This window comes from Mytilus galloprovincialis, chromosome 1, assembly GCF_965363235.1.
Source record: "Mytilus galloprovincialis chromosome 1, xbMytGall1.hap1.1, whole genome shotgun sequence".
Taxonomy (NCBI): Eukaryota; Metazoa; Mollusca; class Bivalvia; order Mytilida; family Mytilidae; genus Mytilus; species Mytilus galloprovincialis.
In genome coordinates, this window is record NC_134838.1 from 97431837 (window position 1) to 97544967 (window position 113131).

A 113131-nucleotide genomic window follows, 5' to 3' on the forward strand; every position below is an offset into this window, starting at 1 on the left:
TGGCTGTTATCAGTGAACAAAATACGCTGTGTTGTATGAAATTTTCTGGCAATGCTGTACGACCAAAGGATTAATGGATGGATATTGGTTTAATATTACCCCTCGTAGATTATAAATTATTATACTACTCGCAGGCATGTGCAATTTTACTCGCGACAATATTTACAAATATTAATGTAATAACAATATCTAGTGACATAATAATAATAAGCTGACACGATGAAGTAACATCGTGATGATAAATATTTCTACTCAAACAATGGTTTTCGTTAGTGTCATAAAATTTATATTCTTACAATTAATATAATCAACAATTTTATTAAAAGTTCAGTGACAAAATATAAGTAAAAAGATAGATCGATAGTTTTACAATGTGTGTTGCGTTTTATGAAAAAATGTTGCTCAAATGATCGAAAAGATAGCTTAATTAATAAAAATTTATTTTAATGAGAAATCAACACAATTTTGAACTCATTTTTGCCATTAGCACGTGTACTAGTTCAGTGACGCATCCAGAACTTTTCATAAGGGGGGGCTCCATCCATGCTTCAGTAATTCCCTATATAATCAACCATTTTTATCCCCGAAATTGGGGGGAGGTCCCCAAGCCCCCTTCCCCTGGATCCGTCTATGTAGCCATTAACGACACCAGTAAGGTTCAAGTAAGATATTATTAAGTAATTTCTAATTATTCCAATTTATATTTCAGTATTAGATTTTATTCTAATCCTTTTCTTAATATACAAAAACAGAATAGCTATACAGAAACGCAAATCTATATTTAGAATATAAAGGTCGAGGCAACTCAGTTCCAGTAAGGACTGTTTGATTCATTCTCTTGGGCACAGAATAAATTTTATCGTATAAAATCACATGCAAGGTTTTCTAGAAGCAGTGAAATCGTAATAAAATAAAAGATAACGGTTTTTATCACTGATATGCAATTTTGTTTCTCTATTTTTATCATGATACATACAATAATCTCATGCATTAAATGAAACCTCCCAAACAGCACCAACGGTTGTGTTACGTACCAACCGTACCTGATACGTAGCAAATCTGGAAACCTCTATTATGAAAATACAATTGGTCGGCATCTACTGAAACTTAAACATGAACTGGTCACAAGTATCTACTTTTAAATTGTAAAAGATACTTGACACGATACATAATCGAATGTTTTTACCGAAAATCAATTATAACAAGGATTTGTATAGTAAGAATGATCTTTGATTTTTTGACTACTAGATAATGACTTGCCAGATTTATTTTAAGTGTTACCAGTCAAGGATTTTTATAGTCCTTGCTTCAGTTTCGAAATTTCAAATTCATAAAAAATACTACAGGTATTTTTAAGTTCCCATTTACAAAAAAAAAAGTATAAATTTGTTTTCCAATTCTGAATTAGCAGTTTACAAAAATCCTCTTACAGAATCTTGAAGTTCTAATTTTCAAATAAACTTCCTTTTGATTGAACGTGACATTTAGAAGATGAAATACAACTCGAGCCCTTTAACAGGTAAAATACCGAAGAACACAAGAATGTTAGGATTATTAACTTTACGCCGAGTGATTTTTCGTTAGATTACCACACAAAAAAGCAATTTCTCTCGTAATTCATTCGCGACAAAGATTGTAATTCATTTACGTGATACACTTTTCTCTAAAGTAGACACGCTAGTTTATCACACGTTCAGCTTATAATATTTCATTTTGTATGTAAATATAGGTTTATTGACTTTTTAAATGTTGTCCGTAGGTGCAACAACATCTAAAGCCTATTTGTATACGGATTATGGAACGGCCAATCAGACGGCTGTTAATTTTGATGGACAAGTTATCGTAACAATATTGGCGATCTGACCGTGGATTAGCGTACTACAAGAACAGCATACTATAGAGAACCGAACGAAATGGATTTATATTCATTCATACGCAAAGATGATTAGAAACTTACGAGAATGGAGTTTACTTAACGCATATCGTATAATTTTAAGAGTGTTATTTTCTAAATGGAAAAGATGAACAAAAATGATTTATGTATTTATTGTTTTCTGGTTTTGGCTCCGGTGTACATTAGCTGATCTGAACACCCAGTGTGATACACACGATCAGGTTAGTTTAACATTTATTCCTTTTATCTAAACGGGGAAGAGCTCGGGAAGAGTGCAAACAGACCCCCTTTTTCAGTAAATTCGCTCAATATATAGTGTTTTTTTTTAATAAAGAAGTGATCTTGAAATTCCTGTTATTGTATTTAATACAAAATCACAACATAGAAAACTCCTTAAGTACATATGAATTTCTTAGTCAATATATTATACTTCCATGGTGTAAAGAACTATAAATATCTTAAAGTGGATTATCATACAAATTCAGAATTATATTTTCTCAAAAAAAAAAATTGATTATTATTATTGTTAAGTGTGAAACTGAATGTACATGAACTTTACAATTGTCACACTTACAAACTGTCAAATGTTTGATAAACATGAACTGGGTATGGCCATGGGTTAATTAGTTCAACTATCACCAATTTTAACCTATTGTATTCTATTAATTGACCATTAAACAAGTTAAGTTATTTTAATGTTTAAAATGGTAACCTGTTAAATAAAAATACTCAATTACTGTCAGATAAATTGTTGAAATGTCAAATACTCATTTAAAAGAATGTGATAAATTAAGAGGACTATTGTTAAAAATAATGTATTTACTATTAAATGTGAATGACTTCTAATCTGTAGGTTTAAAAGAGACTGATCCCAAAGTATAAGTGGGCTAAGTCAAATCAAATTGTCAGATGTCAAACCTAAAATGAAAAAAAAAATCACCTTTACATTGCAAAATGGAAAGGACTTGAGGAATTCTCATATACAGTGCAGATAAGTTTGTGCTGGTACCTATGATGAGTTGATTTTGTATTTACTTCTGTTGGAATGCTGAAAAAAGGTCAAATTTGGCCATATCTCATTTTATTCAGAAAATTTAATTCATGCTGACCTCTCTATAAAGATGTCTTTTTTTTATTCATGTTACATTGGTGTAATACCTAACTTCTCAAATTATTCAATATAATTTGTATGATTGTCAAAGAGACAACTATCCTCCAGAGAGCAACTGATGTGGATGTAAGATACAGTTTTCCCATGCAACAATACATTTAGTACAATTAAGCTTCTAGATCTATACTTCTTAAAGTTGGAGGATATTTGAATTTTTTTTTATTTTTTGTGGTTTGTTAAATGTATAAAAGAAATGATAGGAGAGCCAAATAATTTTTTAATGGTATTTTTTGTGGGAAAATAGGTTAATTTCTTGTCCTCAGATACTCAGTTGCATACCTGTTAAAATTATGTGAAACATTGGCTTATTGCAAATGCAATTTTACCCCTTGAACTTAAAAAAGATGTTTAGATTCTATCCCTTTCACATGTTTTCATTTTGAAATATTACACTAGAGTTAATGGATTTCATATGTAGTACTTTTGATGAAATTTATGGTAACTATAAAATTTTACATTTGTTTTAGTGTACTTTGTTTAAGATGAAGAGTTGTTAAGTGACAAACTTCAACCTCTCAATTTTGGCTTAAAAAGATTACAACTTTTTTGTATATATTGACAACATGGTGACCAAAGTATTCTTTGTTAATCAAAGGTAATTTATGGTCAATTTATCAATATTCTAGGTCAAAACGTGTATTGATATACTTCGAAAGGTGTTTAAATATGTAGATTAAAATTAATAACTGTATTTTATTTATAAATGACCCCTTTATGATGTGTACCCCTCCTTGTAAATTTTCACTGCAAAGTAAAAACATTTAAATTAATGTAATTTATACAGTTTTATCTTAAGATATATCTAGGTATATGCCCAGTATATCATTTGAAAAGATCTTTCGCTTGTGAAACATAAGATGAGGAGATAATTTTTTTTTCAATAAAAGTCACTATGAAATACAAGAAATTGATCTTTCTACCTTCATTATGATGAATTAAATTTGCATGATAGCATATTAACATTGTTAGTTTGAAATTAAACTTGATCAGGTAAAAGAAATTCAAGCTAGACATTTTAATTTCACATTTCAATCAAACTAATTATCTCGGAAGTTTAAAATGGAATATGATATTTAATGACAAAGATTTTACTCTGTGGTAGTTAATTCATAGAGGTGTTTTTGTCATTTTCGGAAGACATGTACATTGCTACTACATTATGTTTGATGCAAAGGGAGACAACTAATTATACAGTGGTAATTGCAACGACCTATGCATATTGTTATAAGGGTGTTTTGGTTTAGGCATAGATCCTGCTGTTATATGTTCCTTAGATTCCCTAAATAACTCACAATTTATGTTTCAAAATGTCTTTGACATAAAATACATGAATAAGGAGATGTGGTATGATTGCAAAAGAGACAACTATCCTCCAGAGACAAAATGATGAAAATAATAACAGCTATAGGCAGCTGGCTATAGGTCAATGTATGGCCTTTGACAATGATCAAAACCCATACCACATTACAAGCTATATCAAAGGCAGAGAAATAACAAGATGGAAAACTATTCAAAAGAGAATAACCAAAGTTCTGATTATTATGTAAAAAACAAGAAACAAAACAAATATATCAGATATACAGTAACAAAACAAAAACAACACTGAATTACAGGCTCCTGTTAACCCAATCTTAGAGAAAAAAAATGTGATATGATTGCCAATGTCAAGGAATAATCTATTTACCAAAAGTCATGGATGCTAACAGGTCACCATACAGCCTCAACTATGAGCAAAATGCATACTGTATGATTTTTTTCTGTTATAGAAGAAGTCATATGTACATTCTTATATAAATGTATTTTCTATCAAAGATGCTGCATAAATATACATGCATTTTTTTCTGCATCAAAGTAAATCATTAACTTTCAAGAATAGCATAAATTTTATGAAAACTTTTATTTTAATTCAAAATTTGCTCATATCTGCTCAATTATTATAAGATACTTGAATAAAATTCCAGTTCAATCCTATCAGCCATGATTCAATGTATGTCAAGGAACATATGACATATAAGAAACCATTGAACATCTCTGAAATGACTCTAACAGAATTATTGATATTATTGTTAGAATAAGATTACTTCATTTTAATTAGTTGTTGTAATGTAATTAACAGATACCTGCCTTCTTTGATGTATAAAAAGGTACTTAAAAAGATAGTTTGTTTGTATGTAAAATCTGCAGTTATCATTACCATTTTCTCATTGAACCCTTTGATGTTTTACTGGTTTCAAGGAGTGACTTTAGTGTAAAATTTAAAACGTATTAATCATTTAATGCTCCTATAACAATTTTATAATATTGGTTAATAATAATTTAGGATTCAACTTCAGAGGAAAGTTGATTGATTTATCGTTCTTAAGGAGGACAATATGTTGTACTATTTATAAGTATACATTTTGTATGCTATCTCCTTGTTATTTGGGGTGGTCCATCAATAGTTAAAAGGAATACATAAAATGAAGGGTGAAATCCAAGAAAAAATTCTTACATAGACACAATTTTTCAAAAACAAGACAGAATTACAAAATAATACAGCACTATAAACCTGAAACATCAAATATTGCAGTTTTCATTGAAAAATAATCGCAAAAGCATTCTAAATTTGTTGTTCATTTGAGTCTTTACGATTTTGTATGCTGGATAAACATGTATTGAATAGGACTGATCACTGATTTCTACAAGACCATGCAACTAAAAATATTGCATACAAATATCACATTTGCAATATTTATAGCACCAAAGGTGCAGTATAGTGAATTTTCGGCAACCAAATGGTTTTTCTTGATTAAAATATTATCAAAAAGTGTCAAATGAATACCATTGGAATTATTTGATGTCAAAACAAACCAAATGGGACATCCCTTTCAACTCAGAGATATGTAACAAAGGCCTTCTTGAACAAAAGAATTCAACCTACAATAATTTTGATGTATATATTATTACTGTTTGTGTACCCAAATAGAATTATAGCTTTAAATGCTTCTTGCATTTTGTCTTCTGAATTTTTAAGAACCAAATTGTGTGAGTCACCAAAAACTGTAGAAGTGATATGTTAATTATGAGTTTGACTGTCCCTTTGGTATCTTTCGTCCCTCTTTTACACAAAATGCTTTTGTGAAAATTGTTCTATCTTCTGAAATCATTATGATTATACCTATATTTTTTTTTTCAGTTAAAGCCTTACAATTCTTTCCTGTGGAAAGTGAAGAGAGACCCACCAGCATATTTCTTTGGTACAATACATGTGCCCTATACTAGGGTATGGGACTACATTCCAGAAAATACAAAAATGGCATTTGATCAGTCAGACAATATTGTATTTGAATTAGAATTGACAAACCCTTACACAATATCTGCATTAGCAAATTGTCAGCTTCTCCCAGGGGGAGAAAAATTAGCCAATATCTTGCCAGCGGAAATTTATACACGATTAAAACAACATTTAGAATATGTGAGAGTAATGTTACCAGTGTGGATGACAGCTGATCAGAAAGGTCGGGGACTATATGCAGATTATTTGTTTAACGCTATAGCTGGAAATTGGGAAAGAAAACGGCCAGTATGGGTTATGTTAATGGTCAATTCTTTAAATGAACATGATATTAAATCACGAGGAATTCCAGTTTTAGATCTATATTTAGCTCAGGTTGCAGAGAGGGAAAGCAAAGTTACGGGTGCTATAGAACGGGTAGAAGAGCAATGTGTTCCTTTGAATGATCTGAATTTTTCACAGGTAATTTAAAGATACAGTTACATGTACAATAATGAAATGCAATAATCAAAAAAGGTTTCAAATACATGAAATCAGGTACAAATTTAAATGGAAAGATTTTTTTATGTTTTTCAAATCATAGTAGTTTATAACTAAAAAAAAAAAACAACATATTTTGCTCTTATACATGCTATTCATAAACAAAAGAAACATCTGAATGTGTATCTTGTATCAAATGAAACATAAATGACAAATACAAAACAAACATTCTGACACTGAACAAAATGTTTGAAGGGTGAGGTATTGTAAATGTTCAGACACCCAAATTACATTTATATATATCAGGTACTGATTCATTTATAACCTATGTTTACACTGGATTAGGAATGCATTTAGAAAGATTATCATTTGAACCAGATGTTTCACACATGCCTTTGATAAAACTTGACCAATTTACAGCCTCTCATTTTACTTTGGACACCCTACTAATTACTCACTGTGTTCATAGACCAAGCGAAAAGAAGTAAATGAACATTAGTTGGCAGCTTTTAGTTAGCTTGACATAATATACTAAGTATAATCTACATTATGAATACCACAGGGATAGCACTTTTGTAAATAGGGGGTATAATTTAAGCTGAGTAAATCTTGATTTTATATATTTGGACAAAAAGGGGTGTCTTAGTGCCGTACAGTGGTCTAAATACTTCTTTTATGTTTAGTGATGACCTAGCCTTTCAACACTGCTGGTTGTGATTATTTTTGCTAATTTTCACAGCCAAAAGTTGCTGGTTCTCCCAACAGGTACTTCAGCTCCAACAATAAAGCTGGCTGCCACAATACATTTAGGGAACAAAATATGAAAAAAGCATCTCCTCAATATTTAGTATGATTCTTTTCAAGAGTAAGACTTTCGTTTTGTTCCCATCTGCCATAAAACTGCAAGACATATATATATATTTATCTTTTTATACTAGCAAAATGATGTATCAGAAGATCCGTAAAAATGAAGTAGAAGCTCACTTTTAAATTTGTTAGAACATTAGAAAATAGTTTTCAATTAATCATAAATGTTTAGAAGTCAATTTTATTTTTTTTATAATTTGATAATAGCCAGGTTTTCATCATTATAATTTTTGAAGTAAAGACGCGAGTTTTGCATAAAAATGCAAAATAAAATGATAAATTTAAGTATTCCTATTCACTATCAATTTCATATTTTGAAGATGATACTTTTAACTGGTTTCTGCAGGGTTATTTGTCCAATAAGTCATATTCATATGACCTAATGGACTAGCTAATGGGTATTGCACTTTTTAGCATTATTCAAAGGTCATCAAACAGAAGCAGAATTGAAATTATAAATAAATTGAAACTTAGGTTACACATATGGCTCCACAATTATATTTTTGTAAATTTAATAAAACCAACTGCACTGGTCACACAAACTTGTTTTGTGACAAATTAGAGATTAAATGATTAAAAAAGTAGTAGTTCAATTAAAAATCAATTAGTGGCTTCCTGATAACAACACCTTCTTGGTCAACTGTATTATATGGATGAATTCATACACGAAATGTATGTGCCAAAGTTGTAATGTACTGGATAAACTTGCTTTTGTAATGAGGGATAGAATTTCTCTCAATTGTAAACCCTGATCAAATTGTTTTGTCACAAATTTGATCGATGACTTGAGAATATTTGAGAAAATGAAGTAATTTAATTTATTTGATGAATGAAGCTTGATGAAGAAGGTGACACTATTTGCATTTTTATCTGATTTCTTCCCCAGCTTTAGTATGGATGTTTGATTTCATGCTAACAAACATAAGGAGTGATGGATTTACCACCATTTATTTGTATTAAAAATATTGGTATTTCTGTTAAATAAATAAAATATCATCTGTAACCTCTAAATTAAAATAGCAAAATCTTGTGTCAATATATTGGATTGTCGGTACTTTATTACTATAATAATGGACTTCTGGTATGCATTGGGTTATATTGTACTTTTGTTAGGAGAAAACAAAGACAGTTTTGTTTTCAGAGTTAGAGAAATCTGTCCATTATAATATGTTTAATAGCTTTCTTCATGAAGAGTACTGTGCTAAAATTTGTTTATTTTATGAGTTTGATTTAAAATGAGGCCAAATGAACCCTTAAATAAAATTGTCTTTACATTACTTTTTTTTTTCAAGGCAGTGTTAATTTATTGTTCACTTTACAAATTCCTTCATAGTGTGAAGGAAATAAAATAAAGAAATAAAACCACATTCTTCAAAGTTAGGTTGAGGCTAATTGAAAAATTTGTTAAAAAAGTTAAAATTGTAAAATATCATTTACGAATAATTTGATGAGTTGCTTAAAATACTTTTAATGTCAAGATTATTTTGGCTAAAAATAGGTTGTTGATAAAGTGAGTTTATAAATCATGTAAATTAATTAGTAATTCACTTTAATTTATGTAGTAGGAGTCCTGACATTAATTATACCTACATTTGAATGTAGAGGTAGATTTACATTTCATGGTCAGTGAAAACTAAATGTTCAAATTATGCAGTAAATTAGTAAAAGTTTTACCATGAAGAATGAGTTCTTTCAAGATTTATCTTCTTGTCAAGCATTTGTGCATGCATGATCATTAATATTTTCGTTACATTAGTGTGCATGGCTCACCTTTTTGTATTACATTTTCAATTGGAACACTGACTCTGGTAAAGTTTTGGAATCTGTTTCTGTAAAAAAGGTATTCTGTTCACCTTCAAAGAAAATACCATGGGCAGATCCAGTCATTTTCAATCAGGAGGGGTTCCCATTCCAAACCAAGGATAAAGGAAGGGGGGGGGGTCCCTTTCCCAACCCAGAATAAATGGAAGGGGGTTCCAACCATATGTCCCTATACAAATGCATTGATCATCAAAACAAGAGTGGGTTCCAACCCCTGGAACAGTGAGCTCTCCCTGGATCTCCCACTGATTTCTTATTGTTGCCATATTTAACATATTTTTTTGTGTTGCTGTCTTATTAAACTATCATCAATCGGTCATCGTTATTTCTTGCAGATTTTAAAAAATTACATGTAAATCCTCCAAACCTTAACTTTTTAGTAACAATTGTAGATAAAAAATAAGTATACTCCAATGTATTAATGAAAGTTTACTTTTTTTCAATCAGAAAAAGCAGATTATTACAATTCTTTATAAAAACTTGACATAATGTATCACATATCCACAATTTATTAATCCTTTTAGTCTGTGGTATTCATTTGCAATCATTCTTGAAAAAATGAAGATCATATATTTTTAAAGATTAAATGTTTTGCACTAGAAAAATTTTAGTCTTTAGTATTCCTTGAAAAAAAATAAAAGTCTTATTTATTTATTACCGTAAGCTTTAATTTTTTGCAACATATACATAGTTTTAAAGCATTAAAAAAAAAGAGTTGCCAGAACTCATTAGATTTGAAATGTTGTAGATGATTTTCAATGTTTCATTTGAAACTAGTTTGACAGACCCGTTATTTTGGCAAGAATTTGTTGAGATATTGGCCAATGATGATGATGATTAGTGTTTTTCTGTGTGTAAGTAAATACACGATTTGATAAAGAATTGATTGCCATGAAATAATAAACCTCCAGCTGTTTATTATTTATCATTGTCTAAGACATGCATGAAAATCCATCTATACAGAACTTCAGATTTAACTAAGATATTCTGCACATCTGCAACTTCTGCTTGGCATGTGTAGTCAGAATTTGACATTTTCTAATATCTAATCTCAAAATCCAAACAATAGGTATCTCAGATGTATATAAACTTTACACTCGAAGCTATCACATCCTTAAGAGGACTAACATCTGTAAAGATTGAGCAATATTTAACCTGCCGTTTTTTTACAAAAAATTTGTGTATACATATTTCCAAGATAGCTTAATTATTTTATGCCAGTATAGTCAACTTAGCATGAAACTGATACTCAAAGGTAAAATTCTCCATAGATTTGTTGCACTTTGCTTGGAATTTCATTTTAGAGCATACAAGTGTTTTCTCTTGCTTTTTAAAAATTATATGAACATATAACATAGAAGCAGCAGAAATGTTACAATTATATATGTTGTCAACATCACAAAAATAAAATTGAAAATGGAATGGGGAATGTGTCAAAGAGGCAACAACCCCACCAAATAACAGAAAACAGCCTATTTAGGCCACCAATAGTTCTTCTTTACCATGATTCAATACATTAACTTAGTCAAGTTTTCCAGTGCATTATGTATCATAAAAGAGAAATAAAAAACCAACACAACATATAGACATTCTCCTGATCAAATAATTGAGAACTCATATAATAATAACTAATTTGCCAGAAAGATACTATTTGTAATTAGAAAATGCAATGAATTGCAATTCTATGATCAAGTAGCAAAATAAAGTGTATGTTTCCATGTGGAAATACTTTATATTTTGTATAGATAAAGTGTTATTTGTCTTTTTTAAGGACTAAATTACTTGCACTTACCAGTATTTACTATTTACATTATATTTTTAATAACTAGAACAATTTTTTTTCACACCTTAATATCTGATGTAATTGGAATTAAATCAATTCTTGTTTTTTCCTTGTACTTTGATGAATAATTAGAATTTTAATATTGGCCACCTTTAGATTAGATAATCAGAAGTCTTGAATTACCACAGAACAGTGAATCTTTGTGTCAGCTTGAGTTGCAACGAAAATAACACACAAATTGCCAAATATTCTTGTGTTCAAGAAACATTTACCAAATTATATAACAAAATTTATGCATCATAGAATAAAAACGAATAAATAGGCTCGTCTGAATAAAGAAATCATAAAAAAAATGACAGCATTGTCAGATTTCCAATTTATTTTGTTTGTAAGAATATGAGTTGGAATGATAACCATGCGTTTGATCAGTCTAGGTGTTGACAGAGGTAACACTTCCTCTATAGATAGGACTACCAGACAATGGTACATCTGTGGAATTATTAATTATAATCTTGTAGGTGAATAATTAGATATAATTGTTTCTATATGCGATATGATCAGGAAGGAATGTTCTTTAGTAGTCTGATTATCGCTTCTGACAAGTACTAAATACACCAGCTGAATGTAGAAATAGGACTGGAAATAAAATTGGGGTAGTTTATCTGCATGATAAGTTATTTAAGTAGGGATGCATGTTTTCAAAGATTTCCTTCAGATAATCATCTTGAGCTCAGATCTAACTACTTTTTTACTGAGGTAAAATTTCCTAGTTGAATTAACCTGGAACTTCATCACTTCCCATTATCCTCTTCTTCCAAAAGAGGAAACGTCTGATCATGGGGTTGGAACTTGTGCTGTTCTATTAAAGATCTTCTGCTGTTCTATTAAAGATCTTATGCTGTTTTATTAAAGATCTTATGCTATTCTATTAAGTTCTATTAAAGATCTTATGCTGTTCTATTAAAGATCTTATGCTGTTCTATTAAAGATCTTATGCTGTTCTATTAAAGATCTTATGCTGTTCTATTAAAGATCTTATGCTGTTTTATTAAAGATCTTATGCTATTCTATTAAGTTCTATTAAAGATCCTCTGCTGTTCTATTAAAGATCTTATGCTGTTCTATTAAAGATCTTATGCTGTTCTTTTAAAGATCTTATGCTGTTCTATTAAAGGTCTTATGCTGTTCTATTAAAGATCTTATGCTATTCTATTAATATCAGTCTGTTCAATGTAGATCCCATGCTCTTCTCTTGTAAATCTTATATGTTCCAATTTGTAGTTGTAATGCTTATATATGCTTAATGTCACATCATGCTTCCTTATGTGTCTCAAGATTATGTGGAACTTATTTATATTTTATTAGGTTGAGTAAGTTATGCAAGTTGCATTTTTCTTTTTATGTCTATCAAATTGGATATTTTACATGAAAAAGAGCACTTTCTATTATACAATAGAATACTTGTTTACTTTTTTTGTGCAAAGGAATTTGACTTTATCAGTAAGATTTATTTTCATGAATTTTTATACAATATTTCTGAAATACCATGTTATGTTAGCAATAACTTTTGTTATTGGAAGAGTAATCTTGGTATGACTATAATTACAGAGGTGAAGAAATAATAAACAAACCTTTTTCAAATATTAGTATTACAATTTTTCTAACAATTTTCCTTTTAAACTAATTGTTATCCCTTAATGCATATATAGCATGCTTACACAGAATTAACCATTCAAACATAGGACAAACAAATATCACCTAAGAAAACAATTAAATAAAAGAAATTTTAAGTTAACTGTAATAGGTTTTCTTAACAATAAAGGGTCAAACACTATTTTTAATCTTCCAGAACAAGTGAATCCTTCATTGATCACAAGATAAAAAGGGAGTTCACTTTCAATCCACTCTGATTCTTTTTGATTTACAATTGTCAAATAGATATTTTCAACTAAAATATTCTTGTTAGGAATATTCTAGTGCAACTGTTTAGATCAAGGATTTGTATAGTGAGACAAATCCTTGTTTAGATGAAGGTGAACTATTTTATTTTATCATTTGTTGATCAATTCATTTTTATACTGAATTTGGTAGTGGTTAAAAATCTGCAAAATTATGCTTCTTTTCATGGATGGCATTAAAATACGATAGTGAAAAAAAGTACAAGAAATCAAAAAATAAGAAAAATGAAAGGGGAGATAACTGATCTTGTTTCCCTCCCATTTTCATTTTTTTATTTCATGCCACTTAATATCATTTTGTGTATTCAATTTTGATTATCATCACAGACATATATTTAATGGACTTGTTATGTCTTAATGAGAAGCTAACATGTTAATCTCTGTCTGAACCAGAGCATTTACACTTATACTTTTCTGAGTATTTTTAAAATCCTTTTTCTTTGAAATTTAAGTTTGTGTGGTTGAATTATTTGAAGAAAAATAATTAGGTTTGTGTGCATTGTCTCCATCCAATTTACACATGGCTTTGAAGTTTAAATTCAACATTATCATACTGTAACAGATAGTAGAAAGGCAGGGCTTAATTCCTGTAGATTTCATCAAGAAAATTGCGAAAAATCTAATCACTGGATGAAGTTCACAAAATTATAAGAGAGTAAATTGTTGAATGTTCAGTGCAGATATGATCTTCAGATTTAACTAGAAGCTGTTATATGCTTTTTAATGTCATCAAAATGACATTTTTATCTACTTCAAAGGTTGTGTAAGAAAACAGAGATTTTTTAAATTGTTACAAAAATATTTTTGAATAATTTGTGGATTTTCAAACCATTTATGATTATAATCAGTTAATTATTATTACTAAGAGCATAATATTTGCACTTTTGTGTGAATATTTTATGTAAAAAATCACCTTGAGGTATTAGAATGCATATAAATGTTATACAAGTTTTTGTTAGTATTAAACCCTAGAAGGCATCCATTCAGGATGTATAAACTGTTAACATATCAAGGAATATGTAGAATTGCATAAAATTTGATGACAATGTGCATTTTTCATTTATATATTGTTTTATTTATTTTTTTGGCAATTAAACTAACTGCATATTCCAAAAAGTAATTTCAGAATTTACAAAATTAGGTCCATTTTAGAATGATTTCATTCTCCAGATCTATCATTAAAAAAATTTCCTTCATCTGTGGGTCATAGGTGATTTCATGTCCCAATCATGAATGATTTAATAAAGCTGCTTATTTTACACAGTTATTAATTTATTTGTGAAAAAAATTATAACAATGAAATATTACAATTTTACATGAGATTCAGATATTGGATTCAGAAACAAGTTTTAAAAAAACTTTTATTAATCAGTCTCCTAACCTCTTAAGTTGTTAACACATGTTAAACAATGTCCATAGCTGTACTTCTGGTGCATTTTCTTATCAACTTCTTGATCACTTGCACTAAGCTTCATCTAATGAAATTGCACTATGACACATTTTCAATTCCTTTGATTCAAAATCTTATCAATAGATCATACTATATATTATTTTTATAACTGTAGTCTTATAAGTAATATGGCCCTTTAACAATACTAGCTGTACTAGGTGCAAAGTCAATGTATTAAGTTTTTAATTGTTGTGCATAAAGAATAAAGCTATCTTTTTCCTTACAAGTCACATATTTGCATTCTTACATGGAGGATTATAACACCACAGACCACAAGCTACTGTTTAAGCACTTTTTAATTCAAGATTCTTACAGAATGGGGTATATACATCTTATCATCTGTAACACTGCCAGTAGATCTATTTACAATATAATCAAAATCTTATAAAATCTACATTTTATCTACTAATTGATAAGCATTTCTTTAATGTTTGAAGGTGGGATTACTTTAATGTGATTTTTATTGTATAATAAACTGGAATGCAACTCAAATTTGATACACAAAATGATCTTCTACAGTCAGTGATATCAAAAATTGACAGTTGCTACTCCCAGGTATATAGTCAAAAGATCAATATTACAAAGTATCTGTTTAATGTAATTGTATACATAACTATTGAAACTGTCAAATAATGCCAAAAAGGTAGGTCTGCTTGTCTGTTATTACCATCTGTATTATAGGAATGTTGTAAAACATGAACTGGATCTTGGACCGTTTTCATGATACAAATACACAAAATTTTTACGAACATTTCTTATTGTTTTTTCTTGATGCTAATATCAATTAATTTTTGGCAATAGTAGTAACATGATAAGAAGGATGTTCAAACACACTGCACATTTTACACAAATTAATTGTATTAGATAAGATGCATGTTTTGCACCACCCAAATATCAAGGAATAAATAACCTAACAAAATAGAATGTTTAGACAATCCTGACAAACAAGATACTATATGAAGCATCAGAATTCACTGATGTACATTTCAGATGCAGATGAAAAGGGAAGGAGGGGGACAAGGATCCACTTACTAGGCAATGCTTTGAGTAAGACATGTAAAAAGTCTATGCGTCATATATGTTTCTCCATAAGGGGTGTCTGGTTGTTCAGATGGACCTTTTTGGCATTTTGAAACATATTCAGCCACATCTATACCAATAAAGAAATAACAAAATGTGGTATGATAAATTGTCAATAAGAGAACGATTCATCAAAAATCAATGACAAGGATGTGAACATGTTTAGGTCACAATGAGGTTTTCAATGATGAGCAAACATTGAAACAATATATTGAGCTATAAAAGGGTCTATGATGACTAAATGGGAAACAATTAAATTGGACAAAACATGATTATATTGAGCTGTAAAAGGGTCTATGATGACTAAATGGGAAACAATTCAATTAGACAGAACATGATAATATCGAGCTGTAAAAGGGTCTATGATGACTAAATGGGAAACAATTCAATTGGACAGAACATGATTATATTGAGCTGTAAAAGGGTATGTGATACTAAATGGGAAACAATTCAATTAGACAGAACATGATAATATTGAACTGTAAAAGGGTCTATGATGACTAAATGGGAAACAATTCAATTGGACAGAACATGATTATATTGAGCTGTAAAAGGGTCTATGATGACTAAATGGGAAACAATTCAATTGGACAGAACATGATTATATTGAGCTATAAAAGGGTCTATGATGACTAAATGGGAAACAATTCAATTGGACAGAACATGATTATATTGAGCTGTAAAAGGGTCTATGATGACTAAATGGGAAACAATTCAATTGGACAGAACATGATAATATTGAGCTGTAAAAGGGTCTATGATGACTAAATGGGAAACAATTCAATTGGACAGAACATGATTATATTGAGCTATAAAAGGGTCTATGATGACTAAATGGGAAACAATTCAATTGGACAGAACATGATTATATTGAGCTATAAAAGGGTCTATGATGACTAAATGGGAAACAATTCAATTGGACAGAACATGATTATATTGAGCTATAAAAGGGTCTATGATGACTAAATGGGAAACAATTCAATTGGACAGAACATGATTATTTATATGATGAATTGTTGTTATAATGTCCAGTGGCAAACATTATATGCATACCTGGATTAGAGTATTTTTTAGATGAATATGAATCGTGATTAATACTAGACCCAGGCACTAAACAGAATTTTTGCATGCATTAAATCACAAGGAAATATGCTGCAGAAATACATGTTACCATACATGAACACTACATTCTGATTCCAAGCCAATCGATCATTCTTAAAATCTGCATGCTTCGTTGAGAAGCAGTTTATACCAACATTCTCCCCATACTCTAAATATTCAATATTCAAAATGGAAAAACACGGGTCTAATTGGTACTAAAACAATAAACAGTTGTTAGAAGTCAGGTCTCCAGTTGATTAGATGATTTAATTAGATTTTTGATATACCCTTGAACCAGAGACATATATACATATGTGTATGTATGTCTCTGCTTGAACTAAAGTAAAATATTTCATATTCCTTTTCTCTGTGTTCATAATAAGACTGCCTACCACTATTAGAATGTCTTAATGTTAGGATGCTATTATTAAGTTTTGGAATAAGGACAAAATAATGAGATATTTTGAGAGTATTTAGACTACATTGTTAACACAGCGAGTCTGTTATTGTTACATGGATAACTACTTATCTGATGTTTCAACAATTGTAAACAAAAACAAATTAGCTAATTGTAAAGTTAATCAGTATTCATTCCTTATCATTAGAATCTGAGGGAGGAGAAATCTGTAACTACTTAATTATAATTATTATGACATTTTTTGGGGGGGGTCATATGGTATGTATCATTCAAAGAAATCAACGCATTACATGATCATAAGGAGGTTTGAAGACATGTATCTTCTGCTTACTCCAGTGCAAAGTCTTCCCTTTTATTGAGGAGAATCTATTGATGTGTTGGGTTGTCTGTTTGTTTTTTCCCTTCTTCTTCTTGCATTTAAACTTGTTCTAACATTTTCATAAATCACACATGGATTAAGTTGTCCCATGTGAATAATTTGTGAAATCTTCATTAAAAATTAGAGAAACAAATTCAAATTTACTTGCAAAATACTGATATTTACGACAATTGATATTTTTAAACTTAAAAATTATTAAAGTGGCTGGCAAGTCTTAGATATTAAATTTTGAAAATTTAACTTTCTTGAGTGGATAAATATTGTGGTTGAATTAATGAATACATATCTACAAACTAAATCTCTTCAAAATACAGATTTGGATTTTTGAAGGTATAACTACTAAATATGTAAAACATCAAATTATGGACAGTTTTTTGTAGTAAATGTACTAAGAATCCTTGGAGGATGAACAGGACCATTGAAACAATGTCTACAAGGAAATGTAGTTATTACTGTACATGGGTCTTCTGAAAGAGCACTGACAGATTTTAGAGAAAGCATAGAGGGTGTTTGCTCATTTCTAGAAAAAAATTTGTGAGAAAAATCCAATTGTTAAATTTGACAGTATCTTTTTTATAATTATTTACATTTGTACCTCTTTTCCCAGACCATCAGGGTCTACCCCTGAGGAAAATACAGATTTAAGCTAAATATAATCAGATCATCTTGTCTATATGCTGCACTTTAAACTTCTCCATTTAAACATTTATAAACAGAGATTTAAGTAAGAGTTGAATTATAAGTGGTACAGAGATGACTGTGTGGGGTGAATACTGCTTGACTTGTTCAGATGAATAATATTTTTGCAGATTTATACAAACAGTTCTTTCAAGCATGTTTCAGTGAACTTTCTTACTTATGTGTGCTTATGAAAGAAATAGCATGTTTATATTTTAGTACAACCGTTTCCTCAAACAATTGATATAAGCAAGGTTGCATAGAAAGTACTTTTCCAGATCATTTCAGATCACAAGTATCAAGTTTTGCTTATTGATTTTGAAAGTCAGGTCAGTGTTGTGTGGGCTTAGATGTAACATTGCTTTCTTAATAGAATTGAAATCTATACTCCTAAGTTTCTTTTTACAAAAGCCCCAGGATTCTTCTTCTGTAAAAAAAAAGATGAAAAATTTGTTTTTGTTGGCAATTGAAAAAGAATCCGCTACCCAGGTGGTTTATCACTGTAATATTTCTAAACTAAATTAGATGTTAAATATGTTTCTTTTTTTTACAAAGGAGATTTTTCAATGAATAAACAAATTAGTTTTAAAAATTCAATGAAAATTAAAGAGATATTTAATCGTGAAGTTTCATTTAAGCTGATAAACGAAGTTTTTTATTTGAATAATAGGTTTGATCTAAAGAGAACATTTATTTGGAGTGTTTGTGTCTGACATACCAATGCTCTATCATCCTTGGGTTACTTGTGTGGTAGGAAATCATCTGATATAACGTATCCTTATCTGAAGCAAATCACTAATTTTAAATGTAAATTTTAGTCTTAGATTAAAGGGAGACAACCCTAATGATAGGACAGGGGTATCGTTACACTGTTTAAAGTGTTATGCTAGAACCTTGTATACAATTGTGGACAGTGACTAATGACCTTATATAATTGTATAAATTACACTGGAGAACCCATTTAAGCAGTGATTTATTATGGTTTAAAGTACAAACAGTCATTTTGTGGTAAAGTACTTTTTAAATTGGTTGCAGGTTTAGAATAACAAGCTCTCTGGTTAAGAGAACAAATTGTTTCTTGTTTCAGGAGTGACAATAAAACTAGTCAAAAAACCTAAATAATTTAATTATATTTTTTCAACACGTCTTTTTTTTATCTGATAGCAATGTGATCATACCATTTCTTGTTAAATCTTTTTGGAGTTTTCTTTAAGACTTAGAGCAATAACTACAAAAGGGGCAGACATTTTGTATCTTCAACTCGTCGTAAACACCTTGATATGGGATTACAACTAGCTGATTCAAAATCTAAAGGACTGAATGAGTACTTAAATTGTATATACCTCAAAATGAAAATTATGTCAACTCATTGGTTGAATTCCATAGTTTAGGAAGTTTTTAACGAATCATGACAGTTTGGTGTACACCTTTAAGAACATTACCAAGAATGCATTATATTCTGAAACAGCAATTCAAGTTTTATATCCTTAGGTATATTCCTTGAAAGGATGTGCTAATTCTACACTTTAATGAACTTATACATTATTTAATTTCTTTTTGAAAAAGAAGTCATAAAAACTTTTGGACAGTTTTACAAACACAACAGATTATAATTATTGCTATAAATATCATGAAATATGCAGAGAGCACAATATATAATTTATGGGCAGTTGTTAATTCAAAACATTTAAAATAATTACACTGCTCCCATGTCTAATTTTATCTGAATACAGGTATATAAAACATACTTCAGGTTTAAAAGGTGCCATAAAATCATCATCAAAATACTAAAATTACAGTCTAACTGATAAAAATTATCCATTTAAGTTAGACTTTTTTATTTAGTGTCAGTAGATTATCACCTGAATGCCTTCATTTGTAACTGATATATGTAAATTTATTCATCATTAAATTTTCTGATGGATTTACAGGTGTAGTTTGATAGAAATTCAATTTCTTTTAAAGCACACATCTAATTTACATAATTTTGATTAATCTTAAATGTCGAAATCTATTATGTAGGCCAGTAAATGGTCAACAACAAAAATTGCATGCTAAAAAAAAACCATTTGGGATATGACCGTATGACCTTTAACACTGAATTAACATATTTTGAATGGATCTGAAAAATAATCAGCATAACATTTAAGCTGTTCAAATACTTTTTTTAAAACAGAATTATTTGTGATTTCAAACTTGATTTTTTTTTTATAGAAAAAAACTTCCTTTTCCCAAAATTTTTAATCTTCTCAACTGAAAATAGACTTATTTGCTAATCCGGTAAAAGAGCCATTTGTATGAGTTATTTACCTTGTTTGGGTCATAAATTTTAATTGACAATGAAGGGCTAAAGGAAGGAGCTTTATTGGTGCTAATTTATGTGTGTAATCCTTAGATTTCAAATTTTAAATTAAATTGTCTATATATCACTTTGAAAATATGCTTTGCAGGAACAGGAGACCATTAGGTAAAGAACCAGTAAACTATTTGCAAAGGGAAGCAGCTTCTGGTAAAAATGTGTAATGAAAAAATCAAACTGGCAAATAGACTTTTGGCAGTAGTATGTTAACCCACCACAAAACTATGTGTTGTAAATGAAATAAAAATTGCTGTCTTTTCCACTCAGTTTCAGGGCACAAAAACCAATAAGACAAAATGTCTGATAGTCAAGTTTTTCTTCTAAAGAATATCAGAACCAGGCAGTGAACATCATTTTGTGAAAATTACCACAAAACTTTTTAGTTTTAATATCAATTTACATGTTTAAAGGTGTCACTCTTTCCATAGAAAAAAGATTTAAGTGAGGAAATTTAATTACAAAATCCCATTTAGTTGCTTCTTTCAAGCTCACAAATAATTTTTACAGACAGTAATTTAATTCACTGCTTTTAAGAAATGACAACAATATAAATAATTGCATGGTAAAAGTGTCTTCTATATTTCTAAACTTTGTACAATGTATATAAATAAACGTACATATGGACTTTTAAAATTTTAAGTAAAAAGCCTATAAAGTATAAAGTGAAAAAATGTTCATGTGAAATAAATTTATAGTGCACATAATACATTTAAGTTTTTTAGGGTCATCCACTTGGACTTGTATATTTCTTTCGAGACTTGCCGATTTTTCTACTTAAAGATTATGGTTCACCAGACATATTCACTGGGTAAACAAAGGTTTACCTGCAGTAAAATTCATATTATTGACGAAGTTTGCTTACTTTCGTTAAGTACTGTCGAGTGCATCATAAGCACAAAGTATATAGGGGTGGTAAAGGATATATTTTTTGGCAACACATTTGCTAGTTATATATTATATTGTTCTTGTGCTAAAAGGCTGCTATGAACTGTTTTTTCTACAAATAGGTAGAAATGGAGCATTTTTAAGCCTTAACATTATTTAATGCACATTGTGGCATCACACTTTCATTTCATTTTTTTTGTGCATAGAATCCCTTTTTACAGCCCTCCATATATATATATAGGTAGAAAAGTGTGATGACTATTTGGGGGGGTTTAGACATCTACTTCATAAAAGAGGGACTACATAAATTCCAACATTAGATAAAAGAAAATTTTGGCCTGGAATATCTCCAGTTATTTATAAATATTGACTTTTATTATTATATTACTATCAAAGTTTATTATTGAATTTTTAAACAGTTTCAACTCAATAAAGGAATTTATATTTAAACAGCGACCTGTCACACTGTCCTAAGGTAGGATTAATCGTAGTCTAACAGGGCCCACCCACACTTTAAGATACTTTACAATAAGACATTTATTGGTAATTAGTTACTTATTGAATATTACATGAAGAATTGATCTACAGTATAGAAATGAAATCTAATATAATCAGGAAGTGTATTGATCTCCGTCAAGTGGGTTAATTAGAACGGACTAAAAGCCACTTCCCACAGTGGTTGTGACAGGTGTGAAGCAGGTATAATTCTGTAATTACACAATACTTGAGACAGGCACCCATTACACTAGCAGTGCATTTCATTCAATAAGATGGAAAAAGAAATTATTGGATAAATCTCAGTGGTTCATAGAAACTGAGACTTCTATAACACATATAGTAGTCTCAGATCTATAGAAAACAATTTAAAATTAAACCTAGATACTCCACTTTTAAAAAAATGTTATGTGTATATATATTGAAGTATAATAAAGCACATATTAAAGTACGTCAGCATGAAAAGTGTGATGATATGTGCTTTTCACAAAGCATTGAAAATGAATACACCAATCTTGAGTTGTTTTTATGAATGAGTTACACCCGTTGAGGCAAGGTAAATCTGCATAAACGACATCAAGGAACAATTGGTTTCTTACTGTGACGTAATAACATGAATTCTAGGCGTCTATTGTCAGTTTTCACTGTTTATTTAGAGAACTCAAAGTTGGAATTAATATTTTCAGCTTTAAACTGCTGACTCCTTAACTGATAACTCATATTTGTAGATTCAGAAAATGGTACCTCTGTTTTAAATCCAATGCCAAATTTTCATAATTTTCTTATGAAAAATAGTCATCTAACCAGTGTCCTACAGTGTGTAGATGGAAAGAAAAGGATGATAGAGCATACTTCCCTTGTAATATGCTGTATATGAAGACAGTGAATTGCATTATCTTTCAATATTCATCTACATTTATCTGGATGAAGCAAGTCCATCGAGCCATCACTAAAGTATATTAAATTATCACCAGTTTGAGTGAAACAAGCTTCATCACTCACAAATACAAGTTTTTTTCATGGCACTGAAAGCAAAACAATTGATATTAAAACTAAAAAGTTTTGTGGTCATAATTATGTGCAGGCTGAAAATTTTAAAAAGAAATAGGTCATTGTGACCTGTGCGCTTAGATATTTCTTATAAATGATGATTATTTTTTACTTCCAGGTGGTATTTGCATTGAATCAAACTTTATGGAAACATGAACTATCTAGACGATTGAAAAGTGAATTCCAATATACAACTGAGGATTTAATCCACCATTACAATTGTGGAGATCTTAACTCTGTTATATTTAATCGTGATTTATCAAATATTCCAAATCTAGTCAACAATACATTACCTCCTAAAGACTTAAAGACAGCTAAACTTATTGACAATTATTTTCGAATGGAACTTATAGATAAAAGGAATGAACGAATGGCAGCTCGTTCATCAAGTTTACTTAAAGCTCATCCCGACAAAACTTTCTTCTTTGCCTTTGGCGCTGGTAAGTACTGTAAAAGAATTTTGGTACATGTACCATGTCTAGAAAATTAATGTAATTAGCATCAGAAAAAATTACAATGATTTTATACAACAGTATCAGGTTTGCAATACTAAAAAGTCTCACTCTTAATTGTAGTAATTTGTGGGGTTTACATTTATGAGACATCAACCCATCGACACCTCACAATAAAAACATGAAAATTGGAATTACAGGTAATTCCAGGAGTTTTGAATATGCCATTGAAATTACCTGTTAGCTTTCAGAAAATCAATATACTAGCATTCCTGTCATTTTTGGACTAATAAAAAATCTTCAAAAATTAAAGATGATGAAAAATCTGTTTATTGCATGTACATTTGTACTTATTTACATGGGGATATCCAATGCTAGACTTATGGAACCATAACTCTGTTGTTCTTTACCTACTCGATAAAAAAATAATACATTTAAATTTAAAAGAATGAATCAGAAAACCAAAGCCTTTCTAATCACTTTTAGCGAATTTTCATTTGAAATAAAACCTCAATATACTTCACAACTACTGTTTTTCCTTTGATGAGAAAGTTCTATAGTAGTTAAATTCTATAATGGTTGTTTTGTTTTCTCATGCTTTTATTTCATAAATGTGTTTCAGAATAAAAGTATGTAAAGGATTTGTTTCATTGCCATTGTACTTTATAAAGCAAATTAATTCACAGATAAGTGGCGAAGAACAGAAGTATCAATCTTTTTACAAATCAGAAAATGAGATATTTGTTATCTGCGAAGAGTAGATTTAGATTTAAAACTTGAGGTTTTTTTTCGTCATTAGATTTTGGCATCATTCTGATTGATTTCTGATAAAACTAAGAGTAAAAAACTTGAAAACCAAATGATGATAATTTTACCAACAACTTTTTGAATGCATAGATAGTGCCAATATATCATTGCTTGAATTATCAATACAGTTTTATTTTCTATTTTTATGGTTTTAACTGTTATTCACATTAATCTTACATAATGTGGCTACAAATCATTTTTTCATTCTTCAAAAGCATCATAAAGCCTGTGGAAAGGAAGATCATCTTACCTCTTGTGGGGCAAAAACCTACTTTCTATACATTTTTTTATTTTTTCCGGTTCATTACAAAGTTGCACATATCTTCTAGCATCAACTGGTTGAGTGGTTCAGTAATGGATATTACAATTCTGCTGGGGAATGTTGTGCAAGAGATTTTTAGGAAATGGGGCAGAAACTAAGTAAATAAAACAGTATGATGATAAAGATTTTGTCCCCTGGTAGCAATTGTCATAGCAACCAGTATCATATTTTTTTGAAAGATATCATTATTAATACATTAAGAAACTACATTTCCGGTTTTAAAAATTACCATAATTGTTTAGTGTAAATGATATCTTCCCCTATAAATGTCTATTAGTGACATTTTTATTCCAGTGAAATATGTTATGACTAATTAAACTGTTCACCTTTTCATGGCTTTTGCATAATTTTTAGGCTTTCTACAAAAACGAAATTCTTAATAAAATAGTTACAACATTTTTCATATTTCTGTGAACACAAAAATACAGTATGTAATTTGAACTGCAGAACATATATAAACATTTTTTTTACCTACATCTTAATATTTGAAATGATATTTAAATGTGTTTTCCATCAATCCATTTCATGCTTTTCTTTCTATAATTAAAAGTATTGACATAAATCAAAATTCATGAATAAAAGAAGATCATTTAAAATGCAGATATTTAAAAAAAATAATAATAAAAATGTTTCTTATAATAGTAAGAAAAAATATTTATCTACAACTTGCTGTACTGGCAAATTTAAGATTTGGAAACTTGAAACTTGAAACTTTTTATTTCACTAAAGGTCTCACATGAGGCATAATAGTACAATAAATTTGCAATTTAGTAAAATACAAAATTTGACTATGAGTTACCTCTCATTAGATGTGACCATTCCTGTAGTGACAGAGTTATCTCCCTTACATGCATTCCAATAATGTCTTTTTTTTAGAAACTAATAATCTAATTTAATAAGAATGTGATAGTAATTAATGAGAAATGTAAATAGAAAACTGACGAGACAAGAGAATTAATCTTTTTTTCTGTCTGTCTGTCTAATAAGAAATAGTCATTACATTTTTGCTTCTGGTAACCACAATATTCAATATCTGTCAATGATGAAGTTATTCATTCTTGAAATTGGTTCTTATTTTAGAAGAAATGAAAAGAATAGGAAAAACGAAGCCCTCTTAATTCAATGATTGTCTTTTCATGGGAATAAATCCTCTTTCTTGTCAATTCTGGAAAATGTTAACAGGGTTTTAGATGTATGAATTGGTTTTGAAACCATTTTGTAAGGCAAGATATTATTGATCAAAATTATACAAAAAGAACAAGACAAATCAAGGCTTTGATGCATATTTGTTAATATTTCAAATGTTTTATAAAGCTACAACTAATATTGGTTGTGTATTTTTGTTTTCTTGAAGCTGGAACTTCATGTTCAGGTATCGAACCAGGATACAAGAGATATTGCCTCTACCCTTTTGCAGAAAATTTTGTAGGGCATATGTTCACATGCCTCTTTCATAGATACAAATTTTGAGGAAATCTTTAGTCCTTTGATTTGATCAAAATTTTTAGGTCCAAGATTTATTAATACAAATGTACTGACAAAATTATAATAAGTCAAATATTTTTTATTGTCTATGCAGTAAGGTCCATTTAAATGATTTTAGTGAATGTTAAAAGATACATTTTATGGTCTCTGTAAATGCGCCAAGAATTCAACATACCATCAAGTTATTGAATAGATGACATTAGTAATTAAATTAATATAAAATTCTTCCCTATGGTCAGTTGACAGTTTCAAAGGTGTAGACTTTGGTCTAAATTATGAACCCACATTAAATAGTATTTAATTTGAACCTTTAATGACAACTTGTCTATGATTTTTGTATATTTTATATTATGAATGTAAATCACCACTATTATCTCAGAATTCTGTTTGTGAAATATATTTTGAAATGACCACACAACATTGTGATCTCATTTTAGAAGAAACGTCTGTTTAATTAGTAGGCATTGGTCTTATTACGCCATTTGCCTATTACTTGATTGACTCTGTTACTAGAGTTTCATATGTACCAGGAGGGACATACATTTTGATTAAAATGAAATCTTTTATCTAGTTAATTTTAAACTATAGGTCTTATATATCTTCAATGTGAAAATATTTACTGTATATTTATAAATTTTTTAGCACACTAATTATATTATTTTTTCATTATTTTCAATGGCATATCCTGTACTGTAAAAAGGGAAACGGTAAAAAAAAAACCAGAAAAATGTATTAAAAATTAAAAAATTTTGTCCAAAAGGGACACCCTCCTAAAACAATTTATTCACCTCTGACATGGTGATCAATGGACAAAAATATGAGCAGTGAGATTGATGCTTCATACAATAGATTGTATCAAAAAAATTGAATATGAGATAAGGAGGTGCAGTATGATTGCCAATGAGATAACTATCCACCAAAGTTCAAATGAAGTGGATGTGACCAATTATAGGCAACTGACATACAGCCTTCAACAATGTGAAAATCCATACCATAAAGTCAGTTATAAAAACTTGGACATGAAATCTATGAAACAACTCAAACAAGAAAATCTATTACTGCCTAATTTATAAACTAAATCTAAACTTGAGTAAATCTGTATATCAATTAATTTTCAACTTCTTGATTTTTTCCAGGTCATTTTTTAGGAAATGATACAGTCATTGACAAAATGAAGAGAGCAGGATTTGAAATAGAACATGTGCAACCTGGTGATGAAATACCTCTGTAAGTTTATTGAACATGATGGGAACTGCATTTGGAGCAGAAATCAACTGTGATTAGATACTTGCAGACTAAAAATTGAGATGGAAATGGGGAATGTGTCAAAGAAACAAAACCCACCAATAAATATAAATATAATTATCTTATGCACTGACAAATGCTTATCATGTATTTGGCCATAAATTTACCTCTTTCTTATCAATATTATATCATTACATTTTATAAATGTCTTTATGTATTCTATGATGTCCTCAAGATACTGATGTTTCATTTTTATATATATAAATAAATATTTTAATTATTTTTGCACCTGTGTCTTTATTATTAAACAAAATAAAACAATTCATGACTAAAGGTCATCCTCTGGTCCATTTATCACACCTTGGAAAAATATTTAACATTTCTTTACATAGGTAAGGTCAGAAATTTCTGTCATTCTTTGTTTCTTAAAGCAAGATATTACACAAAATTTGTCAAAAAAAAACAGTCATTCTAATTAAAAAAATACAAATTTAGCCCAAAGATTTATCCATTATAAGTGAGGTTTTTGTTTTCCTTTTCTCATCATAGTGATGGGATAGAGACTGAGGTTAAATAACATCAATTCATTGACCCTCACTTTCTTTTAAAATATATGCATATGTGGTATCTATTTTAAAAGAAAGTGAGGGTTTTTATAGAATAGAGTTCCTGTTCTATGATTGCAAATATCAGTCAACAACATTTTTTGTCCCACCTAGGGGCGTTATGTTTTTTAGTCAGGGCATCCGTCCATTAATTCATTCGTTGTCAGTCCATTCATCCCATCATTTGTCAGTCTGTCCTGCTTCACCAAACTTTGAAGATTGTACAATGACATCAACATATTTTGCATCCATTATTTCGAGACGTCATCCTTAAAACACTAGCACATTTTTCTTTTTTGAATGACAATAGTTTTCTATCCTGATTTCCTCCTGTCAGACAATATTCCATTGAGTTCATTTGTACTCATTTACATACAGACAGATCAGTAAGCAAACAAATTCTCCCTCTCTGTAATTCCTCATGTGATAAGTTTAAATTGAAGTCTGACATTTGGTTTGATGCATCTTTTCAATCTTGTAAAACATTAAGGTATAGGTCAGCTAATACACATCTGATAAGTCTTTGATCTGGTTAATTAGTCAGCTTAACAGGTGTAATTTACCTGATAAAAAGTCGTTCGTTTACTTTGATGTCAAATTTATCAAGGAAAAACAAAAGATAATTGAAACTATAATAGTTTTGAACATTTGATTTTTGCTGCAAGGTAACATTATAACATCATATGATGTTTTTTTATGATGTGAGAGAATGCAATTTCAATAATATGTTAGCGGTAGGTCTGACTGTTTTTTTGAGAAGAAAACAATTTATGCTATTGATGTAATGGTACAGTCAAAGAGCTGCATGATCCAAAAAAATGTTTTGTTGTCAAGTTCATGTTTGTCCATAGATTTTTCTGAGATTGGTTCTTACAGATAAGGTCTGTGTAAAACTGTTAAAAATGTTAATTTTTTAAGTCAAAACTTAAAGGGACGTTGAATTGAATAGGCTTAGGTAAACTTTGTATCTATAGTCTAATTGAGATAGTCTTAGATCTGTCAAAGAACAAACACAGTTAGATATACAAAAACACCAACCTGCAAGTTACTACACTAATCTCAAGAAGAAGTATTCTAACAGTCAGAGATCAGGGTTTCAAATCCCCAAAAAACTCAGTAAAGATACCAAGCTTAAAACTATATACACCAGACATGTGTCTCATCAACAAAAGACTCTTCTAACACTTAAATCAAAAAAGGTTAAAAGCCAAATGTAATACAAAATTTAAAGCATCGAGGACCTGAAATTCTGAAAGGTTTTGCCAAATACAGTTAAAATATGCGGTATTGGCTTTGCTCATTGTTGAAGGCCGTACAGTGACCTATAGTTGTTAATTTCTGTGTCGTTTGTTCACTTGTGGAGAGTTGTCTCATTGGCAATCATACCACATCTTCTTTTTTTAAATATACCTGCAGTAGAAAATACTTTGTTTTGGGAACAATTTCAAGTTGTAACTGTAGCCTAGTAAAGAATAACAGCTAGTATATCCTGACAGTTTGGTTTTTGTTTGTTGACAATATTCAACAGACATATATATGTATTCCATGACTGATGAGAAGTCTTATCTTTTTAGGTTGAATGGAGAGAAGAAAAGAAAACACAGGAGAAGAAAATTAAAAGATAAAAACAGTATATATGGAGATATATGGTTTGATATGGATGAAGAAACTAGGTAATTTTATATGATGGTACCAGTGTACAGTGCGGCATAAAGTCTAGCATTGTATTCAAATTGAAACTAGATGATGATTGAATGTTTATAGCGGTTAACAAGTTGAAAGTTTCGATTTTAACAAATACATTATGATGAAGCAACTAGACTTTGATGTGTAATTACAAATATTTAACGTTATACCTCAAGCAATGAACATTATATATGTTATACTAAATAAGCAGCTGTGGTCATCTGTGTGTACAAAAACTAGACGCTAGACATCCTTTTATGCTAGAAAAAAATAATGATCAAAGTAAATTGCTCTTAGAGTATTGACTTTTGCTTCATAAGCATATATTTTTTGTTGATATAGTGTGATAGATTTAAAAGAAAGAGTACAGTTATTCACAGTAAGAGAATGCCTTTGTTTCTAACCCAAAATTTTGTCATCGATGACTATTGTTTAGTAGACATTAAGCTGCTAGAAACAAATACATTGTTTTATAGTCTGTTCGACAATTCCTGTAATTGACTTTGTAATTAGAGATCCATTTTAGTTGTCTCCCTTACGAGGGACATACATTTTTAGAGACAATGGAGAGCTACCGAAAAGAGCAAAGCAATCTGTTATACTTTTAGATCAAGTTTTGAAGTACTGAAGACAATTTTAATTGTAAGTAATAAGGTAAGATTACTCCTTGATATGTTTCTCATTACCTGATTATATGTTTTTCAGAGAATGGTTAGAAAGGCAAAGTGAAAGACAGAGAAATTATAAAACAAGTTTCACAAAACCATTCAATGATTTGTGGATTAGAATGGATGCTAACAGGTACATATATGTCTTTTTCAATAAATAATTGACTAATTGATTGGTGGCAGTCGGTTTTTATTGGTGTAGGAAACTGGAGTTTTAGATAGATACATGAAACATGACAATTGTCATGAAAAATGGCAATCCTTGTTAATGAAGATTAGAGTCAAAAACATCCGCAAGATTTCTATACTTATAGCAATTTAAAGGAGTTACACATGTACCCTTATTTTAATTTCTGTGCAGCACAAAACTGTACTGGTAATCATTTGCTAGTATGATTTTCTATTTTTTTGTTTGAGATAAAAGCGAAAAGCAATAATATAGATGATTTTACCTCACAAATGCAACTTTACTTTTATAAAATCTTAAATAGTTTTGCTGCAGGATAGGTTAACCCACAATTCTTATACAAAAATTGAAATTACTCATGTATGAAAAAAATGGCCAATTATTGATACATAATCAATCTTTCTCTCAAGCATTCATATTTTTAATAAATGTATGAACTATTTCAAAGTTCCTTCCATATATTTTGAATAAAGATATACATATATAATTTGTTTCATTTTTTATTTTGCAGTCCTAACTTATACTCCAAGTTAGCAGAGAAGTATGGTTATGACAGGACAGAGAGACCAACAGATATCCCATATTCCAGAGCAAGCACCTGTTATTGCACCATTGAAATGCTCATTCTATTTGTGATACTATTCATTTATCATTCCTAATTGATTGTCTTTCTATTGTGTTGATATGTGCAATATACATGTATTGTGAATGTATTCCATAATGTGTACAGTGTAGACTTAAAGCATGCTAGATCAAACAGAAAATCCTTGTTTTTGTTATCTTATTTAGTTTTTCATTTCAATTTCCCCGATTGTTTTTAAATTTTAAAAATATTTGGAAAAGGGAGACAACTTCTAGGTATGACAACAGTTTTGTTATTAGGTATATTTAACATGAAACGTCATAAAAAGTGTCATAAAAACACTTGTGGTGTTTCCTAACATATATTTATGAGTTATATGTGCTATTTTTGCAAGCAAATTATTTAACAATAATATAAGGACATATTTAGAACACCTATAGGTACATCTTTGTTCAGTTTGTCTGTTTTCTTTCCTTATTGAAGGTTCTAACTTTTACAGTATAGAATCTAATTATTTTTTTCTTAAAATCCACTGTATTCTTATTTAGTTCTATAAAAAAAAAAGACAAATACATGTATCCATTTTATGTAATTGATCCAATTTTTATGAGTTGCTGTTTACATAGATATGTTTTTCTGTTTTGTTATTCACTTCTAAAGCAACTTAAAAAATATAGAATTTGTTCAGTGTTTAATTTTTTACCTATGTAAACTCTCCTTGTTAAGTTTGTAGTACATAAAAATCTCTATTTTAAATGTCAACTGTGATGTTCAGGATAAACAATTTGGTTTTTTTTTGTTTGTTTATTTGTTTATGTTTTTGTAAGAATCTGAGAATGGGGTACATACAGTCATCGTATATATTTTTACATCCCTAGTATATCTTATGACCCTTTTAAAAAAAAGTTGTTTTTTAAATTCTCAAGTTAAAATTTGATCAAAATTACTCCCTAATCTTTTATTATTTGATTTATGTTTTTATAATTTTAACTTCCACAATATTTCATAGAGCAAACTAGTTTGTTGACCCTTTGAACTTTCACAAAAAAAATATGAGGATTTGGTATAAAGATTGCCTGGACCATTCTCTGGTCATACTTCTATTTCTTTGTTTACAAACTGTCTAATTATGATGAATGGGTCATCACTGGCTTGATACACATATCATTCACATTATAATAATCAAAATTTGATCTTGAATCCATATTGAGAATATGTGGCATTAAAAATATTAGAGTCATAACATGTAAAATGTACAGTCAATATTTAGGTGAATAAAATATGTATTCATTATGTATGTCAAGAAGGCATTATATTTTTTTGTTTTCTTACGATTTTTAATTTCAAATGTTAATTTAAGGTTATAAATTGACAATTATTTGTTAGCAAACAAAATTCAATACTCATTGCATGTAAATATTTTTTGTGACACTAAATTATTATCAGCGATAAAAATCCCATGAACGCAGTGCTAAGAAATAGTTCTGGGTAATTTATTGTTTGTATTTAACAAAACAGGTAGTTTCATTGTTATTTCATTTCACTCATTTGAAACTGGTTGTGTTCATTGCAATATTTTGATGTACCATGGGAGATAACTCTAAACTACCTCAGAGTATGTTACACATGATATTTATTTAACACCAGGTGATGTTAAATAAAAATGTTTAATAAACATAGTTTTTATTTTTTTGCCTTAAAAAAAGACCACTTTTAAAAGAAGCAGGCATTATTTTAGCATGCCTTAAAGATATTGATTTCAGAGTTGACTATTTATGTCAACTTCAATTTTCAGACTGACATGAGCTATATAAAGCAAAAATTTGGCATGTCCTTGGTGCAAAATGGAAGATTCAACCATAAGCCAAAGGAGAAGGTTGGTTAAAAGTGAACAAGTCCAACTGTGAGCTATTGCTCACTAGCAATATTCTACTATGAGTATTTAGTAAACAGTAAGTTTTTGACTATTGTGTCTGTTTGTTTTATTCATGCGTCGTATTTCAGTGTGGTGGAATTTGGTGGGACTGTCATTCAGGTGAGAGTTTAAGCTGGCTGTATAGGTTCAGTCCACCCATTTCTGCATGGGTAGGTGCCTGTGCCGGGTCAGGAGTGTGACGGTTGTTGTCTGTTGGTTTGGGCTTTTGGTTTTGCCATTTGATTGGGAACTTTCCATTTTTTTGTGAGTTTAACTTTTTCAAACAGTATACCATGTGCACATGAACCTTGATCCTTAAATTTTAGTTTCCGAGAGAAATGTTACCAATATTTCATACAACCATTCTATGTAGAAAAAAGGAGTTGATAAGTGATAAATCTGAAATTAATCACACAGTATGTGTAGGGATAGATTTTAGAGAATATACAGATATATGTATCAGATATAAGAATGTGAGTTGTTATCATTGCAATACTCAGTCCCATTATATTCTCATTAATAAAAACCTTGCAATAATTTCTGAATTTACAGAATTAACAATACATCAAATGATGTGGATGTAAGCAACAACATGATAGCATATGGTTCAAATATAATCTGGTAAAGGCCTAATTTCAGTTTTTGATGTCTGAGTAAATTACTTTGCATCCTGTAAGTATGCATGCGATTGTGAAGTAAAACAGTCTCACTCTCAGTAACAAGTTCCTTCTTGGGTCAAACTAAGACAACCATTCACTGATGTTGGATGAACAAGGTTGCTGACCACCAAAAGCTATATGGTAAATTCTTATATATTTTTGAAATGATATCTACAAATCCTTAACTTGTGTAACGATGCATCTAGGAGAGTTTAATGCAGGTTGAAATGATTGTGGTGTCAGTTTGTTTATTCCTTGTTTCCATGCATATTGTATCAGAGCATTTTGAATAAGCACATGTGTGAAGACCGTTTGATACGGCCTTAAAGTGCACATATTAAAATAGTTCAACAAAAACTTTGGAATATTTAGTAGCAAATTAATTAGTTCTGTAGATTTAACATGCCTGAGGCTACCCTAATGTAAATGTCAAATATAACTGTTAAAAGTCTGATAACAAGAATGATTAATCAGAATACTAAGTATAGCAAGTCTATATTGACCAATCCATTAAAATGTTCTTAATTTTGTAGTAATTTGATCCAAGCATACTACAGCTAAAATATGACATTTAAATGAAAGAAGAGTATGTCCATGGGAAATAGGGCATCACTCTAAATATGCAAGAGTCGATGTACTGATCCAAAAACTATTGATGTTTTGTTTTCTTTGAAACTAGGTTTCCAGGTAACAAATGTTTGCATATTTTAAAATAAATGAGAAAACTGAACTTATGTAAAACTTTTGAGATCAGAAATGAAACATTTGCTCAGTACACACAAAGCAGAAAATTTGTCTTTTCCCCTTTTTTTAAGAGGCAAAACACAAGAATAGTGACAGTGATGCCACCCAAATTCAAACTAGGGATGTGTTTTGTGGTAATAAGCATGGTATATGTATAAGTTTTAGAAGATTTTATTGAGACCGGTTCAAATAAGATGGAAAAACAGCAAATTCAGCAATTATTTGTGTTTGGTGGTTATAAACATGGTATACAAGTTTCATTACATTTTGGTTGAGGAAAAAGTAAAGTGTCAAAATAGAAACCAATTTCAGGACATACAGACAAGAGTTGACATCAATGCCCTCTTTGTCTAGCATCACTCATAATTAAAGTCACATAATTCTGGAAGGACAAACCAGAAAAAAGTGAACAAAAGTGAACTTTATTTTATCAATCCCAAAAATAATGCTAAGTTTAAAGAAAGCCAATCAAGACATACTGGAGTTCATGCAACATATGTGAAAAACTGCTTTAGTTCAAATGATAAAAGTTTAGTAATTCTGAAAGGACAATCAAAGAAACAAGTTCAAGTGAACAACATGTGAAAAAATGCCTTAATTCATATGGTTAAAGTCCTGTCACTCTGGAACAAAATTGAAAGGGCACTTTCTTCTGTCAGTGTTGTGTTAAAATTACATGAACAAAGTGTTGAGATGGATGGATGGCATGTCAAGTGCCAAAAAGCAGTAAACTCCATGTGTTAAAGTTGAAAAAGCATGTATTACATGTGAATATCATGTGAGTTGGCAACTATGGACATTGGAACCGGGTATACCATAATATATCCTGTCTTTGATGGGGTTATAAAAAGTGACTGCTATTTACCTAAATTGCTTGATGTGTGACTTGGTAATACAAGGTTTATGTCATTTGAGTGATGTCACTATTATTAAGTTACATTCTTTAGCATTTGATAGTTTGGATGGATAGAAGACACAAAAAATATTGTTTATAAATATAAATATAATGGCTACAGGTAGAGTATGTTCAATCCAACTGGCGTTTTGCATTTCATTTGCGCCGATTTTTTGTCGAGCCTGCAACTTTTGTTGCAGAAAGCTCGACATAGGGATAGTGATCCGGCAGCGGCAGCGGCGTTAGCTAACTTCTTAAAAGCTTTATGTTTTAGAAGGTGGAAGACCTGGATTCTTCATACTTTGTATATAGATGCCTCATGTTACGAAGTTTCCGTCAGTCACATGTCTAATGTCCTTGACCTCATTTTCATGGTTCAGTGACCACTTGAAAAACTAGAGGCTCTCAAGAGCCTGTGTCGCTCACCTGTTACTGTATTTACTGATGTTGGCCATCTTGGTTGGCAGGCAGGGTCATTAGACACTTTTTTAAAATAGATACCCTAGTAATGATTGTGGCCAAGTTTGGTTAAATTTGGCCCATAGTTTTAGAAAAGAAGATTTTTGTACAAGTTACAAAAATAATGAAAAGTTGTTCAATATTGACTATAAAAGACTATAACTCCTTAAGGAGTTCTCTGACAATTTTGGTCATGTTGACTTATTTGTAGATCTTACTTTGCTGAACATTATTGCTGTTTACAGTTTATCTCTATCTATAATAGTATTCAAGATAATAACCAAAAACTGCAAAATTTCCTTAAAATTACTAATTCAGGGGCAGCAACCCAACAACCAGTTGTCTGATCCATCTGAAAATTTCAGGGCAGATAAATCTTGACCTGATAAACAATTAAATCCTGTCAGATTTGCTCTAAATGCTTTGGTTTTTGAGTTATAAGCCAAAAACTGCATTTTACCCCTATGTTCTATTTTTAGCCATGGCGGCCATCTTGGTTGGATGGCCGGGTCACCGGACACATTTTTTTAACTAGATACCCCAAAGATGATTGTTGCTAAGTTTGTTAAAATTTGGCACAGTAGTTTCAGAGGAGAAGATTTTTGTAAAAGATTACTAAGATTTACGAAAAATGGTTAAAAAATGACTATAAAGGGCAATAACTCCTAAAGGGGTCAACTGACCATTTTGGTCATGTTGACTACTTATTTGTAAATCTTACTTTGCTGAACATTATTGCTGTTTACAGTTTACCTCTATCTATAATAGTATTCAAGATAATAACCAAAAACTGCAAAATTTCCGTAAAATTACCAATTCAGGGGCAGCAACCCAACAACAGGTTGTCTGATTGATCTGAAAATGTCAGGGCAGATAGATCTTCACCTGATAAACAATTAAATCCCGTCAGATTTGCTCTAAATGCTTTGGTTTTTGAGTTATAAGCCAAAAACTGCATTTTACTCCTATGTTCTATTTTTAGCCATGGCGACCATCTTGGTTGGATGGCCGGGTCACCAGACACATTTTTTTAACTAGATACCCCAAAGATGATTGTTGCCAAGTTTGGTTAAATTTGGCTCAGTATTTTCAGAGGAGAAGATTTTTGTAAAAGATTACTAAGATTTACGAAAAATGGTTAAAAATTGACTATAAAGGGCAATAACTCCTAAAGGGGTCAACTGACCATTTCAGTCATTTGACTTATTTGTAAATCTTACTTTGCTGAACATTATTGCTGTTTACAGTTTATCTCTATCTATAATAATATTCAAGATAATAACCAAAAACAGCAAAATTTCCTTAAAATTACCAATTCAGGGGCAGCAACCCAACAAAAGGTTGTCCGATTCATCTGAAAATTTCAGGGCAGATAGATCTTGACCTGATAATCAATTTACCTCATGTCAGATTTGCTATAAATGCTTTGGTTTTTGAGTTATAAGCCAAATTCTGCATTTTACCCCTGTGTTCTATTTTTAGCCGTGGCGGCCATCTCGATTTGATGGCCAGGTCATCGGACACATTTTTTAAACTAGATACCCCAAGGATGATTGTGGCCAAGTTTGGTTAAATTTGGCTTAGTAGTTTCAGAGGAGAAGATTTTTGTAAAAGTTTACGGACGACGGACGCCAAGTGATGAGAAAAGCTCACTTGACCTTTCAGGTCAGGTGAGCTAAAAAGTTCAGATTTTTTGTAATGTTGAATTCTCTCTTATTATAAGTAATAGGATAACGATATTTGATATGTGCGTACCTTGCGAGGTCCTCATGTCTGTCAGACAGTTTTCACTTGACCTCGACCTCATTTCATGGATCAGTGATCAAGGTTAAGTTTTGGTGGTCAAGTCCATATCTCAGATACTATAAGCAATAGGGCTAGTATATTCGGTGTATGGAAGGCCTGTAAGGTGTACATGTCCAACTGGCAGGTGTCATCTGACCTTGACCTCATTTTCATGGTTCAGTGGTTATAGTTAAATTATTGTGTTTTGGTCTGTTTTTCTCATCCTATATGCAATAGGTCTACTATATTTGTTGTATGGAATGATTGTAAGGTGTACATGTCTAGCCGGCAGATGTCATGTGACCTTGACCTCATTTTCATGGTTCAGTGGTCAAAGTTTAGTTTTTTGAGTTTTGGTCTTTTTTTCTAATACTATATGCCATAGGTCAACTATATTTGGTGTATGGAAATATTTTATGATCTTTGTCAGTCGTGCAGGTTTTATTTGACCGTGACCTCATTTTCACGGTTCATTGCACAGTGTTAAGTCCTTGTGTTTTGGTCTATTTTTCTTAAACTATAAGTAATAGGTCAACTATATATGTTGTATAGAAGCATTGTTAGCTGTACATGTCTGCCTGTCATGGTTCATCTGACCTTGACCTCATTTTAAGGTTCATTGGTCTTTGTTTAGTTATCTTGGTTAATTTTAAGATTATGTGACAGTTGTAATAAAGCTTAGATTTATACTTAGGACTGTCAACATAATATCGATGATTAGTATAGAAGGCGAGACATTTCAGCGTGTGCACTCTTGTTCTTTCATTTGCGCAGATTTTGTTACAGGTAAATTACAGGTGAATAGATCTAAGAAGATGTGGTATGAGTGCCAATGAGACAACTCTCCATCCAAGTCATGTTATTTTTCATTTATCATTATAGACCTCTTCCATTGTCAATCATGACATGTATGTAACTGTTGTCCCCTGCTCACCACGGGGAAGTGGAAGAAGGCCTACTAGATACATCTCTAGACTTTTTTCTTGTACATATCCATTGTTCTTTAGCCTCTGTCTTTCGATCATTTGACACAAGGTTATGTTGGCTCTGTGTTTTGATCATCTGACACAAGGTTATGTTGGCTCTGTGTTTTGATCATCTGACACAAGGTTATGTTGGCTCTGTGTTTTGATCATCTGACACAAGGTTATGTTGGCTCTGTGTTTTGATCATCTGACACAAGGTTATGTTGGCTCTGTGTTTTGATCAACTGACACAAGGTTATGTTGGCCTGGTGTTTTGACAGTAGTCCGACCATCAGCTGAATTCATGGGGACTCTGGCTTTACATGATTTTATGGTACATCAGTAAGATATGTTGTTATGTTTCAGGAAACTGTCCTTCCAATAATTATGGCCATTGATGATTAAAGAATTGACTACTCAGCTGGTTTCAGTGTGCAACATGTCCATCGTGTTAAAACGAAGTTCCAGAACAATATGAATCAAAATTAACTTAAACCTAAGTGAACAACATTTATAACTAGATTTTACAAATGGATTCATGACAAAATTGTGTTCTGGTGATGGTGATGTGTTTGTAGATCTTACTTTACTGAACATTCTTGCTACTTACAATTTCTCTATCTATATTAAACTTGGCCCTTTCCTAACAGAGAAAAATATTTTGTAAAAATTTACAAAATTTACAAAATTAATGAAAAATTGTTAAGAATTGACTATAAAGGGCAATAACTCCTTAAGAGGTCAACTGACCATTTTAATTACGGTATGTTGACTTATTTGTAGATCTTACTCTGCTTAACATTATTGCTGTTTATAGATTATCTCTATCTATAATAGTATTCAAGATAATAGCCAACAAGAATGTGTCCTCAGTACACGAATGCCCCACTCGCACTATCATTTTCCATGTTCAGTGGACCTTGAAATTTGGGTAAAAACTCTAATTTGGCATTAAAATTAGAAAGATCATATCATAGGGAACGTGTGTACTAAGTTTGAAGTCGATTGGACTTCAACTTCATCAAAAACTACCTTGACCAAAAACTTTAACCTGAAGCGGGACAGACGGACGGACGAACGAACGGACGGACGGACGCACAGACCAGAAAACATAATGCCCCTCTACTATCGTAGGTGGGGCATAAAAATGGCAAAATATCTTTAAAATTACCAATTTGGGGGCAGCAACCCAACAACCAGTTGTCCAATTCATCTGAAAATTTCAGGGCAGATAGATATTGACTTGATAAACAATTTAACCATTGTCAGATTTGCTCTAAATGCTTTGGTTTCAGAGTTTTAAGCCAAAATCTACATTTTAGCCCTATGTCCTATTTTTAGCCACGGTGGCCATTTTGGTTGGTTGGTTGGGTCACAGGACACATTTTTTAAACTAGATACCCCAATGATGATTGTGGCCAAGTTTGGTTAAATTTGGGCCAGTAGTTTCAGAGGAGAAGATTTTTGTAAAAGTTAACGACGATGGACGCCGGATGCCAAATGATGAGAAAAGCTCACTTAGCCCTTTGGGCCGGGGTTCTTAAAATGAAATCGGCGCAAAGGAAAGAAGAACATTTTTTTAAATTGGCGCAAATTTCATACGCCCAAACCAACATTGTGTATGGACAAAAAGATAATAAAAACAAAGTCAACTACAACCAACATTTTTCATTCTACTTTTATTTTTGCTAGATATAGATATAGTGTATGCAATCAGATACAAAAAGACTACAAATTGTTTAAATAGGTACTACAAAGTATTATTTTGTTTCAACCTAAACAAATCTATTCAAATAAATAAACCATAAAAAATGTTATGCTATGATGTTAAATGTTTGCCCGTATTTACATTGAATATTTCAAAAATGTAATGAAAACGACATGTAGTTTTCATAGTAAATTTCTTCTTTTTGCGAAAAAATAATTATGAAATACTTATAAATGGTTTCTGAATTTTTTAACAATAACATACTTTGGCTTTTAACAGCATGATACAGAAATAGAAAGTCAATTAGAAAATTTACATGTTAAGTTTGTGATTCTATATAAAGTAATTCAAATGTTAAAGATGAAGTAAGAAGTAATAATAGTAGATGACCTTTCTTTAAAGAAAACTATTTTTCATTTCTTTTAACCACTATTGACTAACAACTTTGGTCCTCATCAAATTTTTTTTATATAAATTTCTTTAATGAGGATAGCCAAAATATAAAAATCGAAAATTCAAAGAATCTACAAATTTTAAACATGTCAATGATAATGTGTTCACATACTGATTTCAGCCTTACTTCACTCTTTCTATAATTCAAAATATTGAAAAATATCCTAGTCAAAATTAGACATTAGACGTAAAATTCTTACAAATTTATGACCGTCTTAAGAAAAAAATCACCTTTTATAAATCAAATAACAAAACATGACACTGAAAACAGACATAATCATAAAAGAACAGTACTTTTGGGCTTCTTCATAAGCAACATTGACAATATACCAAGCACTATTTGTTCTGAGTTATCACATTTATGAGATTTAAATATCTTTATAATTTCAATTATCATTTCTATATATAAATCAGTTTTGACATTTTCAAAGTATCAATTCTATAGTATTAAAAACAGTTATTGGTTTCAATTTCTTATATTTTCTAAAAAAAATATCAAACAAGACCAAAAAAAACAACAAATAAACATGCTAAAAAAATTAAAATAAAAATGCTGAGCAAAAATAATAAAATAAAGTTTAATTACTATTTACCCAGTATACCATGTTCATCACAAATCATTCTTTTATAAACTATTGTTTTGAATAACAAAATTAATTATCCTTAATTTTTGAAACACATGATAATATACCAGTACAGTGATTATTCTGTGATTTTCTTTTTTCAAACAATTTACTAAAGAATTTCTTTAAAAAAATGAGTTATCTCTCTTTGTATAGAAATATGGTTTAACATAGTACTCTATAGCTGCGGAACCGTAGCTCTTAGGTCCTTATGTTATTTTTTTACCATTTGCGGACCATAGAGCTACGGATTTTTCCTATTTCAAAATGTTTGGAATTGCGACCCAGGTCAGGTCGCACTTATTTCACAAAAATTTATTGTTTATAATCCGTGCAATATATGTAGATTCAATTTTGGCCGAACAAAATAGGCGGAGAATGTATACAAATGGAAATAATTAGATAATAGTGTTAAGGAAATGAATATTCAAACATAAATAGGTACGTCATATCCTAGAAAAATATCTAACAAAACGAACTATATATATTGACAAGTTTTTCACAGATTATAAACAATAAATTTTTGGGAAATGAGTGCGACCTGAACCTGAACCTGGGTCGCAATTCCGAACGTTTTGAAATAGGAAAAATCCGTAGCTCTATGGTCCGCAAATGGTCAAAAAATAACATAAGGACCTAAGAGCTACGGTTCCGCAGCTATAGAGTACTATGTTAAACCATATTTCTATACAAAGAGAGATAACTCATTTTTTTAAAGAAATTCTTTAGCAAATTGTTTGAAAAAAGAAAATCACAGAATAATCACTGTACTGGTATATTATCATGTGTTTCAAAAATTAAGGATAATTAATTTTGTTATTCAAAACAATAGTTTATAAAAGAATGATTTGTGATGAACAAAATAGTCAAAATATATCATAAGGACCTAAGGTTCCTCAGCTAAGTACTCTAACATTAGATATGGATTTTTTTAATGGACCATAACTTTGGACTAAATCATCAGAATGGAACAAAATTCGAACTTGATCTATAACTTGTTATGATGAAACCATATAACAAATATTAAATCAATATCTTTAAGAACGAAGAAAAAAAGTGTGGAAAGCTGATTTGCCAGACTGACGGATGGACAGACAGACAGACGGACAGAGTGCAAACCTAAAGTCCCGTTCGACTTCATTGGTAGGGGACTAATAAAAATATGTCATAAATTATTTTGAAAACTTTCAATTTTGCTATTTCAAATAATGCAAATGCTTATATACAACATTTGTAACAAAGTTACACAGTCATACTTTGAAAACCTGAAGTCTAAATCATAAATAAATCATTCTTAAGGGAAATAAACAAAATCATAATTTAACAACTATAAATAGAAACAAATCATATACACACATTTGTACAATAATCAATATAAAAAATATTCCAGTAAAAAAGCATATAAATCATAAAGAGATCAAAGATTAGGGAAATAATGCCTTATCACTGACCATACACACAGTTATAGAGGAATAATGTCATGTATTAGTCTATTATTTCTTACTAATAATATATTAAAGGTGATAAATCCTGACAATAATTTGTAACACAATTTTCTTTTGGAAATGTATATGGTCAGCTTTTAGCATTTATTTTTTATAACTGTTGTACTTAAGTGTACACAGATGACTACTATCTAATCAAGTCATGAAGTTCTTATAAAAGAAATTGTAAGTCTAAAAATAAGCAGAAATAAAGCCAATATCAATGTCAAGTGATATGAAGTTTTTATATAGCAAAGGATTAAGTCGCAGAATAGAAAGAATAAAAGCATCTTTCTACAGTATCTGATATAATATTTCATACGTAATTATAAGCCTGGTATCATTTATAAGTTTTGATACTAAAATTTAAAAAATCTGCCATAATGATTCTAAAAAATCTTTTGAAATTCAATTTTGTTTACCTAAGTATCTAAAATAAAAATATACACTTAAAAAAGTTGCTTTTCAGATATTTTTATTATTTAAATACCAAATTGGTTCAGGAAGCCAATTTATATTTGGTTAGACTGCGTATTATAAAAGTAGGATAAAGTTATCTTTTCACACATAAATTTGTAATTTCCTGGCTTTGCTGATCTTTCCTTTAAGTAAATATGAATGGAAAATTGAAAATATATGCATTTTTCATTTATCGGAGGGTCTCAAAACTTTAATTTTTGGGGCAAAAAGGGCCATTTGTCTTCATATATTTTTTACAACTTTAGGTGGTTTACCAAAAAATGTCAATAGAAAAAAACTAGTAACCCATTGCCGCAGGGCGCAGCTTTATACGACCGCAGAGGTCGAACCCTGAACAGTTGGGGCAAGTATGGACACAACATTTAAGCTTGATACAGCTCTGAATTTGGGTTGTGATTAAATAGTTGACAAAACTGTGCAATATTGTGCAATTAGATATTTCTTGCTATTGCGCAATACTATGCAATTGAATATTTCTTGCTATTGCACAATACTGTGCAATTGAAGATTTCTTGCTATTGCCCAAAATTGCGCAATTGAAAATTTCCTGCTATTGCACAATACTGTGCAATTGAATATTTCTTGCTATTGCGGAATACTGTGCAATTGAAAATTTCTTGCTTTTGCACAATACTTAATGTAATAATTTTGGACCATCTTGAAAACTGGGCCCATAATCAAAAATCTAAGTACATGTTTAGATTCAGCATATCAAAGAACCCCAAGAATTCAATTTTTGTTAAAATCAAGCTAAGTTGAATTTTGGACCCTTTGGACCTTCATGTAGACCAATTTGAAAATAGGACCAAAAATTAAGAATTTGAATACACGGTTAGATTTGACATATCAAAGAACCCCAATAATTCATTTTTTGATGAAATCAAACAAAGTTTAATTTTGGACCCTTTTGGCCCCTAATTTGTTGGGACCAAAACTCCCAAAATCAATCCAAAACTTCCTTTTGTGGTCATAAACCTTGTGTTAAAATTTCATAGATTTCTATTAACTTATACTAAAGTTATTGTGCAAAAACCAAGAAAAACGCTTATTTGGGACCTGTTTTTGGCCCCTAATACCTAAACTGTTGGGACTTAAACTCCCAAAATCAATCCCAACCTTCCTTTTGTGGTCATAGACCTTATGTTAAAATTTCATAGATTTCTGTTTACTTATACTAAAGTAATTGTGCAAAATCCAAGAAAAATGCTTATTTGGGCCCTTTTTGGCCCCTAATTCGTAAACTGTTGGGACCAAAACACCCAAAATCAATCCCAACCTTCCTTTTATGGTCATAAACCTTGTGTTTAAATTTCATAGATTTCTATTTACTTTTACTAAAGTGGGAAAATCAAATGTCTTCGGACGATGACGACGACGACGACGCCAACATGATACCAATATACGACCAAAAAATTTTCAATTTTTGCAGTCGTACAAAAACTGAATGAATGATTGATTGATAAAAACATGTGAATAATAGCAAGTGATGGCAATAGCACAAACATTCATTTTGGTGGTGGGAGGTAAAAGGAATGCACGGAAGCACAAAATATTTTAGTAAAAACAACCAATACAAAACCATGGGACTTGGTGGCATGCTCTGTCAAATATAGCATGTTCTTGAAAAAGGCACACTATTTGCAAGACAAAAACAACAATAAATAAAACAATTACATGATATATGTTTGACATGAATATTCATTACTATGTATATTTCTTCATTAACCAGTAATAAATTAAGGTAGATGCTCATGATAATGGAACAAATGATTCCTACAAAATGAGCCAATATACAATATTTTTACAAAAAATTACAGAATTCAACTATCACTGATGATTTTGTTTTGATTAATATGACAATCATATATATCACACTGAAAATCTGGAAACCCAAACTTCTAAAAAAAAAAGTGTGACCTTTGTTGTTTTCAAACTCAAATTAGACTTTTTTTTCACTACAGATGGTTTTTATATGGCAATAGGAGTTTTATTATGATAATTATATGGCACAATTGTCCCTAAGTTTTCATTGTATTAGAAAAGAACTAAAACTACCTCCAGTAATCATTTTACTGGTATCTGACTTGTAATCTTTTTTAAATAAAATACATTTTGTACTCCTTCTTCAGTTTAACATGTTTTATTTTAAAAACCTTTAGGATTTGATCAGAACATTTTTAACAAAGATAATATACATAATATAAAGATATACAGTAACAAATGTAATAAACAAATTTCTACTCATATAATAGTAAAAATTGAAAATGACATAACTGACAGTGCGAATTAGAATTTATTAATTCTACACTCAAACTTTTGGTACATATTGGACAGTTCCCTTTAATAAATATATGTGTTGAAATTATGTTATTATCATTTATGATTGGACAGCTTTGGCAGACAGGAAAACAGCAAAATGTTTTAAATATGTGAAAAAAATTATGCAGAGTGGAAAATGCAAAATGTAGAATTATTATGCAGAAAAATGCATATCTAAAATCTCCTTAAACAATAATGATTTGGAAATTGCACAATTAAAACAGAAATAATTTTAATGGAGTAGAAATATATATTTTTCATTGATTTTCTCTTCAACTTCTTTGACTAAGTGTTTCAAATCAATGAAATCTTTGTAACTTGCTGTCTATAACTGCTGGTTTAATAACAAGTTCTAGAATTATGTCCCTTTATAATTATGTCCCTTTGTTTACACTTGTTCAATCTTTGACAATTTTTACAAATTCTTAAAATAAGTGATCTCATTAAAAGCAGATTCTTATTTTAAACTGAGATGAATCTACCCCAGTAAATAGACATGAAGGGTTTCTAGTAAACTCTTCCAAAATCAAGAAGATTTTTGTGACAAATAAAGTGCAAATATTAAATTAGTTTGTTTTAACTTCAATGAAGAGAATAACAATTTTACAGATGACTCACGAGTGAAAATCATATCATTTCCTCTTATTTTTATTTAATCATAAATAAATAATTAAAAATGTTACCAGTTTGTTCATATTTACTTAGTCAGAGTCTTAATGAAAAATATCTATAATGGTTGATGAAGTACATGATACCAATACCCTGTACGGTTAATGAGAAAAACAATGGTGAACTTCTAAAATCAACTGTAAAATATTACATTCTTATGTTATTCTATCAGCTAAGATAAAATTATTTTCAATCTAATTTTGCATAACCATTGGTATGGCCTTTTGAATGACCATTACTTTTTCCATTAGATAGTGTCACTCCATCTTTGTTTGCTTTCTCCATCTGTCTCAGATTATAGGATTTGATGTAGAAATTACCAAATAATATTAACATAGAAATCATGTATAAAGTCAACATGTACTCCCCAATCTTTGGAAAATCACAACGTGTAAAAGCACTCTGTAATGTGTGTAAGAGAATAAGCGAAAACTGTGTCTGAAAAAGATGAACATTCAAAAATGTAATAATTTGTTGCAAAATTAGGGTGAAAGGGCACAAGTGAATGCTGGTAGTAGAAAATCCTACAGCTTTATTGCTTCATGTGCAGTTTCAATAAAATTACAGATGGACAGAATGCTTCAGTGTCATTATAGGTCGCTAAGTGAACAATTCAACATTTCAATAGATATTTTATAGTGTGTCTTTCAATGTTGTGATGTTACACTATTGTTTTGAGTAAGGGTGAAGGTTAGTACCTATTAAAACATTTAAACCCGCTACATTTGTTTGCACCTATCCTAAGTCAAGAACCTGATGTTCAGAAGTTGTCATTTGTTGATGTGGTTCATAAGTGTTTCTTGTTTTTTATATAGATTAGACCATTGGTTTTCCTGACTGGATGGTTGTACACATGTTTTTTTGTGCCCCTTATAGCTTACTGTTTGGTGTGAGCCTAGGCTCTGTGTTGAAGATATATAATTTACATAGAAGTTATAAATAAATATTCTGTTTTTCTATTGTTCTATTAAAAAAAAAAAAAAATTTTGATAAAAGTAGGAAAAGTATCTTCTAGATGCAGTGATACTTTCAGAAGATACTTTGTAGTTATGAATTTGAAACAAAATCTTAATTGCGTCTTTTTTCTTCTTCATCAAATTGGTACCTTATCATTGCATTTGCATTGTAATATAAATAGCTTTACTATTTTTTTGTCTTTTTCTGGATAAAATTGCTAAAATCTGAATTTTTGTTGATCTAAAGGATACATCAACAGAAATTCATAAAGTTTTAGGTAGAGTAAAAATTATCTTTTTTTCTAAATATGTGAATTTTGTCAGCACGGCTGATCATAAATATGTAAACTGTAGGCATTTGATATAAAAAGAAAATGTTAACATGTAAAACTTACTAGCTGAAATTTAGTAATATACTTTTTCCACCATAACTTTGACCTCATGGAAGGAATAGCTGCTAGAGCATAATAAGCATACATGACTACATGTACAGAACAATTCATACTGCTTGACATCCATGCTGAAAATAGGAGAAAATGTCACAATTATTTAAAATGTTTTACCATTTTTCATTGGATGCAAGCACATTATATAACAGGTGAAAACAATTTTCTCTGAAAATCCAAAACTAGAGACTTTGAAGAGCATGAGTCTCTCAGTTAGGTCTATGTGCATCTTAAACAATGGACACTCTCTCACATTGTGGACTAGAATAGATAATGGATGCCAAGTGATGCTAAATGCAGTTTATAGTATGTCCTGTAGCAGAAATATCTTTGAAAAAAATTACAAATGAAGGACAGCTTTCTCATAATATTTATTCATCTAGACAAAAACTATTTTGTGTAAAAAGCATGTTTTGTATTTTTTCCATTGAATATCCTAAATTTTACTGATATGTAGAGAGAAGTGCTATGAAAACTTACACTGTCCTCCAGGCATATATGTCATAACTATCCACCACACAATCAATATAGAACTATGATGATATACATGTAGATAGGTTATTTGGTTGTCCTTCTTTCTCAGGATCATTAAAAATGTATCCATAAACTCCAAAATTTTAGACAGGAAATATATGTACAGCACATTGGCCAACTAAAAGAAAAAGCAACATAAATTAATGTCAACACAGGCTTATTAGTTTACATAACTAAATCATGGATACTTCCTTAGAACATAGAAAATGTTACAAAAGTCTGGTAAAAAGGGGAAAAATAAAACAATTCCATAAAGTGACCTATAATTGCTCTTCTCTAATTCTTTCACAATTTATACCTTTCTGCACTCATTGTATAAAACAAGAGTGCACACACTGAAATGTCTCGCCTTCTTTACTAATCATTGATATTATGTTGATAGTCCTAAGTATAAAGCGTTATTACAACTGTCACATAAACTTAATATTAAACAAGATAGTAAAACAAAGATCAATGAACCATGAAAATGAGGTCAAGGTCAGATGAACCATGCCAGGCAGACATGTACAGCTAACAATGCTTCCATACAACAAATATAGTTGACCTATTACTTATAGTTTAAGAAAAATAGACCAAAACACAAAAACTTAACACTGTCCAATGAACCGTGCAATTGAGGTCATGGTCAAATAAAACCTGCGGGACTGACATATAGATCATAATATATTTCCATACACCAAATATAGTTGACCTTTGGCATATAATATTAGATAAAAAGATCAAAACTTAAAAACTTAACTTTGACCACTGAACCATGAAAATGAGGTCAAGGTCAGATGACATCTGCCCGCTAGACATGTACACCTTACAATCATTCCATACAACAAATATAGTAGACCTATTGCATAAAGTATGAGAAAAACAGACCAAAACACAAAAACTTAACTATAACCACTGAACCATGAAAATGAGGTCAAGGTCAGATGACACCTGCCAGTTGGACATGTACACCTCCCAGTCCTTCCATACACCAAATATACTAGCCCTATTGCTTATAGTATCTGAGATATGGACTTGACCACCAAAACTTAACCTTGTTCACTGATCCATGAAATGAGGTCGAGGTCAAGTGAAAACTGTCTGACGGGCATGAGGACCTTGCAAGGTACGCACATACCAAATATAGTTATCCTATTACTTATAATAAGAGAGAATTCAACGTTACAAAAATTCTGAACTTTTTTTTCAAGTGGTCACTGAACCATGAAAATGAGGTCAAGGACATTGGACATGTGACTGATGGAAACTTCGTAACATGAGGCATCTAAATACAAAATATGAAGCATCCAGGTCTTCCACCTTCTAAAATATATAGCTTTTAAGAAGTGAGCTAACACCGCTGCCGCCGCCGCCGTAGCCGCCGGATCACTATCCCTATGTCGAGCTTTCTGCAACAAAAGTTGCAGGCTCGACAAAAAATTAATTAACATGTGGTTGTTGTTGATCTCAGAAGATGATTAGATAAGTTTAAGGGTCTTAACCTTAATCAGCTAACTGAATGAATCAAAATATGCTAACAGGTCTTAATGAAATTGACAACTTTATGAAATGTGGAAGGCTATCGAAGGGGATGTTTAACAAAAAATGAAAATTTACTTTTCATTCATTAGAGAAACAGATTCTTACATAGGTTACTCGTGGATTATCGGATTTATCTAATCTGGATAGTTAAATTATAAATTTTAAAGTCCTCGCCGAGGCTTGGACTTTAAAATTGATAATTTAACTATCTTGATTGGATAAATCAGATAATCCACTGGTATCATTGTATATATATATATTTTATTATATAGTGCAACCTGATATTACACAATAATTCAACACATTTAAGTACATTATTTACATATCAGCCAGCCTTCAAAGACTTATGCACTGCTATTAAACTCTAACACAATAATTACAAATGAAAAAACAGATTTAAAAAAATTATATTTAATTTAATTTCTCAGGTCTATAAATTCAAATTGAAATTAATTTTTCTCTAAATTGTGTTATATCAATTATATAATTCGATACATATCAAATTAAGAATCTTTACATATCCACTTAATATTTGAAATCTGGTGGATAGTTCTCATATTAGCAATCATACCATACCACATCTCCTTATCTTTATTTATAACAATATTTAGACTACAAACCCTCATTTCCTTAGGATCCTTGTAAGCTTCTGAATGTTTGTATTTAGCACATAATGGATTACTGGTACTAAAATATCCTATTAGGTATGAACTGTACACTATCTGTAAAATAATTTATTTCATTCATTAGTGAGTAAAATAACAAATCCATCAAGTATTTAAAGTATGTGCAATATTGACCAAAGAAGATCTTTTTTTAGAGTAACAACAGAAACAGAAATACATAACACATTACATGGCTGAATTTATGACATTTCCATTATATTTACAATGGTTACTTAGAATCAAGGGACAACCCCATCATCCCCTGACTGTCTACAACCCTATCATCTCCTGACTGTCTACAACCCCATCATCCCCTGACTGTCTACAACCCCATCATCTCCTGACTGTCTACAACCCCATCATCTCCTGACTGTCTACAACCCCATCATCCCCTGACTGTCTACAACCCCATCATCTCCTGACTGTCTACAACCCCATCATCCCCTGACTGTCTACAACCCTATCATCTCCTGACTGTCTACAACCCCATCATCCCCTGACTGTCTACAACCCCATCATCTCCTGACTGTCTACAACCCCATCATCCCCTGACTGTCTACAACCCCATCATCTCCTGACTGTCTACAACCCCATCATCCCCTGACTGTCTACAGGAGATAATTTGCAATACAATAATTTAGTAACACCTTTTACAGTAGATTCATTTATTTTCATGGTACCAATTTTCATGGATTAAGGAAAAATGCTTTTACGTGGATATATAGTTTCGTTGATTTTGCAAGGTCTGCACAAATTCCTTTATAGATTTGTAATTGGTTGTATATTTGAATTCCTAGTTTCCCTGTACCCACGAAATCCATGTAACTTGGATTCCAACCAATACTAATGAATTCACAGTATTTTGTTTTATCTTATATTTCTGTAGACAGTAAAGATGAAACGAATACATATGAGGGATTAAAATTTTAAAAAATCATTGTTGGTTTATAATCTCCCCTTATTTTAAGTGTCCTTTGTAACTGAAAATGAATGTCATGACGTCACAAAGCTAGAGGCTCTAAAGAACAGGTGTCGCTCACCTTGGTCTATATGCATATTAAACAAAGGACACAGATGAATTTATGACAGAATTGTCTTTTGGTGTTGGTGATGTGTTTGTAGATCTGACTTTACTAAACATTCTTGTCGCTTACAATTATCTCTACCTATAATAAACTTGGCTCAAAAGTGACAGTGGAAAATATCTTGTAAAAATTTAGTAAATTTTTGAAAATTGTTAGAAATTGACTATAAAGGGCAATAACTCCTTAAGGGGTCAATTGACCATTTTGGTCATGCTGACTTATTTGTAGTTCTTACTTTGCTGAACATTATTGCTGTTAGAAGTTTATCTCTATCTATAATAATATTCAAGATAATAACCAAAAGCTGCAAAATTTTCTTAAAATTACCAATTCACGGGCAGCAACCCAACAAGTTGCCCTATTGGTCTGAAAATTTCAGGGCAGATCCATCTGGGCCTAAAGAACACTTTTATCCATGTCAGATTTGCTCTAAATGCTTTGGTTTCAGAGATATTAGCCAAAATCTACATTTTACCCCTGTGTTCTATTTTTTGCCATGGTGGCTATCTTGGTAGGTTGGAAAGGTCACCGGACACATTTTTAAAACTAGATACTCCAATGATGATTGTGGCCAAGTTTGATTTAATTTGGCCCAGTAGTTTCAGAGGAGAAGATTTTTGTACAAGTTTACAACTACAGAAGACGAGGACGGATGACAACAGACAACAAATCCAAGTGATGAGAAAAGCTCACTTGGCCCTTCAGGCCAGTTTGAAGGGCCAGTTGAGCTTAAACATAACAGGATAACCCATTGTATTTTCCTTCTTAGTAATTTTTGTTGTCACCTAATACATAATTGTTTCTAGGATTTACAAGGTTTTTTTCATGAAAATATTTTCTCATTCTTGTTGATGCATGCTCTTGCTGTGATCCTTATGACCATCATCACTCTAATGTTCCTTGTATATCATTTTTAATCATATTATATGGAAACAAAGAAATGAATCTTAGTCATGACTTCAGAAACAAGAGAATTTGAAACAGTACAATTTTAGCCATAAATATTAATTGACACAGGATTAAGATTGAGTTTGAAGTCTTGCAGTTTTCTAAGCTGTGACTCTTGAATTGAAAATGACTTAAGATTATTTTATAAGTCCTGAGCCTATAACAAATTTTCAAGAAGCCTTTGTTACATTTTTTTTGGGTGTACTTTTGTTACTGAAAAATTGTATACTTACTTCAAATGTCATATAAGCTGATAATATAACTAGAAACCAATTATATATAATCATAAATGTCTGTAATTCATATGGTTTTCTATTCTTCATAAACTTTGGTCCTTGCCATACTATGAAATAGTAAGCCAGTACGATAAGTACTACATAAATAGGATTATCATTCAATAGGAACCAGTTCCTTGTTCTTGGATCTGGAAAAGAAAATTCAGAAATCTATATAGTATATATATTATATAAGAGATAACAAAGCAAAAACTGTGGTTTCTAAGCTAGTAATCAATTAATCCCTTTTTTATATGATGATCTCCTTTGATTTGTAAACAAAGCCATCTTCTAATTCAACAATTTAGAATTTAATGAATTCCGAGTAATATTTTCACAAGTGCACATAAAAACATTTTGATTAGCTTACAAATCTCCTAAACAATGGGAGTTTAACCAAAGAAATAGTGGCAATAGATGTTTATAGTTAGATACAAAAACATGTAAAAAACTGACTTTTCTTTAACATGTTTAAGCATTTTGAAGTTTTTCAAAAAATTCATAATAACTTGTTTCTGTGGCAACAAACAATACAATTTTAACCAGATGCTCCCCAGTGCACAGCTTTATACAACCGCAGAGGTTGAACCCTGAACAGTTGGGGCAAGTATGGACACAACATTCAAGCTGTATTCAGCTCTAAATTTGGATTGTGATTAAATAGTTGACACAGCATAGGTTTCCGACACAGAATGAATGTGGTCTAATGAACTTAAAATATTTTTTTTGCCTTTGAGCAATTCACTATGCTGTTGAATATTAATCCTCTCAAAAAATGTTTGAAGAAATTTTCTTTCTATTTATGAAATCTGAAATGAGAAAAATTTAACCCCCTACCCCCATTTGTTTTTTCACATCCCCCTTTCCCTTTTTCCAAAACTGATCTCAATTCAAATTTCTAATGGAGTTTGCAACAATAACTACTCATTTAAATACATCATAAAATATTAAAATGTAAAATAAAGTGCTTGTTATCACTGAATGGTAAAGATTGTTTTAATTTATCAGTTGGTAGTAAAAGTGAATATACATTGTATATTGTATAAAACAATGATTTAAGTTGACTCAACTACTATTCTGGACAAAGAAAAGTAACTCCAATCTATTGAAAATTTCTTGCTATTGCACAATATTGTGCAATTAGATATTTCTTGCTATTGCGCAATACTGTGCAATTGAAAATATTTGCTATTGCACAATACTGTTCAATTGAAGATTTCTTGCTATTGCACAATACTGTGCAATTGAAAATTTCTTGCTATTGCACAATACTGTGCAATTGAAGATTTCTTGCTATTGCTGAATACTGTGCAATTGAAAATTTCTTGCTATTGCACAATACTTAATATAATAATTTTGGATACTGATTTGAACCAACTTGAAAACTGGGCCCATAATCAAAAATCTAAGTACATGTTTAGATTCAGCATATCAAAAAAGCCCAAGAATTCAATTTTTGTTAAAATCAAACTTATGTTTAATTTTGGACCCTTTGGATTTTAATGTAGACCAATTTGAAAACGGGACTAAAAATTAAGAATCTACATACACAGTAAGATTTGGCATATCAAAGAACCCCAATTATTCAATTTTTGATGAAATCAAACAAAGTTTAATTTGGACCCGATTTGGACCAACTTGAAAACTGGGCCAATAATCAAAAATCTAAGTACATTTTTAGATTCAGCATATCAAAGAACCCCAAGGATTCAATTTTTGTCAAAATCAAACTAAGTTTAATTTTGGACCCTTTGGACCTTAATGTAGACCAATTTGAAAACGGGACCAATAATTAAGAATCTACATACACAGTTAGATTCGGCATATCAAAGAACCCCAATTATTCAATTTTTGATGAAATCAAACTAAGTTCAATTTTGGACCCTTTGGGCCCTTTATTCCTAAACTGTTGGGACCAAAACTCCCAAAATCAAACCAAACCTTCCTTTAGTGGTCATAAACCTTGTGTTTAAATTTCATAGATTTCTATTTACTTAAACTAAAGTTATGGTGCGAAAACCAAGAATAATGCTTACTTGGGCCCCTTTTTGGCCCCTAATTCCTAAACTGTTCAGACCTCAACTCCCAAAATCAATACCAACCTTTCTTTTGTGGTCATAAACCTTGTGTTTAAATTTCATTGATTTCTATTTACTTAAACTAAAGTTATTGTGCGAAAACCAAGAATAATGCTTATTTGGGCCCTTTTTTGGCCCCTAATTCCTACAATGTTCAGATCAAAACTCCCAAAATCAATCCCAACCTTCCTTTTGTGGTCATAAACCTTGTGTTAAAATTTCATAGATTTCTATTCACTTTTACTAAAGTTAGAGTGCAAAACTAAAAGTATTCGGACGACGACGACGCAGACACCAACGTGATAGCAATATACGACGAAAAATTAAAATTTTTGCGGTCGTATAAAAATCTAAGTACATTTTTAGATTCAGCATACCAAAGAACCCCAAGGATTCAATTTTTGTTAAAATCAAACTAAGTTTAGTTTTGGACCCTTTGGACCTTAATGTAGACCAATTTGAAAACAGGACCAAAAATTAAGAATCTACATACACAGTTAGATTCTGCATATCAAAGAACCCCAATTATTCAATTTTTGATGAAATCAAACAAAGTTCAATCTTGGACCCTTTGGGCCCCTTATTCCTAAACTGTTGGGACCAAAACTCCCAAAATCAAACCCAACCTTCCTTTTATGGTCATAAACCTTGTGTTTAAATTTCATAAATTTCTATTTACCTTATACTAAAGTTATGGTGAGAAAACCTAGAATTATGCTTATTTAGGCCCCTTTTTGGCCCCTAATTCCTAAAATGTTGGGACCAAAACTCCCAAAATCAATCCCAACCTTCCTTTTGTGGTCATAAACCTTGTGTTAAAATTTCATAGATTTCTATTCACTTTTACTAAAGTTAGAGTGCGAAAACTAAAAGTATTTGGATGACGACGACAACACAGACGACGACGCCAACGTGATACCAATATACGATCAAAAAATTTTCAATTTTTGTGGTCGTATAAAAATGAATATACTTTTGTATGTGCATCATAATAAACCATTGATATCAAAATAAAGGCAATATTCAGGGTTCTCACTAAGGCGAGTCCATGAGTCCTGGACTCATCAAAATCAGTCTGGACTCACCATTTTCAAAACTGGAGAGTCCACAGATGCATCAAGATTGAAATATTTTGTATAAACTGAACACAGTTAAACACAAATATCATCATTTTCTAGCAAAAGTTTAAAAGTGATCTGAATTTAATGTCATTTCATTGCTCTGTTAGGAAATGGAGACTAAAATATTACATTATATTGCAATAAAATATTTTCTTCTTTCTGTTGGACTCATCATGGCTATAAATGACAAGTCCCTGGACTCCCCTTCAAAAATCCTTAACGAAAACCCTGAATATTGGTGTATGCATTCTCATTTTCATTCAAATCTTTGATATATAAAGAATGCGCCTTAAAATGTTGGTAATCAGTGCTGAAATAACACAAAAAAATAAACAACAAGTTTAACTGTGAGTTATTGGTCACTTATGAAAAGTATAAGGTAAACATGATGTTAAAGAGCAATGGATTTGAAAACAGAGCACACAATATTTCATGCTCACATACATGTTGCAACCAAATTTCTTTTATCTGTTTAATTTCAATGCAAAGAAAAAACACCTTTCCCATCTTCTATATGTGATGGCTATAGATAATTCTATTTAGTATAGAGAAAAACATCCTGTTTAAGGAAGTTCAAAACTCATGTTCTAAAGATATCTCCTTCCTTTTGTTCATATCAAAAAGAGATGGAAAGTTACTAATAAAAAGTATAACTCTTTTAACGGGTTTAAAGTGAATACAGAAAAAAAAATCCTGAAACTTATCTCTGACATTTGTCTGAAGCTATTAAACTTTATATCAGTTTATTTTAAATACATTTGTGAAGTTATCTCCCTTCTTTTGTTCATACAATAAAACAGAGATAGAAAGTTACTGATATGAAGATAATCACTTGTTTACATTTTTACAGTGCATAGAGAAGAAAAGACTTCCAAATTTCTCTGATAGTTTTGAACATTCTTTTCAATTTTGATAATTTGAAAACTCCTGGAAGTTGATAAAAAACAAAGTGTAGCAGTTTTATTTGTGTGCAAAATAATCATTTAATTTACTCTTTTTCTTTTTAAATGTAAAAATGAAATACAAGTTTTATATGGTTTTTACAATGTATTTCCAAAGAACTAGAGCAAATATCCATGAAAATACAGTTTTTCCTCAATTCACCACAATTGGCATACAAAAAAATAAAATGAATCCATAATTATACTGTAGGAAATATTGAATGAAAATCAACCTGACTATTATCCTTACCCTTTGTTTCTTTAGTCCATTCATAAAACCTCCATGATTCTTCTACCAAACCCATTTTCTGCAAAACAAACAAAAAATCAAAATCAATGTACTAATTAGATAGATTGTAAGCATTACAGCTTTTACATTAATGCTAGCAAGACAAATCTTTGTTTGGCTTGCTTGCTTTTTGTGTATCAATGTTTGCTCAAGCATGGCAATTAAGATAGGCGGGGCTTCAGCTTGTATACATCATACTTAAATTTTATTGGACGTTACGTTTGAGGTTTAGGACACTTAATTTTAAAACATCACATGACAAATATTCTCACATGTTTCCTCACCTGTAAAAATACAATAATTGGTCAATGAAAGAAAAATATAAACTTAATATTGTTTTTTGTTTTTTTTTTTTATAACATATCAATCTATTAGTTCAGTTGTTTCCGTGTCTGCCCTTTCATTTATGTAACTCAAGAAAAAATTCCAATAAATGGGTAACAATTGTATCGAAAAGAGAAAATCGAGTGCACCTTTTTTTATGTTAGGGTGTGTTTGAGATGAATATTTTGTCTTGAAAACGTACTAAGGAAGAGTATTTGATACATCATCTCGCTTCAGATTCTATCATTTTGATATAGCAAAGCTACAGGTTGACTTTATAACATAAAAAAATCACAATACTAAAAGATGAAATGTAGGGGTCAAGTGAAATACCTATCCAATGAATCACAAAATTAGAGTAGGTGTGTTCGAATAGCTATTTTACTAAAAGTATTTGACAACAATCTTTAAGTTGGATGATGAAAATGCATATCTTCGAAAAAATTTTGGTTTCCATTTCTACGATTGTGAAAATGAACTGCCGTAATGGGGAGATAATTTTGACGAAGTAGAATCCTGACTGTATTGTATATTTACAGGTAAGGAAACATGTGAGAATATTTGTCATGTGATGTTTTAAAATTTAGTGTCCTTAACCTCAAACATAACGTCCAATAAAATTTAAGTATGATGTATACAAGCTGAAACCCCGCCTATCTTAATTGCCATGCTTGAGCAAACATTGATACAAACAAAGCAAGAAAGCCAAACAAAGATTTGTCTTGCTAGCATTAATGTAAAAGCTGTAACTTGATTAGCAACTGTTCTATATAATCTGGCTTCACTTTTCTTTTCAATGTATTTTCAAACCAAGAAAAAACATACATTATTCTTTAGAAAGGAATTAATTACCAGAGTAACAGCAGTGCATGATTTTCCTAAAAAAATACCACTGAAGCAGTCGTGTTTGAAACCAAGGACCTTGTGGCAGTAAGCTACCACTCTTACAAATTGAGTGGAAACTCAACTAGCACAGCTACAGGAGTTACTGGTGAGGTTATAAATGTACAAGGCAGACTTTGTTTGTTTGTGTTTAATTGCAATTTCAGCAACCCTGACTATATTATATTATGGCATCCACTTTTTAAAGGTGGAGGCATTTCCAGGTATCCTGAGAAGACCATCTACAAGAAACGACTACATTGTACTAGGTTAAACAAAACTTGGTTAATGACAGTTCCAACATCAAACCCTAGCTTTACTATCAACTACTTTCTTTTATAATCTACAAGTTTTTCAGCCTTTTTAGCCATAGAAAGAAAAAAATAATGATTTACTTAGTACATGGGATTCTAATTAAGAATTCAATGCTTTTTCTCAAAATTTTATTGGACGTGTAAATTAAAAGAATTGGCTGAAAAACATTTTGCAAGATATGCCTCATAAAAATATGTGCAGTTTTGTAAAAGTTAGTTATTTTGAAAGATACATTTAATAATAACTTTATTGCCTTTTAACATTCTTAACAGAAGAGCTCTAGATGTCAATGTAAAATTTATTTTGTTCCTTGATAAAAAGTGGAAAACCCGACATTTGCATGAAAATCAGTTTCAAATTTCATGTGACCCCTACTAAATACATTGTCTAGATATTTTAACCTATATATTTCGAAAAATTAATACTGAACAATAGTATATTTTCCTCTTTATAAAAGGTTGTTAACCGTGTCATATTTTGTAATGGCAAAAATACAGCACAGCATGTACATTTATGAGGAAATATTATGTAGATTTTCACAAGTTATGTTTATATAATGTCGTCTAATTCTTCCTTGAAGACTAGCATGAAAATCCATCTAATAATAAATTCAGAAATTATGATTTTTTTTATGTAACCACATTTTACATGGATGACACATTTTATGAATCTAAAAAAAACTACTTCATGTTAATCCTATAAAATATTTAAAGAAAATGGTAAACTGGTCCTAAAAAGATACTGCTTTAAAACAGAATATCCATTAATACAAGTGCAAAGATGATACTTTGATTCTTTGTTTCAAAACTTAGTATACCCCAGATTTTCTTCTTTTGAATACTAGAGGTAAAAAAGGTGTGGAGATGATTATATTATTCATAGCCTTTGATGTTGTTTTTATTGGTGTAAAACAAGTACTCATGATTAAAATATTCTTCTTTTACTATTTATTTCAATCATAAAAAATATATTTAAAGCTTATTCTATCTATAAAATTCTTAGAAGCCAAGGTATTTTGTCTGTCCGTAAAAACTATATATTAATATATTATATATTAACCACACACATGTACACTTTTGTGCATTCCATAAATTCTAAGTACAAATTTGGGTGTTCACTACATTGGACATACATGTACGTCATATAACTCAATCTATTATTCATTGATTTACATATAAAAATTTGTAAATGCTGTCTTTTAAGTTTGATTTTTAAAAATGAATTAAAAGCAAATATTGTAATAAATCAATTCTATGGTACTCAAGGTATGGCCTCAAGTCTATCATTAAAATGCAGACAATCCTTAAAAAAAATCTTACTTACACATGTAAAATTTTTGTCTTTTCTGTGCAGAAAGTATATGTTTTGTAAAGGAAACAAATAATTTACTAAGAATTTGTTTACTAGCTATATAGGCCTAAAGTCAATTTATCATACATTTGGTATGATTTAAATGTAGCTCGATGATGATCAATTGGTGTTTAACAACATATTGCAATAATTATATGATGTTAGGACGAGAAAATGTTTAATGAAATATGAATATTAACCTTACTTTGTACTAGACAGACGTCACACAGAGCATGATTTTAACTAAAATCTGCTAGTTCAAAAAATAAGTCCCCAGGAAGACATGTTCTTATACACTGACTCCAAAATTAAAGTATTCAAAAATCTAAGTACATGTTTAGATTCAGCATATCAAAGAACCCCAAGAATTCAAATTTTGTTAAAATCAAGCTAAATTTAATTTTGGACCCTTTGGACCTTAATGTAGACCAATTTGAAAACAGGACCAAAAATTATCTGAATACACGGTTAGATTTGGCATATCAAAGAACCCCTATAATTCATTTTTTGATGAAATCAAACAAAGTTTAATTTTGGACCCTTTTGGCCCCTAATTCCTAAACTGTTGGGACCAAAACTCCCAACATCATTCCAAACCTTCCTTTTGTGGTCATAAACATTGTGTTAAAATTTCAAAGATTTCTATTTACTTATACTAAAGTTATTGTGCAAAAACCAAGACAAATGCTTATTTGGAACCTTTGTTGGCCCCTAATTCCTAAACTGTTGGGATCAAAACTCCCAAAATCAATCCCAACTTTCCTTTTGTGGTCATAAAACTTATTTTAAAATTTCATAGATTTCTGTTTACTTATACTAAATTTATTGTGCGAAAACCAAGAAAAATGATTATTTGGGCCCTTTTTGGCCCCTAATTCCTAAACTGTTGGGACAAAAACTCCCAAAATCAGTCCAAACCTTCCTTTTATGATCATAAACCTTGTATTTAATTTTCATAGATTTCTATTTACTTATACTAAAGTTAGAGTGCGAAAACCAAATGTCTTCGGACGACGAATACGACGCCAAAGTGATACCCAGAGATGCCACTAATCATCGGACCTGTTGGACCTTAGGGCCAGAATTTATGCAGGTCCAGCAAAACTAGTTGCTGTGTAGGACCTGATGGCCGGCAATATTTTAGTCTGCTTGGATCAGCCAAAACTTAATTCCCTGTTGGTCCCAGCAGAGTATTTTGTTTATAAAATTGTGATTTTACAACCACGTTGCATGATTAGATAGAACAACATTCAAGGCTTTGATTACATAACATAATAGAAATCAGGAGTTCAAACCGTTTTAATGATAAATATTATAGCCTGACACAACTTCCAAATATCCCTCCTTAAAAAATAAAAAGTAAACCTTTTGCAGTATAAATTTCAGTTTTGAAATCATTTGTTTGACATCGTCAATTTATTGAAATATTTATATCAAACGCAGTTGATTAGTTGTAACAGAGAATACACACCATTGGTTTGAAAAATGATGTAACTTTGACCTCCGTAGCAGAGTTCAAAAAATATATGGGTCACTGAATATTCATAATATATTTCAGATCGTCTTGTTTTGATATCAAAAATTGTTTTATTTTTTAAACTTTTCTTTCAAATTAGTTTTAATCCATAAAAAAAATAAAAACATTGTGTGACTGTACCTTTAGTTGAATATCTATATCCAAATTCAATTAATTAAAGCTGTAATCCATGATCACAAATTGAAAGCTTTGTTTACAATTGTTGAAAGCCATGTGCTTTTTGGTGGGAAAATTCAGGAAACAGTTACATTTCATTGTTATTTATAAACAGTAAGAATTTCATTTTTATTACATTAACTGCTAACATTTATTCATTTAAAATTAAAAATTTCTTGAGGTGAAACTGATAATACTTTTTATACTCTACATCTAGGGGTGTATAAAATGGAAAAGGAGTGGGGGGCTGTTTTTTTTCATAATATTACAAAAATAGATTATTTTGAGTGAAAATATGGGTCTGGCAGAAATGTGATGGGTCTGGCAAAACTTGGTACCCTGTCATGCCTGTAGGCCCAAATGTCTGACAGGAAAAAACTAGAGGCTCTAAAGAGCCTGAGTCGCTCACCTTGGTATATATGTGAATGTTAAACAAAAGCAGCAGATAGATTCATGACAAAATTGTGTTTTGGTGTGGTGATGTGTTTGTACATCTTACTTTACTGAACATTCTTGCTGCTTACAATTATCTCTATCGATAATGAACTTGGCCCAGTAGTTTCAGTGGAAAATGTTAGTAAAAATTTACAAATTTTATGAAAATTGTTAAAAATTGACTATAAAGGACAATAACTCCTTAGGGGGTCAATTGACCATTTCAGTCATGTTGACTTATTTGTAAATCTTATTTTTCTGCACATTATTGCTGCTTACAGGTTATCTCTATCTATAATAGTATTCAAGATAATAACCAAAAACAGCAAAATTTCCTTAAACTTACAAATGTACCAATTTAGGGGCAGCAACCCAACAACGGGTTGTCCGATTCATCTGAAAATTTAAGGGCAGATAGATCTTGACCTGATAAACAATTTCACTCCAGTCAGATTTGCTCTAAATGCTTTGGTTTTTGAGTTATAAGCCAAAAACTGCATTTTACCCCTATGTTCTATTTTTAGCCATGGCGGCCATCTTGGTTGGTTGACCGGGTCACTGGACACATTTTTTAAACTAGATACCCCAATGATAATTGTGGCCAAGTTTGGATTAATTTGGCCCAGTAGTTTCAGAGAAGATTTTTGGAAAAGATTACTAAGATTTACGAAAAATGGTTAAAAATTGACTATAAAGGGCAATAACTCCTAAAGGGGTCAACTGACCATTTTGGTCATGTTGACTTATTTGTAAATCTTACTTTGCTGAACATTATTGCTGTTTACAGTTTATCTCTATCTATAATAATATTCAAGATAATAAACCAAAACAGTAAAATTTCCTTAAAATTACCAATTCAGGGGCAGCAACCCAACAACGGGCTGTCCAATTCATCTGAAAATTTCAGGGCAGATAGATCCTGACCTGATGAACAATTTAACCCATTAAAAACAGTATAAATTGTAGTATGTTATAAAATCTTGCATATCCCCTCATGTTACCTTACATAATAGAAGAGCTACTAAGATATAAAGCCCTGCAGCATGGGGTTTAATTTTTAAAAAAAATATCGTTATTTATATGACATAACATCCCTCAATAATAGTGTTAACATCCCGTCGTAAGTAAATTTTGGGCTTTTAGCTAACGTCAAGCAGGAAGAAAAAGTTCAGTTTAGCAACATATTTTGTTTTTCAAAATTTCAACTCAGTTTTACATATGTTAAGTGGGTTATTTCTAAATAAATCAAATCTTATTTTGGATAAAGCACTTATAAAAAAAATATGACATTGCAAATCCAAGTGTACAATATACACGACATATGAAACATGACAAATAATGATAAGAAAACATAACATGAGAAAATTAACAAGTTTTACTTATAATCTGAGTTTACCAGTGCTGTGTTATTATTTATAATATGCTCAAGTTTTTTTTTTTGCATTTACAGGGATCTTCATGGCCTGTTTAACGATGGTGCCCCGCCATCGTTCAAATGTGTAGCGCCATCGAAAATTTTATAAAAGATTTTAAGTGAATCTTCAAACACCATTTAACACAGTATATGTTAATTAACTATGTATACAATACATATATTTCTTTTGCTTTAATTGTTTGAATTGTATTTTCCATGTACAAGTACCTGTATTTGCATAGTGCAAAATCTGAACTGAAAAAATAAATATATATTGTTCAGGGGCCAGCTGCATTGAAGACCCTACTTAACAATGCTTAAGACTAAGGGTGTTCACACATACACACATGCATGCACAATCTGTATCTTTTACTTTAACAAAAATGTTTGAAGGTGCTAAAAGTATATCAATGATGTAAAATTTATTTCTATAACGTTATACTCCATAATCATATATACTGTAATTTAAAGAGGAGTTTTTATCATCCATCAACAATACTACATGGTTGTTTTTTTGGTGTACAAAAAAATTTGCTCAATTTTCCAATAACAATCTTGATAAATATACTGCTAACCACAATTGGCAAAAAACAATAGATTTGTCCATGGATACGGAAAAAGCACTATCGGAATAAAAATCTGAACTTGATCAGATGGTAGGATTTAAAAATGTATTATGATATACTCTCTCTATAACATGCACTATACTAATGAGTTTATCATCTATTGTCTAATACCAAATTTGGACTAGTGTCTGATGGTAATGTCCTGTGACAAAGTACTAAACTATTTTAAAGTAACATTTTAAGTCTGGTTTTCAGTTCAATAGGTGTATTTTTAGAGAAAAAGGCCATTTAGTACTAGGCAGAACACAAAAACCATACCGCAAAACTATAGCAGATAAATTTCTATTTGCGCACTTTCCAATAAATTTATCCTCGTGTATTGTACTTTCTACCTACTAACAGATTTTTCTGAATTTCCCTTTTATATGTTTGAACATAGACATGCCATATATTTTGAGAGTCACTAGTATGCTTTTTTTAAAGATTCTTTTGGAAGGTAAAAATAGTATAGTGAAAGGTACAAAAATGTGATATCAAATAAAACTAGAGGCTATAAAGAGCCTGTGTCGCTTATGTTGACTTATTTGTAAATCTTACTTTGCTGAACATTATTGCTGTTTACAGTTTATCTCTATCTATAATAATATTCAAGATACAATGTAATAACCAACCAGATGCTCCGCAGGGCTCAGCTTTATACGATTGCAGAGGTTGAACCCTGAACGGTCGGGGCAAGTATGGACACAACATTCAAGCTGGATTCAGCTCTAAATTTGGATTGTGATTAAATAGTTGACACAACATAGGTTTCTGACACAGAATGAATGTGGTCTAATGAACTTAAAATATGTTTTTTGCCTCTGAGCAATTCACTATGCTGTTGAATATTAATCCTCTCAAAAAATGTTTGAAGAAATTTTCTTTTTATTTATGAAATCTGAAATGAGAAAAATTTAACCCCCTACCCCCATTTGTTTTTTCACATCCCCCTTTCCCTTTTTCCAAAAATTTATCAGTTGGTAGTAAAAGTGAATATACATTGTATATTGTATAAAACAATGATTTAAGTTGACTCAACTACTATTCTGGACAAAGAAAGATAAATTCAATTGAAAATTTCTTGCTATTGCACAATATTGTGCAATTAGATATTTCTTGCTATTGCGCAATATTGTGCAATTGAAAATAATTGCTATTGCACAATACTGTGCAATTGAAGATTTCTTGACATTGTGCAATACAGTGCAATTGAAAATTTCTTGCTATTGCACAATACTGTGCAATTGAAGATTTCTTGCTATTGCTGAATACTGTGCAATTGAAAATTTCTTGCTATTGCACAATACTTAATATAATAATTTTGGATCCTGATTTGAACCAACTTGAAAACTGGGCCCATAATCAAAAATATAAGTACATGTTTAGATTCAGCATATCAAAAAAGCCCAAGAATTCAATTTTTGTTAAAATCAAACTTATGTTTAATTTTGGACCCTTTGGACTTTAATGTAGACCAATTTAAAAACGGGACCAAAAATTAAGAATCTAAATACACAGTTAGATTTGGCATATCAAAGAACCCCAATTATTCAATTTTTGATGAAATCAAACAAAGTTTAATTTTGGACCCTGATTTGAAACAACTTGAAAACTGGGCCAATAATCAAAAATCTAAGTACATTTTTAGATTCAGCATATCAAAGAACCCCAAGGATTCATTTTTTGTTAAAATCAAACTAAGTTTAATTTTGGACCCTTTGGACCTTAATGTAGACCAATTTGAAAACAGGACCAAAAATTATCTGAATACACGGTTAGATTTGGCATATCAAAGAACCCCAATTATTCAATTTTTGATGAAATCAAACAAAGTTCAATTTTGGACCCTTTGGGCCCTTATTCCTAAAATGTTTGGACCAAAACTCCCAAAATCAAACCCAACCTTCCTTTTATGGTCATAAACCTTGTGTTTAAATTTCATAGATTTCTATTTACTTAAACTAAAGTTATGGTGCGAAAACCAAGAATAATGCTTATTTGGGCCCCTTTTGGCCCCTAATTCCTAAACTGTTTGGACCTCAACTCCCAAAATCAATCCCAACCTTCCTTTTGTGGTCATAAACCTTGTGTCAAAATTTCATAGCTTTCTATTTACTTTAACTAAAGTTATTGTGCGAAAACCAAGAATAATGCTTATTTGGGCCCTTTTTGGCCCCTAAGTCCTAAAATGTTGGGACCAAAACTCCCAAATTCAATCCCAACCTTCCTTTTGTGGTCATAAACCTTGTGTTAAAATTTCATAGATTTCTATTCACTTTTACTAAAGTTAGAGTGCGAAAACTAAAAGTATTCGGACGACGACAACGACGATGACGCAGACGCAGACGACACAGCCAACGTGATACCAATATACGACCAAGTTGACCCATTAAGGAGTTATTGCCCTTTATAGTAAATTTTCATTAATTTGGTAAATTTTTGTAACTTTTTACAAAATATATATTCCTCTGTATCTAAAGGGCCAAGTTTATTATAGATCGAGAAAATTGTCCATACTTGCCCCAATGTTCAGGGTTCGAACTCTGCAGTCGTATAAAGCTGGCCCTGCAGAGCATCTGGTTTAAACTAGATACCCCAATGATGAGTGTGGCCAAGTTTGGTTTAATTTGGCACGGTATTTTCAGAGGAGAAGATTTTTGTTAAAGTTAACAACGACGGACGAAGGACGCAAAGTGATGGGAAAAGCTCACTTGGCCCTTCGGGCCAGGTGAGCTACAAACATCAATACTAATTTATAATAACTTTACTTGGAATATGTTCACCACTCATGGTTTAATTTGATATTGTTACTAAGTATAGCAGACAAATATGACATCACGTGGGCATGCACAGCATATGGGAAATGAAAGTAGAATTATGTTAAAAAAATGTAAGATGGTCAAAAACACAATACTATATGACAATGATTATGTTATAATATCACAGTAAGAAGCAGACCTGCCAACTATCCCGATTTTCGCGGTATCATCCCGATTTTTATCCCTCAACCCGAATCCCGATATCGGGATCGTAAAACTAGTCAAAATCCCGATTTTCATCAAATATACCCGAAAAAATTATTGTTTACCGATTTTGAAGTTTTTCTGATCACTTAAAAAAGATCTATAATTTTACCTGGGGACATATTATGACAAGTTAACGACCCTACACTAATCAACAGTCACAACAGGTGTCATAATTAGTGGTTGTATGTAATCAGATTACCTAATGGTTCGTATCAGTCCTCAAAATTAATTTGTATACACAAATTTGGTCAAACAGCCTTTCAATTTTAATCAATTTATCATACAAGCACAATTTGCAACATTTGCCGTAGTTCCACAACAAAATCATAATTAATAGAAAGATGAGAACTGTAATGAACTCTCAAGAAAACATCGTTTATCTTGAAATCCGTTTAATTTTTGAAACCAGACGTTGTGTGTTTGTTGATTTAAAATCGACGCCATTTTGTATTCACTTCTACTGTGTTACTGTATAAGCCTCCGCCGGTAAGAGAACCTCTGAATACAAAGAAAGATAACTCAAATTTTATCCGTTTTCTCATTGATACTGACAAGACCATAAGTAAGACTAAATCAAAATCTGTCTTCATCCTTCTAACTTTAGGACATGTAGTTTTAGGTCTTTTGAGTCAAGGATCATAGATAAGAAGGTCTTTGGACGGGGAAAAGGGGGGTCTCTACTTTGAATCCTTTATTTTTAATGCCATTTTTCTCTATTCTTCAGTTATTTTGTCAATTTTATAATTTAATAGTACAAGAATTATGCAAATAAAAGAAATCAAGGCCTACAAGCTCATCATTAGTATACAAAAAGAAAAAAGAAGAGAACTTAGACTATTTTAGAAGTAAAAAACAATGCACACAGAAAAGTCGCTAAAATTGTAACCCTTAAAAATCTGGTCGCGCGCTAAATCCCCCATGGAGATTTTCAAAAGTTGGCAGGTCTGAAGAAGGGATTTTTTCAATGACATCATTTACAACGATTGCCTTCTGGTCATCCTGTGCAACTCATTTATATAAAAAAAACAACTTGAGATTTATGGTAGAGGTGCCAAGGGCGGAGGGGAGCTTAAACTGGACCCCTGTTGCGTTCACTTATCGTTACACTGACAACAGGTATGGCCTAAATCCCGTGGTAAGAATTCTGACCACGGGATTTCATAATTCGACGAGACTAGTGCATCATGTGCTATGTTTATTATGTGTTATACTGATAGGAAATCAAACAAGAAATTAGCACATTTATAACCGTACTGAGTTCTTAAGGGAATAAAAGATACCGACTCAGTTTGTCAAGAACATGTTAACACGCCCGTTGGTCATTTATCTGCTCTACCACCACGGGGTTAATTAACAGATACTTATTTATTTTGCGGCATCACAGTATTAACATTTGAGGTCAATTTCCTATCACTATAATTGGTCAATTTTATTAGCGAATCGTTGAATTTGTAAAACTCGTCCAATTAATGCCAATGTGACAATGGCACCAACCCGTTCCTTCGGTGCAAAGCTATAGATGGAACGGCGGACCAGTTTAAGGGGAGCTGTGTCTATTTTTTTGGCTAGAGCTATGACACAGACAAGGATGAACGGGTTTAAACAAGTACCTACTGCACCATTGCACATGTGTGTGAACAACTTTGGCTATGGCAAAAAGCTTAGCTAAGATGAGTTAACATTTCAGCATACTCATGTACTATTCATAGACCTTTTTGATGTAAAAATCGACGAAAATGATGCTGCAAATCCGGCTTTGAAGCATGAATAAACGTTAATAAACTGAGAAGTTGGGAGCGATTTTTTCAAATGTTTCAACTGTTAATACAATTTTGGTTTAGGTGAAATGTTTCAGAAAATGCCCTATCGTTCTTACCATGAAAAATCAGTTGTATTTGATATTATTGGTGTAGCTATGCAACTCGAACATGTGCGTCCTGTCAAGCCGACAAGCGTCATCAGTTACACTTTCGCTGATTGGTTAAAGTTACACAGACTGATTCTTCCACACCAATAGATTTTTCTGTTTAAAAAGCGGTGAGGGCGAAAGTTCACTTTATGTGCCTTCGACTCTACGACTGACCTTCCAATACACAAATATTTGGGTCACACATTTTGTAGTCGTGGGTGTGTGGAGAAACTACTATTTTTTTACACATTTCGATCTTACTGTAAACTAGAACATTTGCACAGGTCAGGTAAAATTTTGTACAAATTTAACCTAAAAACTGAAAAGTGTGGAAACACACAAATGTCTTCACTGATAACACCTAGACAAATCCTTGTTTATGGTTAGGCAGCAACCATTTGATTTCCTGGGTGGGTGGGTGGGGGGGGGGGATTTTTTGGAAAAAGAAAAAAATAATTTGTTTTTGACCCCAAGGATTTTCAAGTAAGAAGAATTGGAATCTTGTGGACTTTTGCATAGACTGTAGTATAATGTCTTATGCAGCGCGAGATTTTGTGTGATTACCCGTAATACATCTGGAAAATGCTCAATGTGCCTTGGTTAATGCAGGACATTTGCATCACCTAAACAAATTGACACCCGATATGTAAGTATTACAATCCATATCTATCAAATTTTAGGCTTGAAATAAGAAGTGTAAAATGGTACTGGTGTAATTTAAAATAACTTTCAAGATAGCAGTAAGAATACACGGCTCTATAGAATGAATTTGCATATTGACCGAAGTGACCTCACCCTATCCCGCCTATTGGGCGGTCCTATCATCATTTTCTATTTTTATACTCCTTCCTCAAAAACGGAGATGAGTGATAAAATTTATATTTTCTGATAGATATATGATTTCTTCGTGTATTGAGTAAATTTCGTAATTATTGATGAATTAGTTTTCCTAATTTTAACGTTTCTTTGAGTTGATTATACAACAAAAATGGCGTTCTGGAGCGAAAATGGGGGTGGCTTAGGAAAAATGAATAAAGTTCTTTAATTGGCCTAGAATATTACTATACAAATCCTTGTTGACCCTGAGAAAAAAAACTTGTCATCTGCCACTATATGTAATGCTAAAATTGAAAGAAAAAAATTATTTTCGACTTGTTGCCAAAAAAATAGATTGTTTTTCAACTTTTTTTTTGCCAAAGCCGAAAAAAAAGTTTGTTCGGGAAAAAAATCCATAGCCCCCTCCAGAAAATCAAATGGTTGCTGCCTTAGTATAGGAAGTCCCTACTATGTTTAAGACGTCTTAGTCTTGCCAGACATACATTTATTTTTAAACTATAGATGATCATTATTTCTATATGCTTGCCACACAGTAGTTCTTATGTCAAAAATGATTTTAAGATAATTTAGCTTGTTTTCAACCTACAGGTTGTGCAAAATAAGTTTTTCATATATCACGTAGCTAGTGCCCCTTTAATATGTTTTGGAGGTAAGTACACAATTTTATTTAGGGGCCAGCTGAGGACCACCTCCAGGTGCAGGATTTTCTTGCTGCATTGAAGACCAATTGGTGGCCTTCAGCCGTTGTCTGCTCTTTAGCCAGGTTGTTGTCCCTTTGACATATTCCCATTTCCATTCTCAATTTTATTATTGCCAGTTTTGTACTTACATGAACAAGACAGTAGGTGCCACATGTGGAGCAGGATCTGCTTACCTGAGATCACCCTGTATTTTTTATTGGGGTTGAAATTGCCCACTCTTTAGTTTCCAAAGTCATATTTGCACACTTGATTTTCAATTAGAGTTTTTTTTTATATTTGCCACAGCATTGTCAATTTGTTTTTGACAGGTGTGGTATTATTCTTTCGCTCATCTTTCGCCTCTCTTTTAATTTATTAAACCACTTTAACAACTCTCTAACCATTCTAATCATGATGCATTAACCTAGAATTAAAATGACCTTGTTCTTATCATGATACATTAAACTAGATTAAAATGATCAAAAGAGAAGCACAAATCTATATAAAAAAAATAACAAATTTAAGATTTAATGTTTCTGAGTTATCAGATTTTATTCATAAAAAAGGGGGATTTTCCAGTTTTTGGACAATGACTCAAAAAGGCTTTGAGCATGTCCATGAAAAATTTGGTGACTGATTTATAAGCTGTCATTATTTTTTTTTTAAATTCTGATATGCATTGAGGAGTAATAAAACTTTATTTGTTGAAAAAAAGACTTACAAATCATGCCTTCACGGCACAGCACATTATTTCTTTTTCAGAAAATGTGAAAAAGAAAATAATGCAAAAAAAATCCTTTTACATATTTTTAGTTTGTCCCATTCCTGATCATAAACTAGTATAGTGGCCGAATGTTCACAACAGCCATGAACATATATACTTGGCAAAGTTTCTTAATTTTAAGTAGTAGTTTACAAATGTAATTTAAAACTTATTTACAGTTAACAAGAACTAGCAAGCATCTACATGAAAATATGACTTTAATAAAAAGTATCACTAAATAATATAGTCTATATAATACACAAAGGTAACCAAAATACTTCTTATGTATGAATACTATTTAATTATATAGATTTGAAATAAGTAAGCCATTTAAAGGTATGAGTCCTATATTTTGACATTTAAACTTGACCTTGAACATTTTGAACATATGAACTATATATCGATAATCTGAATTCAAATAGAATAAATGGTGTATGTTACACTGTTTTTTTTTTTTATTTAGATTGAGGATAATAAACTGATTTACTTTCTCAAAATCTTAAGTAAATGTATATATACAATACTAGTACATTAATATAGACCAAAAGTCATTGTAATCCTTAAGAATAGGAAAAGATTAAGAATTTGGATCCTTAAAAATAACAATGTATATAAGGATCAGCCTTCACTTTGACTTAGTTTGAATATATATATATATATATGTGTATTATGTATAATTACTAGTGTACATGAAATACCTGTTAACCTATGAAAATGGAAAAATACTGGTCATGACCTGTTTTGAAGAATAAAGTTTCAGTTTATAACATACATGAACCTTTTCCCAGCTTATTTAAGTATTTATGGTGTCTCTCACAGAATACCGGTCAGTTAACAGGTATGACATGTATATCTGCATAAAGGCCCAGGTATACAATACATTGTGTGTATACACATGAAATAATGTTACCCAAAATGTCCCTTTTGTTACTTTAGAGTATTTTTTTAGAAAATGGAAGTGTTTGCATGCAAGATCACAGACCTTGAAGGAGACAGGAAAAGATTAAAGATAGACAACCATGACGTTATCATATTGAGACACAAAGGGATATTCTATGCCCTAGACAGTTTCTGTTACCGTAAGTATTGACTGGAATAAATATTTAGTTAAAGGAGAGTTGGAAAAAATTCAATCAGACAGCCTGTTCCAACATCTAAAGGTCTATATGAGTTCCATTATTGGACCATTATTCATGCAGGGCACTCTCTTACTCTCTCTGAATAGTCCTAAGTCAACTGAAGTTCTACAGTGCCCACAAAGTGATCCAGATAATGATTACTATGACTGGTATTCAGTGATTGATTCTGAGACTGTGATTCTGGGGACTGCACACTGCAGTAGGAGCCCACTGACTGCCTAAGAGGGGGGGGGGGGGGGGCTGCTCCAGTCATATTTCAGTGATTCCCTATATAATCAACCAATTTTTTTCCCAATAAAAGGGGGGCCAGGCCCTTTGGCTCCCCACTAAATGTGAATCCGCCTTGATTAACAACCCTGTCGTATAATATCTAGATCACTAGAATTCACTGTAAAATATCTTTCATAAGAGTTTTTAACTGAATAAGCTTTATTTATGTATAAATAAATCATAAACCAGTCAACCATATATTTGACTCCAACATCAAATTTTCAACAGACAAAAACCTGAAGAGAAACTAACTTTAGTTTGAAAGACAATAGATAATCTGTTTATAATTTTTATCCTGGGCTACATCAATTAATCTAATCAAATGAGAAATAATCTTAGTGGAGTAGCTTAAGATGTAAAATTAAAACACAGAAAGATCAGAGAAAAAATTATGAAAATAGAGAAAATCAGTTTTATTTCAATGTCCATTCTTTTAATAAATAGAAATTTATTTTAGATGCAGGAGGACCACTATATAAAGGTGATATTGAAGTAAGTTTTTTTTTTAAAGTCATGAAGAAACCACAAGGGGATACTAAAGCATAGAAATTGTGCCATCATTTGACCTTTTTCAAGTCCAGTAGTAAAACCCTTACTAAAGTGGTGAGTCTGTTCGGGATGCATCAAATACACTGTGAGTCATGTCAAAGACAAATGGTAATACCTATTCTGATGCCATCATATGAAGAAAAAGTGCCATGCTCTATGCATGTTGGAGAACATTTGAACAAATGCAGGGGTGGGCGTGGGGTGGTTTGTAGGTAGCCGAGCAAAATTTTAGGTATTGTCCATCAATCCTAATTATCCATTATACTTCATCTTTCCATCATATCTCATTTTCAAGTTGCTGTTGAAATCTCCCCCTTTCATCCCAGTTGATTACTTTCTTTCAGAACTATACTATATTAATTTTCAATTTTGTTCTTTCCTGAACATGCACCACTGACTGCCTAAGAGTGGGACCACTCCACTCATGCTTCAGTAATTCCCTAAATAAATTTTCCCACGGAAAGGGTGGAGGCAGACCTCTGCCCTCCCCCTTAAATCCGCCTCTATTTGTTGGTGAAGGAAGTCTGAGTATACTATAGCTTTAAAGTCAGAAGAAGTTTATATGAAAATTGAACAGAATGCTCCAAGCTCAAAATATTAATGTTTTTAAATAATCAACTCACCTGCATAAGTTGAATGAAAAGAATCTCAAGCTCTTCTAAAAAGATCTCTCTATGTGTACATGTATATCAGTTAGATAGATTTTTTAGCCAGGAATTCAACTATATTTTCAACAAAAACAATTTGAAACATTAGAATTCAATATTTTTTAAACAAAGTTCTTTAGATTAAGTTCCCAAATTCAAATATATCCCAGAGAAAAAATGCACAGACTGGATACGAAACCAAGATTGCTAAATGAAAATAGTACAAAATTAAACAATTTAAAAAATGTTGACTTTGTAAGGGAGTATTTTTCCTATAAGTACGCTGTACATTGCAATGTGTTATCATCTGTTACAAGTGAAGGACACACATGTCATACCATATACTATGTTATTTTTATTCATTTCATGATAACATGATCAAATTAAAAAATGCCCTATGACTTTTGTCATGTTCATTTTACCTTAGATTGTCCATGAAATAGACCACTGGTACACTAAAAGATGAAAACTATTGATTTATAGATAACAGTGCACAACTGGAATGTACTATATATTACGTTAATGACATATTTGCACTTAAAATTCACAACTTAAACATAGTTTATCTTGACCACTGGTCAAATTTTAGCTTTTGCATCACCCCTGTGGAACTGTACCTTCTTCATTTATCTATTCATTAGCATCTGAAACTATTTGGTCACTTTTTTAAGACTTTATCTTTATAAAAAAGATTATTATAATGTGACAAGAAGTTTCAAAAGGGATATATAAATGTCATTGTCCATCTATAACATTGTAGATACAAGAGAGTCCCAGTTTATAATCCAACTTTATCAAATGCTTGATCATGGAGAAAGCTTAATCCTTTTTCAAGGTTAAAGGTCAAATATCAATGTTACAATATGATTTTGGAGATAACCTTTTATAGGCACTGTAAGTTTCAGCCTTCACTTGTGTGATCTTCATCAACATTTGTTCAATATAAACAAATTTGTAGACCTAAGTATTTAACCTTGGTATTGCTGTGTAAATCAGTTTTTGAACTCTTTTTATATCAAGATGACTGATAAAGAATACAGTATGACTAAATGACCATTTTAGGGAACCTTCACCTAGGGATAAAATGAAGTACATAGAGAGAATATGTGAATCCTATTGCAATGTCATAGGTCAAATCATGTCATTTGAGGGTATCATAAAATTCTAGTCTTTCATCCGTTCTCAAATCATCTACAATTTAGAAGATAGATGTCAGACTCAAAGGTTAAGCTCAAAACATGTTATTGAAATATTAAAGCTGACAAATAGCATAGCACTTAAGTCTAATTAAATCTTTATTATAATAAACCGCAATGACAATGAATGTTCCAAAAATTGAGGGGAAAATTTTAAAGTCAAAATCTTACATTGTATATCACCTAAAGGCATTGATAAAAAAAAAACATTCAAATTGTATTTGATGGGATAGGAATGCTTTTTTTTTTTTGGAGTGCTCTTGCTTTTTCAAATGTTTCTCAATATTTTAATACAAACTTAACAAAACTGAATCTTTATACATTACTGCCAGCAGCTATTTAGGGGAGACAACTTTAAACAAATGTTTATGATTTTACACTTATTTCTTTACCTGGACTTTAGTTGTCAAGTTAGGATAATAAACAATTTATACGCATATTTGCTTTGAAGAATGGATAATAAACATTTATGCATGTATTTCCTTTTAAGAAAGGATAATAAACAATTTGTATTTGGTTTGAAGTGAGGATAATAAAAACAATTCATATTTTGTATTTTCTTGTTGAAAGGTTGTTACAGTAGCAATAATCATTGATATGAATAATAATTTAGGTAAAAAAATTATAAAATAGTTTACATTTTGCTTTTTCTATCATTCTTTAATAATTTAAATTTTACCACAATTTTCTAACGATGTACTTTTTTTTAGTTATTAATAAATAGAGATACAGATGTCAGAGGGAAATCAAACCAACAATATAAATAACAATAGATATCTAGATGACAACATAGTCGTCAAAAATTAAAAAAAGATATTAATAATCTAACTGTTAGTGAACTCACAAAAGGATACCCCATGTTATCCCTCAAAATGGATTATCTCCCCCTTTAACCTGTTGGACAAAGATTGTCATTCATTAAGCACATTCAATACTTAATAAATATCAATCCGGACTATAATGACCTCTGACAGGCACATGAATATTTGGCAGAGTTTCAGGCATGTGAGATTAATAAACTAGAGGCTGATCTAAAGAGCCTGTGTCGCTCACCTTGGTCTATGTGCATATTTAACGAAGGACACAGTTGGATTCATGACAAAATTGTGTTTTGGTGATGGTGATGTGTTTGTAGATCTTACTATACTGAACATTCTTGCTACTTACAATTTTCTCTATCTATAATAAACTTGGCCCTTTAGATACAGAGGAATATATTTTGTAAAAATTTACAAAAATTTACCAAATTAATGAAAATTGTTAAAAATTGACTATAAAGGGCAATAACTCCTTAATGGGTCGACTGACCAGTTTGGTCATGTTGACTTATTTTTAGATCTTACTTTGCTGAACATTATTGCTGTTTACAGTTTATTTCTATCTATAATAGTATTCAAGATAATAACCAAAAACAGCAAAATTTCTTTAAAAATTACCAATTGGGGGCAGCAACCCAACAACCAGTTGTCCAATTCATCTGAAAATTTCAGGGCAGATGACTTTTGGCTTGATAAACAAATTAACCCCTTTTCAGATTTGCTCTAAATGCTTTGGTTTCAGAGTTATAAGCCAAAATCTACATTTTACCCCTGTGTTCTATTTTTAGCCATGGCAGCCATTTTGATTGGTTTGCTTGGTCATCGCACACAATTTTTAAACTAGATATCCTAATAATGATTGTGGCTAAGTTTGGTTAAATTTGACCCAGTAGTTTCAGAGAAGAAGATTTTTGTAAAAGATAACTAAAATTTACGAAAAATTGGTGAAAAATGACTATAAAGGGCAATAACTCCTTAAGAGATCAACTGACCATTTTGATCATTATGACTTATTTGTAGATCTTACTTTGCTGAACATTATTGCTGTTTACAGTTTATCTCTATCTATAATAGTATTCAAGATAATAACCAAAAACGTAAAAATTTCCTTAAAATTACCAGTTCAGGGGCAGCAACCAAACAATTGGTTGTCTGATTCGTCTGAAAATTTCAGGGCAGATAGATCTTGACCTGATAAACAATTTTACCCGATATAAGATTTGCTCTTAATGCTTTGGTTTCAGAGTTATAAGCCAAAATCAACATTTTACCCCTATGTTTTATTTTTAGCCATGGTGGCCATCTTGGTTGGGTGGCCGGGTCATCGGACACATTTTTTAAACTAGATACCCTAGTGATGATAGTGGCCAAGTTTGGTTAAATTTGGCCCAGCAGTTTCAGAGGAGAAGATTTTTGTAAAAATTAACGACGATGGACGACAACGGACGCCAAGTGATGGGAAAAGCTCACTTGAGCTAAAAATAAATACCTTTCTTGTTTATACATATTATGTTGTGTCATCTTATCATGTATTTTGTAGAAAGTTAAAACACTTCCTGTCTTGTCTTTGTCTGTCCATAATTCTTTGTTATACATATGTATATATTTTTTTTTATGTTGTAGGTCTTTATTTTTCACTGTATTGATATATGTAAATTTTATAGATTTTCAAATTTGTGTATATAAGAGATGTTAGGTGGATTTCTATAAAACAGCAATCCAACAATACAAGTTCTCCAAAATAATTGTCTAGAGGGAAACAAATAGTTTGCAGTCTTTTAACTCATTCCTTACCTCAATTAGTGAAAGAACTAGAGTGCTGCGGCCAAAGAAAAGAACAAAACAATTTTTTAGTACTACCTTACAAAAATGCTCCAAGTTTATACTGAAAGAAATCAATATATTTTATTTGAAGTCTATAGTAAATATTTTTTGTTCTCATTTCAGGATATTGGTAGCCATTCTTGTATTGTTTGCCCATGGCACAGATATAAAGTGACATTACAGACTGGAGAAAACTTTTACCAGGTAGGTAGAATAACCTATGAATCTAATAAAGATAACCTGAATGAGACCAGTATTCTAAACAGAAATCAATGTAATCTAGCACCACCAGTATTCTCTAGGTGATCATTACTATTGATTTGTTGTTTTCTGACAAAGATGTTCATGTATAAAATATTCAATGTACTTTAAAGTGGATCATTGATATATATTTTTAAGATCGAATTTGCTTATACTTTGCCAAAAAATATAAAATGCTTCGCTGAGCCCAGCCTGATACGACCGCAGAGGTCAAACCCTGAACAGTTGAGGCAAAATTGGACACAATATTCAAGCTTGATACTGTCTGAATTTGGATTGTGATCAAATTTTGAAAATAATATAGGTTTCTGACATAAAATAAATGTGGTCAAAGATGTTACAATTCTATTGCATAATAGTGTGCAATTGAAGATTTCTTTGTGAAACTTTTAAAAATTTGAAAAAATTTGAAAAAAATTGAGATAAAATTTTGAAATAAAATACGAGTAGATTGGTTTTATTACATGATAATCCTAATAGTAAACTTTCTTATCTCCCCTTAAATGGTTAAGATGAAAATTGAAAGATCATATCATAGGGAACAAGTGTACTAAGTTTCAAGTTGATAGGACTTCATCTTCATCAAAAACTACCTTGACCAAAAACTTTAACCAGAAGAGGGTCAGACAGACAGACGAACGAACTGACGAACGGAAGCAAAGATCAGAAAATATAATGCCCCTCTACTATTGTATGTTGGGGCATAAAAGACTTTTTTATAAGTATCTTACGAGAAATGAAAGCTTCAGAGCAAATGCAAGGTGATTTCCATATAGTCAATATTTCCATCAGCATTACTCTTTTAAAATAATTGATCTGCACTGATTTTTCAAACTCGTTAAATAATTTGAAATAATCATATGAGTTAAGTTTTTAATAAAATTCTGGCAAGAATTGTACACATGAAAGCTCATGAAATGCAATTTTCCATTTAAACAATATTTGCAATTGGCACAACTCTTAACAAATAATTGATCAGCACTGAATTTTGAATTTGTCCGTGACATTGGTGATATAAACCTATAATATAAATTTCATAAAAATCTGGCAAGAACTGTACACATCCAATGGTTGACAAGGCAATTTTTTTTATACATAAATTTTGTAAATCAATATTTCCAAGGGGCATAACTTTTTTTTTTTAAATTAATTAATCAGCACTGATTTTCAAACTTATCCAAGACATTGCTAATATAAACCTATGATATAAGTTTAATGAAAAAATAAAATTGTACACATGACAGCACTTATAATGCAATTTTCCATATAATTAATGTTTCCAAGGGGCATAACTCTTTTAACAATAAATTGGTCTGCACGGATTTTCGAAGTTGTCCCAAGCTTTGTTGATATAAACCTATGATACAAGTTTTACAAAATAATGGCAAGAATTGTACACTTGAGAGCACTAAGAAGACAGGATGGACGCACAGACACTTCTATGTTCCCTGCAATGGGTTGCTCAGGGGACAATAATGCAATAAATTACTTATTCTTCTTATATCAACATTTTTACACATTTATTGCCAATCTGTCTCAAAATTTTAAGATTTAACCAAAGGACTATGCTGATTGTGTATTGCTATTTTACAATACAAAATGGCACTATACAGTTAATCTACATTAAGAAAGATAGGATACAGGTTGGGTAAATAATTGCACTCTTTCACCATCATATTAAAGAACTCCTTCTCTCATGACGATTGACTGCAGTTTAATGCACTATTTTATTATCTTCCCTGACCAATTTTCAGCTTTAAAAATTAATTCACAATATAGACTTTATAAATTGTTCTAACAAAACTTTGATTTTGCATCATTTCTTTTTACTTAAAGCTTATAAATTTCAAACTTGACATCTGTAATGCTGCACATTTTTGTGTAATAATTGTCAACCTTTGTATTTCAGTCAATTGATCCTTATAACACAAAGAAAGCACCAGTATGGACCTGTGGAGGTGTCAAACAGCGTACCCATCAAGTTATTATTAAGGATGAAGATATTTACTTAAAACTATCTCCATGTTCAGGTGATCTAGACTCAGACCATTACAACTCACCTGAATATAAGTACAGAAATGATCTCACCTGAAATTTAGTAAGAATGGAGTTATCTCCCTTATGGTAGCAAATTCACTAGCAAGTGGTCCTATCTCTAAAATGAAGAATAGAAGCACTGAGGGAGCAGAACATGGAAGATCGGAGAAAAAAGACTTAGAAATGCTGTGAATGACTTTTTTCAAGAAAGCTTTATGTGATATTAGGAAAATTTATTCAGCTTTGTTCTTTATTGCCTGTCAAACTGAAATTAAACAATCCAGCAAAAACATGCTCTTGGGCATTGGGCTTCACAAAAACCATGTAATACTTCAAAAAATTAGACCATATGAATTAATGTTGATTTATAAAATGTATCATTTGATTAATGATAAATGGATTTTACTAAGAAGTAAGAAATAAAAAAACAAATTGAATTAGTCAATTTTATTACTAGTAACAAAGTAACTATATCAAAAACAAGACATCATAACAAATATCACATGTCATTTTAAAACGTATACAATGATGGCACATTAGTTGGCCTGACACTTGAAATACATTATTGCTTAAGCAGAGCCTTCTTACTCTATGTGTAATACAAATTTGTCCAACAAAATAGTAAAATCAATATCAACAGAAACCAAATAAATATTGAGAAATGAAAGTAAAGCTTTAGATGGATTGAATGATAATATACAGCAAATAAATGATTGAATTTCAAACAAAGGTGCAACAAAGATTATTAAAATAGAAGTTCTTTTATAGTATTTGTTCCAAATGGAGAAATGTTCTGTAATATTTTTCATACTGGAACAGTTTTACAGATTTTTTCTTTACAGAATAAAGGGTAAAGAATACAACAGGGACAGATATTACAATAGTTATCAAGGTACCAGGCTTATCATTTGATACCCCAGACATGTTTTTCCTCTACATAAAGACTCATCAGTCGGCTCAAATCAAAATAGTTTGAAAGCCAAATGAGTATAAAGTTGAAGAGCATTGTTTATTAATGTTAACAAGGAACAAATATATGTTGACACCATCTTGTAATCAAGGCAACATTTAGAGCCTAAAATTTGGTTGGAAATGAAATACATGTATGCTAAATGTGCAACAATATTCAATGTGTGAATATTTACCTATTATATCAACATATTTCAATTACAATCACAATGAAACATTAAAAAAAATCACTGGAGCATAGCAACATGCAGAAAAAAATCATTGTGATATATTTCAGCTAATCTCTGTTGGGAATGTCTAAATAACACATATTCCTGGCTGTTTTATAAGACAAGAAATGTCCATCAAGGAAAATGAAACAAATATTTACAAATGAGAATAACATCAACAAATGTATATATGCACATGGTAAATAAGACATTATTTTAACAGGAAACTTGGTTGGGTTTATTAAATATCAACTTCACCACATAAAAAATACATTACTTCCCTTCAATACCATAATTATTTTTGTGGGCAAGGTAATTTCGATTAGGCTTGCCATGTCAAGATGATAGTGCTTATTTCCACCTATGCACAGTACATTCACTACATTAAATTACATTAATTATTTATATGCCATTTCTTAGTCATATAGTTAACAGCCAAAATGCATTACCATTATATACAAATATAATATTACTGTTGACAAATCCATAGAGGGATTCTAGGAGTTATAAACCCCTATTTTATATGTTTGCTTTTATCAGGTCAAAATCGATGCATTGAGTCAGATCCTTCAACAAAAAGTAAAATCACAAAAATACTAAACTCCGAGGAATATTTGAAACGGAAAGTCCATAATCAAATGGCAAAATCAAAAGCTTAAACACATCAAACCAATTGATAACAGCTGTCATATTCCTGACTTGGTACAGGCATTTTCTCATGTAGAAAATGGTGGATTGAACCTGGTTTTATAGCTAAACCTCTCAATTGTACAAGTGGTACCTCCTAGAATCCCCCTTTTTAAAGGTTCTGAATGGAAGCCTTACAAAATTATGGTATTACTATAAAATAATGTGTATGACTGAATTGTTATGAAAATTGAAATGCTACTTTGAAAACTAATCAAATGAATATCCAAATAAAATACCACCAACATCAATTCTGATTATATCTTTGATTAAACCAACATTTATTGTATACTTATTTATAACAAATGCATTATAAGCACTGAGATCAACAATTTTACAAAAATGAGTATAACATTGATATGAAATATCAGTAAATTATCATGTAAAAGATATCTTTTTTCTATCTACATGTAAAATAATAAAACAATATAAACAAGCAGAGGGAGCTGACAAATACATATTTAATAATGACATGAAGTTACCTTCTTTTCTTGCTGTATTGTTTTTTATTTAAGGATTGACTGCAATATTTTTTCTGTCTATGAAGAAATAACATAAACGTAGCGGGTTATTTTTAAAACAGTGTGCATCACATTTTTTATGTTATTTCGAATAGACAGAAAAAATATTACAGTCATTTCTTATAATTTAATTCTAAATTCCATTTAAACCCATAGAAAACCATGAAAAAACGTTGATGACTTCACGGTTACAGGACTAAATTATGTCTATGGGCTCATAACAAAATAATGTCAGCCAATCAGAAGACATGTTACATCCAAAATTAAATTATAATAGCATAACAAACAATTTACCATACCTAGGGGTTTGAATCATTCAAGTGAGTAAGGAGGGGAAAAAAAAGGTTTTCCATCAACCCAGTAGGTTAGATCTCAAAACTTCCCCTATTTAAACTGAATTAGTGAAGTAACAGAAGGTATATAAAATACATACAATAAAAATAGTCCCAAAAAAAGTACTTTACTAATAAACTAAATAACAGTATAATAGATAACAAAAAATTAAGTATATACAATTTACATGTAATACCAGTACATACCATAGAAACCAACTGAAATGAAACACAGTACTTAGTAAATCTTCATAGAAGATTTCATGCAACAATGTCATAAACAGTGCAAGTGCAATCAACAGAAAATACAACAGAATTTCAATGCAGAAATATTTTTAAAAGTATTTCTTTCAATTACAAAATGAATAAACTACTGAATTTATGTTAATCCAAAAAATACCAGAGATTGTGAATGAAAAAAACTTGAAATCATTATCAATAATTCTATCAAAATAAAAAAAGTTTGGCCTATCTATTATATCTTTATCCCTGCTGTAAAAGATATTGAGAACCATGCACTCCATGAAAAGGGTCAAACAGTAAGTACATTGCCATCAAGGAAAGGAAAGTTAACAATTGGAATAGAAAATTGTTACAGTCACTTTCAAGTTGTCAATAATGGACATGTCTTGTATAAAATAGTTCTCTTGTTTCACCTTCATTAATGATCAACAGTGAAAAAAAAAATGAATGCATATACTATATCATAAAGCAGAACAAGAAAAGATACTGATAATTAATGAGGTACCAGTAGGTTTTATGTCTTGTCTACATGTGTACAATTAGGTTTAGGTGAAGCACAAATTAAATCCCTTTGAAAATTTCACTGACAACATGTTAGATTAGTGAAACGAAAATGTACACAGCCTGATCCTTAAATCAAATTCAATTATGTTTAATTTTGTGCTATTGCTGAAGTCTGCATACAAGTCTGTTGAAAATTTGTACTTCCTTAAACATTAAAATTTGTGGTTCCCTTTCATCCAGAAGTGCCACAAAAAATGGCCTTCCCCTTTAATATAATACTGATCCACAGAAACCAGGTATGATAAATTGAATATGACTATTGTTCTACCTATCATTTTGGTCATCACTCTTGGGAAAATAAATAATAATCACTAAATACTTGGTTAGACTCAATATTTCTTTATGTTTTACAAACAATTAAACTGAAGTTGAAGGAAACTATGACAATTTTTAAATGTTTAGATAAGTAAATCTGTACGTAATGTTTCCCTATCTGTGATTGAAATTAGTGGGTAGTCTGTATCCCTATTACAACTAGAACTGGTGAGTTATCTTGATCATTGCGATATAATTGATCATACAGTGTAACCTACCTAATCCAACACCTGAGTATTCAAACATCCTGCTTTAACCAACACATTTTCATGGTCCCAAAATATGCATATACTTGCAGAAAAAACCTGAGTATTCCGCGCCCTGCTTAATCTGCCATTTTTTTTAGTCCCCCAGTGTGTCGGATTACACAGGTTACACTGTATGAGTAATCTTGAACTGTATCCCTGTTATGACTGGAACAATAATCTCTGGTAGTGTGGATAAATCTCATTGTCAGACAGATGTAATGAAAACTCCAATGCCACCAAACAAGCAAATTCAAATGTCAATAATTCCTTCCTGTGTAATCTAAAGTCATCTTCTACTTGCTGTTTAAAATAAAAACATAAAATCTAAATAATTTATAAATATGCATTAATGTTATAACAGAATAACCATTATTGGACACTTATCATTTTGGATTATTGAGCATAAGAAAATTGAAGGGGTTGACAATTGTTTTCTTTTTATGTTCTCAACTATTGTATTCTTTTATGAAATATTAGTTGCAGTACAACCAGTTCCATTTGATTTTGTAGTTTAGGTCTATTTTTCAACCAAATAATTTTAAACTAACACACTTTATTCTTTTTTAAAGTCTCAAATAACAAGTGAAACTGCAAGCTACTGCTCACTGATCCCCGCCCATATAATTGACGGTAAACAGGAAGTTGTCAAGTTCTGAATCTGAAAAGACATCACACAGTATAGCTGACTTATATAAATCCTGAAACCAAATTTCTGAAATCCTTGTAATGTAGTTCCTGAGAAAAATATGACCAAAATTTTTGACTTGGATGTCTAGTGTAAAATGTTGTAAGAAAGATGCAACGAAAAATATTCATGAGACAGAGAGATGGATCGACAAAGATTAAACAGTATATTCCCCACATTTTTAAAGCAGGGGTAAAATAAACAGACAAACAGACAATTTAAGCAGCTTTGAATATGGTTCAATATTGTTAGAAATTACTTATTTCCCAGAAAAAGCATTTGATAATTAGTCAGTCTAGTAGAATATCACCATGAATTAAATATCCCAATTACAGTCAAATGTGACCCTCTTCTTTCATTTTGGTTAATTGTACCTTCTTCTTTATTGAAGCAAATAATCAACATTATAGAAACAGTATTCTTTCGTTTCTGGAGATTGTATTTATAGTGTTAATACAAGCAATCTACCCTGGAGGTATAAAGGATTCAGTAATGTGGTCTAGTTTTATATATATATATAACTTACCTCAATAAGTTTCGTAAGCTCTGGTCCTTTCACATCATTTAATTTAGCAGACAGAATCAGACATGCTCCAGCACACAACTTTCTGTTCTGTTTATTTATCAATAGCTGAAAATAATGTAACAACATACAAATCAATAGAATTCAATCTCAAAAAGGAAAATCTTCTGTACGTTATGGTTTTGTATCAACACCCTCTCATGATATTGAGATATGCCATGTCCAAATGATGTTAATTGAATTACAAGAGCTGTCAAAATGACAGTAAACCGGATTCTTTAACATTTATTTTTGTTCTGGCATTTATCAATATTACAAGGACCAAAACTCCTAATAGGAAATTTTAAAAGGTTTGGTTGAACGGTTCATGAGTAAATGCACGGACACAACATTTTTTAAACTTTCAAGAACCGTAACTCCTGAACGGTAAAAGTAAAAATCGTCATTATTGAACTTGACCTCCATTTTGTTGTCAGTAACAACATATTAAAATTTTAAAAGGTTTGGTTGACTGGTTCATGAGTAAATGCACGGACACGACATTTTTTAAACTTTCAAGAACCGTAACTCCTGAACGGTAAAAGTAAAAATCGTCATTATTAAACTTGACCTCCGTTATGTTGTCAGTAACAACATATTAAAATTTTAAAAGGTTTGGTTGAATGGTTCATGAGTAAATGCACGGACACAACATTTTTTAAACTTTCAAGAACCGTAACTCCTGAACGGTAAAAGTCAAAATCGTCATTATTGAACTTGACCTCCATTTTGTTGTCAGTAACAACATATTAAAATTTTAAAAGGTTTGGTTGAACGCTTCATGAGTAAATGCACGGACAACATTTGGTTGCCGCCCGTCTGCCAGCCCGCCTGCCCCACCGCCCCCCCCGCCGTACATCCCCAAATCAATAACCGACATTTTTGACACAAAAATGCGGTTAAAAATGAAAATACGGAAAGTCCTCTTAGTAGTTGGCTCTGACAGAACATTGGTATATGTCATAAAATATACCACAATTCAGTTGTTTTTAGTATTGCTTGGATCTCTATACAGTCAAGAATGATCAGAAACTTAAACATTTTTAAAAATGTTCAATGAAGTGGATATAACAGGCTCTTTTGACAGTAATCTGTGCCAGTTTATATCTAGGTAAATTATTATATGTAATACATGTATAGCAATGGATTAAGGTGGGTAAATTATTATATGTAATACATGTATAGCAATTGATTAAGCACATTTACCTCACAACATCCTGGTTGCCCAAACAATATATAAATATGTGATCCCCACACCTTTGGAAAAATTTCCTATATTTCCAAGTTAACTAGAAGCTCCAGAGTTATATGCTCTGACACCATGTCTATTAACATAAATTTGATCCAATGTGAAAAATGATAAAAGGAAACTGTTATCTTGATAACCAACTTTGTCATTATTATTTATTTGCAGACCTTCAAATTAATTGAAAGTTGATGAACGATTAAGAGCAATGCCAACAAGTGCTAGCAATAAAAATTACTAACCAAAAATATAGGGATTTGCATTGAGAATATAGAAAGCAAAGAGTTGGAAGATCTCACAAAGAACTCTCATAGTAGTATGCCTAACTATAAAAGCAGACACAAATTTACTTGTATGCTGCTACAAAATGTACAAAGAAGTTTTACAACCTCTTTTCAAAAGATATCATTTAGTAAACCTTACCTTTAAAATAAGTTTCTCAAAATACACATAGGCAACAGCTACAACCCAAAGGTCAACATTGCTCTGAAAAAAATACACATTTATTTAACTCATGAATAACTTAATTAGAAAACATTTCTACAACTTCACTAAAGTATACTGCATATTTGAAAATTTGTCAGTAATGTAATAATTTGAAACTTTTGACTGCAAAGACCTTTCATTTTACAAGTACAGCAGTAGGCATTTCATTATTGTATATATATAACACTATCTAAACATTTTAACCCAACTAGAAGTAAAGTCATGTTCTAAAAGTTGAATGTGAGAAAACAATTTTAAATTGAGTTTCACTGGTTACAGCTAATATGTATAATTTGGAATACAGAATGAATTAAACTAATAGAAAGTAGACATGAAAGTGAGAGGCATTTCCTCTCACCATTTTCGACCCTATAATTACAAGTTTAATTCAAATCATAATTAAGGTTCTCAAATTATCAATCATCAAGAAACCTAAATTGACATGACAGATTGATGTACAGACGGGAAGTTACTACATATATAAACAAGGCAACTTAGTAGCATTGGGTATAATTCAATAAATGAAATTAAATCAAAGTTATTGTGAAATAACCTTATAATCATGTTGCATTGATTCACAAATATGTAATGAAATATAATCTACCGTACTGCTACATATTTAATTTCACTTTTCCTAAATTTTATCTATTGTTAAAATCTTAATACACCTTACACAAAGATGTTGTTTTAAAATTGAAATTAGAAACCCTGCATTTATAATGTCTTTCAAGAACTTATGATTAAATCAATAAAAGACATACCCCTACCTAAATAATTGAAAATACAAATATTAATGCTACCAACCTCAAGATTTAACCTATACATAATGTCACTAAATAATTTCATATCATGAATGCTAAAATTATTATATGAAAAACTGTTATTCAATAGTATGTTACTTATTTTATCAGAAATTTTACAGATAAGTATCTATCACAAACATGAACTTGAATATAAATAACTGAGGTAATCCATATTTTCTGTGTCCTATTTTTCCAAGATTACTAGACAACAAATCAAATTTCAAACTTCATATTCAATTTTCAATAGATATGAATATAATAGTAAACTAACTACTAAGAATAAATATCTTCTATTTTCAATTTAGCTAACTAGAGGCTATGAGCCAGTAGAGTTGCAAACTACAACACTCAATTTGCAACCTTTATGAAGGGTTTCAAAATGATCTGTTTTTTATCTTTTGAGACGAAGAATTAAGTCATTGTAATTTCAGGAGAGCAAAAATGGCCCAATTGCAAAATCAAAATTTCATAGTGAAATTTAAGAAAAGCGACCATTTACAAACACATTTTATATGTAATACTTCCAGACTGGTCATGTAGTTTAAAGGAGAAAAGGGGAAATGATATATGAATTTTGGCACTGCATAAATCAACTGCTTTTCAGAAATTCAATACATGTACTATTTAACTGTCACTTTTAATTTCTTAATATGAATATTGAAAGGGAGGTTACTCATCCTTATCTATTACACGTAAAGCAAACAGGTACTCTAAGAATAATGATAAATTCACAATAACAAGAAAGTTGTAGCATATATACATAATGAAATATGTTGAAGATTCCCTGTGATTCGTAGCTGTCAGATATAGATATACAGGTGATAAATTTTAATTTGTAAATCCTTCTTTCTTCACATTTTTGTTCAGGAATTATGTTATATCAACATACCTTGGTGTGTGTTATGACTTTCAGTTCTTTCTTCAAACTGTAAAATAAAATTGCCTGATAAAGAATTTAAAGGAGTTGTTATTTTAGAGTTGTAAAAATCAATTTTGAGTGTCTTTCTAACATTTCAATGGAAACCTGATAACATCAAATTTTTGCAGTTGACATATAAAAAATTCAATATTTCAATACTTTAGAACTAAACCTGTTTTCAAATTTGATTAGAATAAAAAAAGTTTTTCCATTCAGAGATTAACTAAAGAATATGATCCAAGAGTTTCTGGTTTCACAGGGTTTTGTTTAAAAGGTTTAATATAATGAAGCAATTGAGCTATAGAAAAATTCCTCTGAACAATTTTTTTTATGATCCAAGAAAGTTTCTGGTTTCACAGGGTTTGGTTTAAAAGGTTTAATATAATGAAGCAATTGAGCTATAGAAATATTCCTCTGAACAATAACTTGAATTTTGCAATCATATGAATCTTAGGCATGTAAGGGGAGATAACATACCTTCTTAGTTTTGTAAGAGTCAGTTGAATATGTGGGTTCTTTACTTTGAATTTCTCATTTACTTCTTTCTTCAGAGACGATGGCTTCACATAATCTATGACGGATGTCTAAAATCAAAAACACAATGAATATAACCCTTAAAAAAACAATAAGTAAGAAAAATTAAGCTTTCCAATTAATTCTGTATATACATGTATAATGCTGAGTTCACACATAATTCGAATTCGATTCACATTAACTAATTCGAATTAGTTTAATTCGCATTCGAAACGTATAACGTCCTAACGTCAATTCTAATTCGAATTGAAATGTGCGTCAAACTGCAAAAATGTTTGTCTTTGGCCCTTTTTGTCCCTTTATTCCTTGACTGCTTGCCCCATAACCCTTATAATAAATCCCAAACTTCTACTTATAATATTAAACATTGTGGTACAATTTCAGAACAATTGAAATACTTATACACAACTTATTGTCCTGAAACTAGATAAATGCTTGTTTTTGGCCCCTGATTCCTAAACCTTAGGGACCATAACCCCCAAAATCAATCCAAAGCTTCCTTTTGTAGTTACAAACCTTGTGTTAAATTTTTATCTATTTCTTATTACTTATACTTAAGTTATTATCTGCAAACCAGTTGTCTTCAGACAAGGCTGACGACGCGGACGATGCCGACAACATGATACCAATATATGATCGCAAAAATTTTGCAGTCGTATAAAAATATGTGGAAAACTGATTATTTGAGTGAAATTTTTATAAGTCCAAGGACCATAACTCTGCATAAAATGATCAGAACGGAACAAAACTTCAAACAATATACCAAATCAGTATCTTCAAACACGAAGAAAAAAGTGTGGAAATCTGATTTTCTGTACTGACAGACAGACATACAGACAGAGTACAAACCTAAAGTTCCCCTAAGAACAGATGTCAGATATTCATTAATACTGATTGTTATCAATACATACCATATAAGAGGTGAAGGTGAGTAATTTCCTATAGCTACCAGACTGTAACTCTGGATCATCTAAGAATTTAGGATCATACTGGTGACCTGTTCCTTCTTCTACAACTACAATTATAAAATACTTAAATGCTTATGTTCATTAAGATTTATGGCAGTATTTTAAAATAGTTCCACAATAAGTAAGTTTCTGTAACAGCTTTATGGATTCCTGTACATGTAATAACAATTTTTTAAACAGCATAATTCTTAGATATGGTACTTAACAGAAAATATTACATGTTGCCATGTTTTGGACTAAATATAACAATATAGAATATAGATATGCATTGGACCAAACCTTGACCTATAACTTTTATAAATTGTGACTTGGATGGAGAGTTGTCTCAGTGGCACTCATACTACATCTTCTTACATCTATATCTACTTTGTTTTGTGGTTTTTTTTTGCTATTTATTTTTTTTTATCTTTATCTTTACTTTCCACGTATAGCCAAATAACAGGAGTAGACATAAGACATGCTATGTTAATGCATTGGTCTATAAGGTCAGAAATCTTGTCTTTGTCATCATTTATTGGTAGGTTTTTTTCTTAAAAAGTCTACTTCTTGTTCATGTAGGACTTGTCATATGGTATTGACATTGTTTACTACAAATAATGGAATGGTTATGATGTTGATCTAAAATTGTTTACTTTTAGTGAATTTGAATTGTCTTATTGGTGTAACCTTACCACTTCTACTAATTGCAAAATATTCATTCAGGTAAATTCAAATGTCTACACCAAGTCATGAACCATATCAGTGGTTGTATTTTTTTGTTTGGTGTCCTTAATAAAGTTATAATAATAGATTTGAAACAATTCCAATAAAATAACTGTCCACCAGAAACCATAGGATGATGTTTATATAAAGAAACTTGTGTACATTTGTAGGAGAAATTTTCTAGCTTTGCTTGCTTGATATTATATATATTAATGTTTTGCTTGGTGCAACAGAGGTTCAATGCATCCTTAGGACAATGCTGTTCATAAAGGACTAGTGGTTTATAAAAATGTGCAATATTTAAGAAAATTAATATACATGCATCTAAATAAAATGCATAACAAAAAGGTTTTGCAATTAAAACAAATTATATCCAGCTGAAAGTTACACTAGTATGTTGAAAGAATGTGGATAAACAGTTTTCACAATATATTTTTTGTAGTGCTTTATTCTATAAATCTCTGTTTTAATTCGCAAAACCTAATAGTATCTGATAAAACTAAAAACTAAAACTGTCAGCTCAGACTCCAGCTTGAGAATAAATAGTTAAGAGGGAGAACCATTCATGATGAATTTCAAAATTAACTTTTTTTTATTTTAGTCTGGAAACCCTGGTTACAAATACTTATCTGCAGCAATCATAGCATGATATGCACATCAACCAATGATGTAAAACAACTAAGTATGTAAGGGACGACATCAAAAGATCGATGTAGGATAAAAAACTTAAATCAAATAGTTTGGGGGTGGGGGGGGTTAAAATTCTGCAAGTTTTGTATATCTAAAATCGATTTTTACATATATCCCTATTGGTAAATCAATTTTTCCCAAATTAAGTTAAGAGGGGTGGTGGGGGGGTCAGTGAAAAAACTATGTGAATTAAGTTTTTTATCCTACATTGAACTTTTGATGTCGTCCCTAAAAGAGGTAGAGTCAATTTCCCCAGAATTTGTCTCACTCATGAGGTGAAAATTTGAAGATTTGTGAGATACAGGTCTATACTGTATTGTTACCTCTCTTTTGCATTTAGATAAATTATCATATGCTTGAGCAAATAACTGTTACAGTTTGATTGTAGCTTCTAAATACAGTAAATTTCATATTTTTCTAAATGGTACTTACTGGGCAAATAGAAAATATATTAACTGCTTCAAGTTATCAATGTATGTCTGTTAATAATAGTATTGCATGAACAAATCAACAAATTCTCCAAAAATATATCATGAAGAGTAAATTACAAATAATACAAATATATGTACACATTCTTATAAAAAGTTTAATACTTCAATATGACTGCCACGAAGGTTCGAACACCTTCATAAATTATGGACAGTCTATCTAAATGATTGAATACATTTTTGTTGTACAAAAATATCAGTACTTTATGGCCAAATCCCTTAGAAATACAATTCTATGTGGAAATGTATAATTAAATGTTAATCATCAGTCTTAGTTCTTAGGTTGATAATACACTGTATATGATAACTGTCATGTTATCAAAGTGCTTGTAAGCACTGAAAGGTATAGATTGCATTCATTTTGCAGTGGAAACCAAATAAATAAATTGGAATGCTTTGGAAGGCAATACATAAGTGTAGCCACTTCAACTGCAATTGAGCATACAGAAAGATAACTACAATTTAAAATATTACTTTAAAAAAATATTACATCATGGATATTACTGAACAGATACTAGATTCATGTACCATGCATAGTTCATGTAATTGATTATATTTATCATTATTCAAATTCTAGGATGTAAAGATTGTTGTGCTAAATACGCTCTGTTTTGTGTATATCAAAAAGTAGTCATAAGATCTGGTATCAAGCCAGTCACATAAGAAATTTGATTACAATCTTTACTCTAAAATCTGACATTTTCATAGCAATGAGTATGTTAGTTGTATAAAATAGAAAGCATGTTAGGTCATGCAAAACTCCAAATCAACTTTTAAAGAAATTTTAAAAACTCCAGATGAATTTATATTTTAAAATTTCCTATCATCTACTTTCTAAAAACCATAACATGAATTATTAAATAAAAAAGACCTTTAAAATGATAAGCTCATAATGAATGTTATCAAACTTATGTAGAAAAGTATTATGTATATATAAATGAATAATAGCACACTATATAAAGGAAAATTATCCTCCCATGCACACTACACTATGTTATGTCTTTAAGTCCCTTTTGTTAACTCCTTAAATGGTTAGCTTTGAATATATCTTTAGACATTAATCATCTGCTTAAATTGATTATACTACTTGTTTTAAACAAACATGTTTAAATGTGATTTATAAAATCAAAGTGCTTGTAAGCACTGAATGGTAAAGATTGCTTTAATTTATCATTGGGAAGTTAAATTAAATATTGCATTTGTAGTAGTTGATTAAACAGCAATTCTAGACAAAGCAAGATAACTCCAATTTTTTTAAAGATGGCTTTAACAATGACATCATTTATACTTTTAGAACAGATATTAGATTCGTGCAAAAGTTATGTAATTTTCTTGACAAGTGTAAAATCATTTTGTGCCCTGAATATCTGACCATATATTACATCGTTAAATTTCTGTAAATGTTGATGGATAGGATGTATAGAATGATATGATCAATGCACTATGTTTTGTGTATCAAAATGGTAAAACACAATAAATTTTCTCCTAGGTGCATTTAACTTAATCATTAAGTGGACACAATGTGTTATGCACTGATCTATGTAAGTCTTACTGAGTTAAAATTTATTTATAAGTTTCATTAAAGTTCTGGTTGAATATTTATGATTTGTCATAACATCAGTTTAGAAGTAAATGTTCATGAATTCAACATAAATAAGACAAATTAAACACCAAAATGAAAAAAAGTATACTGAAAAGATTTAAGGTTTCTCAATATCTACCATCAAACAGATTTAAAAAAGATGGTCCTTGTACTTGATGTCAAATTAGTTATATTCATCATAGCTATTGAAATAAGAATTTAGATCTAATTGAGAGCGACAAGTGTTATGAAAACCTGTTCTTTTACATTAAATATTGCATTTACTGTGTTTATCCTGATGGCTTTGATCTATCACAATAACTTTTTCTCAAATCGTTTACCAAATTCAGATTGAAATTCATCTCCACAACTTGATCAACTAGTAAAATATTATAGCTTTAAGCTTCAATGATTTTTTTACCAGTTGATCAGTTCGAGATGAATTTAAACTGCAATTTGGTAAACTATTTAAACAATTTGTATAGTAAAAGCACAAAGCCTTCTGAATAAGCATACTGACAGTAAAGGAAATTTTTACAAACAGTTAAAATAATTGAGGTTATTTGATTTTCTTAAATTTCCAATATACTGCAGTTTATATGTTTACATGAAATATATTTCAGGTATCAAAACATGTGATGCTTTATCAATTTGGCTATATTAAGTGTTAGGTATATACAAACTGAAGTTTCTGTCATGATCTAAATACTGTGGATTCATTTATTCACATAGGTACCAATTTTCAAAGACCTAGGAAATATTATGGGTTTTTTTATTCAGTGACATGATTCTTAATTGTTTTGTCAAGTTCTTCAAACAAAGTCTATGAGATATTTGCAATATCTTTGATACATGTGCATAATTTGTGAATCACTTATAACTTTTCCATTGGCTTAATTTGACTTTTTTGAGGGTTTCTTTTCTTGGAGGTTAAAATGGTTAATTTTCCTATTTGACAAACACACTTTAAACATGTGGTACACACAAGTCTGATTAAACAAGGCTAAAACAAATGAAACTTGGTTTTAGATAACAACATTTTTGAAAGTTTACCAGTCAATATAACAGTTTGAATTTTGTTGACTTGTACGATAAATGGAAGTTGAGCATGCTGCCCGCCAACATGATGACAAGGGAAATAACTGAAACAAAAATCACATCAAAGAACAACCCCTAACCCAATAATACCACTCAAGTTAATACCACACTTGTAATTATGAATCCACAGTTAGTTAGAACAACACAAAATCAACTACAAAGATGGAGGTATGATCAATGCTATTTATTTATCTCCCAGAATTCCAATTATTTTATTTTTTTTAATTTAAAAAATTTCAAATATATTAGGATCTTGCAAATTATCATCTTATATGTAGTCACAGAACAATTAATATCATAATATTGCAGTTCAAAATTTCAAGGCCAAATAGTAGGCAGATCATACCATAACCTTTAAAAGTGCTAATAGGGATAGTTGTTCTACAGGTACATACACTATGAAATAAGACCAAATCAGACATATAATGCTTTATACCTTTCTCTAGACCAGGTACAGCTGATGGTCTGTGTAAGAGTAGATTAGGGTCGTAAGAATGACTTCTATGAAGATCTCGGCCTGAAGACATATACATAGACAGGTAGGAGCATGAGGAAAGAACATGCATATGAAGAAGAACAATCAACCAAAAAGTCAAATAAATAAATAAATAAACAAAGCATAACATTTCAGCCTACAATTTTTCATAGTAAAATAAATACAAATGAATAATGGAATTCAGAGGTTGCAAATCAAGTTTTCTTGTGACCTGTTATATCTTTCATTTTAAGGAGTTTAACCTTGACTTTACCTGAAAATGAAGGTCAAGGTGACATCTTGGATTTGTAGTTACATTGTAATAATATCTTATTTATCTTAATTCAAAATGAATAAATTAACTGGGAAAATGTATCACAATCTATCTAATATCCATGGATAAGTGGATAAATACTTTTTAAACAATGTCATCAATTAGAACAAGGAGTGACAATTCTTAGATTGAAAAATATCACTCTCTTTCTAAGTTATTACTGTTGTTATCAAAAAGAGAGAAATTTCTTGCAGTCTTTTTTTCTGACTAAAATAAATGGCCTAGAAATTATTTGCATTAAACTAACTTTGAGGGATAAAAGCATACATGAATGAACTTTAAAATAGAATATCCATCATGTTTTCTACTTTTTCACATTAAACCAGTCGAAAGAAATTCAGATTTTCATACAATAAAGTAAAATTTTCTGAAACATTGAACAAATTCTGCTCCAAAAAAGAGAACAAAATGTACCTGTCAAACTATGAAAAAAGAGGTCATGACCTGCATTGAGGAAAAACATGTCAGGTCAGAAAGCAAACAAACTGTTTCAGTTCAATTTTAGAACTTTTAATTAACAGGTATGACATAATAATACAAACCTATGTACCATAAAAATATCTTTACCTGAATAATTCAGTCTTTATATACATTTGATCTACGATTGCTACATTAATGCCTGAAGAATTTTAGAGTTTTTAGCTTGTTTTGAGCTTGTCTGGAATTCAGGCCCTCATAAGTAGGAGAGAACAATTACAGGGAGGGGGGACCATTTTATTCAGGAAAAAAGAATGTATGCATCTTTTACACCAAAGGTCTAATGATCAGATAGATGTCTTGATGATTCAGTTCCTCATTTCAACAATTTTATTGATATAATGTCTTTTATCTTAATTAAGGCACCATTTAAACTTATTTCTGTTGTACACAATAGTATTGGAGAAAATTTGAAAAAATTACACTGAGCATCTCAAAATTTAACAACATGGAATAAAATACAGTTATTGGGTGTGTTTGAAGACAAGAAAATTTTCCTATGACCTGAAGACCAAACTATTACAATTAGGTCAGATGATCAATAAAAATGTCTGTTGTCTGATAGAGCAGTTTGATGCAAAAAAGAACAAACAGTTTTCGTGTTGTTTTCAAGAGCTTATTAAGTGCAAGCACATGGCCAACAGACCACATTAGTCCAAAGCATAAAATTTTTTTTTAAGTATAAGCTTTTGCGGCATTTCAAAATAGTGATTTTATTTTCAAGACAAAAAATGCAAATATAATTATTTGGACTGGCTATAAAATAATAATGTCTACCTGTAATAAAAGCTACTTTAATTTACCTTGCATTAGTGTGAGAGTATGTTCAATATTTAATGGTGCTCTCTCTGACATTGCTCTGTGTAAATGCCTTCCATGGGAGGGAACTAACAGTTCAATGTATGACACATCCTACAAAACAACAAGTCAGTTTTAAAGAAACAAATTAACATATACTGTAGATTCGTTTATTTTCGTAGGTACCAATTTTCCTAGATGTAGGAAAACTTGCGTGTTTATGGACATTCAATATCATGGTTTGAAGAAGTATTCATTTAAGCCTTTAAAACATTTGTCATTCGTTGAACATTTAATTTTGTGGTTCACCTATACCCACGAAATCTAAGAAAATTGGTATCCAACAAATATTAATAATGAGTCAACAGAATACTAGGTTTTGTAGATTTTTCTACATACATGGAATAACTTGACAACCACTAACAAGAGTGCACATGCTGAAATGTTTACCTACTTTATTTATTATAAATGAATAATAAGATGACAATGTTTTAGATCAAGGTATAAAATCATATAGTATAGAGAAAGTGAACATTGAACAAAGTACCATGAAAATGAAGCTAGATCAGTTAAACCCTGTCAGACCTAACAGGGATTTTGCAGACCAGGTATAATTGACCTGCTACTCCTACAAACTAAACATTTCCTTAAGAAAGAAAACTTATACTTAAACCCTGACCTAAATATAGCCAACCAATATATGTACTTTTAGCAGAGACGTATTAATACACCAAATTGGCTGTACAGTGTTACGCTCACCTCTAAAATACTACCTGGTTAACTCAATTTGCGACAGTAAAATCTACATTTTATATCGACCAAGCTTCAAATACATTACCATTATTACTACCCTAATGCAAAATTAACAAATCAGACTATTTCACTTATTATTTTGGTGTAAAATTTGACAAGATGATGTCAATGTATGCTACAAACATTGTTGTAAAGTGTCAAATGTAAACACCGGGTTTTTATTTCCAGGCTTGTTGAATGCATCAGAATGTCATAGATATAAAGAAATTATTTTTTAGGTGAAACATGTGAGTTTTTTAAAATTTATTATTGAATAATATAATAATGTTAATATGATGATTGATGAAGAGTGGTTTCATTGGAAATGATGAAGAGTGGTCTCATTGGCAATAATGAAGAGTGGTCTCATTGGCAATAATGAAGAGTGGTCTCATTGGCAATGATGAAGAGTGGTCTTGGTCTCATTGGCAATCATGAAGAATTGGCAATCATGAAGAGTGGTCTCAGTCTCATTGGCAATCATGAAGAGTGGTCTCATTGGCAATCATGAAGAGTGGTCTCATTTGCAATCATGCAACATCTTCATTTTTTTACATTGTCATTGGTGAAGGTTCTTAAATAAAGTAGGGTTTCAACCAACCTACAATAAAAGAGCACTTTGTAAATGTATTTAAGAAACCTTAAAGTATCTTTGATGAGTTTATTATACTTTTATATAATGTGGTAAGCCTAGGAGGCGACAGAATAGATTACATAGATATGCTTTGATAACCCTGATATTTATTGATGGGAGAAGTGCTATGTAAATATAAATGTTCAAATTGCACAGATTTGTCTTTTTAAGTATTTATTGCTAATACAAGATGCCACAGTGGAATTTTCTTTCTTATGTTTTTTTCCTAGCAAGTTATGAAAGTCTTCAGGAATGAAAATAAAACACCTTATGGTCCTTGACAATAAAAAAATAAAATGCATGGCAAGTCTCACATTAGAAAGTTTTTGAATTTATAAGCTGAGAAATAATAAATCATTGGAAAAGCAGTATCAAAATATATCAAATACTATAGAAACATTAATTTTCACGGGGCTTAAATTTCGAGGTTTTGTCTCTATATAAGATTTCATGGGGATTTAATTTTGTGGTTTCCAGTAAATGGAAGTGATATTATATGTAGATTCAATTTTTCGTGTTTTTTTTAATTCAGTGGATATAATCTTTCCACAAAATAAACATAATTAAATCCTCCACATAAATTTCTGCCATTACAATTGTGGATTTCCCTGGTAGCAATATCTTACTTGACCATCTTCTACAAGTCCAATAGCATGAAGACCTAGATACAAGAGTCCTTCGTGGGATGTTCCAGACATATTTCTGTGTCTTGTTGATTTGATTTCCTCATTTTCAACCCTGAAATACAAAAAAATATATTTAAATTACTACCATATGGTATGCATAAGCTAAGATACTTTGGTGTATTTTCAAAAAATATGTATGGCAAGCAAGAAGTTGAATTTCTTCATCCATAAAAGCTGAAAAAATAGAATTGCACCAAGAATAGAAGCAAAATATATCAATACTAACAGAGAGGAAATTTGACACAAGAAATAACATTTAGTAACAGAGATATGGCACATCAGTTTATTATTTTCTATGTTCTGAGCATAGAAACTAATGGGTCATCAAGGGAACATAGAAACTAATGTGCCACCAGTGTCTGTGTTCCCTTGAGGACACATTAGTATCTTTGTTGCCTTCTTTCTTTTTTTACCCTTCCATCTGCCATTCCCAGGTATAGATAATATAGTAAATAATAAATTGTTGCCTTTTCTATTAATGTAGTGACTAAGTATTATTTTTAAACAGTTTTAAATCGAGATCTAAAACTTAATGTCTTATTCATATAGCTAGAGGTTCATTTAGTATACATGGTCATGTATAACTGATATGATAATTAAAATGTTTATCTTAAGGACGTTAAGGAAAATGGTCCATCTTCTTCAATCTAAGGTTATATGATGACCCAGAGGATGATCAAAATATTTCCTGTAGTTAATAGGTTTGAGTTAACATACTGCTGCGATAGAAGAGAGATGCACATAGTTGATGCAAGGACTGATAACTTTTCATATTTTCTGTTGCAATACTACTACAGGGATGTTCAACAACTTGTCCTACTTATAAAAGTCTTGTATGCATGGTTGAAACAGTTACAATAGAATTTACAGATTATATGTGTTATCATGTTAAAAACCTAAACTATTATAGAAACTATTTCTGCAACAGAACATTTTGTCAATAATGAGTACTCATAATTTACCTTCTATTATATGGTAAGGTGGAACATATAACCATTGGAGCTCTGTTCTTGGAAACAATGATAACCCTGTAACAAGAAAAAATGAGAATGCAATTGTGTAAGGATGTAGAATACATGTTCTACTGTAATTGTGTAAGGATGTAGAATACATGTTCTACTGTATCAAATTAAGTTATTTGTCAGACTTAAAAAAGAGATAACATGCCTGTACTTTATATTATGCCATTTATGGGAATTAATAATATTGCACATCAAAAATCTATAATTTCCACTATCCTCTTTTCTCACCTACACTCCAAAGATGACTTAAACATTATCATATGTAGATATTAAGAATAAAGTAAACATTTGAAAATTGGTGTCTAAAAATTATATTTACCTTTTCCAAAGACTTTCCATATTCAAATATAAAACATGGTTGCTTATCAATTATCCTATTAAATCTTTTTAAATGTTCCATGTGTTTAACTCTCCATTGTTATATAAGATTTGACTTAAAATATTATGTAACTAAGAATGTGGTTTACCTCTCTTCCCCAATCTTTTTCTTACTTCTAACATCAAAGAAATTAACAGGCCTTTTATTCTGGGATTTTATAACATAGTTTCCTGCAATTCTTGTGGATTGGTCTGTTAAATGAAGAAAATAATTATTGATAGGATTATTTGTTGCATTTTCATATCTTTACAAAAAAAAATAGTAACATATAATATAATTAAAAAGTATTGATTTTGTATTTACTTTCCTGCAATTAACTACAGAATCAATTATTACTAGATTTAATACAAAACGTCATATCTATTCATACTATGCATGGCAACATATTAATCTCCTTTCTTTCAATATTTCAGCATCTATGACTTTTTAAACGACATTTCAAAGGACATTTGATTCAGAATGAAGGAATATTTTATCTTATAACATTGGAGATTTAAAAAAAAATTTGTAAGGGTTCCGCGGAACCCAGTGTCTCGCCTATTTTTGCTGTAAATCACAGGCTCAACAACAATGAGGAAAAAAATAAATAAAAATATTCCGCTTGTTACTATTTTATGATTGTAAGAAAATCTAAGTCCATTTGAAAGTAAATTACAGAAAAAAACAGAGTAATCTTTTTACAAACTTTACTTCTGGATACAATCTTATGATCATAAATAAGGTTATTTCCAAGTTTGGTACAAACCCAGGATAGTTTAAGAAAGTTATTTAAATTTTAAAAACTTTAACCACAGAGTGAATGTAATGGTTCCCTGCAGAAAAAACTAAGTCCATTTATAAGTAAAATACGGAAAAAATTGAATTTTATTTTTACAAAATTTTCTTCTGGATACTATCTTATGATCATAAACAAGCTTCTGTCCAAGTTTGGTACAAACCCAGGATAGTTAAAGAAAGTTATTAAAATTCTAAAAACTTTAACCACAGAGTGAATGTAATGTTTCCCCGCAGAAAAAACTAAGTCCATTTATAAGTAAAATACGGAAAAAATGGAATTTTATTTTTACAAAATTTACTTCTGGATATTATCTTATGATCATAAACAAGCTTCTGTCCAAGTTTGGTACAAACCCAGGATAGTTTGAGAAAGTTATTAAAATTCTAAAAACTTTAACCACAGAGTGAATGTTTTGTTTCCCCGCAGAAAAAACTAAGTCCATTTATAGTAAAATACGGAAAAAATGGAATTTTATTTTTACAAAATTTACTTCTGGATACTATCTTATGATCATAAACAAGCTTCTGTCAAAGTTTGGTAGAAATCCAGTATAGTTTAAGAAAGTTATTAAAATTTCAAAAACTTTAACCACAGAGTGAATATTTGTTGACGCCGCCGACGACGCCGACGACGACGGAATGTAGGATCGCTTAGTCTCGCTTTTTCGACTAAAGTCGAAGGCTCGACAAAAATAGTTATATAATTATAATAATGCAAAAACTTAGTCTTTTATCTTTTTTCCCAAATTTTACCTTGTAAATTCTCTCTGATTAAAGACGAATCATAATATAAAGATGCCAGCTTTTTCCTTGGGTTTTTCTCTCTATCTATAGTAGCTGAAGAAGTCCTGAAAAAAATTATCTATAATCATTCAATTACTAATACCAAAATATAAAATATATCATACTTTTCTGTAACAATTGTACATGACTCAGATAGAACAGAAGTAAATTTAACCTCTTGAATAGTCTTGTGATATATGTGGTATAAAAAAGAAGATGTGGTATGATTGTCAATGAGGCATCTCTCTACAAACCAAAATGACACAGAAATTAACACATACCTGCCAACATTTTAAAATGCCATTTTCATTGAACAATGTACACATTTGTTTTAGGGCCAGCTGGAGCCCTCCTCTTGATATGGGATTTTTATGCTGTGTAAAAGACCCATTCAATGGTGGCCTTCGGCTGTTTTCTGTTCTTCGGTCGGGTTGTCTCTTTGAACATTCCCCTTTCCATTCTCAATTTTAAAATAAATCATTTAATAATTGTAAATTATAATTAATTTAAAACTAAGTGCTGATTATCAATTTCAAATAAAGAAAATAACATCCATCCATGATCCTCATACTTTCATTCTTCTAGTAGTCTGAGTTTGTAATAGTATACATGTAGTCTGATTTTGTGATGCTGATTTTGATATAGGCATTGTTTGTCATACATGATACAATCTTGAAAGAGAAGAATTGATAAGACAAATAAGAATACTGAATATTCCAGAAGATAAACATTTTTTTGTACAAACTTTATTATTACCACCAAAGACAGAAATCTACGAAAAAACAACTCAAATTGTAGGGGAATAAATATATAGATCAGGGTTTTTCAAGAACTTGCAAACTTGTCCTGAAATCCAATCCTGACATTATGAGTACCATGAGAAAATACCATGAGCAATGGTGTACCATAAGAGGAAATAATTAGCACAGAAAGACATGGTGTGTCAATTTTGACACTATCAGACATTGCTTAAACTATATTGTATTTCTTTGCTTCTACTTTGTAGTAATCACCTTCAACACATCCATGAATTTTCGTCACTTGTACTGCATTTGCATTGATTTGTGAAGACATATATACAGTGAAAACTAACCAATTTATAATTATAATTAAAAGAATGGCAAAGTAGCATGACTATATAAATCGCTATTTTGCGAGAGCTATTTGTGCCAGTAATGTAGCACCTAAGAGGCCATTTTGCTGGAGCTGGCGGATACCCACAGCCTTTTTAAAAAGGCAGAGTATGCGCATACCAGCATGAGGGTACGAATAGTCAAATTGTCATTCGTAGGCTACACGTACATGTACATGTACTCCCATTTGGTTTTATAATAAAATGGCATCGGATAGGGAATGAAACATGAAATATACGTATATGTAATTTGTCGCATTAAGTGAATAAATTGATTATATATAGGTTATAAGTGAACAGTTTTTTCTCAGTTAATAAATATTCTTAAAATGGAAGAGAGTGATATACATGATGGGAAGACATTTCAAAGTTATCATGAATTAGAACAATTTGTTCAAAACTATCAGTCAATCAATTTTATACAATTGTATAAAAGAAGCTTGGAGTCAATTGCAGCTGCAGAGAAAAGAAGAACTGGAAACACAAAAATTAAGGAGGATTTAAAGTTTAACAGAATAAATTTTTCCTGTATTCACAGTGGCAAAAAATTCCAAACAAATTCTACAGGAAAAAGGCCTAATACAAGGTATTTGTTTTAAATCTTTAGTTTAAAATTGAATTTGCCGCATTTCATTCATTAGTCAAGTTTGTTTTAAATATGTCAAATACCTCTAGTTTTTCAATTGTAAACCGTTCATGATATAACGGATATGTCTACTTTCAGTACTTTCCAAACAGAGTTTCCTTTCCACTTTAAAACTTGGCGTGACTAAAGATGGACAAAAACTGGTTTAATTTGACATTATTATTTGCTTCTTTAATTTTATATAGACATCCAAGCTTTAATTTTAGTAGTTTAAGATATTTTAAAATTTCAGTTTCAATTTTACATTTAACTAAAAGATTATATTTAAATCTGTAGTGACATTACCAAAAACAGTTACATCTGCTGATAATTGATACTGTGACAGTTTTTATGTATCTATCATTTCGACCACACACAGGTTCATTATCTGCACATAGTTTAATAAGGCTTTTATTAGGATTATAATCATTCTGTAACTGTAGTTCGATCGTTTGAGTTGTATAATAAATATTAGTATTTACTTCGATTCTACTTTATATATATGTAGCATAAGATGCCACAAAATCTCATATGGGTATTTTTCAAATTCAGTAAAATCATCATGATCATGAAAATTCAATTCTTTAAATTTGCATTTACATTTTATGATAGTATTCATGGTATTAACTTTCCTCATGTTTTTCTTTTACAGGGACTACAGTTACATTTTCCATTAGTGTGCATTTAATTTGCAATGCTTATTATTTATTATTTAAGGAATGACTGTAATATTTTTTCTGTCTATGAAGAAATAACATAAAAAATGTGGTGCACACTGAATAATGACTAAATTATGTCTATGGGCTCATAACAAAATAACCTCAGCCAATCAGAAGACGTATTACATCCAAATTAAATTATTATCTAATAAATACAATTTGAACATATTATTTTTCAAACTCTTCACTTGTTCTTCACAAAATCCCCATATTATCGATAATTTCCCTTTAAATTCGTTTCATTCGCGATCAGATGGCAATATATTATTGTTTTAAAACAGGGTGTGGGTATGCATAGCCTACAAATGGCAATTTGACTATACGTACCCGCATGCGGTTTCATGCAGACATATTCCAAATAATACACCTTATCGCTAATCCCGGCTGACACAGCCGCTTGAACTTTTGACGCATACAACAATCACTTTTCCATTGTGGCTTCAGTTGTTTTGTTTTATGACGTCAAAATTTTACAGGAACCTGTGTGATATCTAGTAATGGCGGACCAATAGCCATAAAGTGTATTATGACGTCTGGCAAGGCTATTTTAATTTTTTAATGAAAGGAAGGCGTCCCAGAAAAAAAAATAAAATAGCCTTGCAAGACGCCATAATTATTTGGACTAACGCAGACAATGCCTTTTTAACTAGAGACTCTCAAGAGCCTGTATCGCTCACCTGAATGTACTTGGTTTTTTTTAATCATATAAAAACAGATAAAATTTGGCTACAAAAAACAACACTTGGCCAGCACCTCATAAAGAAAGGACTATTCAATCTAAAATGTTTGATTTCATTCAGTTCCGTGGTTCTCTAGAAGAAGAGTTTTGTATGCATTTCCCATAGGGTCCCAAGTTAAACTAAGCCCCCAGCTGGCAGCAATCTTGGATGATGGATCGGAGACAAAGTAACAACACTTGGTCAGCATCTCATAAGGAACATTCATGCTATGTTTGGTTTCATTCCATTCAGTGGTTCTCTAAAAGAAGACTTTTGTATGCATTTCCCATAGGGTCCTAAGTTAAACTAAGCCCCTCCCTGGCAGCCATCTTGGATGATGGATCGGAGACAAATTAACAACACTCGGTCAGCATCTCATAAGGAACATTCATGCTATGTTTGGTTTCATTCCATTCAGTGGTTTTCTAAAAGATGTCATTTGTGTGCATTTCCCATAGGGTCCTATGTTAAACTAAGTCCCTCTGCTGGCGGCCATCATGGATGATGGATCGGCTACAAAGTAACACTTGGTCAGCACCTCATAAGAAACCTTCATGTCATGTTTGGTTTCATTCCATTCCGTGGTTCTCTAGAAGAAGTCATTTGTATGCATTTCCCATAGGGTCCTATGTTAAACTTTAAGTTCCCCACTGGTGGCCATCTTGGATGATGGATCGGCTACAAAGTAACAACACGTGGTCAGCACCTCATAAGGAACATTGATGCCATGTTTGGTTTCATTCCATTCAGTGGTTCTCTAGAAGAAGTCATTTGTATGCATTTCCTACATGGTCCTATGTTAAACTAAGCCCCCTCCGCTGGCGGCCATCTTGGATGATTGATCGGCTACAAAGTAACAACACTTGGTCAGCACCTCATAAGGAACATTCATGTCATGTTTGGTTTCATTCCATTCAGTGGTTCTCTATAAGAAGTCATTTGTATGCATTTCCCATAGGGTCCTGTTAAACTAAGTCCCCTGCTGGCGGCCATCTTGGATGATGGATCGGCTACAAAGTAACAACACTTGGTTAGCACCTCAAAAGGAACATTCATGTCATGTTTGGTTTCATTCCATTCAGTGGTTCTCTAGAAGAGGTCATTTGTATGCATTTCACATAGGGTCCTATGTTAAACTAAGTCCCCCCGCTGGCGGCCATCTTGGATGATGGATCGGCTACAAAGTAACAACACTTGGTTAGCACCTCATAAGGAACATTCATGTCATGTTTGGTTTCATTCCATTCAGTTGTTCTCTAGAAGAGGTCATTTGTATGCATTTCCCATAGGGTCCTATGTTAAACTAAGTCCCCCCGCTGGCGGCCATCTTGGATGATGGATCGCCTACAAAGTAACAACACTTGGTTAGCACCTCATAAGGAACATTCATGTCATGTTTGGTTTCATTCCATTCAGTGGTTCTCTAGAAGAAGTCATTTGTATGCATTTCCCTTAGGGTCCTGTTAAACTAAGTCCCCTGCTGGCGGCCATCTTGGATGATGGATCGGCTACAATGAAACAACACTTGGTTAGCACCTCAAAAGGAACATTCATGTCATGTTTGGTTTCATTCCATTCAGTGGTTCTCTAGAAGAGGTCATTTGTATGCATTTCCCATAGGGTCCTATGTTAAACTAAGTCCCCTGCTGGTGTCATCTTGGATGATGGATCGGAGACAAAGTAACAACACTTGGTCAGCATCTCATAAGGAACATTCATGCTATGTTTGGTTTCATTCCATTCAGTGGTTCTCTAAAAGAAGACTTTTGTATGCATTTCCCATAGGGTCCTAAGTTAAACTAAGCCCCTCCCTGGCAGCCATCTTGGATGATGGATCGGAGACAAATTAACAACACTCGGTCAGCATCTCATAAGGAACATTCATGCTATGTTTGGTTTCATTCCATTCAGTGGTTTTCTAAAAGATGTCATTTGTATGCATTTCCCATAGGGTCCTATGTTAAACTAAGTCCCTCTGCTGGCGGCCATCACGGATGATGGATCGGCTACAAAGTAACACTTGGTCAGCACCTCATAAGAAACCTTCATGTCATGTTTGGTTTCATTCCATTCCGTGGTTCTCTAGAAGAAGTCATTTGTATGCATTTCCCATAGGGTCCTATGTTAAACTAAGTTCCCCACTGGTGGCCATCTTGGATGATGGATCGGCTACAAAGTAACAACACTTGGTCAGCACCTCATAAGGAACATTGATGCCATGTTTGGTTTCATTCCATTCAGTGGTTCTCTAGAAGAAGTCATTTGTATGCATTTCCCACATGGTCCTATGTTAAACTAAGCCCCCTCCGCTGGCGGCCATCTTGGATGATGGATCGGCTACAAAGTAACAACACTTGGTCAGCACCTCATAAGGAACATTCATGTCATGTTTGGTTTCATTCCATTCAGTGGTTCTCTATAAGAAGTCATTTGTATGCATTTCCCATAGGGTCCTGTTAAACTAAGTCCCCTGCTGGCGGCCATCTTGGATGATGGATCGCCTACAAAGTAACAACACATGGTTAGCACCTCAAAAGGAACATTCATGTCATGTTTGGTTTCATTCCATTCAGTGGTTCTCTAGAAGAAGTCATTTGTATGCATTTCACATAGGGTCCTATGTTAAACTAAGTCCCCCCGCTGGCGGCCATCTTGGATGATGGATCGGCTACAAAGTAACAACACTTGGTTAGCACCTCATAAGGAACATTCATGTCATGTTTGGTTTCATTCCATTCAGTGGTTCTCTAGAAGAGGTCATTTGTATGCATTTCACATAGGGTCCTATGTTAAACTAAGTCCCCCCGCTGGCGGCCATCTTGGATGATGGATCGGCTACAAAGTAACAACACTTGGTTAGCACCTCATAAGGAACATTCATGTTATGTTTGGTTTCATTCCATTCAGTTGTTCTCTAGAAGAGGTCATTTGTATGCATTTCCCATAGGGTCCTATGTTAAACTAAGTCCCCCCGCTGGCGGCCATCTTGGATGATGGATCGCCTACAAAGTAACAACACTTGGTTAGCACCTCATAAGGAACATTCATGTCATGTTTGGTTTCATTCCATTCAGTGGTTCTCTAGAAGAAGTCATTTGTATGCATTTCCCATAGGGTCCTGTTAAACTAAGTCCCCTGCTGGCGGCCATCTTGGATGATGGATCGGCTACAATGAAACAACACTTGGTTAGCACCTAAAAAGGAACATTCATGTCATGTTTGGTTTCATTCCATTCAGTGGTTCTCTAGAAGAAGTTCAAAATGTAAAAAGTTAACGACGACGACGGACGACAGACGCCAAGTGATGAGAAAAGCTCACTTGGCCCTTCGGGCCAGGTGAGCTAAAAATAAAACAAATAAATTATAATAATTATACACTGCTAAGTACCTAAACAATTTTTTGGGTGTAATTACTCCCTGATTTTCCAAAAAGACATTCTTATTAATAGAATCCACGGATTGTTTTCTATATTGAATGACTGTATCACTTCCTGGCTTCTTTTGAGATACACAAGTTTTTTGATCGGTGATGAGACGTTCGGCCTCCATGTCTTCACTAATTTCAAGCTCACACTCGGACTCCTCTTTCAGTCTGTGGTGTTTCCTATTGAACATGGCATATTTAGTGTCTTTGTGGGTCCCATCTAAAGAAATATTGGATAAGAAATTGACTGCTGCAGTTTTTCTTCTTGATTTTCTTTTCAGATATTTCATATTGGCTGTTGCCATTCTCAGCTGTTGCTGTTGATGGGCTGTGTTCTTTTCACCGTCACCAGCGTTCTCTGAATTTGTATCGGAACGTTGGTTTATAATACTATAAAAAGACGTAACAATACTCAACAGTACATGGAAACTAAGTATTAGATTACGATTTATTGTTATACAATTTCTTATAAAGCCACTTTTGATATTATTTTGCATTGGATATTTTTCGTATTTATAGCAAACTATTAATTGCCGTGTACTCGATTATGTGTCTCACGGATTAATGTTTTCAAGCAACTCTTTCAAAAAAGAATCGGTAGTTTAGATTTATTGGATTTTCCACTGAAATATCAAAGGCAAAAGAAGCTAGAATATAACGCCCATATATATTTCATCTGATTTTCGCCTTTATAATAATAATACAGTATCAGTGCAATTAATTCAATTGATTGAGTTTTTCTGTAGTAGTGGCAGGGTTTTAGTAATCATGAACACATAACAGCCGTTTTAACATACAAAATCAACCTCATTAAAAATGTTTTAGTGATGAAATCACAAAAAAAAAAAACATTTTTGACTTAACTTGACGAATTTTGGAAAATTATAACTCAGTAAAAATCCAACTATTTTTAAATCTCACAAACATTTTCTCTATAAATTTAATACATGAAGATTTATTTAAGATTTATCCTGAAATAATTGTAGCTTTACAACTTTTTATAAAAGTTTTTTTATAATAGGAATAAAACGCCGAAAAGCGTCATCATAATGGGATTGATACTAACCAGTATATAAGTTTTCTGATAGACATCGACCATCATGTCCAAAGGAACTCCAGTCTTGGGTTCATTTTTGAGTGATGACAATCATCAGTTTCCCCAGACAAAAATCTGCCAGCATATGTTAAAGGTCCATTCATTTAACGCAATTGTAAGCTGGAATGATTATGGTAATTTCAACGGACTTGAAAATTTTGCGTTTTGAACCAAAAGAAATACACTCAGTTTTGCCTAAATGCAGGGCCGATAGTGTGTGTTATTTTGAGTAAAAATATGCAATGTTTCTTTTTTCTGGATCAGATTGTTTATAATGCATCTTTTATGTATTATTATAATGCATCTTAAAGATTAAGATGCATTATAATAATACATGAAAGATGCATTATATATAATACATAAAAGATGATCTTTTATGTATTATATATAAGACATCTTTCATGTAGTATCATAATGCATCTTTTATGTATTATCATGATTTGATTTGTTGAATATTATTATATTGATTAAAACTATGCATGCGTGATATAATGATAAATTAACAATTGACTGCATGCTATTCTATGAGTATTTTCATATATTACCTCCGGGTTCTTGTGCGAAAATAAAACTGTGTTATCATCTGCATATAAAGATAATTTATCATCAGAATTAATGTTGATAGATATTTACATAGTATAAGAATAAAAGGGAACTCAGAATACTTTTTTTTTATTGAAACCGCAGGTATAACAGTCAAACATAAAATAGACATAACAACTTTTATTTTGATTCGGCTGAGGGGCTTTTTTACCGAATTAAAAATAAAACGAATACGAAACAAATAAAAACAAAGCATCATGCGCATCTAAAACGAACAGTTGAATAAAGCCATGCAGCAACCAAATAAAATAAAACCAAAACCATAACATCAATTTTGTGCTGTCTCTACGTCACATATGATTCAAACCATATTATGGATTCTACGCCCATTGTTTGTATAGTACAATTCATAAAATAGAATGATTAACTGTATCAAAAGCTTTTTGTAGATTCATCCTGAATAATGTAATTCATATCTTGTATGATATGTCTCTCGGATTCAACATATCATAAAATTGAGACTGGAAATGGGAAATGTGTCAAAGAGACAACAACCCGACCATAAAGCATAAAACAGCCGAAGGCCACCAATGTGGCTTTAATACATCGCTCACATCCTGCACTCGGAGACGTGCTGCAGATGGCCCCTTTACTTGACAAAAATGAGTACTAGTTCGGTGAAAATGGATGTCTTACTAAGTCTGAAAAATATGAATGAACTAAAAATAAAATTCTTGTAAAACTAATAAAACCACGTTCAGAGGCTCCTGACTTGGGACATGCGCAAAAATGGGTGTGGGATGGGGGTGTGGTGGTGGTGTTGGGGGGGATACATATTTTTTTTTGTATTTCAACCCTCCTCCTATTCCTCTAGCCAATGTAGAAAAAACAAACATGTGTAAAGCCCCCAAATAGAAAACGTCCTGCCACGTTCGAGTAAATAATTTAGAGACAGTCTCTGAATAAACCAAGCATGTCTTCATAAAATACGACCAGGACCTGAAGCCGGATTGAAACTGCTATCTATTTTAACTGAACTGAATAGTTTTCAAGCCGTAAAGATGAACCGATTTCTCCAAAAAAAAAAATCGGTTAGATAAGATAACCAAAATGCACACAAAGATAAAGTTTCCTAAAACTAGCCTGATGTTTTTTTGTTGTTCTGAGGGTTGTTTAGATTAGAGCTATTTCATGTTATCTGGGAAAATACCATGCACTGACGATAGACAGATTAACCAATATGTAACAGGTCCCATAAAGCACAATAACAAACAAACAAACATCAAACAAACATTTTATTTCTAACTACAACGGCCATCGATGGAACAGTCATGATAATCAACATTAATTTCGTACTATAAATGATTACAAGTGATTCAATATGATTAAGACACAATGTTATAGACAATATTTATTATAAGACAAGCAGAAGAATACAACAAGCAATCTCAATCTTCAAATCGTGCAATCTAATTAAAAACCGATCTCTCATCGCTCCCGTTTTTTTTTTTTTTATATCAGATTGCAAATCGTGAGCACAGCTACGGAATTTTGTTAAGTAATGTCTGTATTTGAAAGTTCCCTGCAAAAGTTAATTTGATCAGCAAAATCTGTTTTTTGGAGTATATAAATTCTAAGCTTGTTTATTCCAAAATAGTTTATTGCCTCTGAAATCATTATATTAAGCTCAGTATGTCCATTGATATATATATATCTATATGCTATGGTATGCTATATCAAATCATATTCAGTAATTGATTGCATCTTTTTGCATAAATAGTTTTTTTTAACCTCGTTTTAAATTAAGTTCATAATTTTCATTGATGCTGAAATATTTAGATAAAGTTTAAATACTGCATATTATATACCAACTCCTTTTCTATTCCTCATACAGATTTTGAGAGGTTAAGATCCTTTTTTAATAATTAAATCATCAGATTTTTTTTAAACCTATATAGTCTGATCTAAAATCGGATCTTAACATTTTCAATAAAACTGGCCTACAACAATATCTTCCCAATTCACCCATAACTGCAATATTCACGATAAGGAAGCTTATAGATCTTGATGGGAGCTGAGACTAATCATGAGAGAAATCAGAGACATATATACTCTATACTTTATATTTATATGTCTCTGGATAAATGTAGTAATCCCAAATGGGAACCGGTTGTGTGTTGTGGGTAGCGCGGCATATTCGCCTTGGACACATTTTCGCCGTCGTTTTGCTATTTTTTTCTGTAAAATGTGTGTGCTTTTACCCAATACTTGCCTAAATAGATGGTATAGGCTGTTTGTAATGTTCGAGCTGTTGATATTCCTCTTTACCCCGTTTTCAAGGTTATTTGCACATATAAAGAAATACCGTCAGGTGTTTTTCAACGATGTTGGCAATTATGTAAGATTTATATGGAAATCATGCGCAGTCTCAAAGTAAATATTTGTGAGAAAAAATTGTATAGGAATGATCTCTCAAGCTAATTCATGTAATTGCAAACATTCGTTTTTATAATATACCAGGATAACGAGGATGGTCATATCATCATACATTGCGGCGAAAATATGTCCCCCATGATCGTACAAGAACAACTTGATTTCCTCTTGTGTTTGCGTTCGTTTTTGGAACAATTAACCAATGTTTTGAAGATTATTCCTTTATCAATTTTTTTCCATATAGTTAAATATCTGAAA

General features: G+C 31.1%; 4 protein-coding genes across 10 annotated transcripts; 2 read left to right on the plus strand and 2 right to left on the minus strand.

Annotated features, from left to right (window-relative positions):
* Positions 1–1658: 1658 nt before the first annotated feature.
* LOC143046265 (metalloprotease TIKI2-like) lies at positions 1659–32860 on the plus strand. Of its 2 annotated transcripts, none has more exons than XM_076219343.1 (7): positions 1659–2115; positions 6241–6801; positions 23262–23583; positions 27346–27436; positions 29634–29732; positions 30451–30546; positions 31112–32860. In XM_076219343.1, the coding sequence occupies exons 1-7, from the start codon at positions 2032–2034 to the stop codon at positions 31257–31259; spliced, it is 1401 nt and encodes a 466-aa protein (XP_076075458.1). In that variant the 5' UTR covers positions 1659–2031; the 3' UTR covers positions 31260–32860. The 2 variants fall into 2 exon arrangements, with proteins under 2 accessions (XP_076075458.1, XP_076075466.1); XM_076219351.1 differs by lacking the exon at positions 1659–2115 and adding an exon at positions 2801–2899.
* Positions 32861–40265: 7405 nt separating this feature from the next.
* On the minus strand, positions 40266–74250 carry LOC143046296 (very long chain fatty acid elongase 5-like). Of its 2 annotated transcripts, none has more exons than XM_076219395.1 (7): positions 74015–74250; positions 57162–57219; positions 52730–52920; positions 50419–50520; positions 48224–48395; positions 47693–47817; positions 40266–46779 (listed from the first exon to the last, which is right to left on the minus strand). In XM_076219395.1, the coding sequence occupies exons 1-7, from the start codon at positions 74018–74020 to the stop codon at positions 46531–46533; spliced, it is 903 nt and encodes a 300-aa protein (XP_076075510.1). In that variant the 5' UTR covers positions 74021–74250; the 3' UTR covers positions 40266–46530. The 2 variants fall into 2 exon arrangements, with proteins under 2 accessions (XP_076075510.1, XP_076075520.1); XM_076219405.1 differs by lacking the exon at positions 74015–74250 and adding an exon at positions 69121–69246.
* LOC143046310 (Rieske domain-containing protein-like) lies at positions 69284–80611 on the plus strand. 4 transcript variants are annotated; one of them, XM_076219414.1, is made up of 5 exons: positions 69284–69442; positions 72383–72512; positions 73300–73334; positions 78000–78080; positions 80047–80611. In XM_076219414.1, exons 2-5 carry the CDS (start codon positions 72386–72388, stop codon positions 80227–80229), a joined length of 426 nt encoding a protein of 141 aa, XP_076075529.1. In that variant the 5' UTR covers positions 69284–69442; positions 72383–72385; the 3' UTR covers positions 80230–80611. The 4 variants fall into 4 exon arrangements, with proteins under 4 accessions (XP_076075529.1, XP_076075537.1, XP_076075544.1 ...); XM_076219422.1 differs by having other exon boundaries at positions 69284–69437; XM_076219429.1 differs by lacking the exon at positions 69284–69442 and adding an exon at positions 69698–69799.
* LOC143046283 (CDK5 and ABL1 enzyme substrate 1-like) lies at positions 80607–109149 on the minus strand. Of its 2 annotated transcripts, XM_076219377.1 has the most exons (13): positions 108766–109149; positions 102153–102247; positions 100711–100813; positions 100184–100249; positions 99162–99273; positions 97115–97223; positions 95462–95542; positions 90409–90512; positions 89441–89547; positions 88934–88970; positions 87179–87241; positions 85474–85578; positions 80607–84562 (listed from the first exon to the last, which is right to left on the minus strand). In XM_076219377.1, exons 1-13 carry the CDS (start codon positions 109104–109106, stop codon positions 84422–84424), a joined length of 1464 nt encoding a protein of 487 aa, XP_076075492.1. In that variant the 5' UTR covers positions 109107–109149; the 3' UTR covers positions 80607–84421. The 2 variants fall into 2 exon arrangements, with proteins under 2 accessions (XP_076075492.1, XP_076075500.1); XM_076219385.1 differs by lacking the exon at positions 95462–95542.
* Between the last annotated feature and the right edge of the window lie 3982 nt (positions 109150–113131).

What these genes read in the sequence shown, in the direction of transcription:
- LOC143046296 (XM_076219395.1), bottom strand. An exon ending in CAGCTTATATGACATTTGAA is followed by an intron (nt 50,521 to 52,729) that starts GTAAGTATACAA and finishes ATTATTTTACAG; the next exon opens with ATAGTGTACAGTTCATACCT. An exon ending in ATATTACTAAATTTCAGCTA is followed by an intron (nt 46,780 to 47,692) that starts GTAAGTTTTACA and finishes CATCTTTTTCAG; the next exon opens with ACACAGTTTTCGCTTATTCT.
- LOC143046283 (XM_076219377.1), bottom strand. Translation starts at nt 109,106, where the DNA reads ATGGCAACAGCCAATATGAAATATCTGAAAAGAAAATCAAGAAGAAAA. An exon ending in ACACCCAAAAAATTGTTTAG is followed by an intron (nt 102,248 to 108,765) that starts GTACTTAGCAGT and finishes AATTTTTTTCAG; the next exon opens with GACTTCTTCAGCTACTATAG. An exon ending in TACTCTCACACTAATGCAAG is followed by an intron (nt 95,543 to 97,114) that starts GTAAATTAAAGT and finishes ATATGTCTTCAG; the next exon opens with GCCGAGATCTTCATAGAAGT.
- LOC143046265 (XM_076219343.1), top strand. Translation starts at nt 2,032, where the DNA reads ATGATTTATGTATTTATTGTTTTCTGGTTTTGGCTCCGGTGTACATTA. An exon ending in AGTGTGATACACACGATCAG is followed by an intron (nt 2,116 to 6,240) that starts GTTAGTTTAACA and finishes TTTTTTTTTCAG; the next exon opens with TTAAAGCCTTACAATTCTTT. An exon ending in ATTAGAATGGATGCTAACAG is followed by an intron (nt 30,547 to 31,111) that starts GTACATATATGT and finishes TTTATTTTGCAG; the next exon opens with TCCTAACTTATACTCCAAGT.
- LOC143046310 (XM_076219414.1), top strand. Translation starts at nt 72,386, where the DNA reads ATGGAAGTGTTTGCATGCAAGATCACAGACCTTGAAGGAGACAGGAAA. An exon ending in CCTAGACAGTTTCTGTTACC is followed by an intron (nt 72,513 to 73,299) that starts GTAAGTATTGAC and finishes AATTTATTTTAG; the next exon opens with ATGCAGGAGGACCACTATAT. An exon ending in TATATAAAGGTGATATTGAA is followed by an intron (nt 73,335 to 77,999) that starts GTAAGTTTTTTT and finishes TTCTCATTTCAG; the next exon opens with GATATTGGTAGCCATTCTTG.